This window comes from Muscardinus avellanarius, assembly GCF_963383645.1.
Source record: "Muscardinus avellanarius genome assembly, chromosome: 3".
Taxonomy (NCBI): domain Eukaryota; kingdom Metazoa; phylum Chordata; class Mammalia; order Rodentia; family Gliridae; genus Muscardinus; species Muscardinus avellanarius.
Window position 1 is genome coordinate 106,190,084 of NC_137788.1, and position 144,179 is coordinate 106,334,262.

Consider the following 144,179-nt stretch of genomic DNA (forward strand, 5'->3'; position numbering starts at 1 on the left):
TGTGATTCATGCTTATAATCCCAGTACTTGAAGGTTGAGACAGGAAGATCGCAGGTTCAAGGGCAGCTTCAGCAATTTAGTGAGATCCTGTTTCCAAATAAAAAATAAAATAGAGCTAGGGGTGTATCTCTAAAGTAGAATGCCCGTAGGCTCAATCCTCAGCACTAAACACACACACACACACACACACACACACACACACACACACACCATGAAAACTTGCTTCCTAAGACTTCTGCAGTGCTTTTCTCTCCTGGTCTTCTAATCTCTTGGGACTGCTCTCACATTCTGCTTCCTTTCTGATCCCTTTTCTCCATCGTATCCGTTACATTTTCTCTCTACGTTTCCTATTATGCAGTGTTCCCAGATTCACACTCTAGTACCGACCACTCCCAGAGCTTTTGTTATAAGCACCTATTATACGCCTCTCACTGAGCAACATCCCCAGCCTAACATATCAAACTTCACTGAACTCCTTTTTTATTAAACAATGCTGTCTGAATTTTCCTATTTCATTCTCCCCAGGGTATCATCACTCTCCCTGCCTTCCAGCTTGAAACCTTATAATGCTCTGGACTCCTTTATCTTCTCCCGTATCCAGGCAGGCACCGTCTCTTTCCGTTCTCATTGCCAGCACCTTACTGCATAGAAGTTTTAAGATGGTGCAAGACCTTATCACCCTCACCTCAAGTATCACAATAGTCTGAGTGATCCTTGACCACCATTTCTAATTGCTCCAATTTGATCTTCCAACTAATTGTTAAAACATGGGGCAAGTCAGTCTTCATTGTACAGTGTTTAGTAGCTCCTCATCTTCATAGGATAATATCTGGATTCCTTTATAGAGCCATAAAACCAACTTTTGGGGTATTCCCTAAACATTGCCAAGCACATTTCTTGATCATTGTAAATTTGTGCACAACATGCTCCTACATTTAGGACACTCTTCCTTCTATGTTAGGCCTGCTTCGCTCTACCACCTCAGAGCTTTCCCTGTGACTTCAAGGCTCCAGATTTGAGCTCTAAGAGCTCTTTTGCCTATATTGTTTATGTACCAGTATTGGGAATGGCCTAGAAGATTTGAGAAAGCTCTGATTATTAATAAATGTATTTCAAAAATTGGGTGAGGGGCAGATCTGTGAAAAGACCTGGTTTCTGCCAAGAAGCAGGCAACTATTCCAATGTAAATTAACCTAGCTAAAGGTAATTAGCAAGTCTATAGGAGAGGGGAACTAGGACTTTCTCATCCTCATTCTAAAGACAGGTTTATATCATTGGATAATCTAGCTAGGATGGGAGGAGGGGGTCAACCTTCGTGAAAGGAAACACCTTGGCGGGAAAGTAAGGGGAGGAGCTTTACAGGGATTTTTACTACAGCAGAATTACCTGAAACAAGATGGAGGATATCATGTATAAAGTCTGTTCCGTGCTTTGTATTTCGGTGATTTCGTTGGAAGCACCCCCTCATGTTATCCATGAGGCTATAACTGTCTTTTGTATTTCTATCTTTTTAATAAACTTTTGCAGATACCAGCAAAAGCCATGCCCTCTCGGCATCTGCATTATTATTATTCATGTAGTCCATAGGCAGAATCTCAAAGTGAGAAAGTCCCGAGAGAAGGTGTGGTCGCTGGCCGAAAGTACTCTCCACTTTTAGATATTCTTTCATAACTATTATTCTTCTAGTATTCTTTTAACTCTCCACATGAATTGCTCCAGTGGTGTAATATCAGGACTGTGAGAGAAACTGAGTCCGTGGAAAATAAAATTTCTGGTAATTCGTCCAAACCTCTAAATGTCCTTGGCTTTGTTCAGATGGTAAAAGAACTTAGTTAAAGATTAGATGCAGTGGTAGCATTCCAGTCAGTAATTACAAACGCAGATTTCCTCTCAATCTTTGACCCTCAACCTAATCAATAACTAACCTAGAGGGGGAGGCGACCCGATGCCTCCATTTACCTCTCTTTGTGATCCTGCCCAGATACGGGAAGACAAACGTTGGGTGTAACATCAAAGCAACCCAGTTTATGAGCAACTAATACTGCCCAATACAATGGAGCTGAAGGCTAGGAAGATTCTTGACCTTTACACCCAGTATGAGCCCTGCCCGAGATGGGAGGGGTGCCACGTGGCCCAGGAAAGGATATTGCAAAGGGTCTGGGGCAGGAATATGGATTATTTATAAGATGAATAGGTTTCTAATAAGCCCATCGTTTGGGAAAAAGTGTTTCACAGCTAAGGAAGTATAGCTGACAACTAAATCTAAAAACTACATGGTATTTTTGGTGTTTGTCTGCCAAACTGTGTTGTGAGTTTGCTTAAGCTTTCAGATTTAGAAGGTAAGATGGCAACACCTGAAGAAACTCTATCACATCCACCTGAATCACCACATCTCCCCACACTTGCTATATGGACTGAGCCCAAAAGATGGAAAGTTCCAAGAAAGTTAAAGAAGATTCCTCGAGAAGCCTCCAAGCCTTGGGCGTGCCCGTTTCTTCTGGAAGATTGCCCTTTGGAACTGCTTGTCTGCAAGATCAGGGAGAAGATCCGGAGTTAATCTCTTGAAAGCCAAAAGCCAGCTGAAAGCCGGACTAGTTTTTTTACCTTTGTTTACATGTCATTCACTATTGTTTCACAGTGATTGCATTCACTTCCTTTTCTCTTATTATTAACTTTACTGGTGAAGGGTATAAATTTTTCGGGGTTCTTGTAATACAAGTGTCATTAGCTCAAAAGGCTCTTGTCCATATCAGGTTCTTTCCAAGAGCGCCGTCACTAGGGACTTAAAGAAATTTAGTCCCTGAAAGGGAAAGAATCACTGCAGATAAGAGGCTGCAGTATTTCACTCTATCCTTCCCCATCTTTGCTGAGATTCTCGACCGCGAGTGGACTTGCACCCCGATTGGACTAAGCTGGCCTTCGGCAAACTTTAAATCTTCAGCAAGAGTCCAGGCTGTTGCATATTTATCCCTAGCTCAGGACAAGAACCCGTGCTTTTTTGTTTTGAGGGAAATTGTGTCCGGGAGCCTAACAGGTTTTGGGGACAGCTTCCAAAACCGTAACATCTTCTCAAACTGTAACAGTTTACAGTTTGTGCTATCTTATAGTGATGTACGTAATATATCACTATATCTATATATTAGATATAGGCATAATTCATCATATACATATGTATTCTCTGTCTCTTGTTAAGATTAAAAACCCTTGGCAACCTAGCTGTACATATTAAGCTTTTGGTAAAGACCTGGGATTTTTTTTTCTTTTTGTCTTGTTTTGTTTATTTTGGTATTGGGGATTGAACTCAGGGATACTCTACCTCTGAGCTACACCCCAGCCCTTTTTAAAATTTCTTTTGAAACAGAGTCTTACTAAGTTGCTGAAAGTCTCTGTACATTACTGAGGCTGGCCTCAAATCTGCAATCCTCCTGTGTCAGCCAAGTACTGAGATTATAGGCCTGGACCACCATGCCCAGCTAGGACCTATTATTGATGAGGCAGAAAATGGTGATCTCGAATAGTGAGAGAATTAACAGGACCATAGTCTAATGATCGTTTTGTGGCTAGTGCAGACCACAGGTGGTATGGGCTGAGATGATGGAATGATAGAATTTGTTGCAGATGCTCTTTTATCAGAATGAGTCCAGTGTCTCACTCCAGGTTCACATATTGCTTTATCTGTCTGGAGACTTAAGATAGTAAATAGTTACAGAGAAGAACAAGAGTCACGGAATCAGAAGAACAAGACTGATGAAAGTGACCAGGTCTCTCAGAGGCCTCCGGGTTTCAGCTTACTCCTGTTGTCCAAGACAGGGAAGATACTGAGGTCAGGAAAGCCAGGGAAGGAGGATGACTCATCAGGAAGCCAGGCAGGTCTGGCTTGCAGGGTTTGCTTGATTAGTACCATCCGACACTGAGTGGATACATGGGAAGGGACATGTGTCTTCTGTGAGACTTAGGTATCACCATCACACCGTCTCTGTCACTCACTATCTCTCTCCCCCTTTATTTCAACAGATTACTTTTTCCAGAAGCCTGTGCTCTGAGGCCCAGTTTCCTCTTCCTCTTCCGCCTTCCTCTTCCCCTTCCTAGATCGCCACACCTTAATCTCTGCTTCTGCTCTACTCCCTCTGGCTCCCCATCGCGGTCTTTCTCTTTATGTCCGTGACTCCGGAAAGAATTGTCTACACTTGCTTCCCCAGCTCCTTTTCAGTTTTTATCTAACTGAGTGGTTATGGCTTTTGGCAGAGCTTTCTTCCACTTGAAACTTGCTCCCTCCTTGGTTGTCATGCACTATTTCTAACTTTCCTCTACCTCCTGCCCCTTGGATTCATCTTCTTTTTCTCTACAATGCAGTAATTCTTCTTCCACTTGCTTCCTAAATGTTGCTATTTGCCAGAGTCCTTAGCCTTTTTTTTTTTTTTTTTTTTTTTTTTTTTTTGGTGGTGGTGGTCCTGGGGGCGGAACCCAGAGACTTTCTACCTCTAGGCTATACTCCCAGACCTATTTTATACTTTATTTGGAAACAGGGTCTCACTAAGTTGCTGAGAGCCTCACTGAGTAGCTGAGGCTGGCTTTGAACCTGTGTGATCCTCCTGTCTCAGCCTCCCAAGCTCTGGGATTACAAGTATGCGCCCACGCCCGGCTCTCAGCCTTCTTTTTTTAAAAACCCTCTTCATCCTCCCTTGATCGCTGTGCTTTCTGAGGTGATGTATATAAAGCACCAGTCGACTCATTCCATGAGGGCTCTTTTCTACTGTTATCATCATTACTTTCATCATATCTGAATTCACTCCCCGGTTTCTGCCTCTACCCCCTGCCTAAGTTCAAGTGGCTAAGCTTTATCTGGTTTCCGGCTGGTGTCCTTATTTCTAACCCATCACCTGTAATCCTGTTAGTGATCTTTGTGAACTTTCAATTTGACATGCTTCTCGATAGCTCTTCAGTACCTTCATTTACTTGTCAAATATCCTTTGGGCACCAGGAATATATTTTCCCCCAAATGTTTCCATGATTTGCTTCTCACTAGAATAGCAAGTTCCACGAGGACATGAACTTTTGTCTATGTGTCAGGCAGTAGAGATACATCATTAGAATAAACAAAAATTCCAGCTTTCATGGCATAACATCTTCTCACGGGGGAAATCAGCCAATAAGCAGTAAATGTCAGAGCCACACAAACTGTGCTGTGTATGGGAAAGTGAGGAGTGCCGTGGGGAGAGATGAAATGGAGCAAAGAGTGTCTATGGGACACGGTGGGGATGTTGCCATTTAAATGGAGTGATCGGGCCAAATATCACTTCAAAGGCAGTATTTGAGCAAAGGCTTGAAAGCAAAGGAGCGGCCTCTGCAGATGGTTGGGGAAACAGCAGTTCAGACAGGCGCAGAGTCCATGATGGCTGAGGGAAGGACAGACAGGCAGGTTTGAGCAATGGTTAGTGGGGCAAGAACAGCATGAATGACAGGAGTCGCCTCGGGGATACACGCCAGTCTTAGAGTGACGCGCACCTCCCTCTGCGGCCCAGCCGGCCTCACCTACGCCTGCCCCAGTCCAGCCTCAGCGTCCGCCCTGAGCTCAGGCCTTTCACTGTCATTGTTCAAGCTACTTGCGGTGCTTAGAATACCCTGCCCACTCTTCTTTGCTTGACTAACTTCTACCCATTCTTCAAAGCTTAGTTCAGACATCAACTTCTCGAGTAATCCTCCATCTCCCGAGTCTTGCACTTGGTAGTGACCTCTATCAAGCTTTTAACATTCTGCACCTCATTTTCCTATTTGCTTGTCTAATTCCTCTCTCTGCTCTCACTATACCTCTTCCCTCCTGCACTGGAACTCTTAATCATGAAATCATGTCTTGTTTTTGCATCCCAAATGCAGGACACAGTGTCAGAAACACAATATGGCTTAATAAATGTTTGATGAGTGAATAAATGACATTTGTGTTTCATTTCTAAGAAACTTATTATAATGACAGGACAAATGACCACGGAAATTTATCACTTATTTCAAATAGATCACATTTGTCTTCTGAATAAAGGCCCAGTTTCTAAAACACAGAATCTTTAGTGCCATCTAGTGGAAGTCGCTGCAGTAAACGCTATAACTAACAAAGCTTGGCTAGTGTTTGCTTATGTTATTTTTCAAATTTTGAACTGAGTCAGAAAAGGAAGGGCTTGCATAGGATTCAGGACACAATGCATTATGGTTATTTTGACTTTTATTTAGAAATTCACTGTACCCTAAGATTATTCTTCTCATAAAATCTAGTTTAACTAGTTCCTCATAACTGATGCTTTGTAATCAATGGCAGCTCTTTAAGAGGATGACAATAAAAAAGCTAGAATAATGTGAGCTTTCAAGCTCTTCTTGTGTAACTGTTTTTAGGTTGGGGTGAAGTTACCCAAGATATCAGCTCCATTATCACTTAACCATCTCCCCTTTTATTTATTGTATTTTATTATTTTTGTAATCATACATCACTTTGGAATACAAGATGAGAGGATATACAAGCACATATCATCCAATAAGCCCTCATCCAATCCCCCTCCCATTCCCTCCCCCTCCCTTGATCCCATGCTTAATTGGTGATTATCTTTGATATCATTGTTTATGCACCTCATGAGTTTAAAGAGATTCCATCCTCCCCCACCCACTCCCCTCTGATTGCTCACCTTAATTGCTTCTCAATAGGCCCTTTCTACTACTCGACCTCCTCCTGTTACCCCTTTCCTCCTAGTTCTTGCTAATTAGGGGAATCATCTGGATTTTATTTTCTGTGCTATTTCTCTGTGCATGCTGCATTGCAAGTTCCGATCCCACTCTTGATGGCCCGAGTTAGTGGCCTGGCCACCTGGAGGACTCTGATCCCGACCTTGCTGGCTCCAGCACCGGCCTTGCCTCATGGGAGGCCCCGATCCTGGCCTCGCTGGCCCCTGCACCGAACTAACCCCTAGGCTGGCTCCTCTCCCGGCCTCAGAGGCCCCAGTACCAGCCTAGCCTCATGACAGGCTCCGATCCCGGCCTCGCTGACCCTGGCACCGGCCTAACCCCTCGTCAGGTTCCTATCCTGGTCTCGTAAATCCCAGCTCCATCCTTGCCTCACGGCAGGCTCTGATCCTGACCTTGCTGGCCCTGGCACCGGCTAACCCCTCGGCTGATGCTGATCCCTGCCTCGGAGGCCTCAGTAGTGGCCTTGCCTCACGGCAGGCTCTGGTCCCGGCCTTGTTGGCCCCGGCATTGACCTTACCCCTTGGCAGGCTCCAATTCTGGCCTCAGAGGCCCCAGCACCAGCCATACCTCAAGGCAGGCTCTGATCCTGGCTTCACTGGCCCCGACACCGGCCTAACCCCTCGGCAGGTTCCTATCCAGGCTTCAGAGGCCCCAGCACCGGCCTTGCCTCATAGCAGGCTCCGATCCTGGCCTTGATGGCCCCGGCACTGGCCTGATCCCTCAGCTGACTCTGATCCTGGCCTCAGAGGCCTCAGCACCAGCCTTGCCTTGCAGCAGGCTCCGATCTCGGCCTTGCTGGCTCCGGCACTGGCCTAACACATCAGCTGGCTATGATCCCAACCTCAGATGCCCCAGCACCAGCCTTGCCTCACGGTAGGCTCCAATCCTGGCCTTGTTGGCCCCGGCCCTGACCTAACCCCTTGGCAGGCTCCAATCCCGGCCTCGGAGGCCCCAGCACCAGCCTTGTCTCATGGCAGGCTCTGATCCCAGCCTCGCTGGCCCCAGTAACAGCCTAAACCCTCGGCAGGCTCCAGTCTCGGCCTCGGAGGCCTCAGCACCAGCCTTGCCTCACAGCAGGCTCCCATCCCGGCCTCGCTGACCCAACCAGCCTAACCCCTCGGCAGTTTCCGATCCAAGCACCGTCTTCACCCAGCAGGTTGTCCCACGTTTCCCAAGGGTGCATGGTGGTAGTATTCTGCTTCTGAGGTAATTTCGTCAAAAGTTCCAGGTGTATTATGTCAGTTCTCTGCCTCCCCTGAGTACTTGCTGCGCCAATGTGACTGTCTCCACCATTTCAAATCTTTCCCAAGCTCTTTTCCCATACCGCATAATGTCCAGTGTCCCTAAGCATGCACGACAGTAGCATTCGACCTTTGGGGTAATTTCTTCAGAAGATCATAGTGGGTTGGATCAGATGTCTGCCTCTCCCAAATCCAAGTCTCCACCACCATCTCGCCCACTGCTGCCACCACTGCCTTCCTCCTATGTCTCCGCTAGACTCTCTCCTTACAGGTGATGTGCCGGATTCTTAACGATGTAGAGAAGCAGCAGTCCTCCTTCACGGGGAAGTTTTTCCAAAAGTTCCAGTTCAGATGGATATGTTTTGTCTACATCTCCAATATTCTAGCTGCTGCCGGGGCCATCTTAACCCCTCTTGAATATTTTTCTTTTTCGTTTTCCTTTAAAAAAAAAAAGAGAGAGAGAGAGAGAGAGAGTATGTGTGGTTTGGGGAGGATGTGGGATCAGGCATTCCATAGCAATGAAAATTTTTTTTTTCTTTCCGGGTGGGAGGGGGGTCGCCTAAGGGTGCCCCGCCCACGCCCGCCTACCCGCCCGGGGTGGGGGCCATGTGGCCTGGACTCCCAGGGCCTTCCGGGTGTGTGTGTGTGGGTCACCTAAGGGTGCCCCGTGTGCACCCGCCCATCGTCCTGGGGTCGTGTCCAAGCGGCCCGGACCTCCGAGGCCTTCTGGGTGTGGGGGGGGTCGCCTAAGCTTGCCCCGCGCGACCGCCCACCGTCCCAGGGTCGGGGCCAAGCGGCCTGGGACCATCTCCCCTTTTAGAAAAAAAAAATTCTCCAGTCTTAGATAAGATTTTTAATTCTTGTCTGACAGATGGTCTGCCCCTAGATGTTCTATAGTTAATGTTGTCAGGAACCTGCAAGTTTAGTTGGCTTGATATAAATATAAGTGGCTCTTAAACTATTTACATTTTATTGCACACTTTAGTCATCTCTTTCTGTGAATTCTCTTTTCTGTTTATCACACAATAAGGCTCATTGTCAACTTTTTTGAAACAAATATTTTACAAAGCACCTGTTAAAATATATTAATCTATCCTATTTTTTAAATGCAGATAAATGTTTTGCGATTATATTATTTTTGAATAAATTTATCTTGCATACGAAGCATACATAATTAATTAACACGGGCAATAATATAAAGAAAATAGCACATTCAGAGACTACATTTCATACTGCATATGGCGATAATGCGCGTGATTAAAATCAGGGAAGCAGTTGTGGAGAGCTCATGCTGTTATGGTAAAGAATTGGTCATAAAAGGCACATTCTGTGGTGTTGATAATATTGCTTCATAACTTAACACACACTCTTTTTTCCTCTTAGGATTCCTTCATTACTTGTATTTAATAAACATGTCCAACTTTCAAGATTAATCGCAAAGATTTTGGCTTTAAGGGACCTTTCTTTCCCGAAATGTGTTTGCCCAGATGTCTTTGTGGTTTGCTTCCTGCTGGAACGGTAAGTCACCAAGAGCAAGGACTATTATCTGTTGAATTCTCCATTATTCCCAGTATCTAGATGTATGTCCATACTGTTAGGAGCTCACTAAATAGCTATTAAATTAATGTGTGAAAATCTGAGGCACAGTAAGGTAAAGGCATTGCCTTAAGATCACAAATTAGATTACTGCAGAATTAAGGCAAGAATCGACATCTTTTGACTCCTACTGCATTGAGTGGTAACACCTTGTCTTTAATTAGTTCTCTTTTCGATCCAGGCATCTGCAGCCCCTGCCCTGGATTTTTGCTTCGAAGGACCCCATGTTGAGCCACATCCCTTCTCATAGACCAAGGAATTTCAAGGCTTATCTCTCTGCAGCCCATCCCACCTTCACACATCCTAGACCAGCTACCTGGGGTTCCCCAAATTCCTTGACACATAAGCCCACTTCCAGGGCCTCTGCAGGCCTCGCCCCGGGATAGCCTGCAGGATGAATGAACGTATGAATGTACACCTCTCCCTCAGCAGTGGTGAAAGGTAGCTACTGAGGATGGTGGGCCTCCATCAAGCCTTTTAGGGTGCCCACACTCTGGTATTAGAGCCCCTGGAGAAGGAAAAAGATGGAGGGCAGGTGGTAGGGTGGGTGCCCCTGTCCTCATGGCTCCTGCACCTCACATGTTAGGGGCAGCCTGCCTCCTATCACAGATCTAGTCTCCCCCACTTGCTTAATGTCATTTAAACCAACTCTAGGTGAACATTTATACTGTGCTAGCTACTATGCTCAGTATTTTCAAATATATTGTGTCATTAAATGTTATCCTTACAGTATATAACTTACTCAAGAGCATAAATGATAAGTTAAATGCATAACCAGTATTCTCAGTAAGTATTCTGTATTTACCAAAATACGTGTGTGTATGGATATGTAGTTAGCCTTCTATATACGTAGGTTTAATCTGTAGATTCAAACAACTATAGATTGAAAATCTTCATTTAAGAATTCTAGCCGGGCATGGGGGCGCACACTTGTAATCCCCACTCTTGGGAGGTTGAGACAGGAGGATCGCATAGGTTCAAAGCCAGCCTCAGCTACTTAGGCTCTCAGCAACCTAGTGAGATCCTGTTTCCAAATAAAATATAAAATAGGTCTGGGAGTATAGCTTGGAGGTAGCCTCTGGGTTCCACCCCCAGTATCACCAAAAGAAAAACAAAACAAACAAACAAATAATATTATATCTCAACTGGATGTGGTGGCACATGCTTGTAATCCCAGCACTTGGGAGGCTAAGACAGGAGGATCACAGTTCATGGACAGCCTCAGCTATTCAGTGAGGCCCTCTGCAACTCAGTGAGATGCTGCTTCATAATAAAGAATAAAAAATAGGGTTGGGAGTGTAGCTTGGTGGTAGAATGCCCTTGGGTTCAATCCCCAGTAACACGCGCACACACACACACACACACACACACACACACAAATTGTATCTGATCAGGTCTAGTAGGGCATGCCTGTAATTCCAACTACTTGGGAGGCAGAGACAAGAGGATAGCAAACTTGAGACCAGCCTGAATAACTTAGTGAAACTGTAACTCAAAAAATGGGGGATACCCCCAAAGAAAAACATCTGTACTGAACATGTACAGATTTTTTTCTTGTTCTTAGTCCCTAAATGATATAACAACTACTTACACTGTGTTAGAGATTATAAATAATCTAGAATTGAAACAAGAGGATGTGCATAGGTTATATACCACTTTATGCAAGGCACTTGAATATCTATCTGCATATTTTAGTATCTTTGAGGAGTTTTGGAACCAATCTACCATGATACCAAAGGTGTGATGTGTATGTATATACATACACACATATACATATTTTCATGGAGAAAATTGTAAGTGTTTGATAAATGCATGCAGATATTTCAAAGAGTATGAGCAAACAGTAAATCTTGCATGTTAACTTTGCTGTTATTAAAAATACTCATATAGAGGCCAGGCGTGGTGGCACATGGTTGTAATCCCCATGCTTGGGAGGTAGAGACAGGAGGATCGCGCAGGTTCAAAGCCAGCCTTGCTGGCTTAAGAGGCCCCGTTTCCATATAAAATAGGTCTGGGAGTGTAGCCCGAGAAGGGTTCCATCCCCAGTAACACACACACACACAAAAAAAAAAAAAAAAAAAAAAACAAAACTCATATAGAGCTGGAGATGTAGCTCAGTGGTATTTACCTAGCATGTGTGAGGCCCTGGGTTTGATCCATAGTGCCACAAAAAACCCATATATTTTAAATTATCATGAATGATTCTTAAACATTTTTATTTAGAAAACTTTAGATATATGATATGTACAAAGTAGAGGGAAAAGTAAAAAGAACTCCCAATTACCCACAACTTACTCTCACTAGTTAATAGTGTTTGTTTTTCTTGTTTAATACACTTCCCTGTTATCCTCTTTGTTTTAAAGCAAATCCCAAATATCATGCCATTTTATTAAATTATGTTAATATTACATTAAGATACTTATTTGCAAAGATTTAGATGTAAAGAGGGAAAACATTTTGAATTTTTCATGAAGACTTCTTAACTTTAAAAATTCCAGCTGGGTGTGGTGGCACATGCCTGTAATCCCATACCTGAGAAGCTAAAACAGGAAGATCACATTTGGGGCCAGCCTTATCATAAACTTAACAAGACCCATTTAAAGGTAAAAAAAAAAAAAAAAAAAAATTAAATAGGGCTGGGCGTGTAGCTTAGAGGCAAAATTTTCTTGAAGTTCAGTCCCCAGTATAAAATAAGTCAATCTCTAAAAATTTTATATAGGAGCCAGAATGCTGTGGCTCATGCCTGTAATCCTAGTATTTGAGAGGTCGAGACAGGAGGATCACATTTCGAGGCCAGCTTCAGCAAGTTAGAAAGACCCTCTCAACTTAAACCCTGTTTCAAAATAAAAAACTAAAAAAGTGAAGATGTAGCTTGGAGCTAGAATGTCCCTGGGGTTCAATTCCCAGTACCCCCCAAATATTTTTTATATACCAATTTTATTTAATTTTTGAAATTTCCCCCTTTATTTCAAAGAATATTCAGGTGGGAGTTAGGCATTTAATAATGATTTTTGTAACTATCTATAAAATCTCTATGTATAAACATACCTATAAGTATCATGCTGTTCATGTCATGACATTTTATTTTCAAGATTCTTTAAACCTTTTTATTTTACAGTCAGATCACTTTCTTTTTTTTTTTTTTTTTTTTTTTTTGGTGGTACTGGGGGTGGAACCCAGGGGCTTTCTACCTCTGGGCTATACTCCCAGACCTTCTTTATATTTTATTTGGAAACAAGGTCTCACTAAGTTTCTGAGAGCCTCACTAAGTAGCTGAGGCTGGCTTTGAACCTCTGCGATCCTTTTGTCTCAGCCTCCCAAGCACGGGGATTACAAGCGTGCGCCGCCACGCCTGGCCAGATCACTTTCTTTTTAACTCATTAATTAATTAATTCATTTATTCATTCATTTTTTAATGGAAAGCAGAGACATTCTACCTCTGAGCTACACCTCCAGCCCTATTTTATTGTTTTATTTTGAAGCAGGGTCTCATTATGTTGCTGAGGCTGACCATAAAATGTGATCCTCCCTTCTCAGCCTCCAAAGTACTAGGATTACAAGTGTGCACCCCAGGCCCAGTCAACCACTTTCTATTGCTTCCTTTCTCTTCTTGTGGACGAGCTATTGGAAATAACAAGCAAATAAAAGCCTTTTTCCTTCCTTCTCTGAGTGATAAAACCTGAAAATGATGAATATAAAAGGACAGACTGTGGATTACTGTAGTGCCTTTTCTAATTTTAATGACAGCTAACTTTTCCGAAAAGTGCATCCACATCCTGGTAACAGCACGGAGAGCACGAGTAGATTATAACATCATGGCGCATAGAGAAGTCTATACATTAGTTGTAGGGATGTCGCTAGAGTGTATAAATAATGTTCCTAGTTGCAAGGAAATATAAAATTCCCACCTACTGAGGCAGAGCCTTGTTATATATTTCTGTATTGACAGAAACCATTTTAAGTGCCTATTTTAGGTAGCAGTTAAACTGCACTGCATTTTAATAAATTTTCTTTTATTTGCACAGTATGTGGGACCTGAAAGCTCTTTTTCCTGTAATAAATGAGTAGTACATGGTGTTTTCAGAAGATTCTTTTGTAATAAAGTTCTTCTTTCTTCAGCATCTCATGTCCCTCTGTTATAGTCCTGTTGAGAAACTGTTTGGGCCGAGCATGGTAGCATACGCTTGTAATCCCAGTGCTTGGGAGGCTGAGACAGGAGGATCACACAGGTTCGAAGCCAGCCTCGGCTACTTAGGCTCTCAGCAACTTAGTGAGCCCCTGTTTCCAAATAAAGTATAAAAAATAAGTCTGGGAAAATGGCCCGGAGGTAGAAAAGCCCCCGGGTTCCACCCCCAGTACCACACACAGACACACAAAAAAGAAAATGTTTGGAGTGTTATTGTGTAAAGCACTGGGCTGGGGAGGGTGGACCCAGGGATGATGCTCCTGAATATCTGTATTTGAGGAGCCAGGAGGCATCAGTCTGGGTGAAAAGAAGGTCTGGAGTCTTCCTTCCACCAGGCTCCACCTCCTAAAGGTTCCATCACTCCCCAGCAGGACCACCAGCCAGTGACCAAGCCTCTAGCATATGAGTTTAGGGGGACATTTAAGACTCAAACCCCAGCATCCCGCTTTAAGCCAGAATGTGCTATGAAAATAAGAGACTCTCTTTTTGTCTTCTAGACTTCAGGCATTTTCTTCATATCTAAGGCCTATCAATGTAAATCTATAGCTCTTTACCAAATTCAGCATCTTTTCTTTATAAAATTATGCAGGTATAAACCCGACTTCAACTTCACCTTTGATCAGCAAGAACTATTGTCAAAGGAATGGTGTCCAATCAGCGATGATTGAAAATTCTTCAAATGAAATGTGTGGAGTTAGGTAAAGTCTATTTTTTTTATAGAAAAACAATAGCACAAATCTTTAGGTCCATAATTCTATAGATTTACCCAATACCAAGGTTATGATAGCAGCTATATAAATCTGTATGCAAATGGATGCAGACTAGAGCGTGCACAGGTACGATCACCATTATTAGGGAGGTAGATTTCGAAGTATTTTTCTTTTCTTTTCTTTTTTTTTTTTTTGCAGTACTGGAGATGGAAGCCAGGGACATTCTACTTCTGAGCTACACCCCCAGCCCTATTTTTTTTTAATTCTTTATTTTTAAAAAGGGTCTCACTGAGTTGCAAAGGGCCTAAGTAGCTGAGGCTATCCGCGAACTGTGATCACCCTGTCTCAGCCTTCCGAATGCTGGGATTACAAACATGAGTCACCACACCTGGCTAGAAGTATTTTTCTTGATAAAAATTATTAGTAATTTTTAGTACATGTATATCCCCCAGTTTCCATGCACATTAATGAAGGAAAGTTGAGAAGCATCTGTCTTGAATCCCATTAGATTCCCGACTTATTTAGGCCACTAGCTGAATAATTCATTTCCCTCCTTCGTCCTATCTCTTCCCAGGAACATGCATAGCACCTGCCAGAAGTACTGGGTCAGAATGGCCACCTTGCCACCTTGACCTGGGAAGACTTGTGTTTCTCACCTTCATCAATCCTCTGTTTGAACTAGGCCTAATGGATGCTTGCTGCTGAAACAGATTGCCTGTATCCTCGCTATTCTTGAAAGGATGATTTTTGGATCACAAATTGAAAGTCAAAATGCAGCTAGAGGTAGGGAGACCAGTTGAGGTGCTGGGACGGGTATTCACTTGAGTGATTTGCTGATGCAAATCTGAGCAGAGGCCCCAGGCTGCTGCTTTCCCCTCCTGGCGGGGAGCTGGCTCACCCATGGGTGGCCACACCCTTCCACAGGAGAGCTCTTGCAGAAGCTGGTCATCTTTCTGCTGCCTTTACGATCCACTGACATTTAGTCCAGTGAGGATTGCTGCGCCCTCTCCACTGTGGCTGGCAGGGAGTTCTGATGATTCGTTTTCCTTTACTGAGCAGAAGTGCAACTGAAAAGCCCTCAAAACCTTGGCTGAATTAGCCTAATACTTGCTTCGGGGCTCCCTTTTCTAACAGGGCCATTTCCTCAATAGAGGCTTTTCTACTGCATTATAGTTACCTACTCTTCTTTTCCTACAAATTTAATATAGAAGGTTACTGTGGGGAAGGGTCTCTTTCTATTGTAATGGGGTTGGAGAGTCCATTCTCTACTGGAACACTTGGCCCTGATGAGCCACTGCGGTGATTCCCAGCACTATACCAAGAGCCCAGAGGAGTGTCCTGCTCCCACAGAGCTGTTTGTTTTACTCCAAATTAGCTCTCTTTTATATTTTCATTATGTCCCACTGAAGGTAAGTGTGTCTGCATCCCATTTGTATGACTTTGACCGGCACACAGCTGTTTAGTTGTTTTTAGTCTTCCAGGACTGGATTGGGTTTTTTTTTTTTGTTTTTTTTTTTTTTTTGTTGTTGTTGTTGTTTTTGGTTTTGGTTTTAGTCTAGGGTTTAGTGGAAAGGAAGAAAATAATTTTTTTCCCCTGAGATTCCCCAGGACAGAGAAGATTTTAATCTGCCTCTAGTCCAAAGACAACCTTATTACTTGGCAATTCAGTTACATGGAGCTAAACTGTCCCCCTATGACTCAGTTCTCCTCCTTTAAAGATTGGACCCATACTGGTTTTATCTTTCATCTTTTTAAGCTCTATGGTCTTTTGTAGCATTTAAAATAGTAACCTGCAGTTTGGGGAGGCCATTAGCCAATGCCGCTCCCTTCACAGCATCAACCTGCTGAGCCGCTGCACTCTGGTCTTCCCGCGCCCTCCGACCTGTTTGCACCGGTGCTATTTGGACGAGGCTTTCTGCTGTATCCCAACTGTTCCAACATTAAACATCTATTCTTGGTCAAACAGAGGAAAAACAAAGCTATTCATGTCTTTCTTGTTATAATTCTTTTCTATTCATTTGCCCTGCCCAATACATATACTTAATAATGTCTGATTTTTATTAGTTCTTTTATATATAAAAGTGTTATGGACTAAATTATTCCCCATATTTATATGTCAAATTACTAACCCCCAGAACACCCGAGAATGCAGCTGTATTTGGAAATAGGGTTTTAAAGAGCTTAAATGCTGTCGTGTGGGTGGACCCCAATCCAATTATCCGATGAGAGACAGCAGGGTTGTGCTGGGATAGAGGAACGGCTCTGTGCGACATGGCGAGAGGCCAGCTGTCTGCGAGACAGAGACCTTGCCTACACTTTGAGCTTCACCTTCAAGCCACGGCGTTTTGTTATAGCAGCATTAGTAAATGAATATAGCCAGGTGACACAATAACTGCTTTTTATGCATTATCTCATTCAATTGCCACGTTACTAAAGGAGGCAGGTACTACTTAGACAGGGATTCTGATATAAATTTTGCCCGCTGCAAGAACTTTGTTCAGAATAAACTCAGGCCTGACCTTGAGAGTTGGTAAGTAGGATTACCCTGGCTTATAAATTGGTGAGGTGGGGAGAGGTATTTAATAGAACCAAGCATTTTTCCGATACATTGTATCTTTACCTAGATCGTTTTTACCTGTGTGCCCTCCTTACTCATTACATTAGAGCAGCACATGGTGATATCCTTAGAAAGAGTTAGGCTGAAGTGTGAAATTCCACTGCCCACCCCTCTGTGAGCCAGGGAAAGCCTGAACGTTACTGAGGAATCATCTCCTGCAGGGAGAGAGGCCTCCATCCTCACCGACAGCAAAGGTTCTTCATGAGAACAAAACAAAACTGAAGCTCCCAAAATCCTCATACTTACCAACAATAATATGATCGCCAATATTTAATTATTATTTTGTGTGTGGTTGAGTGTGTGTGTGTGTGTGTGTGTGTGTGTGTGTGTGTGTGTTACTGGGGATTGAACCCAGGGGCATTCTACCTTCAGATACACACCTACCCTTTTTTATTTATTTATTTATTTTGGAAACAGGATCTCCCTAGTTTTCTGAGAGTCTCACTACTTGCTGAGGCTGCCCTTGAACTCGAAATCCTCCTGTCTTGGCCTCTCAAGAACTGGGATTACAGGTGTGCACCACCACACCCAGATGTAATAATGTTTTAAGCCTTATATGGCACTTTCACACATGCATGCACTCTTTCAGAAGCAATAGGGGTTGTGATAATAAATTTGGGCTTGAATTTTTGGTTAGCCTATTGACTCTGTGATCACAGGTATTATTTAACTTCTCAGGTTCTGTTTTCTCCTTTGTAAAATGGTGATTGTGATGATACTAAGGGTGATTGTGATGATACTACCTTATGAAATAAGCGTTGAAGTAGAGAAATACCTACTATGATGGCTGACACATAGTAGGCACTCAATTTCCTTTTCCTCTATCAAGGTGGCCATTTGCAGCATTGGCCCTCAGATTTCTACAACAGTAGTTTATATAGGTAACACACTCACTGTACCTGACTAACTGGGAAAATTTCTTAAAGGGAAGGTGAGCCGGGTGTGGTGGTGCACACCTGTAATCCCAGTACTTGGGAAGCTAAGACAGGAGAATTGCAGGTTCAAGGCCAGTGCATAGTAACTTAGTGAGACCCTGTTTAAAGAAAAAAAAAGAACTCAGTGGTAGAACCCTCCCTCAACCTGGGTTCAATCCCCAGTACAACAACAACAAACAACAACAACAACAACAACAAAAGGAAGGCGAGAGGAACCAAACACTGTTGTCATATTTTCCCATACAGCCTTACTTACTGGTGTGTGGGAGTCAATCGAGGCTGCTTAGACCGTGGGGGGTGCCAAGTTGGGCGTTCTCCAGCGGGGAGTTGTGACTATGGTGTGATATCTCTGCCACCGCCACTCCCCCACTGGGTTGCACTGCTAAAATCTCCAACTCAGGGAGACTATCTGCGCAAGTCCCTGGGAGTGCAGTACTGGGATTTCTCCCGTAGGGGTCGCAATTTGACTCACGGTTGTTGAGTGCGCTGATGGAGCTGTAGTGAACTCGGTGGATTCGCTGCTGCCGCCACTGGCAATAGGGCACCACCGCCACGCCCTCGGCCGTGATGCGGCATATTTCTTCTCTGGTTTTGAGCTCTGCTCTGAGTCCCTGCCAGGTGTGCTGTGCCCAGCCCTTGGGAGCTTTAGATGTTCCCTGCGCCGACAAAACTGCTGACTGCCGCCTGGCTGTTCAGCACCTGCTCACCTCGGCTCGCTGTCCACCCCTCCTCTCTGGAGCCTGGTGGCTGGTTGAGTACGTTGGTCTTCAGCCGTGCGGTGAATTCGCCGCTGCTGCCAGCAGTAAGGCACTGCTGCCGGCAGTAAGGCGCTGCTGTCACGTCCTCAGCCGTGAGGTTGGCATAGTTCTTCTCTGGTTTTGAGCTCCGCTGAGTCCCTGCGGGGTGTGCTGATCCTGGCCCTTGGGAAATTTAGACGCTCCTTGCGCCGAAAAAACTGCTGACTGCCGCCCGGCTGTTCAGCACTTGCTCACCTCGGCTCGCTGTCCACCCCTCCTCTCTGGTGCCTTGTGGCTGGTAGAGTGCGTTGGTCTAGAGCCATCCGGTGAACTCGCCGCTGCCGCCAGCAGTAAATCGCTGCTGCTGCGTCCTAGGCCACGAGGCCGGCGTACCTCCTCTCTGGATTGAGCTCCATTCTGAGTTTCCCTCCTCTCTGGAGCCTGGTGCTGCTAGGGAAGATGTAGGCCACGCCGCTCCTTGCCGCAGCTCCGGCCGCTCCGGCCGCTTCGTGCCACGGCTTCAGCTGCTCTGCACCGCGGCGGCCGCGGCACTTCGGGCTAGTTTCTTTCTGGTGTCTTGTTTTTCCAGCCCTCTGTCCCTTGTATTTACAGTTTTTATTTCTTTGCTCGTGGTGTTTTCTGGCTCTGAAAGGCGCTGGTTTTGTGGTAATAGAGTTCGATTGTTAGAGGGACTTGTAAGTGCCGCTTTCCTCCATTGCCATCTTCCCGGAAGTCTCATCAAAATCTAAATAGCTCTTTTTGTAATAATACAAGAATGGTTACCAGCAGAGTTTGATAACTGCAAATATGAAAGACCAGAGAGAAAAGAAATGGTCTCAGTCTGCCATGAACAGCCCCATAGGCTGGATTAACTGAGCACCATTTTTCGCTTGTTTTAAGGAAAGCAGAGAAGACTAAACTGTCCATCAAGCTCTTATCTGAAGTTATGTTTAGAGTTTTGGGCAAAGGACCTTATACTCAAAAATACTGAGAATACCTTTCAGGCCAGGAAATTATATTTGAACTGAAGAGAAAAGATAAAGCTAAAGGTGAACTTATGACTTTAGAAGGGTCAGCCAATAACATTTCTGAAGCAGTCCTGTCTTCCCACAGACAGGGGCTCCTAGAGTGATAACTACAGGCTTGCCTTCCCAGGCTGTGACTTAACAGCTCTAGCCCAGCAGACACCAGCAAGAACAAGCCTTTCTAGGTAAGAATTACTTGACTCTCTTTCATAGAGCAAACTTCCAAAGGCTTCCTGGGTCCAAATCCTTATTTTATCATCATCTTCAAAGGAGTCTAAGTGCACAACAATGAGAAAATAAAATGTGATTTTGTGCTAAAATGCACATATAGGCTAAAGAGAGTGAGCTCTCAGTGTGTTGGGCACTCAGAGGTAGTGTCATGGGGAAAGAATTTTTGCTGGACCTTGAGAGTAGGTGAAATTTTTAAAAAGATGGGCAAAAATATGGCTAAACTTTCTGACTGCCTGTTTTTACTGATGATACACTTGTAGAAATTCCTGGAAATGATTCAGCAGAAATAGTTTAGGCACATAGTCAGATGTGCTGAATCAGACCTCCAGGTGAGCGTGTGAAGAGAAAGGAACTACACCTATCCTCAGCAGAACCAAAGCATACTGCACAGGTCATGAGGCAGACGCCTTCTTGTAGAATAATGACCCCCCTGTTCACCTCCAATTAACAGTACATGGATTGAGGTTATTGTGTACTTAAAATAGGTCTTCTCACAACCTGGGTATATCTGGTAGCTCAGGCTTCACCTTGAAGTTGGGCTTGTCTGTCCCCTCAGATGTGTCCATACTTCTGAGAGGCTTTCGTTTTTGGCATGCTTACAGATGCTTGTGGTGTATATCATATTCTGGTTTGTGATGTGTGTGTCTGTTCTGATGCATCTGCTGGATGCTCATGGACAAGGCCAGAGAATTAAAAGAGGTTAGGAGTGTTTGTGCCTTCACAATTTGATTCAGCTTTGGTCTCTGTTATGGTTTAAAAGAAATGTCCCCAAAGACCCACACATAAAGGCTTGGTTATCGGTCTGCAGTGCTGGAGGTGGGAGGACTTTCAGGAGGTGGAGCCTAGTGGAAAGAAGCTAGGTCACTGGGAGAGTGCCCTTGAAGCACACTGAGGCCCCAGCCTTTTGCTCTCTCTTGCACTCTCTTGATCTCCTCTGCTTCTCTGATGCCTTGAACCGAGTAGTTTTGTTCCAAAGTGTGCTCCCCGCCATGAAATCCTGCCTCACCACAGGCCCCAAAGCAGCCATGCACTGAAGTTTGTGCAGCTGTGAGCCAAAATAATTCTCCCTTCAAGTCCGTGATCTCAGGTGTTTGTCACAGCAAGGAAAACTGATCTGTGCCTCTTCCTGCAAAAGGCCTACTGTGCCAAGCTGGGAACCCAGTATTCCAAATGTCCCCTGGGTATTTGCCCTTTAGTGACTAAATATTCTGTAGATTGTATCTTACCCCCAATCACCAGAGTGACTCTTGGAAAGTCATATAACCCAAGTATAGCCAGTGACCCACACTTTGACCTGGCCTCTAGGTCTTTATCTAAACAATGAAAGGACTAGAAAAGATGATTTTGAGAATTTTTTTGTTCAGCTCTAAAAAATTAGAAAATTTCTCAGTAGTAAGAGTCAGATGACTTTTGAAACTAGAGCAATTATCATATATATATATGTGTGTATGAATGATATGTATACACACTATATATATGCATATACATACACACACACATACACATACACACACACACACACACACACACACACACACACACACACATTCATCTGCCTTAAGCCCAGTGCCACCACTATTTCTCAGAGGAAAACATGCTAGGCTGATGTAAGCCTAGTAGAATTTTCATAGGAAACTAGACCCAGACATTCAGCCCATATTTGGAGGTTCTCATCAATACCTTCTATACCTTCTGCTCATTCAACAAGGATTTATGAAAAACCTGTTATGTGCTGGGCACTAATTTTTAGAACTTATTCTATTAAGTACCTTAAGACTTTTTAATCCATTTCCCCTTTCACTCACAGACCAGGCAGACAACAGTATAGGAAATGTATATTTAATCATTCTCTCAAGTGGTCAGAACTTTAAAATCAAGTTTATTTTTTATAACAAAATGTAAAACAGACATGGTGGTCCAAAGTGCCGGGGGCAGTGGTCAACACGTGAGAAGTGTGGGAGGGGTGGGAAAAGCCTTTTATATCAAAGCTTCATTCCTTAAGGTCCCATGTCACAGGCCGGGGCACAGCTGAGTGGTAGGGCACTTGCCTAACTCCTGGGCACCCTAGAGAAAAGCTCAGCAACTTGTGTGTTTTAAGGAAGGCACATTTTTTTTTTTTTGGCCTTAATTTGCATTTTGGCTAAGCAGGGTTTTGAGACCTAAAATTCAGAGCGAGAGAAGTTGAGATGGAACTTGGGCAGCTTTCTTGCATAGCTCAGTTTGTAGGTAGAATGAAGGGGAAGGGATCTTGGAGCTCAAGGAGCTGAAGATAGTTCCACTAGCAATTTCCCACATGCCTTGCCAACTCTGTTCCCTGAAAGATGTTAGTCCTGGTTGCCCAACACAGCGACCTGGCTCTCTGTGCTGAGGCGGTAGCCAAAAAGACAGACGCCAATGTCCATTTTTAGGAAGCAAACAGATTTGTTTGCTTTCCTCTTTTTCTACTCCAAATGAGGGTTTCTCATCCTGGGCATGACTGACACTGGGGACAATTCTTTGTTTTAGGGTGATATCCTGTACATTGTAGGGTACTGAGTAGCATCCCCAGGCTCTATGCAGTAGGGGCCAGTGGCACTAAGCTCCTCCTCCCCCAAGTTGTGACAGCCAACATTGTCCCCAGACATTGCCAGATGTCCCCTGGGGGAGAAGAGGGCATGTGGGCACCCCAGCTGAGTCCCAGTGGGTGCTTGTTGAAAGCTGAGGTCAGAGCTTCTATGAAGGATAGAAAGCAGAAGCCTCAACCCTTGCGATGACCCAAGGTCACATGGTAAGGCGAGGGGCCCTTTCCTGGGCCATTCACAGATCAACAGGATTTGAGAAATAAGACGACATCTGTTCAAACAGAAGGGACTCTGATTATCTTAAAAATCAGTGTCACCCAACTACTTGGTTTACCCTAAAATTAGGTTCACTTTTCAGACCTCCGGCATTCATCAGATGGGAGGAGAAGCCAAGGCACGTTTGAAAGTATCACGACAAAAAGCAAGTCATGTGACCCTTCATTAAAACACAGCCGCCTCCGAGCTGTGAAGTGGCAGCTGGTCAGCAGCTTCTGTCCCCTGAAAGATGTTATCCTAAACCGCACACTGCGGTTTTAGCTTGAAATATATAAGTTGTGCACATGGAGACCAGAGTGTTCTCTGAGGAGCTTCCTCAGAGCGACACTACAGCACATATACCCAGAGAGATGCAGTAGCCCGTCCTCTCACTCCCCAGGACTTAATGGATAAGGGGAGGTCCCCGAGATGCAGGATCCACTTGTCTCCGCTTTTCAGCTAGCAGCTTAGACATGCTTCTCTGGTGTAGATGAGTTACTCCCCAAATATAACATGTGCCTTTGAAGATGGCGCGCGCTCATCTTGGAGTCTTCCATGGACTGCTTTTGTCTTCTTTTTGTTTCTTGTTCTTGTTTGTTCACTTGAGACTCTAGCCATTAATTCATTTCCCCCCAGAAATAAAAAACTGGGTCATATCTTGTGAAAAAATAGTTCTGTACATTCCCGGGATTCTGAAAATAACAGCAATAAGATAACCATTACAACCAATCAGCAAACATTTATGGAGAACTGAGTCTCCCTGGCACTCTGTGAATGTATTTAGAAATGGGCTTATTTTTCTGTATTTTGATGTTCTATTTGGTCACATGAGTTGCTAAGGGAAGACAGATGGTTTGGTCTTATCTTAAAGGGAGATCAGCTCAGTGACCATCTCGGGCTCTGTCAGAGACAGGTACTCAGAGCAAAGAGGAACTGAGAGGTAATGTGTGGGCAGGCTCCTGGGTGCAGAGAAGGCTTTGGCTTCCTTCCCAGCCAGGGAGTGTATGGCCTAAAATGTACTGGCCACTTATAATGTGTGTCTCAACTAATGATCTATCCACTTACTTTTTTTTTTTTTAATCTACTTAAAGAGTTATTCCTCTATGGTTCTTGGGAGAAAAAGGTGGAGCTGCAGCTAAGTGGGTAGCAGTTTATAACCTCATGTGTACTGTATGACTATCACCTTCCCGTGTGTGGCATATCTTTAAAAAAAAGGGGGTGCAAATGACTGCTTTAATGGAGTAAAGGTTAAGATGAGTAGGCTCTTCTGTATGGCTCATATTATCTAGTTGTTGGTTATTAAAAACCCATTTGCAGTGTTGTATGGAGACCAGAAAATAAGATAGGATTCCTCTATTAGTGGGATCCTCAGGGGTAGTTTCCTCAGGGGAACCTCCCTCTGCTGACAACCATGTGGGATTGGAAAGATGGCAACTGGCAGGTTTCCTTACAGAGAATCTGCTCTGTGCACTGTGCTACAGCAAGCTTGAGGAGCAGAAGACGGATAAAAAGGAGCAGATCAGCAGATCTTTGCCTTTCTTAAGGCCTCAGTCTAGGCAGGGCATGTGTGCCATACATGAGTGTGAGGAACAAGGTACACAGACAGCCACAGACAGGAGTACAAGGGCCCTCAGGAGGGGGGCTTAAGCTAGCGGGCATCTTCCTGATGTGGGTGAGGGAAGCAGTGGACATGGATCGCTGTAGCGTGTGCCAGATTTCCAGAAAGGGGCAGAGAGAGAGCAAGGCTGGAGACAGTGGCAGGTCCTTGAGAGAAGGAGGAAGCTCAGGGAGAGAAACTGCCAAAGGCTCTGACTTTATACTGAGGTCTTAAACTTTGATACAGTAGCACCGGAGAGCCATTCTGGGCTGCTGATTAAAATCGTGCCCAAACACATTCACTCTGGTCCTGCTCCCATCACCCAAAACAGAAGAGGAAGGAGCAAGCACAAGGGTTTAGAACTAGGCTGGGCCGGGATGTTGAAAGAGGATTTGGGTCAGCCTGACCCACGATGCAGGGGAAATGCCGCCGAGCTAGCAACAAATGACAAAGAAGGACAGAGGGGAGACAAAATAGCTCTGGGACTGTGAGCCTGGAGGCTTGGGGGACCCCGCTGAGTGATGTGGGAGTGCTGACTGGAACTTTAGGAGCTTGGCGTTATACAAATTTCATCTGCAGTAGAATATTTAGAAAGAAATGTCCTGCCAGTAATTGGAGCCAGAGAACTGGAGAGAGAATGAGAAATCTCGACTGGGGGGTGGGGTGGGGCGGTGAGCCATCTACCAGCTCTCCTGTGCAGAGAGGCTGAGTTGGGGGGTCACATAGGTAAGTGATTCTGTGCATGCCATTAGGCTTTGCAAATGACAGTGGAATCCAGAGTAATTAAACAGGGCTAACCATCTCTTTTGTAATAAACCATTTTTACCTTCATTAAGAACTCAGTAAATAAAAAGGCATTTGAATTTACACAAAGATTTGAATTGTATGGACTTCGTTTTCCTCTAAGTCTGTTAAGAATGTCCCTGCTCTTTTCTAAGCTTACTTTTCACGGTACTAGTGGAAAGAGTGTCACTACCCTGGGATGACTAAATGTTTCTACGATGCTGAAGGCTGCTTGGCTCTTGTCAGGAATGCAAGCGCACACACCAATGTCCATGCCATTTGTGATTTAGCTCACCTGTGGTACCAATAACTTTGCACGCTTTTGTGTGGCCACAGCCCATTATTTTAGCATCAGGTAAGGGGAGAGAGGTAGGAGTACCCAGCTGATGGCAAAGACGGAAGAGACACACAAGGAAGCCTTTGAGTTCAGCAGCTGCAGGTGACTCCGCCTTTTGATCTCAGAGTCTGTAAGGGGAAGAAAAAAAGTCCAGGGTCACATTGAAGAAGCTAAATGCCTTCTTCACATGACTGGTTAGCAAAGAAAAGTGCCTGCAAAACAAAACAAGTTGTTCCCGATACAAGCAATTTTGTACCCCTTTCTCCACCTTTCTACAACGCTTAATTCTTTAAAGGAAATTCCATTCTGCGGTCCACTCCAGTGAGCACTCGGCCAAATGAAAAACTACAGCAATAAAGAAATTGCCGTGGGTTCCCACATAAAGAATAGGCTAACCAAAAGGTCACGGCCAGGCTTTGGTCTGGATACATTTTCCCTCTAGTCAGCGACCTTCCTAGGCTCTGTGTCACCAGCTTCCCTCGCACGCTGTAAAGCGAAAAGGAATCACTGTTTTCATTTTGGGGCAGGAAAGGGTTGAAGTGAAGAAATAAAGTTGCTCTTCTTTTGCTCCTATTTTTCCCCGAGACCATCTAATCTCATTTAGTTCATTTCAGTTCTTTCACTAGTTGTGTGACTTTAGACAAGCTACTCAATATACATTTGCTCTAATTTCTTCCTCTGTCAAACAGGGCTAAGAAAAATGACCTACTTTATAGGGTTCTGTTGAGGACTAAGGAGTGAATACATATAAAGTGCCAGCATATAGAAATGATGTAATAAGTATTAGCCATAAACTCAACAATAACCCCATCCAAGCCAATAAGCACCATTCCCATGCTCTTTGTTTCCAGTTCCACATCTGGATTTATAGTTCCAACTAAATATGTCAATTAAAAATATAAGAAGTAAACATCTTTTGAGCGCCTACTACTGGTACTCCAAGGAGTTCAATAAATAACACTGTCTTTCCCAATTTAGCTCTGAACCAGTTAAAGAGAAAGACAAAAAGAGTAGGCCAATGGAAGACCAAACTATCAACTTTATTGCTGAAAAATCTGATGATAAAGGATGATGATTTGTAGGCAAGCAAGTAGGCTATAGCCTGGACTCTTCCCAAGTGACAGGCAAAAATGGACTGCAACAGGCTTCCTTCTGCTGGGGCGGATTTGACCCCCAAGAAGTGATGGCTTGAAGAAATGGAACAGAATATACAGTCCCTGAGAGTTAGCTAAGAGGTCATAGTGAGGTTCAGAGTGATACAGCGTGCGTGCACACGGCGTGTGGTGTTCCCTCTGGATCCCAACCCACTCTGCCCTGCCTCCCCATGGGTAGTGATAGCTTCCTGCCATTATTTGAACTATTTCCTTCATCAGTTCTCCTTTTTTCTCTTCCCCAGTTACCTTCCACTAGCCTACTGGCCTTTCTCCTCACTTGTCTGAAGCCCCTTTTGTTTCCTGTTTTTCTCTCTACTTCCATATGTGAGAGGAAGCATAACCCTTGACTTTCTGAGACTGGCTGATCTCACTTAGTATAATATTGTCTAGGTCCGTCCATTTTCCTACATATGACATAATTTTGTTCTTTATAACTGAGTAACATTCTATTGTGTTTATTAAAGCTTCTTATTCAATCAGAACCATTTTTCTTCTCCTTCATAGCCCAACTTAAACTTTGCCTCATCTACTGGTCCACTCTAGCTATAGTTAACCATCTTTCCTGTAGGTACCATATCTATACTGAGATTAACTTTTTTATGATATTTGTGCTATTCATCTCAGCATCATGCTGTGCATATACCTGTCATACAATATATATTTGTTGAATTAATGATGTAAATTATCAGTATAGTTAGATAACATGGGGTGCAAATCACATGACTCCCTTCAACTGTTTAAAAACATGTATAACAGCCGGGCGTGGTGGTGCACGCTTGTAATCCCCGCGCTTGGGAGGCAGAGACAGGAGGATCGCGCAGGTTCGAAGCCAGCCGCGCTGGCGTAAGAGACCCTGTTTCAAAAATATAAAATAGGTCTGGGAGTGTAGCCCGGAGGAAGAAGGGCTTCCAGGAACCCCAGTACCACCAAAAAAAAAATAAAAAAATAAAAAATAAAAACATGTATAACAAGAAGGGATTCTGATGTTTTAAAAATCTGAGCCAACAAATTTGTTTTTAATCCCAGTACCAACACTTGGATGACTTGTCCTGAAGTATCTGATAAGTATACACTGAGTAAAAGGTGTTCTCAATGTCTATGTTTTGTTCTGTTACTGCCTTTTATAGTAGAAGACATTGATTATACAGTGTGGTGCTTTTATTGAAGTCTGAATGGAAGAATTACTACTGTCAGCTCAGTTGTTTTAAACAGCCAATGCCTCATTCCCACTTCTCTCCCATCAGATACTGCCTCTGGTCTAGGTATGGTGAGCCTGTCCACATTGAACCAGTCAGTCCTTTGTGGGAATGTGGAAATGGGACAGAGGGATTGAGGTTCAGTCTGGGTACTCACCTGATTAAAATATATTTTTAAATATTGGAGCTTTTGTAACTACATTTTGCTATACAGACTAAAACAAGAGAGAGGGAGAGAGAGAGAGGGAAGAAGGGAGGGAAGGAGGGAGGGAGGAAGGGAGGGAGGGAGGGAGGGAGGGAGGGAGGGAGGGAGGGAGAGAGAGAAACCCAGTAGAATTTAAGTTCTGGGTTCCAGAAGTTTCTGAAGTCAATTGACTTTCCTAGCTTTGGTTCTATGAAACAACCCAGGACTCCAAATACATTCTCATTTTAGCTTAGGCTTGAGTTGATTTTCTGTTATAAGCAACTTACAGATTCCTAACCAGGACAGATGCCAATTTGTTCCTCACTAGCGTGCTCACACACTCTCTCTCTCATGTATATATACGCTCTCTCATATATGATATATATATATATATATATGAGATATATATCTATAGATAATATATATTATTATATAGAGCTAGTATGTGTACAATGTGCTGAATTTTAGTTCTTTATATATTCTGGATATTAAAACTTTATTGGGTATATGATTTGTGATTGCTTTCTCATATGTATCATGTTAAGCAAGAATATAAGCTGTTATAATTTGTTGAATTAAATTCAGCAAACATTAATAGATGCAAGATAATGTGCAAGATAGTTTCTGCCTGGTTCTAGACTTGATGCAGATAATAATTCTGAAAAATGTTTTTCTCTACAGTTTGAATTCAAGTTAGTTCCAGAAAAAATGGTCTTAGTCTGTGCATTTTCTCGGTACCAGCTCAACTCTAGGTTTTGTACATACTAAAGTACAAGATTAGATCATGGATCCTTCTTAGCTAGCTCTCAGCTAGGGGGCTAAGAGGTCAGTTTAATCCAGAGCTATCAGATTAAATTCTGGGTCAATATTAGTGCGATTGCGTGTCAGTCCTACGAGGGCTGAATAAGACTCAGAGTCTATCTACCTTTCATCTTTAGATTCAAACCTTGTCAAAGGCAAGTTAGAACCAAACCAGTTTTGGGGGACTTAGGATGTAGTATAGCAACCAAATACATCAAAGATGTCAAAAAATAATCATCACTTCCCAACTACTATAACCAAAGTACTCCTAGCTGGCATGGTGGTACATGCCTGTAATCCCAGTAGTTGGGGCTGACATAGGAGGATTGCGGGTTTGAGGCCAGCTTTAGCAACTTAGCAACACTCTCTTTCAAAATAGGAAATAATAAATGGCTGGGGGTAGCTCAAAGATAGAATGCCCCTGGGTCTGATCTCTAGCCTAAAAAAAGAAAAAAAGAAAACCCACCAAAACAAAAACTAGTCAAGTAGTTCTACTGAGTCAGAGCCTTTGAATCCTAAACACTAGTTTCTAGAAAACCAGTCAGTGAGAAGACACAAAGATGAAGCCTAATTTCCATCTTTAATCTACATGCTGTAAGTAATTTGTTGTATTAGGTTTTTATTATATCATGCTATTCCAACTAGAACTGTGATCAAAGTGTCAGTGCAAAGGACTCTATAGATTTATCAGTGCTCTAACATAATATATCTGCTAAAGAAATTGGATCTTAGCTGAGATATTATTTTCTTCACAATAAGCCCATACAAATAGCATAAAGAGGGTTGTGAGTATAGCTCAGTGCTAGTTGCCTAGCATGCAGGAGGCCCTTGGTTTGATCGCCAGCACCATGGCGTAGGGGATGAAAGCTTTGAGAAACTCACCTGTTACTCTGATGTCCCCTGTGGCTTTGGCAATGTTGTTTTCAATCATACAGGAGTATGTGTTGTTGATCGTGACATTGTAGAGCACAGAGACGACCTTCATGGTCACATTCTCAGAGTTGAGCTCAAAGCTGGTGTTGGAGACTTCTGAGAAGTTGGCTCCCTGGTTAACCTGGGATTGCCAGACCACTGTGGGCTGGGGAAACCAGCGAGGAGCCTCACAACGCAGGTTCTCTGAGCTGGCGTTATAGTCCACATTCACCTCTGGCATGCTGAAGGCTGCAGTGTCAAAGGTCAAAAAGGACAAATGTCAAGGCTAGACAGATAAGACAATATAGCCTTGAAGTCCTAGGTCTTAAAAAGCACAGATGACAACGTCTATCACTGCAGTGATTCAGTACTCCCCCCAGGGCACTGTCTCTGTGTGGCCCATTGTATTATAGATGTAAATAATAGTTTGCTTATATTATTGCTATATATGATAACCCTTTCACAAACCCAACCATCACTTCATGGAGAAAATTGTTATAACAGATCAAATTCTCCAAGTAAAAGAGCTCCAGGAATTATAAAAAATATATATTCTTTCAGACAAATGGGCATCTTCCTAGGAACCAGTGAGGTCTTCTGGACTTTTTATATTTTTCTTTCTGGAAGATAAAATTAGGGTAAATTAGGGGTGGAGGAGTTGGAAGAAACAAACAGAACTCACCTGTCACAGAAATTCCAAATACAAGTTTTGTCAGCCTTTGGAATTTGGAGTTTGCTTGGGCAGAAACTGTACAGCCCTGGTAACCAGGGAGAAATATAGGCATTTGATTTCTACTAAGATAATACTCTTCTATTTTGAAGTCGACTACTTCTCCCTTTTGTCTAGGCAGAATCACTTGGAGAAAAATGTGAAGGCTTGGACTTATTTTGGGGACTGCTGGGTATTGAACCCAGATGCATTCTACCTCCAAGCTACATTACCAGCCCTTTTTTCTATTTTTTAATTTTGAAACATGGTCTTGCTAAGTTGTAGAGGGTCTTGCTAAATTGCCGAGGCTGGCCTATCAAGCCTGTGATCCTTCTGTCTCAGCCTCCCAAGTACTAGGATTACAGGCATGTGCTAACAAGCCCATCCATCAAGGTCTAGATTTTTATTATGCCAAGAAAATGTCAAGATGCAATTAATTTATTTAGCATTTTTCTTTAAACAGGTTTGGAGTAGTACTGTGTAAGTATGAAAGGATAGCTTTTTCTTGCCTTTAATGAGTTTGTTATCTGGCAGAGGAGACCAGACTCACACACTTGGAGCAGGTAGGGGATAGGCTCTGGGAGATGGTATAAGAAACTAAGCATATATAACAGTGAACCACCCTTTATTGGGAGAGTGCTATATTTCAGATGTTATTTCATTTGATTTTCACGTAATCCTATGGATACCTGCTCTTATCTGTATGTAAAAAATAAACTTAATTTTGGAGTAATTTTAGATTTACATGAATATTGCAAAGATAGTACAGCAAGAGTCTCTGTGTATGCCTCCCCTAAGTTTCCTCTAATATTCACATTATATAACCACTGTACATTTGTCAAAACTGAGAAACCATCACTGGAACGCAACTCTAGACTTATCTGTAGCTCACCCGTTCTTCCATCTCTGTTCTTTTTCTGTTCTAGGGTACCACGACACTTTTTATCATCTCATCTCTTTAGGTTCTTGTGGTCTGTGACATTTTCAGTCCATCCATGTTTTTCATGGCATTGACAGTTTGAGGAGTACTGGTTAGGTATTTTGTAGGATATCCTTCTACTAAAATGTATCTGATATTTTCTTATTATTAGACTGAGGTTATGGGTTTCAGAGAGGAAGCTACAGGAGGTAAAGCTCCCTTCTTAGTCATATTAGAAGCTTCATACTAACAACATGATGATCACTGATAAAGTTAACCTGGATCATCCAGCTGAATCACTCTTTATATTTCTCTTGAAGCATTTAATATATGTTACCAATTATTATCTCTGCCTTACCCTTCAACTCTATAGATATACATTAGTAGCTCTGTAAGAGAAGAAACAGTCATCTTTGTTTTCTAAATCATCTCTGTATTCCTCTCTATATCTATCTGAGTCCCTTGTATATAAATTCAGCAAACATTTATTAAATTGTGTTGGCAAGGAAGGGTAGATTTCATTGGGAAGGTTCTATTGAGTTTATAGGACAATACTTTTTGGTTAGTTCCTTTGACCTTCTTCTAGAAGTGATGGTCCAATTTTTGGACTGTCAGGAGTCTTTGGAAGTACTCCTTTCAGACATAGGCTTGGATCTAATTAGCATAGAAACATCCCAAGCTTTGGTTATTAGCAATAGCAGGGGCTACCAAAAGGAGACAACATTTAGTTTGATAAAATATCTTAGGAAATATACCTGGAAATTCAGAAATGGCAGAAACCCAGAAGAAAATATTTAAGTCCTAATATTATAGTGGGCTGCTGTTGGAGTTTGTGAAGGTTTTGGTAAGATGGACACTAACATGATGAGGAAGGTTTTTGTTTGATGTTGGTCATTCATGAGCAACCACATGACATATCATCAGCAACTCACATTCATTATCCTCAAGTATCCTTTGGTGCTTTCTCTCCCCGAGTGACTCACCTCCAGTTTTATACTCAAGGTTAGCATTCCCCTTGCCTTTAGAAGTGATGATGTAACACTTGTAGGTGCCAGCGTCTGTGAGTTGCACATTTTTCAGTCTCAGAGAGGCATTGCCAACTATCACTTGATCAGCAAACACTGATGTCCGGCCTCTGAACATTTTGTCCTGGTCTGACAGGTCATCTTTGCCTTCTTTGAACTCATGGACCAATCCCATAACTCCTTCCTTCAGCCACTGTATCACGATGTCTTTAAGTTTTATATCAGGCTCGAAAGTGCAGCTCAGGATTCCATCCTCCCCAATGTTCCCAGCCGACGTGAAAGTAGTGACTGTGATGGAGTGTCTCCCTGCAATTCAGGAAACAGAGGTCAATGCCAGGGCAAGCCTTGGAGCAATCACCACCAACCCTTCATGACAAACGCATCATGACACAGAAGGCTTTTGTGTTAAATCAGAAATACAGAAGAACAGAAGATGCATTTTCTTTCTTTCTTTTTTTTTTTTTTTTTGCGGGTCTGGGAATGAAACCCAGGGGCATTCTACCTCCGAGCCACACCCCCGGCCCTATTTTTTTTTTATTATTCTTTATTTTGAAACAGGGTCTCACTGGGTTGCAGAGGGCCTCACTAAGTAGCTAAGGCTGGCTGCGAACTGCCATCCTCTTGTCTCAGCCTCCCGAATGCTGGGATTACAAGCATGCACCACCACGCCCGGCTGGAAGATGCATTTTTTAAAAAGGAAGATGAGAGTAGAAAGAGTCGGACATGATATCCTTCATATCAATAGCTTTTGTAAGACCAATGAACCCAAACCTTAACAGGCAGCAAGAGGAAAACACATTGGACTTGGGGTTTGAAGAGTCACATTTGCATCTCACTCACATTTGAAGACGCAGGTCCTGGCTTTGTTACTTAATAAATCATGTCACCTCTCTGAATCTCTGACAAGTGGAGGTAACAGTATCTTACCTACCATTTTGGTGAGGATCAAATCAAATGGATGTGAACTTAATTTGCAAACTGTAATTACACATATAAGATACGGTTATTCTTAGGTAACCAGAAGTGGCACAGAGTGAAACCCCATGTTATCCAAATGTGGCTAGTAATTCTGAAGAACACTAAATTCTAAAGTGCAGACACTTTGTCACCATTTGAATAATGAAGAAACTACGGCACAGAGAAAATAAAGACTTGGCTGGGATTGTAGTGTTAGCTATGGCATACTTATTTCACTTGATTTTTGGTTCAAGGCAGAAGCCACCTCCTTCTCTGAACATGCCGCCAGTATAATATTAATCATGTGCCTACCGTGTCCCCTTGCCCCTCCCCCAGCTGCCCAGCCTGTACAGTCAGGGCAGGGTCAACCAGCCTTTCCTTGTTCCCTGGAGGCTGCTGGCTGAGGATACCTATAGGGCTGATTTAGTTGACCAAATCTTCTTAGATGCTCCTTCTGTTGTTTTGATGTGAAACTTGGGCTTAGAATTATCTGTCTCCTAGACCTTTATAAAGTGGATGAGGGTAAGGAGAGAACCAGAGATGCAAAACTAGATAGACTTGTATAAACGAAAGAGAAAGCTACTGATAGAAGAAAAATGCAGCCACATAAATATAAACAACAACAAACTGCACAGGTTGTGTTGAGAGGATCTTTGAAGGCTTGACAGCACAGAACAGAGGGACTATGGGGCAGCTGCCATGGATAGCCTTTCATGTTGTAGATTTGAGAGAGAAATGATGAAAGAGGACAATAGGAAGTTTTTACTGAGTAATATAAATGCAACACCCATCCACCCCTGCCCCCGTCTCCTGCCTTGGCATTTTCTCGAACACTGCTTTAAAGATCCGCTTGGCTTAATTTTTACTTGACAGACTGATGTCCAAGGCGTTTGGGGCTAGCATGGGTATAGGATCACACTATGCCCCTTCACAGCCCTGCTCACCTGGCACCTACAGCTCAGAGAGCCTCCTATTTTATCAGTAGTAATCCATATTCTACTTATATTCAAATCTATTCAGGTGGCAGCCCTTTCATGCTATCTTCTTTTGTAGATTTTCCCTTTACTCTCCCTTAACACTGGCTCTTGCTTTATGCTGGTGGCTGTCTTTCTTTACCTCATCTCTAGTCTATCTCTTGCACTAGGTTGTAAGCTTTTCCAAGGGCAGAAGCCCTCATTCATATCCATAGGTCCCATAGTACCTAGCACTATGTTTCTACAGGGAAAAATAGTATTTGCTGAGGGCATGAGTAAGGGGGAATAAGTAGAAATTCACGCACTATTTGAGATAATTTATCTGTTTTAAGACATTTGGCAAGATTATCACATCTAAATTTGGGGGAAATGTAAGACAGTGAAAAAGAAGGCAATAAAAATACACAGAGATTCTCAAAATTGTGCAGCATACATAAGTATGTTAGAGCAAGGGTAAGTTTAATTGGAGTTTATAAAGTGCCATTAAAGTTAAATTGAAAAATTACTTTTTGTAAAAAAAATACATGATTAGCACAGTTTCTGGAGAAAATGAAATGATAATGACATGTCTTAGTTTGGTAATTGTGTTACTGAATTAATTTTATTGTGTTGGCCTTGAGCCCACAGGTGGGGAATCTGCTAAACTATCTTCTGAAGGACTTAATGATTAAAAATCAGCAGCTGTGGAGTGCCCCAGGGACCTGCTGTAGGTTCCAGTCATTTAAGTTTGCATTAATGATGTGGCAGATGGAATGAGTGTAATGTTGATTAAATCTCTCCCTCCTATCAAATAAAGAAAAGGAATAAAAAGCCAGCGAGAACTTTTACAAGTCACTAGGACCTAGCCATTGCTGTGCACCCAGAGAGCAGTCAATAAGACCTTGTTTGTTAAATTAATAAATGATGACTTAAAATTATAAAATAAAATCTAATGTGCAAACAACAACATTTATATATTCTCACAAAAAAGAGTCTGTATTCAGCTAGGTGTGCTGGTGCACACTTATAATCCCAGTACTTGGGAGGCTGAGACAGGAGGATCACACAGGTCCGAAGCCAGCCTCAGCAGTTTAGTGAGGCTATCAGTAACTTAATGAGACCCTGTTTCCAAATAAAATATAAAATAGTTCTGGGAGTGTGGCCTGGAGGTAGAAAGCCCCTGGGTTCTTTCCTCAGTAACACACACACACACACACACACACACACACACACACACACACACACACACACAGAGTCTGTATTCAAACTTGCAAACAAATGTTGGTTCAAGGAGCATTATACAGTCTGGTCTGATATGTTTCTCTAGACTCATCCATCACCAGAGGCTCCTGTGTGACTAAAATTGAATTATCCAGTTTCTGAAAGGGAATTACTACCATGGCTCTGGTCCACATGAAGAAATGGGCTATCAAAGGAGAGCAAGCTGAAATCTGAACATTGCTGTTTTCACAGAATGAGTACTATTCAACTGGCCCTCTGTCATAGAAGCAGGGATATCTTGGAGAGTGGAGGTACAAGTAACCCAGAGCAACAATTCTTTACAGAAATGATGATTGGATAAAACCTGGGAAATGAACTGTCCTTTGACATGGCTCAGTAAGATAAGCTCCATACATTCCACTGGCACAGAAAACATACTAGAAGCCTTCAGCAGATGATTACTCAGCATCTCTGAAATTCCACTATCCAGATGGGCATCATGGTACATGGTTTAAAGGTAGAAACACCCTGATGGTTAATGATGTTGAACATCTTTTCATGTATCTATTGGCCATTTGTATCTCTTCTTTTGTGAAGTGTCTATTCAGTTCAGTTTCCCATTTCTTGGTTGGGTTATTTGTTTTGCTAGTGTAGAGTCTTTTATTTATTTAATTTTTTTGCGGGTCTGGGGATGGAACCCAGAGGCATTTGACCTCCGAGCTACACCCCCTGCCCAATTTTTATTATTTATTTTGAAACAGGGTCTCACTGAGTTGCAGAGGGCCTCACTAAGTAGCTGAGGCTGTCCGCAAACTGTGATCCTCAGGTCTCAGCCTCCCAAATGCTGGGATTACAAGCGAGCGCCACCACGCCTGGCTTTAGTGTAGAGTCTTTTGAGCTCTTTGTATATTCTGGATATTAGACCTCTATCAGAGTGGTGGCTGGTAAAGATCTCCCATTCTGTAGGCTTTGTCTTTAGGTTCTTGATGGTTTCCTTTGATGAGAAGAAACTTTTTAGTTTGATGCCATCCCATTTGTTAATTCTTGCTTTAATTTCCTGAGCTTTGGAGGTCTTGTTGAGAAAGTTACTGCCTGTGCCTATATGTTGGAGTGTTGAGCCTATGCCCTCCTCTAATAACTTCACAGTCTCTGATCTAATTTCTAAGTCTTTGATCCATCTCGAGTTGATTCCTGTGCACATCATTAGCCATCAGGGAGATGCAAATCAAAACTACGCTGAGATTCCATTTAACCCCAATCAGAGTGGCAAGCATAAAGAAATCAAATAACAACAAATGCTGGTGAGGATGTGGGGAAAGAGGAACTCTTTTACACTGTTGGTGGGAGTGCAAACTAGTTCAGCCGCTATGGAGATCAGTTGAAGATTCCTTAGAGAACTGGGAATAGATCCACCATGATCTGGCTATACCACTCCTGGGTATCTTTCCAAAGGGGTTGAAATCAGAGAACTACAGCAACATATGCATACCCATGTTCATAGCAGCACAATTTGTAATAACCAAAATATGGAACCAACAACCTAGGTCTCCATCAACCGATGAATGAATTGCAAAATTATGGGAAATGCACACAGTGGAATTCTACTCAGCTATAGAGAACAAAATCATGTCATTCACAAGAAGGTGGAAAGACCTGGAGAACATTATGTTAAGTGAGATCAGCCAAACACAGAAAGAGAAAGGACTTATGTTTTCTCTAATATGCCCAAACTAGGGAGTATTAGGAATACCAGAGGGACTCCAGATAATGGAGGAGAAACCTCAGCCAAGCTAGAATGGAAGGATAGGAGAGGAAGAAGGGTTGATTAATGGAGGAGCTACATCCGAATATGTATAAAAGTATGACTATAGCATGGTTGCCCTGGACACTCAGTGTTGGGAGGGGAAGTAGGGGGAGGAGAGGGCACTAAGCACAGTCTGACTGTATGCCATTTTCAGTATGTTCCACATAAAAATAAAAAATAAATTAAAATTAAAAAATGAAGGCAAAAACACAAGGCTGAAACCTGTACCAGCAGAACTTAGCGTGGCACCTGCCAGTGCCACTCTTGCCAAAGAAGATGGTGGGGCTGGGGTAGGAGTTGCTCATGGGAGGAAAAATACTAGAAAGGATCCTGGACCGAATAAAGGGAAAACACAGGGAGGCAGCCGAGTGTGGTGTTAGCATGACATGATTATCATGCTGCCTAGGTCCAAGTCCAAGCTCTGCCACTATCTAGAAATATGACCTTGGACACGTTTTCTAACCTTACTAATCCATGGATTTTAATCAGTAAAATGAGGATGCTCTCTCAGAATGTCCCTGTGAAGGGATTAAATTATATAAGGTAAAGTGCTTAATACAACACCTAATTTGCCATGTTAAACCTTAAATCGCCGATACCAATAACCATTATTAACTACAATCATTTGAAAAGGCAGCAGATCAGAACCTCAGCAGGCCAGAAAAGGAACATCTTACAAACTGCTTTACTTATAGTGACTCATTTTTAAGCCAAGAGAGGTAAGAATGACCATTATACTCATTTTATGATTGAGGATAAAGAAACTCTGTGAGGTGAAATGGCTGGCCAGTGCCCTGTGTCCAGTGAGGAGTGGAGCCAGGGTCAAACTCAGTCTGGTCTGGCACTAAGCCTCTGCTCCTTCTATCACACCATCCTGACAATCAGGGCCAGACTGAAGAGAGCTAAACCACCAAAGATACAGTCCTACTTCATTTAAACATTAAAAAAGTAGGTATGGGCATGTAGCTCAGTGGTAGAGTACTAACTAGCCTAGCATGTGTGAGGCTCTGGACTTGATCCCCAGCATAGCAATAATTACATTAATCAATTAAATAAAAACAACTTGAAAGCCAGGTGTGGTGGCACAGGCCTGTAATCCCAGTACTTGGGAGGCTGAGACAGGAGAACTGCAGATTTAAGGCCAGTCTCAGAAATTTAGCAAGACCCTTAGCAACTTATTGAGATCCTGTTCCAAACAAAAAAAATAAAAAATAGGGTTGGGGATATAGGTCAGAGGTAGAACACCCTTGGGTTCAATTCCCAGTATCACAAACAAACAAACAAACACCATAAAATAAGTGGAAGAAAGGCCAACAGCCAATTTTCTAATACATCAAATATGACAATTTGTGTATGTATACTGGCTCAGGAGAAAGTGTCCTGTGATTTCCTGCCTTGATCTCACTAACTGCAAAGGATGCCTGCCCTGGCCTCACCAGGAAACTGTGTGGTTCCTGGGAAGCGCTATATGAGTGCATTGACAATGACACGTTTTTATTAGTAGTGTCTGTATCAATAACGATGGCAGCCACTATCACACATATGTATCAAACACTTCATGAGCACTCTTGTTTAACTCTTACAATGATGTGGCCTATTTAAGGAAACTGGTTATGGAAAGTTAAGTTACATCCCAAAGACCTACAGTTGTCAGACCTGACACTGGTGGACCTCCCCTCAAACTCTTCCACTTTACGGAACTGTTCAAAGCCACGAGTGAGTGACTGGGCTGCAGATGGCCAGGGGTCTTTCCACTACATCTCCTTCCTTCTCTAAGGATCGTCTTAAAGGCTGTTCTTAACCATGGAGCTCTCAATTTCTCTTCCAAATAATTCACCTTCAATGCACTTTATGTTTTATGAGGTCAGTATTTAGAATTAATAAAGAGCAAAATGGGAATAAGAGGGCAGCAGGAAAGTTATAAATTTTTTTTCTGTATTTGCGGATATTTTTAAGTCTTAAAAAGCTGTCATCTCAAGCAGAACGTCTGCAAGGTAGACCAGAATACACCCTTCCCTTCCACAATTCTGTGTGAATATTATCCTTGGTACTGGGTATGAAGTGGGAGTGTAGGTTCTGGAAACAAGTTACCAGGACTCAAAACATAGAATGTGTACTTACTAGCTGTATGCAACTTTATACAGGTTTACTATCTGGACATAGTAATAACATCGACTTTCTATTTGTTGTGAATAGTAAATTCAATAATATATGCAAAGTTTTTTAGTACAGTGAGAAGCACAAAAAAGGATGTAAATTGTCATCATCATCTACTTAATGTTATTTGCTTAATTTTAATGTATATTAAACCAGTTAACATTTAATTTAATTGTTTTTAAATGTGAAAATATAATGCTTTTAGCCGGGCGTGGTGGCGCACACTTGTAATCCCCGCGCTTGGGAGGCGGAGACAGGAGGATCGCGCAGGTTCGAAGTCAGCCGCGTTGGCTTAAGAGACCCTGTTTCCAAAAATAAAAAATAGGTCTGGGAGTGTAGCCCGGAGGTAGAAGGGCTTCCAGGAACCCCAGTACCACAAAAAAAAAAAAAAAGAAAATATAATGCTTTCTGTTAAAGATTATATCCTTTAAATAGAAGTAGTTGAAAAAGTCCAACTAATATTGAACTAATAAACAGAACATTTTATCCAAAAAATCAGCTTTCACTCTGTGAAATATGAAGGAGGCAGAAAAACTCTATTGGCGTAGTAGGACTTTAATATTTTTGAAACAACACTACTAGATTGAGTGCACTACAATTTCTATTTATTCATTCATCCATCAATTCATTCAAAAAACCCTTAAAACACCATCTACATTCAGGAAACAGCTCAGTATTTGAGGTTGCTATCAGTACTTGAACACAATATAATCATGCAACAGGAAAAGATGTTAAGTAGCAGGTTTGTTTACTTTCTTGGGAAAGATTACAATGTGAAAACTCTTGCTAAGGCTGTCATAACCACTAGCAACCAAAAGATAAACAACTGTAAGAGCGTTCTGATGCTAAGCTAGTTGGCCCTAGGCCCAAGAAGATTAGTCATCAAGATAAAGAGTGAACAAACACAAGAGTTTTATTTCAAGGGGGTGTATAAGATCAGGACTAGGGCGAACTATAATTAGGAGATAAGCCTTAAACGTTAATATTTTTTAAATTATTCCAAAGTAATTGCTTTATGAGTCAATATTTTATTTCCTTATAAAACATATCTGTATATATTATTTTAAATGTTTATATATGTCTGTATTTAAGTCTAACACATACCTATAAAAATCCATCAGAACTGTACAGCTTGGAGAATTATAACTTCATGTAACTACTACCACACCACTTTGCTACCCTCCTAGAAGCTCCCTTATGCCCCCAGAGGTAATAGCTATTAACCTTCTTCTAACAGCAGAGATCATTTGCCTGTTTTTGAAATTGATATATGTGGGATCATACAGATGTCGTCTTTCTGCGCTTTGTGTCACTCAGCATTGTATTTCTCATCTGAAAATGTTCTTAGGTTCCTCAGTCACCAGGCAAGAGAAGTTAAAACCACAAGATTCCACGACACCCAGAGTTGGTGAGGCTGTGAGCTCTGCTCTCCCATCAGCTTCTGCTAACAGTAAATTGATGAGTCACTTTGGGAAACTGAATGGCAGTATCTCCTAAAAGCTATTTACTGGCTTTTTGGATATGCTTTTTATGTAATACTTATTCTAATATATTAGAACAAGAATTAAAAGGGAAATAAATCAGGGAAGGGAACATTAAGAAAGATAAAAAGTCAAAATCAGTGAAAGAAGAAACAAATCAGAGAAAGTATAGATAAACTCAAAGCTGATTCTTTGAAAACTACTACAAAGCTATAAAATATCTATAATCTTATACATTATTTTAGGGAGGGAAGAGAGAGGGGAAGAGGGGAGAGAAGGGAGAGAGGAAGAGGAAGAGGAAGAGGAAGAAGAAGAAGAAGAAGAAGAAGAAGAAGAAGAAGAAGAAGAAGAAAAAGGAGAAGAAGAAGGGGAGGAGGAGGAAGAGGAGGAAGACAACAGCAGCAGTGGCTAGGAAGAGCAAAAAAATATAATAACAAACAGAAAGCAAATGATTTATAAAGAAATATAGACATCCCTGACTTATGGTGCTTCAACTTACAAATTTTAAACTTAACGATGGTGCAAAAGTGATACACATCCAGCAGAAATTGTACTCTCAATTTTGAGTTTTTACTTTTTTCTACACTAGTGACATGTAGTATGATATTCTGTCATGAGCCCAGTCACCAGCAGCCAGCAGAGCTAGCAGTTAGCCCTGTGATCCAGGGGTAATCAGCTGAGTCTCTATGGTATACCGGCTTGCTAAGCTATGATGTTTGATAGGTGTGTTAAATAAATTTGAAACTCAGAATATTTTCAATTTATTGGAATGTTTGAAACAGGTTTGAAAATTTAGAAATGGATACTAGATTTATGACATTGAAGTTGGGGAAGGAGAGTGTTTTCAATAAACAGTGCTGAATTTGCTGAATAGTCACATGGAAGAGCTTAAGATACAGTCTTTGTCTGTCTGTCTGTCTGTCTGTCTGTCTGTCTGTCTGTCTCTCTCTCTCTCTCTCTCTCTCTCTCTCTCTCTCTCTCTTCTCTGTGTTGCTAGGGATTGAACATAAGGACATTCTACCTCTGAGCTATACCCCTAGACCTATTTTATTTTTTATTTGGAAACAGGGTCTCACTAAGTTGCTGAGAGCCTTGATAAATTGCCGAGGCTGTCCTTAAACCTGTGATCCTCCTGTCTCAGCCTCCCAAGTACTGGGATTACAGGCATGTGCCACAATTCCTGGCCTTGACCCATATCTTGCCCCATAAAATTGATTCTAGATGGTTCTTGGGTATAAATATAAAAGGTAAAACAATAAAGGTTTTATGAGATAATTTAGACAAAAATATTTATGACCTTGAGATAAGCAAAAATTCCTTAAACAAATTACAAAAATTCCAAGTATAAAAGGAAAATCTGATAAATTAGACTAGTTAAAACTAATAATATTTTTGTCCATGTAAAAACTTTATTAGCCAGGCCTGGCGGCACATGTTTGTAATCCCAGTACTTGGGAGGTAGAGACAGGCTGACTGTAAGTTCAAGGCCTATCTCAGCAATTTAGGGAGACCCTTAGCATCTTTAGCAAGATCCTGTTTCAAAATAAAAAAATAAAAAACAGGGCTGGGAGTGTAGCTTAGAGGTAGAATGCCCCTGAGTTCAATCTCCAGTATCAGAAAATAAATAAATAAGGCCGGGCGTGGTGGCGCACGCTTGTAATCCCCGCGCTTGGGAGGCGGAGACAGGAGGATCGCGCAGGTTCGAAGCCAGCCACGCGCGCTGGCTTAGGAGACCCTGTTTCCAAATAAAAAAAATGTAAAAATAGGTCTGGGAGTGTAGCCCGGAGATAGAAGGGCTTCCAGGAACCCCAGTACCACCAAAAAAAGAAAAAAAGAAAATAAATAAATAAATAAATAAAAAGAAAGAGAGAGAGAGAGAAGGAGAGAGAGAGAGAAAGGAAGAGACATAATAGTTACTTTAGAGAAGTGGCCTACATGGAAGAGAAAAGAGAAGATTTGCTGCAGCAGACATCGGTTAACTGCATTTGGAAACCTGCCAAGCATATAACGACATGCTTTCTACGCAGCATAGTGACCATGACCGGGTTTCTCTCTGCCTAAGCCTCCATGTACAAAGACTTGATAGTCTTTACCTCATCAGCAAGGGACCATCTGCCAGGTCAACCACTAATGGAAGGAATGGCTCAGATGTGCCGGTTTTCCTATGATCCCAAGTGATGTCTTCGGCACTGACTCATGGGCACACTGCTGATAAACTTCTCCAGTGGTTCTCTCATCTGACTACTGACTGGCCGCTATTTCTCCACTCTAGAAATGAGGGCACAAAGGCTCGAGGAGCTAAAAGTCAGGTGAAGGGAACACAGTTAAGAAGAACAAGTGCTCTCTCTCCTCCGGCGTTTTCTGGCCCGAGCTCTGGGCTCTTCCCATGCCGTCCCGTTGAGTGAGGAGAGGTTGAACGGGTTGGCGTGGATGCATCCTGGTAATGCAAGAAATCACATACCTGAAATGCCGAAGCCGATGATGAGTGCGATTGCTCCAGCCAGGATAACAATGATGCTGATGATGCTGGGGAAAGAAGGAGAAACCGGAAATCACTTCTTATTCCATCTGACAAGCTGCTTTGTGACCTGACCACATCTATCTCATGTAAGATTTTCTTTATAAGACATTTATTCTGCCAGGTGTGGTGGCGCACGCTTGTAATCCTAGCATTCGGGAGGCTGAGACTGAAGGATCGTGGTTTGCGGACAGCCTCAGCTACTTAGTGAGGCCCTCTGCAACTCAGTGAGATCAGTTTCAACATAAAGAATAAAAAATAGGGCAGAGGGTGTAGCTCAGAGGTCAAATGCCCCTGGGTTCCATCCCCAGACCCGCAAAAAAAAAAAAAAAAAAAAAGACATTTATTCCATGTAAGCCCCTTCCTAGAAATAGGTACCTTAGAAAGGAATCTCAGTAACTCCCCCATCGCCTGGGGCCCTGGGATAGATTAAAGTGATTATCTTAAAACATCATCTTGCTTTCCTATTTCCAGATCAGAGAAGACCATATACAAAGACCATGTACAGAGTTGGGGTAAGACTGATGATAACATCTCTACCGCATGGTGCCACTTGAGGGGAACAAGCCTCAAACTAGGCCTGTCCTTAGCATCATCGCCCACCCTCCTGTGTCATTGTTTATTTGCTCCTGTTCTTTCTGCAGGCTTTCAACTCCACTACGGACAATGGCCATGTCTTCTCCACTTCATGCCCACGCATGCCTAGCCCAAGTCCTCAGTGGGAGCGTGCTCTCTCATTAAAAAGTAATGTAATAGCCAGGACTGGTGGCGCACGCTTGTAATCCCAGCACTCGGGAGGCTGAGACAGGAGGATCGTGGTTTGCAAACAGCCTCAGCTGCTTAGTGAGGCCCTTTGCAAGTCAGTGAGACCCTGTTTCAAAATAAAGAATAAAAAAATAGGGCTGGGGGTGGAGCTCAAAAGTCAGATGCCCCTGGGTTCCACCCCCAAGACTACACACACACACACACACACACACACACAGAGTAATGTGTATTTACTATAGAACATCCAGAAAGTATAAACAATCAAAAGTAGGACAATAAAATCACCTGCAATTACATCATCCAGACAGAACCACTGTTGGCTTTTTTATATATAGCCTTACCATTTTTAATTAACAGACAACAAATGACACTTGGGAAATAAGCTAAACAAGGAAGTATCGCTTACATCTGCTGCGTGCTGGCATCACACATTGTCCCAAACACCATTTATAGCGCATATTGTTTATCCACTCAGTAACCTTATGAGGCAAACACCTTCATCATCTCCATTTGATGGATGAGGAAATGACACCGGGGGGATTGGAATTAGCATCTCCTGAAGTCACACCGTGAGCAAGTGGCAGAGCTGAGACTGGAACCTGGCTCCCAATTCTGCACTCAGCTACTGCTTCCTAGTCTGCTCTCCAAGGCGCCCCGATGAAGTGTGTCCCTCCTCTCTGCCTAGGGGAGCCCACACTCAGGAGAGGACTCAGTGGGGGAGAGTGATTCAGGCAGGGCCGCAGGCATACGTCAAAGAAGGACCGCTGGCAACGTCATTCCCGGCAGCTCCCCTTGCTGCCTGCCCCGGCATGCGCTCCACCAGGCAGCGGTCCCCAGCCACACTCCACACCCTCGCGGAGGCCCCTCAACAGCAGGACAAGAGAAAGGCACAGGGAGGCAAAGAAGGATGCCACAGACAAGAAAGGAAACTGGAGCAATTTACTTTCTTCCCTGAATAAGCTCACTGTCCCCAGCTCCGCCGGCTCGAAGATGGACCATCAGAGAGAAACGACAGACTTAAGAGAAACAGCGGGAGAGAACAGTTTCCCTGAGGCCAGGCCCCCAACGTGCGGCCACAGGGAAAGCAGTGAGCTCTTTTTTTCTTCTTCTTAAGACTGATATCAAGCTCAGGCCTCACACATGCTAGGCAAGCATGCTGCCCGTACATCTTAGCCCCGAAGCTCTTAATAGTAGGGCATGTGCTGGGTTGCTTCCAGAAGGAGCCCACATTGGACCACTTGCCCTCCTTCTACACTTCAGCACAGCCTCAGTTCTCATGGCTCCAGGGATGGGAGAACAAACAGTTACACACACTTACAGCAAGAGCTACCCTGTGACCGTCCCGACTGTTGAGCCGGACAGCAGCTTTGCATCTGTGACACAGGGTTTTCATTTATTTTGGGCAAATTACTCCATCTTCGTGATTACTTCATCTTCTTTGTCTCTAAAATGGGGATGGGAGTAATTCCTGCCTCACCTCCTATAAAAGTGTTATGGGTTGCATGGCTACGCTCCAAATGCACATGTTCAAGTCCTAACTCCTAGTTTCACAGAATGTAATTTTACTTGCAAATAGGGCAATCACAGATATAATTAATTAAGATGAAGTAAAACCGAAATAGGCTAACCCTCTAATTCAGTATGACAGATGTCTTTACAAAGAAGGAAATTTTGCTGGGTATCATGGTACCCACCAGTAATCATAGTTACGTAGGAGGCTGAGGCAGGAATATATCCTTTTCCCAGGAGTTCAAGGCCAGTCTGGATAATATAGCAAGTTCTTGTCTCAAAAATAAATAAAAACAAAAGTTATAAAAAGAGAAATTTTCACACAGACACACAGGAAAAAGACCATGCGAAGATGAAAGCATAGATGTAAAAGCCAAGGGACACCCAAGATTGGAAGAGAGGGTGGAACAGATTCTTCCTCACAGATCTCAGAAGGAACTAACCCCAAAGGTGTGTTAGCTTTGAATTTCCAGCCTCCAGAACTATGAGACAATTTTGTTGTCAAGCCACCCAATTTGTGGCACTTTGTTACAACTTCTTTTAGCAAAGGCATACAAAAGGGTTTCTTGGGGATCAAATCAAATTAAGCAATGAATATTGTATATTCCATAAAAAGCTGTTCATGTATTACTTAATGCAATAAGTAGCTTTTACCTGTGGCTATTTGCTATAAGTTCATTATAAAAAATTTACTCATTATTAAAATTTTCAGGAGGGGCCTGGGCAGCAGACACTGAACATATATCTGGATGTTCACCAGGAGGAGGGGGAGAATGGAGCTTGTGTGTTTCAGTCAAAGCAGCTAAGCCCACCCCTGCCATCTGTCAGCAAGCTTTTTATCTAAGCTAAAATCACCTCGAGGTTTGTTATGAGCTTGGATTCCCTTGGGAAAGAGTTCAACCTCCAGAGACTTGGAAAGAAAAGCAGGAACTGTCAGAGTGGCCAAGTTAAATAATTCCCGTCTATTGGTTATTATTTCTTAAGTATGAATAAAATATGTCACATAAGGTAACAAATACGCTACATTGGTTCACAGTCCTTACTTTCCCAGCAAAGGTTTAAAAAACTCTGCTACAGGAAACTTTTGATAAGAATCTTTTTTCTAACCACTGCATTAGAATTCATAGTACACTTTTGTTAGGCACCCATTGCAAAAGGACCCAAGTGAAAATGAATGCTTTGGGAAACATGTTCATTTAGTAAACATTTATTATTTATCGTGTGAAAGACATGGTACTGGGCAATAGGTAAGAAATATAAAAATGCAGCGAATAAAGTCCCTGCTTTCAAGGAGCTTATGATTAAGTTGATTCACACACACACACACACACACACACACACACACACACACACACACACCTTTTTAATAATAGAAATCCTAGGGAGGTAGGAATTATGGAAACCTTGGGGAAACAGTATCAGAATTCATTTCCATGACCAAGTTTCAAGGAAAGTAAAGAGAAAGATTTAACTTGGAAATATATTTTCCTAATCTGTGCTACCACACACTCTCTCTGAGGCAGAAATGCAAAGAAAGGGTGTTATGTCGACCTCCCTGGGCAAGGCCAGCCCGAAGCATCACACTTCAGTATCCTGGGCTGCGAGGTGCTTTCAGAGGCTGCAGTACTCAGAGGCTCCAAGGTGAGGGGCCAACTTTTGTAGCCTGTAAATCAACCAAATACTTTTACCCGGCCTAACCTGGCCTTGTTCTCTTTCTTTGACATGTTTTTGCTTTAGCTGCAGTTGCCTTCTGCAACACTTAAAAAAAAAGTGGGAATTTTTAAAAAACATATGTGCAATCCTGAAAAACCTCACAGATTGTGAAATCATACATTAAAGGTAAGAGGGTTTATGGAGAAAAAACAGGGTTATGGGCGACTACTCATAATCTATGTGACTTTGTAAATTAGCCTACCAACAAAACTGTAATTGGAACCTTGGAAGCCAAGGCAGTCAGCTCAGTAGGACCAGAAGCTGAATATTAAAAACACACAAACATAATTAGCTGGACTCCCTGGCTGTGGGTGCTGTGAGCCAGTGGGGTTGCTGTGAAGGTAGGCACAGGGGAAGTAGCACCTGTGATATACGGGCTGGGACATGCTTCTCTGAGAAGGGAGTCCCAGGCACAGATGTTCATTTAAAATTAAAGGGCAAGAAGTAGAAGTGAAAGCCACGTGGAGTCTTCCCGCTGTAGTCGTTACTCGTCTCTGCTATTTCAGCTCTTCTTGCCTTAGAACAAATGCATGTGAACCAGCACACCTCCATGTGACACTGTCGATGGTCCCTAGCTTCCAATCACAAGAGAGCTAGTGATGCCCCATGAACACAAATCACAGCAGGTAGACTGTATTACTGGACTACACATCAAGAATAAACTAGGACAGCTGGGCGCAATGGCACTTGCCTGTAATCCTAGTACTTGGGACACTGAGACAGGAAGATTTCAGGTTCAAGGCCAGCTTCAACAACTTAGCAAGATACTTATAAAAAATAAGCTGGGCGAGGTGGTGCATGCTTGTAATCCCCATGCTTGGGGGGTGGAGATAGGAGGATCGCCAGGTTCGAAGCCAGCCTTACCGGCTTAAGAGACCCTGTTTCCAAATAAAAAATATAAAAATAGGCCTAAGAGTGTAGCCCAGAGGTAGAAGGGTTCCATCCCCAGTACCACACACACACACACACACACACACACACAAAAAAAAAACCCAAATAAATAAATAAATAAATAATAAGAAGTGCTGAGATTGGAGGTAGAATGGCCCTTAGTTCAATCCCTAGTACCAAGAAAGAAGAGGAAGGAAGGAAGAGAGGGAGGGAGGGCAGGAAAGGCAGGCTAGGATAGAGACCTGTCTCTTAAGGACAAAATTTGATTTTATCCACGGTCTTTCTTACTGGGAACGTTCTGTGTTGCAATGTTCTGTGTACAGTATCTTTCCAGTCCTTACCGTGACCCTAGAAGCAGATACTACCACCAGTACCTTTCTACATGTGAAGAAACTGAGGATTAGGTTAAGTGACAGATGAAGTTCTTACAGCTCTGGCTGAGTTAGGCTTCCAGCCCAGGGAGTCTTGATACAAGCTTGTGCTCTTAACTATGTGCCCTAAGTCTAGAAAAAGCCCCATATGGCAGGCGGCCACAAGGCTGGAAGGTTCTTCCCTTCCCAGCACTGCCTATCTCCTTTTCTAAAAACAAGCTATATAGTATGAAGAGTCTTCAGCCTGGAAAACATGAAGTGTTCTTTGTTTTATTCAAACGTTAATGGTTTCTGTGCTCTTAAGTTTCTGCTTCCTTCCCAAATACTGACAGATACTGCATTCTTTATAGATCACTAGTTTAGCTCTACTTGCATAAGTGTTTGCAATGCTGAAAAGTAGATTAAGTCAGCAAACATGATTAGTCTGAACACATCTACTTTTAAATTAAGTAAAACAAGTAGAATATTTGAGTAAATCAAGTTATGGTAAACCTGATTTATATTACTCTGTTCATAAACTAGTAAAGTGACTAGGGTTATGAAGAATGCCAAAACTAAGACATGCACTAAGTTTGCACTCTTAGCTATGTGCCATCAAAAAAACTATGTGCCTATCAAAGAAACTCTCCCCCACCCATTAAAGGGAAAAGGAAATTGTAGTCAGCCCTGTAGAATATATGGATTTTACATTCTTTTTTCCCTAGACATATATATAAAATGTATATATTTAATTTGTATATTTATATATTAATATATATTTAATATATATTTAATATTTAATATATATATATATATATTTAAATTTGGAAACAGGGTCTCTTAAGCCAGCAAGGCTGGCTTCAAACCTGCGCGATCCTCATGTCTCCACCAGACCCAGCTGATTCTACATTCTTGAATCCAACAAATGATTATAAATATTTAGGAAAACACCGTATCTGTACTGAATACATGCAATTTTTTTCTTGTCATTATTCCTTAAACAACAAAGTATATCAACTATTTACATTGTGTCAAGTAGTATAAGTTATTTAGAGATGATACAAAGTATGCAGGTGGATGTTCACAGGTTATATGCAAACACTGCACCATTTTATATAAGGAACTTGAGCATCTGTAGATTTTGATATCTGCAGGGTGTGTGGGGGGATGATCTAGAACCAGTTGTTCTTAGATGCCAAGGGATAATCTGTTTTCACACTGTGTGAAAAAAAGCACTGAGATTCAAGGTAAAGTTAACCATTTCCTAGTTAGATCAGGTTTCTGAGAAGCTCAAACTGCTGTCTGCTCAAGTTTTTAAATTTTGTTTGTGTATTCCTGAAGAATCCAGAGTGTAGAGGATGTTTCCTGGTTTGCATCCTTCCCTGTCGTATCTCTTTATACTGGTGAAGTCAGGCCAGCTTTGATTCAGGGAATCTAGAGCTGGAGCATCAGAGGTAGCAGGGGAAAGGTCAAGAGTCAGGCAAAGAGGAGTTGGTGCCGCAGGGCTTGAGGATGTGCATGGAAGAGGGAGGTCATCCATCTATATCCACATTGCTCTAATGCTGGTAGATGGCCAGGCTTTGTGCTTAGGAAAGGATTTTAGGGAACAGCATATAAAAGACTTGGTTATTACTGAGTATCAAGTTGAGGCATCCTCTGTTCTTTCCAGCTGCCCCCAAGAATCAGGACAGAGCCTTGTGGAGCCTTCCAAAACACAGGTCTAGGATTACGTCATGACCTAGGTCCCAACATCACAAGTCCAAGGAGACATGGCCAGCAAATACATTTCATCTCCCATGCCAATAACCATTTGAATGACTATTCCTGGTGGCCAAGAATATTATGTTCGAAAAGACTGCAAGGTAGCCCCTGGGTTCCCAGGGAAGAGTGCCAGCACTGATTCATGTTTTTGAAATGAGAACTCAGGCCCCATGTCATCTCTGGGTCAACAACACAAATGGAAGAGGGCTTTAACTGATGGAAAACTAGAAATTACATGAATTGTAGGCTAGCTTAACAGAAATATAAAGACTGCATGATACCAGGACTCCTCTCTGCACACATTTTTGACCCACACTTTAAGAACACTGATTAACCTGTAGTTAGGACAGGCTTTCCCCACCTCAATACAACGCTCTGTTGTTGGGGCTCGCCTGTGCACTGTAGAGTGTGTAGTATGCTTGATCCTTACTTTCTAGATGTCACTACCACCCCTGCCCCTGCTGTTACAGTCAAAATGTTTCCTGAAAGGTAACTGAAAGATGTGGCGGGTCCCATTTGCACGCAGATACACGGGGAAATCCATTATAGGTGGTATAGATGCCTTTATTCGTGGAGAGTCGGCTGCCAGCCCCGCAGGCCCGTGGGGTCTAGTGGGGAGAACGCCCGTCTCTCTGTCTCTCTCGGGCTTCTCTCTGATCTCGCTTCTCTCAGATCCAGAGGGGTGGTCTCCTCTGGGAATCACAGGGCTCCGTCTCCTAGCTTCTGGCCCCGCCCCCTGCAGGGCAGGGGGCTTGAACCTTTCAGTAACCTCATTTGAAAACCACTGATCTAGAAGAAGTGAGACCAGGGTGGTGATGTGATTGGAAAACATGTCTTTTGAAGACTAGCTGGAGGAACTGGGGCAGTTTAATTTAAAGGAGACTAAATATAGCGATGCTCATTTCAGTATTTGAGAGGTGCCATATGGGCCTGTTCTCCATCACTCTGGAAGAAATAAAGCCACTGAGTGGAAAGTTCTAGGAGGTTAGATTTAGATTCAGTATACAGAGAAACTTTCCAACAGAGATCTCTGGTACTGGCCTGAGATTGCAGACTCACCCGTCACTGGATATACTCGTAAGAACAAGGGCTGGATGACCCCTTAGGGAGATATGGGAAGCAGCGAAGACGTTCTTAGCACCAGGTAAAGCTTGGAACAATTCCCAAGGTCCCTTTAAAATAGATGGTTCTATAATTCGACATTCCTGGTATTTTCTTTGCCACAGTTGCGTATTCTGCGTAGGCCTCACCAAATGTTTATTAGTGTCATGCTTGTGAACAAGTGATGGTTAATAGCTGATACTCACTGAGTGCACTGCCTCACTTATCTCACTTAATCCCCACAAACCTGTGAGATAGATGCTCTTATCTCTTAGTTTAATAGAAGGGGATGTTGAGGTCTCAGGTCAAGTAACTCCTGGTGGACTCATCCTTGGGAAATCAGAGCAGGACTAGTTTAATGTCTGAGATGCTACCATCCTTGATCTTAACTAATTTACTGTATCTCACAAAAAATCCAACATTTTGTAGAACCCAGGCTTCAAGTCCATTTCCACACTTGTGTTTTATATAGTTGTAGCCAGTGGAAGAATAGCGCTTACAGTTTTACACAATGGAAAAACATCATCTCCCCCGGGGAGGTGTCTTTTGTTAGACTCTGAAATGAAAACTAGAAGGGGAATTATCAGGTGGAAAATTCCAGAATATTAATACATGAATACCTTTGCGTTGACACAGAGCCTTTACTTTTTATCTGTCAGCCTGCCCTATTTATAACTGTCCCCCTGATTGCCACGAAGCACACATTACCATTTCATCATCGTGGCACGCACTGTTCTCCACTGCACAGCACAGCCAGACAGAAGTCAATACAAGGTTGATTACGAGTCCTTTTCCTAATCAGACCTGTATTTCCTGTTCCTCCTATTCTCACTGCAGAGGGGGGGAAAAATAAAACACTTCCAGGAGATTCTGTCAGCAGCATCACTGATCTCATTGTATTCCATAACAAACACGTTTCAAACCTTTTATAACTCTCCCACAAAGTACGTGTACTGTTAGAAAAGCATCCCACAAGCAGTCTGTGCCGCACACACCAGAATGGCCTCCTGCTTGTAGGTTTTCCAAACAGCAGTTTAGGAGAGATCTCCAGGGGGCGCTCGCGGCACCTGGGCGAGGCTTGGAGGCCACAAACACTCCCTTCCTGATTGGCTGTGACGGTCCTGGCTGCTCTCCTATTGGCTTGTGGCCCCTTCCCTACTGTGTCTTGGCATCACCCTGTTCTCTGCTCTTTCCTTTGACCCAGCCATAAATAAGGGCCGGAGCATGCGCGCAGACAGCCTGATCATTTATGGAATGAAATACAGAAAAAGTTCTGCTCTGCTGCCCCCTCACATCTCCAGAGAACCCGGCTTTCTTTTCCTAATGGAGGCTCAACGGGAGCGGGGAGCTTGCGCGACTGAGCCCCGCTGCAGTTCATTCTCTACCTGCGTCTACATTTCACTATTTTTTCCACAGGACTCTTGTGAGGGTCCAAGAAACAAACTGTTTTCTAAAGTTTACATATTAACGATCTTTTTAAATCACAAAGTTAATTCTTAATTTTATTCCTTCTCACTACTTCCAAATTTAAATGACTAGATTGTTTATAAAGTGAAAGCTAAGCTTGGAGTTCAATACTATCCTAAAATGTCTCGAGTCATTTTTCCAACCCTTCTTCCCTTCTGGAAACCCGTGTTCTCACCAAACTGTCTCTCGTTGCTCTCTGCCTAGAACGCCCTTCCTTCTGCCTCCTCCCGGGTTAGCAAAAGTGGCCCATTCACAGTCCAGCTCAGCTCTGACCCACTTCAGACCCTTCCCTTGAAGGCCAGCTTGGAGCTGCTGGGTTTAAGGGAGTGGGGGAGGCAGCCGCAGAAGGCTGACCTGTGAGGAGGGCAAGGCCAGCACTAGGGCTTGGGGGATGGAGAGAGGGAAGGGCAGGGCAGGCTCCCTCCGGCCAGAGCCAGAGCGTTTCCATTTAGCTCATCTTCTCTACCAGTCACCATAGCTGTGCGTCCCTGTGATCTGAGTCTGGGGAAGACGGATGGCCTGACAGAGCCAGCAATCTGCCATCTGGGTTACCTCTGCAGCACCCTAAAGCCACAATGATGCTTGGCTTTTGATTCCTTTTTTTGCCTTTAGGAAACCTGTCACTGAAGAGACTCCGAGGAGTACTTGGGCCGGTGACCTCTCAGAAGGCCTAGCCCTGGGATCAGCTCACTGTTTATTCATTAATAAAGTTAGAAACAAGCACATCCATTACCCTCAGTGCTTGTCTCTGCCAAAGCACACAGGCCCATCTTAGGCAGCCTGTTCTTCTAGGTTCTGAAATGTGACAGTGTCACCTTTGTAATCTCCAAGGCTTCTATCAGTCACTCTATTTCAATAATGCCATAGTCTTTCCAGTGAGAGCAGACAACTGCATCCTGGAAATCAATGGGGAATAGGTTGTTCAGTCTTCTAAAGTCCTACCCGTTCTCTTACCTATCCCCACCTTCTAGGACCCTCGTTCTCCTGTTTTAGACTTGGGTACAGTCCTGCAGGTGTGGTCATGCAAGGCTTGTGAGGTCTGTGATGGGGAATCAGGCTGTCAGACCTCTCCCTTGAAGGCCTGGCCTGCCTGAGCCACCATCACCAGCTGCAGGCCAGCCCCTGGGCTGCCCTGTGCCCACAACAACCCTTACCAGCCCATGCCTAGAAAGGAGGGGACCCAACGCAAGGGAGATACTCCTTGCCCTAAATCAACTATCACCCTTGGGTTAAACTTTCTGTGGACCATCTCTAACACACAGAAAGGAAGTTTCCTTGATTTTCAGCACTGACCCAGGGATAGGCTACAGAATTATTACCCAAAATTATTCATAATGTCAGTCTCATTTTGTGAAGATTTCTACACATTCATAAAACTCTTTTTTTAAGAATATGATTTACATACAAATATAAAAATACTGATTTGTGCATAGAAACTGAAGAATGCATATTAATCCTAAGTTTTTAAAGGATGAAAATATATAAGTTCAAAAAGACTTTACTCAATGCCAGGCCTGGTGGTGCATGCTTGTAATCCCCGCGGTTGGGAGGAGGAGACAGGAGGATCGCGCAGGTTCGAAGTCAAAAAGAGTTTACTCAAATTCATGCATCCTTTACTCTGCCTTTTTCTCCAATTTTGTTTCCTTGTCACCACGCCCCATCCGTCCTAAATGACTCTGGTCCCTTAGTATGCGAGGCTATTTTTTTTTTTTGCCTCTATGCCTTTGTTCATACTGTTTTTCAGGTTCTTGGAACATAATAGGAACTTGATAATTTTATTGAATAAATGCTCCACTTTCCAGACTGCTCCCCACAGAGTGCCTAGCACACAGTATACATGGGATTAATGAATAAATATCCATCCTATGCTACCAAAGGAAACACACCTTCTTAAATTTTAAGGCTACATATGGAAGAAATTATCATTTATCTTCCTCTTTAAAGGAAAACAGTCTTTTAAATATTGTGGTAGGTAGAAATCTTTCTGATGCTACGGACTAAGAGAAAACCTGGATGGCTGTGGTTAAGAGAAAGCTTGGTAGCTGGGCGTAGTGACACATGCCCATAATCCTGTACCTAGGAGGCTGGACATGAGGGTCCTAGGTTTGAGGACAGCCTCAGAAACTTAGCAAGACTATTTCAAGACAGCTGGAGATGTAGTTTGGAGGTAGAATACCCCTGGGTTCAATACTCAGTATCACACACAAACACACACACACACACACACACACACACACACACACACACATACACACACACACACACGGAGCCTGGAGGAGGAGTTAACTGATAACAGCTGTCCTTGAGTCCTCTTGATAATTTTTCTCCACAAATAAGGTATAAAATAGAGGTCTTCCAGCTGGCTGTGGTGGCATAGGCCTGTAATCCTAGTACTGGGAGGTTGAGACAGGAGGATTGCAGGTTTGAGAACAACCTCAGCAAGTAATGAGACTCTCATCGACCTAGCAAGACCCTGTTTCAAAAAATATATATATTTTTAATAGGACTGGGGTATAACCTGGAGATAGAAGGCCCTGGGGTTTATTCCCAAGCACACACATACACACATGCATATACACGTGTGCGCGCGCACACACACACACACACACACACACACACACACACACACACACTCAAGGTCTTCCCTGAAAGAAAAAGGAATTTTGTAGAGAATAAAGAATTAAGTTCCCAGAAATAATGCATAGTAAATATCATTAAAAAAAACCTTACTAAAAAATACTTCAAAAGCTAAATAAAAACCAAACTAAATCCTACACATGTAGTTTTGAATACTTGGTTTTGTTGGCAAGAAAAATAAGGGAGACTTGCTGGAGCTAAAAATGAAGCCAAACCATGAATCCAGGCCAGTGAGAGTGTGCTGGGCACGGTGGCTATCTAAGCATTCTAGAAATTAAAAGCTTCTGTCTGCTGGGCGTGGTGGTGCACATCCATAATCCCAATATTTAGGAGGCTGAAACAGGAGGATTGCAGGTTCAAGACCAACCTTAGAAACTTAGTGAGCCTCTCAGCAAACTAGTGAGACCCTGTTTCAAAATAAAAAATAAAATAGGACTGGGTATATAGCTTGGAAATAGAATGTCCCTGGGTTTATTCCCCAGCACCAAATAACCTTTCTCTCTCTCTCCTCATATTTTTAATCTCTTTGCTTCTCTGTACCATACCGTGTGTGATTTCTTCAATTCTTGCTTCTGCTTAACTAATCCTCCCAGATATATCCCATCTACTATTTACCCTGTCCTGGGGGTTTTAAATTTCAATTATTTATTTTAAAAATTTACATGTCCTGTTCAGTTCCTTTTCAAATCTGTCTGGTTAGGCTGGTTAGTCTTTTGTTCTTTATTTGGGCTGCCCATAGCCTTATTTATTTCACATATTAAAAAGTTTATTTTGTATTCTGTACCTAATGATTTCACTATATGAAGTCTTTTTACTTCCAAATCTTCCCCTTGTTTATAACAACTCTTACTCATTGTAGCTTTTCCCTTTTGTATTTTGTAATTTTTTTATTGTGAGCTCTTAATTGGGAGAATTTTATCTGACATTTTTTTGAGGCGGGGGTGAAAAATACGTTTCTACAGAGAATATTTGCTTTTACTTGTACTAAGCATTGGACCTTTACCAACAAGTGGCCCTTTAAAGTTAACTCTGGGTTTAGAATTTGGGACTAGAGGCATTGCGGATGCAAGTCTCAACCCTGCATAATGTCTGCCTTACACAGACTTACTCCCTCGGAGTATCAATTTATATCTAGTCAGAGGTCCAGAAAGAGAGAGTAGAGAATGAAGATATACAACTAAGCAGCTTTTTCTTTTATTATTCTATTATTCTGAAACAAATTGCTGAAGCTGGCCTCAGATATGCAATCCTCTCTCAGCCTCTCAAATACTGGGATTACAAGAGTTTCCCACCACATCTGGCTAAGAAAACCAACTTCCAAAGAGAGAAAGAATCGATATTTTCCAATATTTACAAAAGAACCAAATCTTCAGATTCAAGAAGCTCAATTAATCTCAAGTAGGAAAAATAAAGAGGAAGAAAGAGCAAGACACTTCCTATTGAAACTGAAACAGATGAAGACCAAAAAGATGTTAAATGCAGTAAGAGAACAGATGGGTTACCTAGGAAGGAATGGCAATTGGTCTAATAAGTCACACAGTAAGCTGGAGAAATGAAGGCATCATCTCTTCAAAGTGCTCAGAGTCCAGGAAATATGAGGTATGAGGTGCATCTATAGTATCCAGCAGGTATTACAGACACTAATATGAAATGGAGGAAACATATCCCCAGCCACTGAGGCTTCATGTCCACGAGACGGAAGACTGGACGCTGCTATAAAACCGAGGAGGGAGATCTACACCTTCACCCACGGACAGACACAGCCCCAGTACGCATCCAAGAATCTTCTTCAGGCATATTAAAAAAAAGTTGAAGAAGCAAGTTACAAACAAAACTTTGGCTGCCCAAGGATCAAACACTTCAAGAAATGAACCAGAGAAAGCACCTGTTGGGCCAGAATAAGGTCACCTGCAGCTTAAGCAGCACAGAGCTGCCTATTAGGGCAACTGAGCTTGTCCTTCCTGATGAGCAGAGCAGGGGTGCCAGCAGCCCACTCTCCCCTCGCCAGCATACTCATGGAAGGGGCCGGAGGTTAATTCAAGGTGCAGTCAGCTTACTTAGAAAGTTAAAACCAGGAGCCAGGCCTGGTGGCGCATGCCTATAAATCCAGCATTCGCGGACAGCCTCAGCTACTTAGTGAGACCCTTTACAACTCAGTGAGATCCTGTTTCAAAATAAAGAATAAAAATAGGGCTGGGATGTTGCTTGGAGGTAGTATGCCCCTGGATTTCATCCCCAGTACTGAAAAAAAAAAAAGAAAGAAATTTAAAACCAAAAACATTCCCAAATCAAGTCATGAGAGCCAGAAGGGCTTGGAGTAACATATTCCAAACTCTGAAAGAAAACTTCCAGCCAAAAATTTCCTACCCAACAAAACTTTCTATCAAATTAGGTGGGGAAATAAGAAGCTTCCATGACAAACAGAAACTGAAGGAATTTATGTCTTCAAAACCAGCGCTAGAGAAAATACTCAAAGAGATTAACTACAAAGAAGAATTAGGTAACACACACCAGAACTAGAGAAACAAGATTTTCCATCCAACAGACAACTAAGATTGGTTATCTGTGGAGATTCATTATTTATGTTAGTCTTTTACCTATCTCTAAAGGGTATTGTTTGCCTTTATTGTTGTTAATTTCTAGGATTTCTAGTTGGAATATTAATATACCTTCAGATATAGCATTTGGAAATATTTTATCCCATTCTATTAGTAACTTTTAACTCTGTTTACATTGTCTTTGGATATACAATATTTTTTTTTATTTTTTAGGGAGTTTGTATACCCTTCTGTTGCCTGTGCCATTGAAATCATATCCAAGAAATCACTGCCAATTTCAATGTTGTGAGGTTTTATGACCCAGATTTTCTTCTAAAAGTTTATAGTCTTAAGATTTATATTTAGGTCTGTTATCTATTTTGAGTTAATATTTGTATATGGTGTTAGGTAAGGGTCCAATTTTATTCTTTTTCATGTAATTATTATTTTTCAACAATATTTAGTTAAAAGATTATTATTTCCTCCACCAAATGTTCGTGGAAACCTTGTCAAAAATAACTTGACAATATATGGAAGAATTTATCTCTAGGTTTTTATTTAACTCCAATGGTTTATATATCTGCCCTTAGAACAGTACTACACTGTTTCTATTATTGTAGCTTTATATGGTTTGAAATCAGAAAATATACATCTTCTAGCTTTGTTCTTTTTCGAGATTGTTTTGGGTATCTAGAGTCCATATTCCATATTAGGATAGATTTTTTCTGAAAAATAAATAAATAAATGTATGATAGTTTCACCTAAAAAAAAGAAAAAAATATTCTCTGGTAAGAAAGAAAGCAAAAAGAAATATTGAAATGTTATCTTTAAGTCATCAAAAGCTTGGCATCAGACAAATGAAACTGTTATGTGAGATTATCATTGTTAATTTTGGATAAATTGCTATAATACTAGATGTCAACCACTAAGCCAAGCATGGGAAAGAGGGATGGGGGGGGGTGAGGTGGGGATCGGGTAGGGGCTAACTGGGTGATGTGTGCATGTTTGTCTACAAAAGTTTTTTTTTTTTTTAATCCCACTATAATGTATGAATACAGTGCACCAATAAAAAAAAATAAGAAAAAAAATAAAAGAAAAAAATAAAATAAATAAAAAACCCCAGAAACACTAGGAGTGTTTTTAAATTTTTAGCTTATATATACATTATTTGTTTTGTAATTCAGTATTCTGTACACTGTAAATAGCATGTCAATTGTTGGGGGCATTGATGGGCACTGATGCTGCATTTTTAGTGCTTAGAGCATTATTTCTGAGCTTGAGAGAGAAATATTTAAGATTCAGGAAGGGAGCTACCTTCATCACTTGGTGCTTTTCCTTGGCAAATGTTCTTAAATATGTTAGATTCCTTTCCTACTGCCAGGAGGCCAAGGCCCCCAGCAAGAACCAGGATGACTGTGGATACAACGGACATTGTACTTCAAGGCCAGAGGGGTGAAGGACAGAGTTAAGAGGAGGAAGAACTCATCCGAGGTTCTGTGAGGGACTGAGAATCCGACCAGGACTAGAAATGGTCCTCTTAGATTTCCTCTTAGTCTGGAAACTGATTAATGTTGCCTCTCACCAACCCAGAGATGAGAAAAGAAATTGGCACCTTTAAGGCTGCACCGGCTAAGTCAAATCTGGACTTAGATTTAAGAAATTAGGGTAAGAAACTAGCTCAGTTAGTTTTATATTTATAATGATTCTTAGTTTCTTCCCCCTCTTAGATGTATCCTACCCCAAACAGGAACAGAAATTATTTTTCACATTTCAGTAAAATACAACAGTTCTAGTAGCCCCTGGGACTGAAAAACCCAGGAAGAACCAGTGGGGTTGGTTACAGCATCACAGACCAGGGCCCTGGAGGACAGAGACAGTAATGTCTGGGGATATTGGTCTATCTCCATCGGGGGGAATTTTCCTACTACGTCATGGAAGCCAATAAAGATGGAGTGTCCATGGGTGGCCATCAGAATCAGAATTTAGCTAGATTGGGAATATCCTGTTTGTGCCAAAGTGGCATTTCTTGCATGAAAATCCTGTTTCATTGCTCTGAAATGTGGTCCCTGCTTATAGGAGCCATCTTTTCCAAAAATTAGAAGTATGATTCAACAGTGGTCATGGGTGCTCCCTCCAGATATGAGACGTCTGAAAGCATAATTAGGATTCATACCTATTTGAATTCATAGGCTCGAAGAGACAATAGGTAAAATCAATAAAATTGCAAATGCTTATTAAACTGAAGCACATAGCCATTTGTATGGCTGGGCCCTCAAGGAGGAGGTTTCCCTCAGTGACTAAAATGTGTTGTACCTTTTGGGGCAGATGAATGAAATGTCTCTAGAATCCTAGGGCTCAGCAGCATAGACAGTCAAGGCCCTCACTGGTCACGGCCTCATTCTTCCCAGACTTAGTAGTGTTAGAGGAGTCAGCTCATTCTTAGACTTCTTCAGGGTTTTTTTTTTTTTTTTTTTTGCAATTTTTTAATGCTAAGGTTTATGTTGGGATTGAGGGCTGAGAACGTGAAATGAACTATTTGGATAGGAGGTAAAATGCAGGAAACAAGAAGGCAGGTGTGGTGGGTGGGGCCTCTTCCCATCCAGGTGCCCTCTGTCCCTTTACCGATGCTCAGGAAGCCAAGGGCACTGTACTGAAGACATTTGAATTTTCTAGGCCCCAGAACTGGCCCTGTTCTAGAATTCCCTGGGCAGATTCAGAGAGAATTACTATTTCTGCATTTGGCTGCTAAGATTTCTGGGCCTGTTTTCAAACTTTTTTTTTTTAAAAAGAGTTTCTCCTATCTACCTTAACCAATTAAACAGCATTACCAAGAACCTATAATTTAATTGTTCTCTTAGATACTTGAGCAACCAGGGGACAAATCGGTACCATTTATTCTGAAGCATGAAGTTTCCAAATGACACAGCACGTATTTCCTGCTCTCTTGTGAGCTGCACACTCCTTGTTCTCTAGCATATGACCTTCCCTCTAGTTAATTTTTGAGATACCAGTGGCAATATGTATCAGAAGCTGCCTGTGTGTCCTCACTGTCCCCAGAACATTTCTTTAGTATGACACTTGTCACTTTGTATTGAAATGATCTAATTTGTGTCTCCTTTAGTCTCCTCTAAGTTTCTCAATAGCAAGGATCATCTTTTTATTTTTGTGTCATAAGATGTTAAATCGAAAGTTTTAAGGTTCCAAGATACAATAGATGCTGCATACCAGAGTGAGGTGCCGCACCATTATGCAGAATTTAAAAAGGGAATCTCTGACAATCATTTCCATAACTCTTAGCCACCTCACTCAGACGAAGGCTATAAAAAGGGCTTAGAGTAGGAAGAGAAGATTTGTGAAGATATTTCTTTGGAGAAATAAATTTTTTTTTCTGCTCTAAAAGAATATCCTCCTCTCCCTCCACAATACAGAAATACAAAGCTTAACTTGAAGAGCTTGTTATGTGCTCCCCGTGGGGATGAGCTGGGAGACACCATGAATTAGAATCTAAACCATTCTTGAGAAATTCATCATGGTCTAGAACAGATGAGAGACGGAGAGGCTGAGACAGAGACAGAGAGGCAGACAGGAAACACAGATACGTAGGAGTGGCCACTACTCTTTTAGGAGACCAGGGATGTGTGTTTCTCTAGCAGGACAGAGACCTGGGAACCATGTTGGGTCTTTACCAACAGGAACACCTGCAGAGGGAGCTTGAACTGTGAATCAGGTGTAAGTAGACACAGAACACCAGGGTCTGAGGTGACCTTAGGCAGCTGAAGGAGAAGCCACATTTTCATGAGAGACTTCGGAAGTGTTATCATGTATTTCCCGACTGAACGTACTTTGAAATGTCAGAGGAAGATTAAAATAATTTTTCTCTGATTATAACTAATTGTCATGCTGCATCAATATAGCAGTCATTTATGTCCCTAAGTGTCACACAGAGCGCCTGACTCATCCTAGACATTTGATAACGCTCAACTGAGCCGACCTGATTTTAGAATATACTCTTCTCCTTCTGTACCAAAATATATCTATGAGATAGCCCAACTCAATGACAGTCGATATTTTATTTCAGGGTTACATCTCCTTAAATTACACTTTGGGGCAGGTTTTATGGGAGCAATTGAAATGAACAATTCAATATATGTGCACAGTTAGAAATCAGGTCTTGGGCTGGGGATGTAGCTCTGTGGTAGAACCCTTGCCTGGTATGTGTCAGGCACTGGATTTAATCCCTTATGCTGGGGGAAAAAATCAGCTCTTAATTATAAGTAGAAAATAGTTTTCTAGAGGAATTATCTTGTTAGAACTCATATGGATCCCAGATGTCTTGTGATCTAGTTTTTGAAAATATCACAAAGAAGTATCAATTTAGCTGAAAAGTTTAAGTGAAACCAGTGAATATCTAGGAAAATATAAAAAAAAAGTATTACATGGAAAAGACACAGCAAAACTTCTTTTAAAATATCCTTTTCTTGGCTGGGCTTGGTGGCACACACTTGCAATCCCCGTGCTTGGGAGGCGGAGACAGGAGAATCGCACAGGTTCGAAGCCAGCCTCACTGGCTTAAAAGACCCCCTGTTTCCAAAAAAAAAAAAAAAAAAAAAAAACACAAAACGTATAAAATATCTTTTTCTCCAAATTTTCCCTTTTGAAATTTCTCTTAAACTCTCTGAAATCATTCCCTAGTCTCATCTCCCTCTTAATAGTCCCTGGCTATTTTTTTCGTGTGTGTAGGTGGTACTGGGGATTGAACCCAAGGGCATTCTATATCTGAGATACACCCCTAGCCCTATTACTTTATTCTTTATTTTGAGACAGTGTCTCACTAAGATGCAGAAGGCCACACTAAGTAGCTGAGGCTGGCTGTGAACCTGCGCATCTTCCTGTCTCAGCCCCCCCCCCCAGGTACTGGGATTACAAGTGTGTGCCACACGCCTGACTCTCCTACTGTTTTAAGAGAGTAAAGTATTTAGTATAACATTTTATCTGATTATTCATTTCTACCTGAGTGAATGAGTGTTGTCTTGTTGAGAGTAGAGCTGGATGGTAGAGCTAAGGGGAAAGACATCACCAGGACTGTGGACTAGGAGTCCCCTGCTAATAGTCTCTCTTTGCAACAATAATTTGGTAGCTGCTGGTGGACAAAAGTGCCTTTCTGGGAGTTTTAATCTAAGTAAGAGGTTGTAAAACCCTGGTAAAGACTACCAATCAGAAGGGCCTATTTTATATACACACTGAGGATTAAGCCCAGAGGCATTCTGTTTCCAAGCTACACCTATGGCCCTTTTTAATTTGAAATAGGGCCTCACTAAATTGCTGAGGCCAGCCTTGAAACTGTGATCATCCTGTCTCAGCCTCTCAAATACTGGGATTACAAGTGTGCACCACTGTTTCCAAGCTACACCTATAGCCCTTTTTAATTTGAAATAGGGTCTCACTGAATTGCTGAGGCCAGCCTTGAAACTGTGATCATCCTGTCTCAGCCTCTCAAATACTGGGATTACAAGTGTGCACCACTGTGTCTAGCTAAGGGACATGGTTTAAAATGCAGACTGATGCCCAGGTGGCAGGCTCATGACCCTGATCCCCACTACAGTGCAGAAACATCCTCATCCCCTGTGGATTGACCACAAGTCTGTTTGACTTTGGTCTTGCCACCAGCATCATCTGGTACTAAGAAGTCCCTAAGGACTCATCCTATGCTTTCTGTTTACTTATAAGCTATATAGATCCTTTATTTCCTTCATGCATGACCATTCCTCTAGATGAGGGAAACCAGTGGCAGTATGCATCACAGAGGCCCTGGGAGAAGTCACACACACACACACTAGTGCCTCAGGTAACAGGCCCACTGACCTTCGTTTCCAGTGTGACTTGGAGGCAGTCCTGCCCACTCAGGAACCTGATAAAAAGCGCAACTATCTATCTGTGCCCCATAAGGGAAGCCTGCAGAGTTCAGACTTTTTTTTTTTTCAATACTGGGGATGGAGCCCAGGGGCATCCTACCTCCGAGTAATTGTCCCCAGTCCTATTTTTTTATTCTTTATTTTGAAACAGGGTCTCACTGACTTGCAAAGGACCTCACTAAGTAGCCAAGGCTGTCCATGAACTGCGATCCTCCTGTCTCAGCCTTCCAAATGCTGGGATTACAGCATGTACCACCACGCCTGGCTATCCAGACTTGAGTCTTGATTGAAGACCCAGAAGTGGTTCTGTGACTTGGTTCCAGTTCCTCTCAGCCATAAACTTGGGACACTCTTGCCTGTCTAATGACCTAGCAGGAATATTCCTAGAGATCTGGAAGGTGCTATCACTTTACACACACCTAGTAATAGTTCACCATTTGTGGACCCAATTGCAGATCCTAAAGCAGATCTTTAACTCAGCACCAGTCCTATTGACCAAGGCCTGGGAAAAGTCAAGTTCACCAGGAACTAGATAGGATCCCACTTACCCAAGTCACTGGTTATAGACTCACAGAGCCTGAACCCTTCTGCAGACCCAGCATCAGTTATATGACCTGGTGCCAAACCTGCTCAGTTATGATTCTGGAAACAATCCAATCAACCAGAGACCTGATAGAAAAGATTAACTGTCCAAAGTAAGGAATATGTTTCTTCAAATGCACAGATAGCAATGCAAAGGACACATGGATCGTCAAAAATCAAACATGACCCCACTAAAAACAACAACTAATAAAGCTTCAGTAATTGACACCAGAGTAATGGAAATTTCTTGACTACTCAGTGAACCAGCTGTAGTGATGCATGCTTGTAATTCCAGTATTTGGGAGGCTGAGACAGGAGAATCACAGGTTCAAGGCCAGCCTCAGCAACTTAGTGAGACTCTGTTTCAAAATAAATAAATAAAAAGGCTGGAGGTATAACTAGGAGATAGAATGCCCCTCAGTTCAATCCCCAGTGAAGAAAAAGTAAAAGAAAAGGAGCAGCTCAATAAGATGTAAGCAAGTATAGATAAACATAAAGAAAACCAGTAGGAAAATGCAAGAACAAAATGAGAAGTTTAATAAGGAATTAGAAGCCGGGCGTGGTGGTACGCCCTTGTAATCCCAGTGCTTGGGAGGCTGAGACAGGAGGATCGCACAGGTTCAAAGCCAGCCTCAGCTACTTAGTGAGGCTCTCAGCAACTTAGTGAGACCCTGTTTCCAAATAAAGTATAAAATAGTAGTGTAGCCTGGAGATAGAAGTGTATAAAATAGGAGTGTAGCCCGGAGGTAGAAAAGCTCCTGGGTTCCATCATCAGTACCATATACACACACAAAAAAAAGGAAATAGAAACTCTAAGAAAAAAAACAAACAAAGAAATCCTAGCACTGAAGAAAACAGTGGCAGAAGTGAAATATTCAAGGGAGTGCTTCAATGGCAGCTTTGATCATATAGAAGAAAGAATCAGTAAGTGTGAAAATAGACCACTTGAAATTAGAAGGACAAAAAGAAGAAAGAAAAAAGTAAAAAAGATAATGGAGCCGGACATGGTGGCGCACGCTTGTAATCCCCGCGCTTGGGAGGCAGAGACAGAAGGATCACGCAGGTTCGAAGCTAGCCACGCGCGCTGGCTTAGGAGACCCTATTTCCAAATAAAAATGTAAAAATAGGTATGGGAGTGTAGCCCGGAGGTAGAAGGGCTTCCAGGAACCCCAGTACCACACACACACAAAAAGATAATGAGACCTATGGAATTTCATCAAGTGAATTATATGTATTATATAAGGGCGCCTTAAAAAAAGAGAGAAGGAAAGAAAAAGAAAGTTTAAAGAGGCAATGGCTGAAAATTTCCTAAATCTTGGCAGAACATGGACATCTGGGTAAAGCACAAAGACTCCAAGTGAGATTGACCCACAAGACACATTATAATCAATTTGTCAAAAGTCAGTCAAAGAGAGAATTTCAGGAGCAAAAAGAAGAAGCTAGGCACATTCAAGAGAATCTTTATAAGGTTATCAGCAGATTCCTCAGCAGAAATATTGCAGGCCAGGCAGGAATGGAATGATATATTCAAAGTGCTAAAGGAAAAAGGAGTTGCCAATGACGAACACTACACCCGGTAAAATGTCACTCAGAAATGAAAGTCTTAGAAAGACATTCTCAGATATAAAAAGATGAGGGAGTTCATCACTGCTAAACTTGCCTTATAAGACCTACTAAAGAGAGTTCTTCAAACTGAATGGAGAGGATACTAGGTAATAATGTGAAAGAATAAGAAAGTATAACCAAATTGAGAATTCCTTAATAGTTTAGTGAGGTACATAAGTAACTGGTGACTCTGTCAAAAAGGTAAAAGAGAAAGATATTAAAAATAATTAAGCTGGGCATAGTTTAGTATAGTCGGTATTTAGAAGGCTGAGAGAGGAGGATTTCAGGTTCAAAATCAGCCTCAGTAATATAGCAAGGCCCTCAGCGACTGTGAGACCCTGTTTCAAAATAAGAAATAAAATAAAATAGGGCTGGAGATGTAGCTCAGAGGTACAACATCCCTGAGTTTCATCCCCAGTATTAACAGAGAAAGAGACAGACAGACAGACAGACAGAGAGTAGCTATAGCTACTATAATTTGTTTATGGGTATACACTATAAAAAGATGTACAGTATGACATCAATTTAAAAAATGGGGAGGCTGGGCGTGGTGGCGCATGCTTGTAATCCCAAATCACAGTTCATGGACAGCCTCAGCTACTACTTAGTGAGGCCGTCTGCAACTCAGTGAGACTCTGTTTCAAAATAAAGAATAAAAAATAGTGCTGGAAGCCGGGTGTGGTGGTGAACACTTGTAACCCCAGCATTTGAGAGGCTGAGACAGGAGGATCGTGGTTCAAGGACAACCTCAGCTACTACTTAGTGAGGTCCTATGCAACTCAGCGAGATCCTGTTTCAAAATAAAGAATAAAAACTAGGGCTGCGGGTGATGCTCAGAGGTAGAATGCCCCTGGGTTCCACCCCCAGTACCACAAAAAAAAAGTAGGGCTGGGAGTGTAGCTTGGAGGTAAAATGTCCCTAGGTTCCATCCCCAGTACCAAAAAGAATGAATAAATTAAAACAAAAATAAAATGGGGGAATGCAAAGTTTTTGTATGCAATTAAAGTTATATTTTATAAAGCTTAAAATAAACTATTATAACTATGTAGCTCCATGGTAGAGTGCTTGTTTGGCATGCATGAAGCCCTATATTCAATCTCCAGCACTGCAAAAAAAAACACTTAATATTTTTATGTTTTCTTCATGGTAATCTAAAAGGAATAAACGCTACTAGATACACAAAAGATAAATAAAAAGGAACTAAAGAATAATGCTACCAAAAATATCACAAAGGAAGTCTGAAAGAAAGGAAGAAGGGAACTATAAATCAGTTAAAAAGCACTTACAAGCCGGGCGTGGTGGCGCATGCTTGTAATCCCCGCGCTTGGGAGGCAGAGACAGGAGGATCGCGCAGGTTCGAAGCCAGCCGCGCGCGATGGTTTAGGAGACCCTGTTTCCAAAATGAAAATGTAAAAAATAGGTCTGGGAGTGTAGCCCAGTAGAAGGTAGAAGGGCTTCCAGGAACCCCAGTACCACCAAAAAAAAAAAAAAGCACTTACAAATGAAAAAGTAACTATCAGTTAATAGTTTAAATGTAAATGGAGTAAAAGACATAGAATGGCTTAATGCATTAAAAATATGATCTAATAAGCCGGGCATGGTGCACACATTTGTAATCCCAGCATTCAGGAGGCTGAGACCAGAGGATCATGGTTCGAGGACAGCCTCAGCTACTTAGTGAGGCCCTCTGCAACTCAGTGAGACCCAGTTTCAAAATAAAGAATAAAAAATAGGGCAGGGGTGTAGCTTGGAGGTCGAATGCCCCTGGGTTCCATCCCCAGACCTACAAAAAAAATTATATATATATGATATGTTGTCTACAAGTGACTCATTTTAGTCTTAAGGAAAAACATAGACTGAAAGTAGAGGGATGGAAAAAGATAAATTTGTGCAAATGTTAACTCAAAGTGAGCATGGATAACTCTACTTATATCAGACAAAGTAGACTTTCAGTAAAAATCTGTCATGACAGACAAAGAAGGTCAGCATATAATTACAAAGTGGCTAATTCAGTAAGAGGATATGAAAATTATAAATATGTATGTGCCAACATTGGAGCACTTAAATATATAAAGCAAATATTAACAGTACTGGATGGAATAAAGAAAGCAGTACAGTAATAGTAGGAGACTCCAATAGCCCACTTTCAACAGTGGATAGGTCATTCAGACAGAAAATGAAAATAAATAAAGAGTAGACTTGAATAACAGTATAGAGCAAAAGGACTTAATAGACATATACAAAACATTCTGTCCAGTAGCAGCATAATGCACATTCTTCCCAAGTGCACACAGAACATTCTACAGGATAGATCATATATTAGATAACAAAAGAATTCTTTAAAAAATTTAAGGAGATTGAAATCACATCAAGTATCTTTTCTAACCACAATGCTATGAAACTATAAATTAATAACAGAAGGAAAATTGGAAGACCTACAAATATATACAAGTTAAACAATATACTCTTGAACAAATGGATCAAAGAAGAAATAAAAAGAGAAGGCCAAAAGTATCTTGAGGGCTGAACATGTAGCTTAGTGGTAGAGTGCAAGCCTAAGAGAAGCAAGGCCCTGGGTTCAACCCCTGGTACCCCACTCCTGAAAAAAATGTGTATCTTGAGACAAATAAAAATTAAAAGACAACAAACCAGAACTTATGGGATTCAACAAAAGCAGTTCTTACAGGTAAAGTTTATAACAACCAATGCCTACATGAAGAAGAAAGTAAGATCTCAAATAAACTTAGCTTTAAAACTTATGGACTTAGAAAAAGAAGAATAAACCAAGTATAAACTTAGCAAATAGAAGAAAATAATAAAGATTAGAGCAGAAATAAAGGCTACAAAAAATAGAAAACATCATTGAAACTGGATTGGATTTTTGGAAAGATGAACAAAATTGACAACATTTTAGCTATATTAACAGGGAGAGAGAGAGAAAGAGAGAGAGAGAGAGGACTCAAATAAAATAAGTGGAAGAAGAGGTGTAATAATTGATACCACAGAAATATAAGGGATTATAAGAGTCTATGATTATATGCCAAGTTGAATAACTTAGACAAAATGGATAAATTACTAGAATCATACAACATACCAAGACTGATAATAAAGAAAAAATCTGAACACACCAGTAATGAATAATGAATTATGTAAAAAGATATTAAGAAAAATTCCATTGATAATGTATCCAAAAAGAACAAAATACTTTGAATTTAACCAAATGTATGAAAGAGCTGTATAGTGACAACTATACATTTTATATATGTTTAAGGAAACTGAAGAAGGCACAAATAAATGGAAATATGTTCTTTCTTTGTGGATTGGAAGAATTAATATTGTTAATATTTTCTTTTTTTTATTTTATTTTATTGGTGCACTGTATTCATACATCATAGTGGGATACAAACTTTTGTAGACATACATGCACACATTGCCCAGTCAGTCCCCACCCGATCCCCACCCCATTCTCTCCCCATCCCTCCCTCCCATGCTTGGCTTAGTGGTTGACATCTAGTATTATAGCAATATCCAAAATTAAAAATGATAATCTCACATAACAGTTTCATTTGTCTGATGCCAAGCTTTTGATGATTTAAAGATAACATTTCAATATTTCTTCTTGCTTTCTTTCTTACCAGAGCATATTTTTTTCTGTTTTTTTGGTGAAACTATCATATATTTATATATTTATTTTTCAGAAAAAAATCTATCCTAATATGGAATATGAATTCTAGATACCCAAAACGACCTTGAAGAAGAACAAAGCTAGCAGATATATATTTTCTGATTTCAAACCATATAAAGCTACAATAATAGAAACAGTGTAGTACTGTTCTAAAGGCAGATATATAAACCATTGGAGTTAAATACAAGCCTAGAGCTAAATTCTTCCCTATATTGTCAAGTTATTTTTGACAAGGTTTCCACGAACATTTGGTGGAGGAAATAATAATCTTTTAACTAAATATTGTTGAAAAATAATAATTACATGGAAAAGAATAAAATTGGACCCTTACCTAACACCATATACAAATATTAACTCAAAATAGATAACAGACCTAAATATAAATCTTAAGACTATAAACTTTTAGAAGAAAATCTGGGTCATAAAACCTCACAACATTGAAATTGGCAGTGATTTCTTGGATATGATTTCAATGGCACAGGCAACAGAAGGGTATACAAACTCCCTAAAAAATAAAAAAAAATATTGTATATCCAAAGACAATGTAAACAGAGTTAAAAGTTACTAATAGAATGGGATAAAATATTTCCAAATGCTATATCTGAAGGTATATTAATATCCCAACTAGAAATCCTAAAAGTTAGCAACAATAAAGGCAAACAATACAATTTAGAGATAGGTAAAAGACTAACATAAATAATGAATCTCCACAGATAACCAATCTTAGTTGTCTGTTGGATGGAAAATCTTGTTTCTCTGGTTCTGGTGAGTGTTACCTATTTCTTCTTTGTAGTTAATCTCTTTGAGTATTTTCTCTAGCGCTGGTTTTGAAGACATAAATTCCTTCAGTTTCTGTTTGTCATGGAAGCTTCTTATTTCTCCATCTAATTTGATAGAAAGTTTTGCTGGATAGGAAATTTTTGGCTGGAAGTTGTTTTCTTTCAGAGTTTGGAATATGTTACTCCAAGCCCTTCTGGCTCTCATGACTTGGTTTGGGAAGTCTGGAGTGATTCTAATTGGTTTGCCTCTGAATGTCACTTGGCCCTTTGTTTTTGTTGCCTTTAAGATTCTCTGCTTGGCTTCCACATTGGTCATTTTGACAATTATGTGGCGTGGGGATCCTCTTCTCCGATCCTGTCTAAAGGGAGTTCTATAAGTTTCCTGGACCTGTGTATCAACCTCTTGCTCTATGTTTGGAAAATTTTCTGCTATTACTTCCTTGAAGAGATTGTTGATCCCTTTGGTTTCACTTTCTTTTCCCTCCTCTATTCCAATTATTCTTAGGTTAGCTCTCTTAAGATGGGCCCATATTTCTTCAATGTCAGATTCCTGCTGTCGGATATTTTTTTCTAGATTAGAAACTATGCGTTCATTTTTGGATTGCTCATCTTCTAAGAGCGAGATTCTGTTCTCCATGTGGTTTAATCGGTTGTTTGTGCTTTGAATTGAGGCCTTTACTTCATTAATTGCATCCTTTATCTCTTTTTGGCTCTCTCTGAGTTCTTTTCAAAGCACCTCTATTATTTCTACAGTTATTTTCCTGATTTGATCTTCTAGAAATCTCTGATTTTCTGTTTTATCGGGTTCTGATGTTGTGGGGTTGTGGGCGGTATTCATTGCTCCAGTATTATTCCTCTTTCCCATGATTTCGGATGCTTGTGCCTTCTCTGGGTTCTTCCCTTGGGTCACTATGACTTCACTTAAGGTGTTCTGGATCTCGAGTCAGTAGTATCTCAGACCCCACTACTCCTTTACTGAGTTTTATCACAGAGTCTCCGACCCAGGAAGTCGATAGAGGCTACTTTAAACCATGGTGGGTGCCAGGTTGCACGTTCTCCTATGGTGTGATATCTCTGCCACCACCACTCCCTCACTGGGTACAGTGAGGTACAGTACTAGGATTTCTCCTCTGTGGCCCGCAATTTGACTCACTGTTCTTGAGTACGCAGATGTAGCTGTAATGGATTCGGCAAATTCACTGCTGCTGCCGCCGCCGGTGGCAATATGGTGCCGCAGCCACGCCCTCGGCCATGAGGCTGGCGTATTTTTTCTTCTCTGGTTTTGATTTCCACTCTGAATCCCTGCAGCGTGTGCTGAGCTCAGCCACTGGGAGCTTTAAATCCTCTCTGCGCCGAAAGATCCTGCCTGGCTGTTCCGCAGCGGCTCACCTTGGCTTGCTGTAGCCGTCCGATGAGTTCGCCGCTGCCGCCGGCAGTATGGCGCTGCTGCCGCGTCCTCGGGCGCATGTGTCTCCTCTGTGGCCCTGAGCTCTGTTCTCAGTCCGCTTTCTCTCTGGAGCCTGGTGGTTTTTTTGTTTTTCTGGTGATGGTGTTTTCTGGCTATGAAAGGCGCTGGTTTTGTGGTAATGGAGATTGGTTGTTAGCAGGGCTCTTAAGCCCCGCTTTTCTCGGTCGCCATCTTCCCGGAAGTCTATTGTTAATATTTTCATACTACACAAAGTGGTCTACAAATTCAATGCAATTTATATAAAAATTCCAATATATTTTTCCCTGAATTAGAAAATTCTAAAATTTGTACAAAACTATTAAAGACTCTGAATAATAGTCAAACCAGTCTTGAGCAAGAGCAAGAGGCATTTCGCTTCCTTCTTTTTCTATTACAAAGCTATACTAATTAATATAATGTGGTACTATCATATAAACAGACGTATAGACTAATGGAAGAAAAAAGGAAACCCAGAAATAAACCCACTCATATGTAGTAAATTAGTCTTTGTCAGTCCACCAAGAATACACAATGGCAAAGGATAGCTTTTGCTGGGAAAACTGGACATCAATATGCAAAAAAATAAAACTAGACACTTACCTGGACACAAAAATTGATTTGAAATGCATTGAAAGCCTAGTGTAAGATTTGAAAAAAAAAAAACCTAGAAAAATAAAGAAAAAAAGTTCCTTGACATTAGTTTTGGTGGTGACTTTTTGGATATGACACCAAAGGCCAAAATAAACAAATGAGGTTATTTCAAATGAAAAGGCTTCAGCACAACAAAGGAAATAATCAGCAACATGAATAGGAACCCCACAAAATGGAAGAAAGGATTTACAAACTATATATCTGATAAATGGTTAATATCCAGAATATACAAGGAACTTATACAAATCAATAACAAAATCCAAATAGACTAATTCTTCAAATGGGCAAAGACCTCAATAAAATTTTTCCAAAAGACTTATGAATGGCCAACAGCTATTTGCAAAGATGTTCAAAATCACTAATCATCAGGGAAATACATGTAAACCACGATAAGATATTACTTCCCACTTTTTAGGATGGCCATTATATTAAATAAAAAGAGAGAGAGAGAGAGATAACAACTAATGGTGAGGGTATGGAGAAAGAGCAACTTTTGTATACTGTTGGTAGGAATATAATCAGAACAGTCATTGCAGAAAACAGCATGGTGGCTCCTTAAAAAAATTACAAGTAGTACTACCACATGATCTAGCAACTATACTTCTGGGTATATTTGCAAAGGAAAAGTAATATCTGGAAGAGATATCTCCGTCCCCATGTTCATTGCAGTAATATGCACAAGAACTAAAGTATGGAAACGATCTCAATATCCATCCATCATTGAATGGATAAATATATAATTTGTTGTTTTATTTTTCAAATGTTGGCAGGGGTTAGTGCTGATCCTATAAAAGGGCTTAAGTATAAATAGTTACTTTAGAAAGTCCAAGTGGCTGGTAGGAATGTGAGCTGGCACAAACTTTAGGGTGGGGAGAGAGAAATACATTGGCCACATATATCACAAAGCTTATAATACACATATGCAAATTTGACCCAATAATTCTACTTCTAGGAATTTATTATAAATAACCAACAGGACGTTTCCAAGGTTGTTAACTACAGGGTTGGTTAAGATTGAGATCATAATTGTGGCAGATAGTTAGAGGTACTTAAATGTCCATTATAGGGAACTGAGCAAGAGAATTAAGGTTCATCATTAGTGCCAATACTATGCAGTTGGAAAACATCATATTGTAGAGTGCGTATTTAGAATATATATTTATGTGAGAAATGTTCATAAAACCAGTAAGTAGAAATAATTTTCTAAGCTAATATATACCTCACGATACTATGTATTAAATATAAATATAGGGGGAAAAGACTGAAAAGACAAACTATTGGTGATTAGCTCTGAATTAGGTTTGATGTAGATTTTACTTTTTTTCTTTGTGTTTTTTCTGTATTTCTGAATCTGATCCAATTAGTACTCTGATAAAACAAACAAGGGAGAAATGTATTTAAAAGAAAACACTGCTTTTCTGTTTGCTTTGTTTTCTTCCTTTTTGCAGTGCTGGATATCAAACCCAGGCTTCGGGCTAGCTCAGGAAGTGCCCCATTGCTGAGGCCATTCCTAGCCCTCGTTCGTGTTCTGGAGGCCTGCCCTCTCTCTAAGATGGTAGGCATTTAGACATCTCTGGTCTGGTCCCCCCATGGAGCTGTTAAAACAGTTTTCTGGGTCACTGGTTTGCACTTTCCATGGAGCTCTCACAGGTGAGTGTGTGCTAAAAATTATACATAACTTGTTTTTCTCTATTGAAGTGAGAAAACATATTCTTCCTAACTCCATATGCTGTTCACAAGCTGCCCCAGGCAATGATTAGAGAGCAGCCTGCGCACTGGAGCCCAGGTGGGCAGCATCAGGAGCCTGTGGGATTTTCAGATGAACTGCACACTTCTTTCACAGTTTGACACCTTTGGGGAATGCTAATGAAAGCCACCATCTTGCACTGGTGTATTTGCCTTAAGGGTAGAAAATAGCAAACTAGCAAGATAGCTGCACTTATTAAATGTAGTTCCTTTGCTTTCTGAAATTTCTCAGAAATTAGCATGTACATTCAGACAAAACTTTTACTAGGATAAGTGGAGGGGTGGGGTGTGGCTTGGTGGTAGAATATTTGCCTAGCACGTGCAAGGTCCTGGGTAGGATCTCTAGCAAAAAAAAAAAAAAAAAAAAAAAAAAAAAAAAAAAATACTGCAATTGGCTATTACTATAATTGCTACATCTATAAAAGTCAAGCAGTTCATGGATCTATTAACTTGTCTAGTAGGAAATATTAATCTAAAAATATGAGAAAATAGCCAGATTTATACTTTTCACAGTTTAATCATCCTACAATTTAAGCAGAAGTTTTAGGAGAACTCTTAAGGAAAATGTCCTTCTGGTTCCTTAAAAGAGCCAAGATCCTGACAGCTCTGCATATCAAAACATCCTCTTTCTCATGTTGAGATTATTTTTCATTAACACTTTAGAATTTTACTTTTCAAGGTTATTAAAGAAAGGCAGTGGGTCATGGCATATTGGGTTTTGTCTTTGAGGCTCCTGGGAAACCAGTTTCCTGAGGTTTTGACAAGGTGTAGCCCTAAGATGATTACCTCCTAAGATCCATCTTGCCATCAGCCCCAGCACCCAACTTCCTCAGCTGCTCCAAAAAATCTTATAATTGAAAATAAAATATATTTTTTCTAAACAAGAAAAGAACAGAATTTGGAAGCAGAAAGGACTAAACCATTGATTCCCCTGTATATACTGTATCAAGCAGTTCTGATAGAGCCCTCTTGGCCCAGCAGAGTCCTACTGTGAGCCAGTGGCCCCCTGACCTCACTGTCTCCTTGCTCACTTCAAAATAATTAGAAAAATGATTTTATTAGCCATGCATGGTGGCACACGCCTGTAATCCAAGTACTTGGGGGTGGGGGCTAAGATAGGAGGATTTCAGGTTGGAAGCTGGTCTCAGCAACTTAGTGAGGCTTTAGGAAGATGCTGTAACCAAATAAAAAATAAAATAGGACTCAGGGTATAGCTCAGAGGTAAAATGTTCCTGAATTCAATCCCCAGCACCACCCACACACACACACACACACACACACACACACACACACACACCACAGCAGATAAAATATAAAAATTTATTTTATCTACTGGTTTTGCACATCTTTTCATCTTCCCAAACATCCCCTTTCACATTCTCATGTCGTTTTAAGCCTTAACTTACTCAGCCATAAAATGGAGAGGATAAAACCCCACCTGCTTCTGTTAAAGAAGACTACATCTGGCTCATGCTGACCCCAGCAGCTGCTCCTGGTCCCTCACTGTCTTTTCCTTCCTCCTCCTATCCCTACCTCACCCTAAAGGCCTTTTTCCCTTTGCTTGCGTATTCTTCCTGCCTCTCTTTGCCTAGCTAATTCCTACTCAGGTTACAAACCATCTCTTCCAGAAAGTCTTCCATCACCACTACCAAGACTGGGGCAAAGCGATTCTAGCACATTTTGGAAGTAGTCTGGGGCAAGCAGTTAGCCTACTGTGTTATAATTGCGTATCTATCTCTCTCCCTTTCTAGTCTGAACTTAAGTGAGGATAGCCCTTGTAGCTCATTTTGAAGTACTGGGTACAATAATACATGGCCAGTGAATATTTGTTAAAGAAATAAATAATATTTGCAAACTCCTAGAAGGCACTCAATAATATTTGCTAAATAAATCAACAATGATGCAGAACTCCTAGAAGAGTGTTGGCCCACGGGGACAACTTAACATTAGAGGTTGTGATTCTGAGGTGGTGGGATTGTGAAACAGTCACTTAATATGCCGCCTCTGGAAGGAACAGAAACTACTGACCAAGATATCTAAAGTGTCAGACGACATCCTTGATGTGGACAGACTTCCTGGAAGCTGAACCCTGAGGGAGATGAGCAGAAGCGTGAATGGACATTGCTTTCATGGCCGTTGCCTATTTATTTATTTTTGTCTTTTTTGCTGTCTTTTTGGAACTAGGGATTGAATCCAGAGCGCCACACCTGCAAGGCAGATGCTTTGCCACTCAGCTACATCTCCAGCCCCTTTTGCCTATAAAGACCAAGGTAATGAGTCTTGGTACTGAAAAAAATGTTTTCTTTTCATGTGGGCAAGGCAAATTCTCACTTAAAGACACAGATGTGCCTGGTAAAGCAAGAGAGCCATGTGCTGCTGTCAACACCATTGCCATGGCCATCTTTGGTACCTTATCACCTGTGATCCTCGAGGCAGTTGTGGGAGATCTGTTCATTTTCCTTGCCTAACAAATGAAAAACTGAGGCTTGGAGAGATTGACTAGCAGAGGATCACACACAATTGGTTTGAAAAAGAACATCAAATCAGGTGCCCCGAGCAGGTGTGGTGGCACATACATATAATCCCGGTAATTTACCAAGACCATGTTTCAACATTAAAAAATAAGAAGGGCTGGGGATATAGCTTAGAGGTAGAAACCCCCTTGGGTTTGAGTCCTAGTACAAAAAACATCAATAAAGTGCTTCTGATTCCAAATCCCATCCTTTCCCCATCTGTCCTGCAGCGGAAGCAAAGTAGCCACAACCGTGCCCTCCTGTTACCGTCAGAGCACTCTATACATTATTAAGAGTATTTGACTTTTACAGATCGAGAACAAATGAGATGTAAGGGCCTGAAAGATGACATGGCTTGTTCAAGGTTTACCAGTATTTGCTTTCAGTGATCCTGAGTTGAGGGCTTTATTTCCACATACCCCATGAGAAATCAAAAAGCCTTGTTCTTATTCTTCCTGGTAATTGAGTGTTCATAGCCATGGCCCCGAGAGCCAGAAAATGTCTTTCACAGACACATTCTCTCTGGGCAGTGCCTTCCACTACAGGAGGACAAAGCTGCCAGGGCCCCATTAATGACACTCAAACCACAGCTGGCTATAATTAACCATGTCAATTAAATTAAGCCTCTGCTCTCATAGAGAAGTAACACCCTGCCTTCCAACTCTTGTCTACTTTCCTGGAGCGCCCCAATAACTCACACTTAAAACTTCTTTTTTTGTGTGTGGTACTAGGGATGGAACCCAGGGGCATTCTACCTCTGAGCTACACCCCAGTCCTATTTTTTATTCTTTATTTTGAAACAAGGTCTCACTGAGTTGCAAAGGGCCTCACTAAGTAGTAGCTGAGGCTGTCCGCCAACTGCGATCCTCCATCTCAGCCTCCCAAACACTTGGATTACAAGTGTGTGCCACCATGGCCAACTCCACACTTAAAACTTCTATGTGATCAGATCTACCAAATGATGCCAAAGGCCACCAAGTCACTGCCCAGGGTGGGTCCTAGTGGTGACCATTAGGTAGTGCATGAGTGATAGACAATCATATTGAAGACTCATCAGGGAGACTTCTGAACAGTGGGAGAAAGAAGTTAAAAAAAAAAAATTGAATGCACTGAGTAAGCCCTAGTTGAGCCATCGTCACACAGTACTCTAAACCCACCCTGTCTAACATTCCCATGTGCAATATTTAGCTCCAGAGGCTGCAGAAAAGCAGACTCAAATTCTGATGCCACGAGTCTCCAGTGTCCCCTTCTTTACAGAGGTCCCTGTACCTAGTGCTGTCTCCCTTTCATCAACTTAATTCACCCCCTAGTCGCAGGCAAATTAAATGAACAATTATAAACCAGGTGATAATAATATCCTGAAAAGAGGAACTGATAATTATAATAATGAGAAGGCAGTCAAAATAATACCCATGTCTATTTAGTATCTGTCATTTAAGGAATAATGGATTAGTCATTAATGTCACCTAATGAATTCTTCCAATTTTACAAGAGAGGAAAGGACATTGCTTAGTTACTGAAAAGTCAATTAGGGGCAAGGTTAATCAAGAAAGAATTATTGTAGAAGAAGGTCTGAAAAATATATATGATGACTTTGAATATAAAAGATGGGCAGCCATTCCAAGGAAGTGAAATGCCAGCAGCCTTTTCTTCCTGGGCAGCTGTGTCATTTGGATGGTGGGGGCAGATCCTGGAGGCTGCCCCCAGGGTCCTTGTCAATGGACTGTTTTCCACTCATGGCTTCTATTATTTTCTAATTATCTCAGGCTTGGGTCACCCAAAGGTTTCCTGATGTATATAAATAAATATTATTTTTAAACAGATTATAGTTTTATAACATTGGGTCAATCACAATGAGACTTTTTAAACTCTAAAGACTTTTTAAGTTCTCTAATATGCTAATATGCATAATCATTTACAATTATTTTCACAGGTCAAAAAAAGTGAATCCTGGCAATTTCATATGGTCCAAATATTATTCAGGACCTCTAAACTGGCTTGAGCACAGATCTCTCCTGGGGAGGATTTAGTTGCAGAATCCAACTCACCTTGGGAAAGGCTGTCTCAGTACTTATCTCCAAAGAGTAGTAAGTGCTTGAGCTGTGCATCTTACTTGGACCTGGTGATGCTCATATTCAACCGATTCTCCCAACAGAATGGGAAGACTTCCAAACAGCCTTCAAAAGGGCTTCCAAAAGAGCTGAGTTGCCAGGAAGGGTGGCCCAAAATGGCATTTTCCAATTTGATAAAAGTGCAGAAAAATATACCACTATATATAGTTACAACTGTTGCAGCATTAAGCAAGGATTTTTTTTAACTGTAAAATTGTCTTTAAAAGACACAATTGCAGTGACCGTGCAGAGTGCATAGATTTTGGTGAATTAATTTAGGAATCTAGCCAACCATTTATAAAGCTGCAGCCTTGCTTAGGATACTGCCCCAACAGCCTTGGTAGAGGGTGAGGTTGTCATTGCCCAAGGAAGTTTCTCTGCCCAAGCCTTCGGGCAAAGTGTGGCCTGCAAGGAACTCCCAGCACAGCAGCATCACAGAGCTGCTGCCCAGAAAGGTACAGTAACTGGGGAGCACCCTTTCTCTCTAGGACTCAGAAGGGAGGAAATTCTTCTGTGTGAGGTTGTTATGGAGTTTTCCCTCTACCACCCTTGTAGCACTCCCCAGTGAAGCAAAGATTTGCAAGCCCATTCCCAACATTCCTTCCATACTGCCTTTGAAGGAGCTGTGGCAGGGCAGGCAGAGCTCTTTTGTGAGCAAGAAGCACCCACAGAGCTGGCCCCAAGCAAAGGTGAGTGTAGCAGGAAGCTAGAAAATTGGCTGCTCCTGTTAAATTGCTATTACCACTAGAATGACACCATGACTTTCCCATCAACTTTAGCGGCTTCTCTCCTAACTACAAAGAGAATCACCAAGACTTGGCCTCTCTTCAAAGAAGGGAAGATGGGAATAGGAAGCAGATCCCCTGGACAGGTAGAAGCTGAAATCCAAAGCCAGCCTTTTGGCTGGAATAATTCTTTGTCTAACTCAATCTACCCCAGAGCTCTCCACCAGGATCTCTGTCTGGAAACCTCCTCTCAGGCATTAAGGGAAAGTGGTTGGGGCTCCTCTGGGGTCTAGAAAAATCTCCCTCTTACACAGCACTTGCTACTTACACGACTTCCCCTGTCATGCCTCATAGGACTTTATGAAGCCTACACCAGCCACTTTAAAGGGTAATTGTCCCTACGCTGTTACACTGTGTTCCTGGACCCTGAGACCTTTTAGCAAAGGAGAAGTTCATCATTAAATATAGGAAAAGAATGAAATGATATTTCCTTGTAACATAGCAGGTTCCCTGGCTGCAGAGCCTAGTGGTTTGAGTCAGTGTAGGGCATGGGAGGAAAACTATAACCTCCAGACCAGGTGTAGGGAGGACCATTGTCACAGGGTGAGGGAAAGGGCCAGACATCAGAAGTCTGTAATGTCATGGAAGAAAGTGTTACAAGAGAAGAAAGTGTTTCAAGAAAGAGATAGTTGGGACATCTGGGTTGGATGCTGTTGTAAAGACAAATAAAACCAGGTGTGGTGGCACGTGCCTGAACCACAGTACTTGGGATGCTGAGACAGGAGGATCACAAGTTCAAGAATGGCCTCAGCAACTTAGCAAGACTCTTAGCAACCTAGCAAGACCCTGTTTCAAAACAAAACAAAAAATTTTAAAAAGCCTAGATGTGTAGCTGGAAGTTAGAATACCTCTGGGGGTCTCAATCCCCAGTTACACACACACACACACACACACACACACACACACACACACCTCAAGTAGGATAAGAACAGTGAGATACAAACATTAAATTTGGCAATATGGAGGTGATTAGAGGCATCAACAGGAGCGATATCAGTTGGGCGTAGTGGCGCACACTTGTAATCCCAGTACTTAGGAGGCTGAGACAGGAGGAGCGCAGGTTTGCGGCCAGGCTCAGCTACTTCGTGAGGCCCTCCACAACTTAGTGAGACTCTGTTTCAAAATTAAAAAAAAAAATAGGGCTATGGGTATAGCTCGGCTAGAATGCCCCTGGGTTCCATCCCCAGTACTACAAACAAACAAAACCAGGGGCAATATCTTGGTATAGTTGGGCCAAAAAATTCAACTAGAGTAAGTTGAGAATGGAATAATAACATAGGTGGTTTAAAATAAGTGTGTGCTAAGTGCTTTGTATATGTTAGCTCACATAATTCTCACAATGAGTCTATGAAGTAGACTAACATTGTCCCCATTTTACATATGAAGACCTCAGGCGCAGAGAGATTAAACAGCTCGCCCAAGGCCACACAGTAGAGAGTGGCAGAGCTGGGAATGGGCGGACCCCAGCAGCCTGGCTCCACTCAGCGCTCAGAATTGCCACATCCACAAAGCAGAGGAAGATCCATCACTCCAGACAACTCTCGCAACAAGTTTCCTGAGAAGGAGGAAAGAGGGAGGGGGTAGCTGGAACAATTGTGAGGCTTAGAGATGGTTTTTCTTTTTAAAATAGAAAATCAGGACACATGGATTGCACACTGACTGAGATAATAGAGGTGCAGAGGAGAGACTGATGACGCCGGCTGGAGGAAGTGTTCGTGAACTGGGACATGAGAGGGATCTGGGGGGCACAGAAGGGTTGACCTTTGATAAGAGTTGAGTGAACCCTCAGGACCCAGAAGGAGGAGGCAGAGAAAAAGGCCACCGATGAATGTAGCAGGTGGGAAATGAGAAGATGAAGGAGCACCTGTCTGCTGCTTTCTATTTCTCTCAGCGAAGGATGAAGCAAGATAATTATCTGAGACCTGGGTCAGGAGAAGGGGATGGGGTTTTGTCAGAGGACTGCAGAGAGAAGAGAGGTGTGGAATGGCCATTCTGGGAGTGTGGGTACAAAGAAAACACACTAAGGAGGACAGATCGGTAGATAAAAGGCAATTCAATACCCCTAAATATTATGGATGCTCTCTCTGTCTCTCAAATCTTTTATGGTTTTTATTTCATGAAATTTTTCATTCTAAATCTGTAGAAAAAGAGAGAAGGAAAATTGCCTATTCTTTCTCCCGTTACTGCTGCGTTGGGAGTAGTAGGAATGCGTTTGGAAGCAACGCGATAGTAAATCTGAAGTATTCCAGGCAGATGTTTGGGGATCGTGGAGAGCTAATATAAAGAAAAATACAGCCTGGATTTCTTACCTGTAGAAACTTAATGCTTTTCCTTTTGTTTCTTCGAGACTCACTCATTCCTCCTTAGAACATTTCTTAGAGAAGAAAGGTAAGAAATGGTCGTAGGTGAGATTTATGTCTCTCTGGATTCAATCTTTGCAGGCTTTTTTTTTCAGAGTATCGAGGGGCACAGAGAGACTGATAACATAGTGCATCTTGAACCTGAGCAGGCAGCAGAGGCATCTGGGGGGCCTGTTACCCACAGATTTCTGGGCCTACCCCCAGAGTTTCCAAGTCAGTAGGTCTGGGGGCAGGAGCTGAGTATTTTCACTTGTAGCAGTTCACTGATGGCCCACTGGTCAGCAGCCCACACTCTGTCTAGGTGAGTGCTGGGACAGATGGGAGTGTGCCACCTCAAGAGGCAGAGGATTTCCCCGTATCTCACAGGACAGGGATAGAAAGAAGACATCTCAGATCCATTGACATTCCAGAACATTCCAGAAACAAAGGTTCTTATTGAACTTGTCACCCCCTCCCCCAGCTCCCGTCGGAACACTTTGTTTCCCTTTAAAAACATCCAGAGGGAATCATTCAATAAGTGTAACTAACACAGAAAGGTCTAACTATGTTCCAGATGCTTCTCTGAGCTCTCTGCATGCACCAAATCCATTAGACTTTGCAACAACAGCAAGAGCTAGGTACTATTATTAGCACCCAATTTACCAACAAGGAAAGAAAGATAGAGAGGTTATGTAAGTTATTTGAGGTCACTCGGCCAAGAAGAGGAGAGGTCGACTGGATATCTATACCTATATCACATATTTCTACTTTTTCAAATGTCAAGAGAACATGGCCGAAGCTTTGGCCTCAGATTTGAGGACCCATGATGCTTGGGTAAAACATGGGCTGTGTGGTTCAACAGTGTTTTTAGGGGAGACCACTAAGCCATATGGGATCATTGCAAAAGCCCTGTTCTACCATTCTTTAGCTGCATACCTTATTTTGATGGTCTGCTTGATACAATGAGGGTGCACCTACTTTCTGAATTCTCAGGCCTTCCACTCCTCCCTGGAGGACTCGCTCACCCACAGCAGCCGCCCAATACAGCAGAGCACTGTCCGTGGGCTCCAGGCTCTGCTGCTCTGGGGATGGCTCCCTCACCACCAGCTACGCTCTCCTGCCGAGGAGTCACTGGACCCCAAGGAAGGAGTTCTTGATGGTGATGAGTTGGGTTCTGCTTTACGTGGCAGGAGAGGAAGGAGAGCTGACGAGACAGATGCTGTTCTAGTGAAGTCACATAGAGGACCAGGGAGGCACTTGCTGGTTCCTGCCATTGGGAGACAGTGAGCGCATCATCTTGCCTCAACATCTTGCCTCTATGAAATGGAGATAATTAGGAGTGTGAGGCAGGTTAGCTAATTAACCATTAAGAAGCACTTGGTCATAGTTCCACAATTCCAGTTGCACCCTGAAGGTTGCTGCTCTCAGTGTGGGCCACGCCTTATCAGAAGATCAAGGTGCTGAGCTGTACACAAAAGGTCCTCCCAGGCTACCTCACTCACTTGACTCTCTTCACCGTCACCTTTTACACATGACGCTGGCAGACCCAGGTATTTATTTATTTATTTGTGGCACTGTGGGCTGAATCCAGGAGCAGTCTACCTCCAAACTATACCCCAAATCTTTTTTTTTTTTTTAATTTTGAAACAGGGTCTCATTAAATTGCTGAGGGTTTTGCTAAGTTGCCGAGGCTGGCCATGCATTTCCTATCCCCTTGTCTCACCCTCCCAAGTCCTGAGATTGCAGGTGTGCACCTCACACCCCACTGATACTTATTGAGTCGACCCTGGAAACTTCAGGTTTCGAGAATGAACCTCCTTTCATAGATAATGAAAGGTGGGAGGGCTGGATTTCTTTTCCAAAACAAGAATCTAGAAAACGCTTTGAAAATTCATTCCCCAGGGTGTTGTTAATCGTCTTTAAGAAATTCCAGTGGCAGTTAATCCAAAGTGCACCCTCACTAGAACATCTTTTTTCAGGGACAGAAAAGCCAGTGCGGTTATGGAATTGAAATTTTTACGGAGAGCCAGCCAGGTGCTGGGCATTGCACAGGGACTTGCAAATCATGACCATGGTCATAGCTAACACTTACAGAGCTTCTAGACGGTGCCAGTCACCTAACTACCACATGGTATTCACACAACCCTAGCAGTCAGGTAATGTTACCAGCCCTTTTTTATTTTTGTGCTTATTATTTATGCTTTTATTGGTGCATTGTAATTATGCATCATAGTAAGGCTCAAAGTCATACAAACACTAATGCGCAGAGCACCTGCTGTGTTTCTATCCTCATTCGCCCCCACCCTCACCCCTCCCCATACATGCTAGTGAGATTGGTAGTAACGCCTTCATATATGGACATAGCAGTATTTGAACTCTTTCCTTCCTCATTCTCCTTTTCCCCTTCCTCTCTCCCTACCCCAGTCCCCTTTCACTACTCTATTGGCCTCTCTCCTCATTCATATGAAGCCTCTTAGGTTTACTATTTTCTCTCTGGCTTCCAAATATGAGATAGAACATGTGACCCTTGACATTCTGAGGCTGGCTGATCCCACTTAGCACAGTATTCTCTAGTTCCGTCCATTTTCCTATAAATGACCTACTTATGGGCTGAGTAAAATTTTATTTTCTTTCTTCATTCATCTGTTGAGGGCCCATAATTTCGCTATTGTGAATTGCCCTGCTATAAACGTGCATATGCGTGTAGCACTATAGTATGCTGACTTCAGTTCTTTTGGAAGGATAATGAGTAGTATCAGCCCCATTTTATAGATAGAGGACCGCGGCTCACCCAGGGTAAGCATTCCTCTGGGAAAAGGATGTGAACTGAGCAGTCTAGTCCCAGCACCGGATGCAGAGCCACGGTGCTGCCCCGCCTCCCAACAAGGAGCAAGACAAATCCAAATCCTGGAGGAGCTAACCCTAGCGAGGGCCGCAGCTGGGCACTGGGAGAAGACATTTAGTAAAAAATCTGACCATGGACACAAAGAGGCAATTAATGGCAACTGGAAATATCTGGGAGGCTTCAAAGGGGAAGTGGCACATGAGCTGAGTGTTGAAACAAGTGACATTACAACAGGTGGAGATGGGGAGAGGGCGCAGGAGATCAGGTGCCCTCAAGAGGGGCAGGAGCAGCGGTGCCACCTGTTTGGGTATTTCTTCCAATGCACAATTTATCCTAGTTTCCAGATTCCTGGCATAGTCATGGGGTGGGCTCTGAAGGCCCTGAAACCTCAGATTTTATAAGCTCAGAGACCAATAGCTGGGCTGCACTTATCTCATAATGTTTAAAGTATCAACATGACCTGTGTTGAGATCTCCCCGGGCCAGGCTCAGGCGAGCTTGCACGGGTTGCTACACATTCTCTGGCCATCAAGCTCTGCAGTGTCTGAGCAGCACCGGCTCGCAAACATGGGAGGAATGGGAGACCAAGATTCAAGCCCTCCCCCTCTCCCCCCCCCATTGGTGGTGCTCCTTTTTTATGTCTGTCTGTCTGTCTGTCTGTCTGTCTGTCTGTCTCTGTACTGGAGATTGAACCCAGGGGAATTCGACCATCAAATTACGCACTAGCTTTTATTTTCTATTTTGAAACAGGGTCTTGCTAAGTTGCTGAGGGTGTCACTAAGTTGCTGAGACTGGCCTCAAACCTGCAATCTTAGCCTCCTAAGTACTGTTTTTACAGGCGTGCACCACCACTCCTGGCTTCTCAATTCTCTCTTATTTACCTTCGTTTACTACAAAGATACTTGCTCCTTTTTTGCCTTGTAGCTTTCATCTGTTGCCCTGTTTTCATCAACTTGTGTTACTGGTACAGAGCCAGCCCCGGGTGCTCCACGAAGCTCTGCTCCATTGAGATTCTAGACTTCTCTATTGTGATCTCTTCCTACCTCTTTTCCATTTATTCCCAATTTTCTCAATTCCTCTTCCTCTGCTCACCATGAGGTGTTCCTTCTTCGCTCCCCCACCCTGTCCCTTGCTTCTCTCCCTCTGCTCTCCTTAGAAGACACCCCAAGACTATTCCAGCTGTGAGATGGGGCACACAGGCTCACACCAGCCCTGACCCCTCCCAGTTCCAGCTTCCTGCCTCTGCTGCCCACTGAGCACTCCATCTGAAGGCCCCAGGGGCCCCTCAAATTCCATACACACCCAAGTTCTCTCTCTCCTCTCTCTCGACTCACTCTGTCCAGTCCAGGAACATGGCAATTGCTCCTGCTCTGCCCTTTGCTTCACCCACCACCTTACCTCCCTTCTGATCATTGATTAACTACCTCCAAATGCAAGTCCTAAATGTTTCTCAAATCGATTTCCTTTCCCTAGATCTCTACTTCGGGTCCTTATTTGAAGCACCTGTCTCCCAACTCGTCCGCTGCCTGCAGGTGTCTGCCCATCAAGATAAAAACCTCCAAGGTGCCCTGCTGGAGAGCCTTCGAGGGCTACTCGAGTTCTCGGTCTGGCTCAGGAGGCCCCATGTGACCGACCACACAGCTCTGAGGTGGTCTGAGGAGGTCGGGCACGCTGGGAGCTGTGCGTGTGCAGTCCATCCCTGAGCAGCATGCACTCAGGGAGCCAAGTTGAAGGTGTTAACCCTGGGCATTCATGGAATAGTCCTCAGAGTCAGCCTGCGATGGCAGGCCCTCATATATGCACAACACAGCACTGTAGTAGTGATCACCTCAATGAGAGATACCATTATGAATTCATGAAATCACGGCGGAGCTCCACCTGCATTCCTAGGACAAGCTTCCCAGACCCTGGTTCCCACTGAAGTCGCCCATTGTCCCTTTTCCTGCGACTCCTTTGCACAAAGGATCTGCCACCCTTGTGGCCTGTCCCTGCTTTTGCAGCTGCAGAGCAGGAATGACTACCTAGGCAACTGGGGCCAACAAGAGCAGCCTCTGTTGATTCCAGTGGGTCTCTGCAGGGTGGGGGATCTGCATTTTGAACGCCCACCTCTTGCTAATCCTCCAGCAAAACCAGTCAGGCTGGTTGCAGTGTATTATTAGAAAGCCCACACGCCTGTCCTTGGAACAACAAAGCCACTTGTTGCATATTTCCCTCCCATGGGACCAAGGCAGGAGGAAGGGGGCTGGGGGCCAGGCCGGTGGGGGCAGGGGCCAGCAGAGCGCAGGGCAGGGAGCTTGGGGTCTGGAGTGAGATCCAGTGCAGGTAAAGCTGCCCTGACCTCCACATGGCCCCGAGGCCTTCAGCAATGACTTAATTTCTCTGAGATGGTAATAAACCTTCATTAGAGCATAGCGATTGATGCTCAAGGAGACACTACTAAAAGGCACCTAGTGTCATCTCACAAAGCACTGGCTCCTCTGACAGTGTGCTTCCTGGAGAAGTTCTCTCGGGGCAGAGTAGTGGGCTTTTCCAGGGTCTGATGGCGCACCATGTCCTGGCCAGGCACAGGGTGGGGGGTGCTGCGCTGACCCCCTGCTGATCCTGCTGAGTCCCTGCCGCGCTGCCCCAGCACTGGTGGTTTCAGGTGAACATAAGAGCGCTGACGTTTTGTTTGAAGGAAAAAGCTTTTCTAGGTGCCTCTGGGAAGTGGTGTACCCTCAGTCTTTTCCCAAAATTTTCACTGTTGCTCTGGATTCCTTCTTCCTCCTCCTTCCCCCACCCTTCCCTTTTTTTTCCTTCTTTTCATTGGAGAAGACAGAAGTTGGAGGACTGATCCTTCAAAGAGCTCCTAGCATTAACAAGTCGGTCTTCCTAAGCCCTGTAATGAGTTGTGACTGATAATTGAATCACCAACCATTTCAAGGAAACCTCTTCACTCCCTATCTCTTTCTTTCCAGAAAGGTAAATCCTGTGCTGTGGGGGAAAAGAAGCAACGAGGATATGGCTAAATGGGAGAAGCTAAAGGCAGGGAGGCCTTGCTTCTTTCTAGGCAGTGGTCGCAGCTGCTGCTGCCTGGGCCTCCTGTCCCAGGGCTCCCATCCTTGGGTGGGGGTGGGTAGTGTACTACGGGTGCAAAGTGGTACAGAGGAATTACACCCACAAAGAGTCACAGCACGTTCACCCCATTCATCCTCAAGGCTGTCTAGAGGGTCTCTTGCGTCCCAGCCATTGCCATTGAACCCCTCCTGTCTCAACAAGCAGGCCCTGCCACCTTGCTCAGCACCCCCAAGTGCTCAGAACCTGACGTCTCAGTGGAGCCCCTAGCCTGCTACACACTCTCGCAGCCCAGGGCTATGCCCTCTGCAGCAGGCCACCAACCCAACCCCATCCCCGGCCCCACATGGGTGGCCCCAGTGGCTGGGGTGTCACATTGAATCCAGTTAAGTCTTGCGCGGCAAGGCTCCCACCACCCCAATGCTGGATCTGCTATGGGTACTGGCGGGCATTATGGGACAGCCAAGCAGGTCTCAGCACCCCCAAAAGACCTCACCTCTGTTCTTAACCTGTAAAAATAGAGAAGAGTGCCTTACCTCCAGAAGATGATCTGCCCCAGGGAAGCCATGGCAAGGGGCAGGGTCCTGCCTGAGGTGCGGCCTGGTGCTGGGGTGCCTGGAGCTGCCGCTGCCCTCCCGGATGCCGTGACTCACAGCAGGCTCCAGTGTGCTGGCCTTAAATAGCGCGGGCCGGGAGGGGTGCACTCAGGTATGAGGAAACAGCTCTGCTGTGCAGAATCGCCTGTGGCCGGCCGCCTGCTCCCAGCCAGCCAGGGGAGCCAAGAGCCAGGCGGCCTTTGCAAGCCCCGGCCAGGCACCCGGCAAGAAGGAGACGCTTCCCAGGCTGTGCTTCAGGGCTTGTATTCAACTCAGGACTTCCCTTACCTGTGAAAGGGAGCCCTAAAGGAGATTTAGTCCAAAATAAGAGGGGACTGGAAGCACTCATTGTCAGGCTGTACCAGGAAGCAAGACCCCATCCCTGCTGTGGCTGATGCCCGGGCAGAGGCTGGGTCACTCCTGCTAGGGTTTCTCATGAAGGCGATTCTTTATAGGGGGGCCTCAGAAAGGCCATGAGCTGAACAAGAGTGCTGAATTTGTTGTGCAAGACCGAGCTCAGCTTGGACTTCCAAGACTGCCCAGCTGTGTGGACGAGCCTTTTCTAGTTTCCTTCAGTGAGAAGGTTGGAGGACCGGCTCATTTCCTTTTTTATTTTTTTGAGATTGCAAAGGGCACTGAATATTTATGACATAGGACCACTGCTGCTAAAGGTGAGTTCGCAAAAATGACCTCCGACATTTCCAATGAGACAGGTTGCTGCTTAAGGCACAACACTTGCTCTCTGCCTGGTGCTTCCTCCATACTTGGAGGGAAGTGCTCACGACTGCTTGTGACTGCTTATAGTGAAGGTGCTTCAGACATTCTGCACAATCATCCCAGCCTCAGTCCATTGGCTCCTGAAGGAAGGAGGATGGCGTGCTAAGGGAAGGCATCAGGAAAGAGGGCAATGACAGTGGAAAGATCTTTGTAACCAAACAGAGCTAGGTCCTCATCCTGGGTGGCTTTGGGGAAATTGCTTTGCCTCTCTTCATCTCTTACTGAGTGGGTTGGTTGGTTGGCTGGTTGGTTTGAGGGTCCATGTGCCTTCCCTTTCCCCAGAGTAAGTCAAGAGCAATGCCCTGGAACCCATGATGTATCTAGGCAGAAATCCTTCCCAGGTTTGGGGAAGCCTAGGACTGTGGGAGCAATGGTTGCTATGCTTCTTAGATGTTCTGAACAAAGGCCCAAGGATTCTGCTTAATGAGCCCGAAAGAACATTCCCACCTCAAACATCTTCTCCAGCCACCCAGCATCACTAAGGGAAGGCCCAAGGAAAGCCTTGGAGGACAACCCAGCAGAGAGCCCTCCCAGTGAGAGAGAAAACGGCCAAAGGAAGATGACTGACTGAGCCCCCCAGCCACGAGGGCAGGCATCCCTCGCAGGGAAAAGCATTCTGTCACCTCTGGAGGAACACATAGACATTTCTCTGGTTCCAACTCCAAAACCTGTACAGTAAGACACATAAAACAATGGAGAAAGTCACTGTAAAGCAAACACTGTGTGTGTGGTGGTGGTGGGGAGGAGATAGAGAAAGAGAGCGAGAGTGAGAGAGAGAGAGAGAGAGAGAGAGAGAGAGAGAGAGAGAGAGAGGAGAGAGAGAACTTAAATCTCAACGCACTGATCTGTCCAGCGCTTGAGGTTACTTTTCTCTGAGACTCTCTGCTAATGTCTCCCACTCTGTGCCCAGGTTGCCTTCCTTCTGGCTTCTCCACAGTTCTCTCTCCTGCCCACCCTTCTCATAGCACACAGATCCCTGGGGTGGCCTCACCCGCTGCTCTGCTTCAGCAGCCCCTATGTCTGGAGCTCCCGGCAGCTGTATCCCAGCTCATGCCCTGACTGTGCTCTTGCCCACACAGCCAGCTGCATAGGGAACATCCCCACCTGCTGTCCTCCAGAGGCCACAGAACTAGAAAGCATCATGTGCGCCCTAACCCACCGTGCCCTTGTTAGAAGAGCACCTCTTGGAGCACAGCAGCCTCATGGGCTGGTGCAGGGGTGAAAGGTCACTGGAATAAATTGACAATGATCAAATAGGAAAAAAAGGTAAACACATCAATCAATGTGCAAAAGGGGAAAGCTACAGCGTAGGGGAAATAGAAGGCATGGGGTCACCCACTTAACAGTGTTCAAAAACTTACAGAGTTTTTGAACATGGGGGTGCATGCTTGTAACCCCAGTACTGGGGAGGCTGAGACAGGAGGATTACAGGTTCAAAGCCAGCCTCAGCAGCTCAGTGAGGCCCTCCACAACTTCGTGAGACCTTGTTTCAAAATCAAGAATAAAAAATAGAGCTGAGTGTGTAGCTCAGAGGCAGAATGCTTCTGGGTTCAATTCCCAGTATGGAAAAAAAAATAAAGCAAAACAACAACAACAATAACAACAACAACTTTATAGATAGCCAGGTGTGGTGGCATACACTTGTAATCAGTACTTTGGAGGCTGTGACAGGAGGATCATAGGATCGAGGACAGCCTCGGCAAGTAGTAAGACTCATCAAGCTAACAAGACCCTGTTTTCAAATAAGAAAGAAAATCAGGCTGGGGGTGTAGTTCAAAGGTAGAACGCCTCTGGGTTCAATCCCCAGTATCACAAAAAATAAATAAATAAAGCAACTTGTAGACCCCCCTCTCCTATAGGCAAAATGAATGGTCGTCAAGACAGCCTCTTAGGCATTGGGATGTGCCCAAGTCACTGTTGGGCAGGGAAAGTTGGCCCAGGTGTGGTTACACTCCTCAAGGGGATGTGGGGCTTTCAGGGTGGGATGGATGGCAGCTGGGTTCTGTTTGCAGTCTGATCTTTGTGTATTTGTGTGTATGTGTGTGGTGGGGAGGGGACTGGGATTGAACCCAGGGGTGTTCTACCTCCAAGCCACACCCCAGACCTTTTTAAATTTTGTTTTGTTTTGAAACAGGGTCTCACTAGGTTGCTGAGAGTTTCTCTAAGTTGCTGAGGCTGGCTTCGAAACTGCGATCTTCCTGTCTATGCTTAATGAAGATAAGAGATTCCAGAGAGTCTCTTCTTCAGCTGGATGGGCAGAAGCAAAGCAGCTCTCATTTAGGTCGAATGCTCAGCCTGCCCCCAAACATCATACTTTTTGGGTATCATTCTTTGAACCCAATACTAGATTGCACAAGTCAGAAACCTTGAAGTCAGCTTTCCTCCCCACTCCCATGCTCCCCCATCTCATGGATCATGAAGTCTCCTGACTTGGTTTGTTTGCTAGGGCACCATAACAAAGTGCCACAGAGCAGGTGAAATGAACGGTAAGAGATGTGTTCTCTCACATTCTGGAGGAAACAAGTTCAGAACCAAGGCGCTGGCAGGCTTGCTGTTTCTCCGGCCTGCCCTCTGGCTCATCAAAGACAGATGCTGTCTGTCTCTGTACCTGCATGGGGTCTTCCTTCTGTGCACTGTCTAGCCTAGTCTCCCTTCCTGTGAGGACACCAGTCACAGTGACCTAGGGCACACCTCATGACCTCATTTGCCTTTAACTGATCCTTTAACGGTCCTGTCTCCAAATACACTCACATTCTGAGGTACTCATGGCTAGGACTTCAACATATGAGTGTGTGTGTGTGTGTGTGTGTGTGTGTGTGTGTGTGTGTAGGAATTGAACCCAGGGGCATTCCAACTCTGAGTTATACTTCTAGCCCTTTAAAAAATTTATGTTTTGGCCGGGCGTGGTGGTGCACGCTTGTAATCCCCGCGCTTGGGAGGCAGAGACAGGAGGATCGCGCAGGTTCGAAGCCAGCCGCCCGCGCTGGCTTAGGAGACCCTGTTTCCAAATAAAAAAATGTAAAAAATAGGTCTGGGAGTGTAGCCCGGAGGTAGAAGGGCTTCCAGGAACCCCAGTACCACCAAAAAAAAAAAAAAAATTTTATGTTTTGAAGCCAGATGTGGTGGCGCACGCTTGTAATCCCAGCATTTGGGAGGCTGAGACCGGAGGATCGCGGTTTGCAGATAGCCTCAGCTACTTAGTGAGGCCCTCCGCCACTTAGTGAGACCCTGTTTCAAAATAAAGAATAAAAAATAGGTCAGGGGGTGTAGCTCAGGGGTCTAATGACCCTGGGTTCCATCCCTAGACCCACAAAAAAAAATTTATGTTTTGAAACAGGGTCTCACCAGATTGCCGAGAGTCTTGCTAAACTGTTGAGGCTGGCCTCAGACCTGTGGTCCTCCTGTCTCAGCCTCTCAAGTACTGAGATTACAGGTGTGTGCCACCATGCCTGGTTTACATATGAGCTTTTTGAGAGAGAGAGAGAGATAATCCAGCCCATATAGTTCTTTATGCCTTTAAACCATGCTTTCTATCTCTCTCTCCAATACAATGCCTAATTTCAACTCCTCATCATTTCCCACTTGAATTAAATTATTTTAATTTATTAGCATCATTGCCCAGCCCCTAGGGTGCCCCCCGTTTCTGCTAGAGTGATATTCTTTTTTGTTGTTGTTGTTAATTTTTATTTATTTTTTTCTTTTAACAATTTTTTTATTGAACATAAATAGTATACATTTAAACTAAATTTAGTGCCCTCTCCCCCCCGCCCTCGCTTTCCCTTCCCCCCTCCCACCAATGGCTGTCCAGGTTAACCATGTCTTATTCATAATTTTACACATGTTCAGATGTAGACTCTCATTAATGAAGATCAGCCTTCCTCCTCTCCTATCTTTCCATTCAAACTTTGCTGATATTTCCCCTCCATTATATGGAGTCCCACTGGTATCCTTTGTGTTTCCTAGTTTGGGCATATTAGAGGAAACATATGTTCCTTCTCCTTCTGTGCTTGGCTGATCTCACTTAACATAATGTTCTCCAGGGCTTTCCATCTTCTTGCAAATGATATAATTTTGTTCTTCTTTATGGCTGAATGGAATTCCATTGTGTATATTTCCCACAGTTTTGCTGTCCATTCATCTGTTGATGGTGACCTGGGTTAGAGTGATCTTCTTAAAATGCGGGTCTGATGGACAGCTTGCCCGCTCATGGTCTGGCTGCTGTCTGCATCTCTAGAGCTTTGTCTCCTGTCCCTCTTCCTCGTTCTGTGAACCAGCCACGCTGAGCTGCCCTGGGCATCCCTGAAATGTCATGGTCTCCCGTGTTCTCTCTGCCTTTATACATATTTCTTTCTCTGCTCTGCCTTTTTCTTGTTTTATATACAATCTATGGGAAACGTCAACCTCCATCTGGGGCCCAGGTGACCTGGTGCTGACTTCTGGGCTCCTGAACTGTGGCTGTTGACGCGTGCCGTGCATGTCCTTCACTAGAAGTGCCTTAAAGATGGAAAAGGTATGGGATCCTCTTTGTATTCCACTTCAGCATAAGGCATGTGCAAAGTAAGCAGTAATTAAATGCTGAACAAATGCGTATTTTTCCTTCGCAGCACACAATAATAGTACTATTTCTTGTTTGGCATCTGTCTCATTGCTAGTCTCTGAGCTCCTAGAGGATAAAAACTATGCCTCATTCATCTTTTTTGTCACGAAGGCCTAGCACCAACCCGGACATAAAGAGGACTGGGTGACACTTGATGGATGTGTTGGCAGGGATCCACTCGGGGTGCGATCCATCAAATACCTAGTGGAGGAGACAGCTCCTGAGCTGGACCGACACTGTTAGAGGCAGGAGGGTAAAGATGCATTTCAAATAGAGGAGCCCTTTAGGATGAGGACGAAAGGCAGAGCAGATGTTTGAAACAAACAAAATCTGTTTTCTCCCTGTTGATCTTGAGGGAGAGAGTAGCAGAGACAGACAGAAACAAATTTAGTGTATCTGGGAACAGACAGTCTTCCCATTTTTGTTTAAAGTTCTTTAAAGAGCCTAGTCACTCAGAGTTATATTTTCTCCTAGTGTATCTGTACGTTTTCGTAGGCACCAGGTGTAAAGTTCTCCAGAATCAGAGCCCATCCCGATGGTGAGGTGGAGAATCAGAGCCCATCCCGATGGTGAGGTGGAGAGCACCCACATAGGTGTGGTCTTTACATTTCCCACAGAAGTTTATGAGCTCCTGTAATCCTTACCTGAGCCCTATCACAGGAGTTTAACAAATGATGATCTGTCTCCTAAATTAAGGGATTTGGGCCAAGGTCAAATAATTTGATTTTCCTCAGGTTTTACGTGTCAGTGTGTATCAATGGGGCCATATTAATAAAAAATGATACTTCCCTAATTCATGACACTACCTTTTAAGGCAAAAACTTCTAACTCACCTGTGGCTTTGGCATTCTCAAGATGTAATACAAAAGTTCTTAGAAATGCGAACTATGGTGGATTCACCACCAAGGGACCCAAGAATTCTGCCTTCCCTTACTGAAGCCCAAACTGACCTTGGGCATGGCCACCGAAACATTAGCAAGCAGAGCAGAGGCTTGAACAGCGCCTGTGCCCATGGAGGATGCTTCTGCTACCAAGGGAAAGAGTGCTACAAGCTGGGCATGGTGACGCACGCTTGTAATCCCAGCATTCAGGAGGCTGAGAGAGGAGGATCATGGTTCGCAAACAGCCTTAGCTACTTAGCGAGGTCATTTGCAACTCAAGGAGACCCTGCTTCAAAATAAAGGAATAAAAAAGAGTTGGGGGTGTAGCTTGAAGATAGAATGCCTCTGGGTTCAATCCCTAGTGCCATAAGTAAATAAATAAATAAATAAATAAATAAAGTGCTACAAAGATGAGTTATCCTGCTGTGATCCCTAATGACCAGTCCCACTCCAGCCCACCTGCCAGCTGAAGGACTTCGAGTGAGGAATAGAATCACACAGCTGGATCTGGCCCCAGTTACTGACTCACATCGACAGGAACAAATAAAGTGGTGGTTGTTTTAAGGCACTATGTTTTGGGATGCTTTGTTACATAAGCAACAGGTGACTGATTCACAGTTCTCCCACCTCATTCTGCACCATGCTTCTCTCTGATGGTCATGCTTCTGAAGCCACTTCTGATATCATCTTACTACCCAGGCCTGCTGAATCGACCATAATACCTACCACAAAAGTACTAACTTGCTTCCAAATTGGAAGTGTTTCATGGAGCACCCAGTAGGCTAAGACACGTTACACACACACACACACACACACACACACACACACACGCATGCACATGCACATGCACACACACACTGATGCCTCAGAAAATTTTTTTAACTTTGTTATTAAATCTGCCTGTAGGATCTGAGCAGTGTTGTACACCTGTAATCTCAGTAGTTGGGAGGAAAGATCACAGGTTCTAGGGCAGCATCAGAAATATAGTAAGACTCTCAGCAACCTAGTGAGACCTGGTTTCCAAACAAAAACAAAACAGGCTGGAGGTGTATTTTGGAGGTAGAACTCCACTGGGTTCAATCCCCAGACAGTCTCAAACACACACACACACACACACACACACACACACACACACACACACACACATTTCTTGTAGGAAAGCAATAAAGAGGAGCCCTCACCCGTCCAAAGCGAGTACCACATTCACATCTCTGCACCTTGTCATCAATACTTGTTGCTGTCTTCCATACACAAGTGTAAGTTAAGTCCTACTCTGAAAAATACCTTGTGATTAGCAAGTTTTTAGAATCTTATGATACTCTGATAGAGGAGAAGATATTTTAATTACATTTTTATTTTTAATTAACACATAGTAATTGTACACTTTCTGGGGTACAGTGTAACATTTCAATACACCTATGTAGTGTGTACTGCATGATCAGATCAGAGTAAATGGAATCTATCATCTCACACATGTCATTTTCTGTGTTGGGAAACATTCCAAGTCCTCTATATGGGATATTTTGAAATATTTGATTAATTGTTATCAACTACACTTAGAGGTCTCATTATACTCAGCAGAGTTGCGAAGAGCAGACCTTGTAGTCTGAATAAGGCAAACTTCAAGGAGGCCAACAGAAAGGGTTTCTGACATCTGGTAAATATCAAGGAGCTATTGATTATCTGAGGCTTGACTTTCTTCTGGCACTTGCTGGCGCTGTCTTAGGGAAGGGCTGACTGCTTCACCACTGGTCAGTATTTTAGCTGGGTGCCGTGTCTTCTCTCCACCCCCACCCCCACTTCATACCTCAGCCCAAAGCCCTCAGGCATAGGTTCCTGGCAGCCCTGCCCAGGGGTTCATCAGTTTGAAAATTTGTGTAATCTCTACTGTCATCGCTAAGTCAGAATGTGCTGGAGGATTGGGTGCGATCTCTGGTCAGCTGACTCCAAATTCAATACAACTCCCACTTCATATTCATGGAAGACATTGCTAATTGACCCTGGCTCTCTTTCCATTGGTCTTAGTGTGCTTCCAGAAATACTGTTTAAATAGCAACCATGCGTCCCCTATCAGGCGATCGGAGATGATCTCTGAAGTGTTCGTTTTTGCTAGGACTGCTGCAACTAGGTACAAAAGAGTGGCTGGTTTCAACCGCAGACATTGACTGGTGCAGCTTTGGAGACTGGGTGTCCAAAATCAAGGCATTCATATGTTTGTTCCTTTGGAAGGCAGTGGGGAATGAATTCATTCCAGGCTACTCTCTGGTTCATCTTCTTCCTGTGTCTTCACATCATCTTCCCTCTATGTATGTCTGTGTCCAAGTCCAAATTTTCCTTTTGTATAAAAGATAACCAAGATGGGTGTGGTGGTGTTCGACCAGCCTCAGTAGTTAGTGAGACTTCTGGAAACCTAGCGACACCCTGTTTCAAAACAAAAAATAAAAAGGGCTGGGGTGTAGCTCGGGGGTAGAATGCCCCTGGGTTCAACTCCCAGTACCACAAACAAACCAATCATCTATCCAAATGACTACCTTGCAACTTGATTACCTCTAGTTACACCAGATACTATCTCCAAATAAACCCTGAAGACTGTGGTAGTTAGGACTTCAATATATCTTTTTGGCAGTGCAATCGACTGAATATCTGAGGGCAATCCCCCCATTTATTTATTTATTTATTTTTTTATTTATTTATTTATTTATTTTTGGTGGTACTGGGGTTCCTGGAAGCCCTTCTACCTCCGGGCTACACTCCCAGACCTATTTTTACATTTTCATTTTTGGAAACAGGGTCTCCTAAGCCAGCGCGCGCGGCTGGCTTCGAACCTGCATGATCCTCCTGTCTCTGCCTCCCAAGCGCGGGGATTACAAGCGTGCGCCACCACGCCCGGCGAATCCCCCCATTTATATGTTGAAATTTTTTTATTTTCTCCTTTGTAGAGCTAGGGATTGAACTTAGAGCCTTGTGCATGCTAGGCAAGCATTCTACCACTGAGCTACACCCCTAGGTCCCCATATGTTGAAATTCCTTAATCCTTAATGTGATGGTATGGGGCTGGGGCCCTTGGGGGTGATGAGGTATTTGGGAATGTGTATAGGAACAGGATAGTTCCTCATAAAAGGGGCCCCAGGAAGCACTCTCACTCTTTCTCTGCCATAAGGGAAACAACTAGAAGCCAGTGTTAGGAAGAGTGATCATCAATCTGGGTCTTGCAGCAAAGTTGACATGGAACGGAATAGGCTGAGCCACGAGGGGTATGTAACAGGAGCTTGAAGAAACCTTCTCTTGTTAAAGACACTGAGAAGTAGGCCTTGTTTGCCATTCACTTCATCTTCTCATTTCCTCTTCTGCAGACTGTAAGTGAATATGGTTGCTTTTAGGATGAAGCAAGACAATACATGTCACCCACAGACAAATACCATCGCCATCACCACCAACAGGACCCATCTCGGCTGAATCTGAACATTAGGGAATGATTAAACTGAGCCTGTTTACAGGCACATGGGAACAGGTAAGGAGCACACGAGATAGGTGCAAGCTACCTCCTGGTTAGTCTTCCTTTGAACAACACTAGTTGGCAAAATTTGGGCAAAAGAAGTGAATGACAAGGAGGGTGGTAACTTGAGGAACAAAACGAGTGACATGTTAAACTCTAGCCTCCAAAGGTTGGCTCGTAGGAGTGGCAGGTCAAAGATTTTTTAGTGCAACTAAAATATTTTTATTAGTTATCCAACAACCTAGTAGCATGTAACTGTTTCTGCCACGTCTAACGCTAGTGGCATTTTTCTATATTCGAAACTGAATGTAATTCTATAAAGTTTCAATCCACCCAAGTTTCATCTTGAAACCAGATATTACAAAAGATCTCAACAAACAGAATAATAGGTATCAACAAAGTAGCTCTATATGCTCGGTTCCTACCAAAACTTGTAGGCCAAACTTAAATCATTTGAATTCCCATATGCAAAATAAAAATTTATTAGTTTCACATGTCAGAGCACAGAGAAGATTATTGGCCCCATGGCTTGGGAATTTCTACATCTGAGCCCAAATAAAAGATTCAAGTGGCTCAGGGATTTGTGGTCATTTGTGGCCCTGCTACTGAGAAAAATTGAGCCTTTCTTCACTAGTTAAAAGTGATGTATAGAGCTGGGCGTGGTGGCACAGGCTTGTAATCCCTGCGCTTGGGAGGTGGAGACAGGAGGATTGCACAGGTTCAAAGCCAGCCTCGCTGGCTTAAAATACCCTGTTTCCAAATAAAAATATAAAAATAGGTCTGGGGGTGTAGCCCGGAGGTAGAAGGGTTTCCAGGAACCCCAGTGCCACCAAAAAAAAAAAAAAAAAGAAAAGTGATGTATAAGCTGGGAATGGTGGTACATGCCTGTAATTTCAGTACTTGGGAGGCTGAGACGGGAGGATCGCAGATTTACAGCCAGCCTCAGCAACTTAGTGAGACCCTGTTAAAAATAAATAAATAAATAATAGGGCTGGGGGTGTAGCTCAAAGATAGAATACTTCTAGGTTTAATCCACAGTACTCCCACATACAAGGTGATGTATATACACAAATTTATCAATGACACAATTTGTCCTGTGTGTACCATGCCTCTATGACTCTGAACTTCCTCATGATGTATGATTACAATACACCAATAAAAAAGTCACCAACTGGGAATAATTAATACACATTTGCTTGCCTTCAGGTTTCTTGAGGCCAGAGAGTATACTTTGTATAATCTCATATATGGCCTTTTGTATCTTTCAGGCCTAATTTCTAAGTGTCATGTTCCATCATGCATCTGATTCCAAGATATCAAACATTACCATAACCCTTGTTGGCATCTAGACCCCTTCTTAGTCTTTTCTGCTCACAAGACTACCCAGACATGACAAGCTGGAGTCTGAGGTTGCCAACAAACAATCAAAGACATCAAGGTCCTTAAGAAACACCCGGTTCTAGCTGGGCGTGGTGGCGCACGCTTGTAATCTGAGCATTTGGGAGGCTGAGACAGGAAGCTCATGGTTTGCAGACAGCCTCAACTACTTAGTGAGGCCCTTTGCAACTCAGTGAGATCCTGTTTCAAAATAAAAAATAGGGCTGGGGGTATAGCACAGAGGTAGAAAGCCCCTGGGTTCCATCCCATGTCGAGAGAGAGAGAGAGAGAAAGAGAGAGAGAGAGAGAGAGAGAGAGAGAGAGAGAGAGAGAGAAGCACCCAGTTCATGTTTAGAAACACCCAGTTCATGTTTAGTAGTTTTGGGGACTCTTTTAGAAGCATACCAGGAAGTTGCTATTCATTTGATTAGGTTGAGCAAAGAGAAATTAATTAAGTGGTGAAAAAACGCAAAACCAGTGTGAACTTCAAGCTGCAACCCTGGTTTCACATGACTACTGTATTCGTCACTCTGAAATCGCAGCCTTAGAGTATTTTCTTTTCTTCATCACAGCCAAGCCTGGTGACCTCTGCCAGGGCCTTGTAAATCATTCTCTTACCCCAATACAGCCCATAGTTGATTTCTCGGCTTGCCATTCATGAGCTACAGGAAAACACACTCCAAACTAACTCAACGGCTGTCATTCCTCTTTATGGCCACTACAATTAGAAGAGAGCCGCCACTTGACCCAGGAAATGTGTTGGCCAGTGGCTCTTGTCACTATTAATTAAAGGGAGGATGGGAGGCATCGTATAGGGAGCTGGCCAAAGACTTGGGAGGCCACCTCAGGGGTGCAGAGACATTGTGTTTCCTGTTGGGTCTCACCTCTGAAACTGATCTGCTGTGTGACCTAGAAGAAGCCCCTTCCTCTTCCTCTGTCCCAGATTCCTTCATCTGTAAGGTTTTCCTACTGATGAGATTTGGTTCTAAACTTTTTAAATCAGACTCAGCTACAGCACCTTTGGTTTCTCCTCAGAACGGCATGGTCTTTTCTGTATATATTGCATTCTGTTTCCCAAATACAATGGACTGTTTTATAGTTTGGATGATTGGATTTACTGGCTCATTAGAGTTTTAAAAGTAGAACAAGTCACATAAAATTCCTGAAAATTAGCCCCTGAGGCTGAGAGAGTTAGCAGGCAAATAGAAAAGCCTCTTTCGGGATTTGACTGGGGAACACACCGATTGTTTGTATTGCTTTCGAGGGATCCGTGTGCAGTGGAGTCTCCAACCTCCACATATCAGAGTACAGAGATTATTGGCCCCATGGCTTGGGACTTTCTACTTCCAAGCCCTGATCTAATGCCTCTTTGTCTGCCAGCTGCCTTTCCTCCTCCTTTGCCCAGGAAAAGTCTTAGCCTCCCTGCAAGGCTCCAAAAGCCTCCTCTGTGTGCCTTCCCCGCCCCTCACCCTGTCCCTTTGCTGGGAAATCCCCCTTTCTCTCCCCCTACAAGTTCTCATTTCTACTCGTGTGAGTTGTAACACGCTGCTTTGTGCCATGGATGTCTGAGCTGTGTTTCACTCTCTCCTGAGGTTGGGCCTGTCTGTCGGCACTGGAGGAAGGAGCAGGCAAAGCCTTTGGCCAGGAGGGTGCGCTGACCGGACTCTGCTTTGCCTTCCTTCTTGCATTTCAAAAACACTCACCCATCTGTCCTGTTCTTGGATATCTTTAAGTTCATTTGTTCAAGTATCTTAGTTGGTACTTTAGTGGGCACTGGCATACGTTACTCAGCCTCCTCTTCAGAAATGAAGGAGTCGTTTCCTCAACTCCTGGCAGTGCTGCTGGAAAGAAACCCATCAGCCCACTGCACAGTTGCCTAGCAAGACAGAGCTCCTCTTCCAGGGCCATGTCCCCTTCCTGGGGAAGCCTAGGGCCTCTGTGGCCTTATGAAGATCCAGACCGTTACCCCAAATTGGAATAGCTCTGAAGGGCCACCCCAGTTTCAGAGCTTCCTATGGATTGGCTGAAGCCTTCATCAAGACTGTGTCATAGCCCAGCTTCTTCCTCTGCCCCATCCTCTTTCCTTCTGTTTATTTTTAAACAAGGGCTTGCTAAGTTGCCCAGGGTCTCATTAAATTGCTGAGAATGGCTTTGAACCTGAAAAGCACCTGCTATGTACTGAATTCTATTCTAGGTTATGGAGTGGAGAACAAGATCAGGACCCTGTCCCCATAGAGGACTCAAACTACTGAGAGGAGACGCACAATATCCAAATACATATATAACAACTCATAGGGGGTTATGGACAGAATAAGAGGAAAAACACTGTTCTGTTTTGTTTTGTTTTGTTTTGTTTTTACCAAACACACACACAATATTTAAACAACCAGATACTGGACTTGAGGGGAAAGTATCTGAGATTCATTCCTGTTTTAGATTTTCTTGAAGAGTCACTTGGCCCTACATCGGAACAGATGTGCCCTATGTATAATAGCTATATTGAAAAAGTAACAAAATTATCCATGGTTTTACAATCATTTGGGGGAAAACACTAAAATTCTCCATTCTCATAATATATGCAAGGATTATGTTATTGTCATTGCTGTCATTGTTGTTGTTATCTTTCTCAAAAGAAGGAAAGCCTAAAAAAAGTCTTGTCTCCTGAAGTCTAAACCCAGCTCACGTTTCCTGTCACCGGGCACACAATCAGCACTGTGCTTGGAGAATTCTGCTTCACACTGACGGGCAGAGCCGACAGCTAGGTCAGAAAGGGATGGCACTGTGGGCTGTGAGTGCCCGGCTGTTGTAAGCCAGTTCTCCCTCTGGTAACTTTTCTGACATCTCCTGCTTAAAACCCAGAAAGTCAGAGGGATCATGAGTCCTGCTTTCACTGCCTGCATTCATACCGAAAAGCAAAATCCAGTGAACTGTGGGCCTTCTGTTCCAGAGAAAGTCTCTGCTTTCCTGAGCTGGCTTCACTGTTTGACAGGTGTACCACCCCAGTCAAACTGCCCACCTGGCCCTGGCACTGTCCCCAGAGTAGTTTGGGCCCACTGCCACACAGCTGGGTAAGGAAGCCTGCTTTTTTTGTTTGTTTGTTTGTTTTTTATTTTGCTTTTTTTTGTAGCAAGAATTGAACCAAGAGAGATTCTACCTCTGAGCTACATCCTCACCCCTATTTTTTATTTTTTTATTATTTTCTTTTTCTTTTTTCTTTTTTTTTATGGTGCTGGGGGTAAAACCTAGGGGCATCTACCTTTGAGCTACACCCCCACCCCTATTTTTATTCTTTATTTTGAAACAGGGTCTCACTGAGTTGCAAAAGGCCTCACTAAGTAGCTGGGGCTGTCTGTGAACTGTGATCCTCCTGTCTCAGCCTCCCAAATGCTGGGATTACAAGTGTGCGTCACCATGCCCAGCTTTCTTTTTAATTTCTAATTTTGAAACATCCTCACCAAGGTCTCACTTAGTTACTGAGGGTCTTGCTCAATTGCTAAGCTTGGTCTTGAACCTGCAATCCTCCAGCTGCACCCTCCCAAGTACTGAGATTACAAGTGTGTGCCACCATGCCTGGCAGAAAGCCTGTTTTTAATGAAGTCTGAGAAGCTTCACTAATGAGGAACAGCTGAATAGAATGAGAGACGTGTGAAGATATCTTGGGAAGGAATCCTTTGGGCCTTAGAAGAGCAACTTCAGAGACTACGCTAAAGAAAGAGAAGATGGTAGCAAGTGAGGATTCAGTGAGCCAGGTCTTGTAGGGCCTGTTCTATTTTCTGAATCAGATCATGTAGGGTCTCTGTTCTACTTTATATAGTGGAGAATGGGTTCATAGGTATTTTTAATATTGTTAAACAACAAATAAATCACTTAATTAAAGAGACCTAAACATTGCCAAAAGCATATCATCAACTAAAGGTTCTATGCACCTAAAATTTTTGTTATGCTTTGTTTTTTGCAGTGCTGGGGGTCAAACCTCAGGCCTCACACATGATAGGCAAGACCTCTACTACTGAGCTGCAACTCTAGTCCTTGCACCTGAAATTGAGAGAGAGAGAGAGAGAGAGAGAGAGAGAGAGAGAGAGAGAGAGAGATGTCTATTTGAAATCCAGGAGATGTTGGGCTCATGAGATGAGTATTGAATTCAGGGCCTGGATATAAATTTAGGAGTCATCAGCATATAGATAGGACATGACAAATAAGATTAAATGTGCTAGAAAACACTGGCGCACCGGCACTGGAAGATTGCAGGTAGAGCTGAGGAGGAATCGGCAAACACAGCAGGGATGGAGTCACCAGTCAAATGGTGCTTAATCTGATTTGGTAAAATGGAGCTTGCTGGTGATCTCAGAGGAGCAGTTCCAGCTTAATGATAGCTGGAAAAGTGGAAATGGCATGAGATCAAGAGATACTAAGAGGGCTGGGAGAGAAGATAGTGAGCATATAAGCTCAGCAATGCTCTTGTGGATTTTGTCATAAAGGGTCAGAGAGACAGGAAGGCAGTTGGAAGGGATGAGGGGCCAAGGGAGGGATAGTTTAAGATGACAGATGTTCATTCTTGCTTACTTATTGAGCACTGTGGGGACAGTCAGAGCATGGTGTGTGTTGGGCTTCCTCTCCCCCTCTGGTGAAGGTCACTGTTGCATGACAAAGAGCTAAGCATGTCCTTGAGGCGGCCATGTTGTCTTCTGTAACTCCGTCCCTGGCCAGTTGCCACTTTTGTTCTGATTTGGTACATAAACTGGACCGAGACCATCCAGTGTGTAGAACACAGATAGGTAAATGCATGCAGAAGCAGATGTGCTACGGGGAGGTCTCCACGCAGAGTCCCACGAACCCAGCCGACCACCACTAGGTACTGGGGGCTATGGCGTCCTGTTTAGCCTGCTGCACCTGCAATAAAACCATGTCTCACCCCCCTTCAATGCCTGGCTTCTTTCCCAGGTGGACCAGATTGACCCCACAACTTCCCAACCTTGGTCAGTTGCACAACAGACACGATTCACACACTAGGAAACCGTGGTCAACTCCAGCAGAGGTTTTGGGGGGGGGGGGGCTGCAGCCCACCTAAAGGCAGCTTGGTGAGCAGGTCTGTGCGGCTTTTCAGAACTCCACCTCAGAAACATGTCTGAGCCCTTCGTGGCTTTTCTGCCTCAGGCTTCCTCCAAACCTACCTGTGTGCTGATGGGAATTGTCCAGTGATGAGAGAGAGAGAGAGAGAGAGGTGTCCACAGGCAGGAGGGGACAGGATCCAGTCAACAACTGGAAGGGTTAGCCTTGGATAGAAGCTGGGACCAACTGTCCTTTGCAATAAGTGGAAAAGAATCAATGTGGTCGAGGTTGCAAGCAGGCTGGTTGTCTTGTCTGGGGGCATAAATGGTCACTTTCTTCAGAGTAATTTCATTTTCTCAGTGAAATAAATAGCAAGGTTGACAGCTGAGTGTGAATTGTGATGAAAAGGTTTGAAGTCTGAGGAGGGAGCGTGTGAGTGATCTGTGATAACATTTGCTGCCCAGGCTGCATGCCAGGCACAGTTCTCGGCTCTTGGAATAGACCAGGGGACAAAGCAGAAGCCTTTGTGCACATGGAGCACACGTGGACTCACCAGGCACACGCTCGGTTGCCGACAGCACTCTGGAACCACCTGAGACCTGGAACCAAGACCAAGATGGAGAGTTGTCCTGCTCTTGAACGTCACTCAGCTACTTGGGGCCAGCTAGAGGCTCTGGTGTGCAGCAGAATGCTGTCTGGAGAATATGAAGCAGAAATACATAAATTAAAAATAAAAATCAAAGCCGGGCGTGTTGGCACATGCTTGTAATCTCAGCACTTGGGAGGCCGAGACAGGAGGATTGCACAAGTTTGAAGCCAGCCTCAACTACTTAGTGAGGCTCTCAGCAATTTAAGTGAGACCCTGTTTCCAAATAAAATATAAATTAAGTCTGAGGGTATAGCCTAGAGGTGAAAAGCCCCTGGGTTCCATCCCCAGGACAAGACAAAAAAAAAAAAAAATCAACATTTAAATATATCTATCTCTTGGGAGGTTGAGAAAGGAGGAAGGCAGGTTCAAGGCCAGCCTCAGCAACTTAACTAACTAACTAAATAAATAAATAAATAAAATAAGCTTGGTGGTATAGCTCAGAGACAGAATGCCCCTCGGTTCAATCCTCAGTACCACAATACATACATACATACATGTATAAAACCAAAGAAAGTCCAAATTTATCTATTGAGCCCACACTTACCTGTGCCTTTTTTATATCCCTATTAATACTACACCAGTTCAAGCTCCTGTAACCAGCTAAATTATTTTAAAAGTCTCCGTGCTTATTTTTCTTGTTCATTATTTTCTTCCTTTAAGCCATCTCTAATACCATGTTAGATGATTTTTCTATAAACATAACTGTCAACATGTCACTCTCCAGCTCAGAAACCCAAATGGCTCACTACCGGATTAAGGTCTAAATTTATTTTTATCTCCTAGGCGCTTTTCAGCCCGACTCCCAATTTACCCATGCCACTCCTGTGTCCACGTATTTCCTTACCTGAATATCCTGCTACATTCAGACTAGTTTCTTTGATGGCCCTTGACCTCTGCGCATCCTTGTCAAACACCATGCTCTTGGCGTGGAACTTGACCCTCTCTGCCTGTCTGAACACGCTTGTCCACACTTGAAGGGTCTCTCCATCCCACCTAACGCCATCAATTGCTTATATTATTCTTTGAGCAAACATGCATTTTACCTAAGTTTAAAACGATCCCAGAGGTACCCATTTCTCACCTTTACAGATAGATTATAAGCTCTTAGCAAGCAAATGGCACCTTATACATCTCTGTCTTGCCCTCAACGATTTTGCAGTTGGAAAGCCAGCTCTTTTTCGGCATTTGATATTGTATGCTGACTCAGAGACAAAACGGAGTCCATCGGGGACCCTGACAGACACCTCTGATTGGTGGTTGCAATTACAGGAAGCTCGCAGCAGAAGCCGCCTCCCATTCGTTTTTACTCCATTAGGAAACGCTTTGTGTTAATTCAACATTTTGTCCTACGACTCATTAAATAAAGCTATGTTGAAAGCAATTTAATTAAAACTCTTGTGATTTTGCAAGATTGCCAAGAATGTCTAGTCTCTCTAGGCAAAACCATGGTTAACAAAATGCAGCGTTTTCAGATATCAGCGTAGGCAGCCTGGGGTCCAGCAACTCGTACTTGATCGAAGATGAGAATTATGAGAAGTTTTTCCCACACTGGTTGAGGTCACTTGGCTGATAGATGCTGAAAATGTAGCTATCAAAAAGCTCCAGCATGCCCGGCGTGGTGGCGCACGCTTGTAATCCCCGCGCTTGGGAGGCGGAGACAGGAAGATCGTGCAGGTTCGAAGCCAGCCACGCGCGCTGGCTTAGGAGACCCTGTTTCCAAATAAAAATGTAAAAATAGGTCTGGGAGTGTAGTCCGGAGGTAGAAGGGCTTCCAGGAACCCCAGTACCACCAAAAAAAAAAAAAAAAAAAAAAAAAGCTCCAGCATACTAAAGTAGGCCCCTCCTTCCCCACCCATATACACTACCCCTCTCTTTGCCTCCATAAATACCTTTGGTGTACCAAAATAGCCTCCATAATTACAATTAAAAACAGAAATTACCACTTTATAGTACCTAAAGTTTCCGTTCCCCAAATGAGAGTCTCCACTCTTTGAAGCAGAGTCTTTTCTACACCAAGAAATAGTCTTTTGTGGTTTTGCCCAGCAGAGGTTACCATACACCAAAGATAAATGGTTTCCAAGTAAAAAGATAAAAAGAAAAAGAAAAAGGCCTTGGTTCTGTTCTTTAGGAATTTATAATTTACTATTAGGGGGCAAGCAATAAAAAGTTATTAAGTTCAAGTTCAAGTGCTAGACGTGATGTCTAAATTGGAACCAGTAAATTGAGCATGGCGGTGCGCGCTTGTAATCCCAGCATTTGGGAGGCTGAGGCAAGAGGATTGCGCAGGTTTGAAGCCAGCCTCAGCTACTTAGCGAGGCCCTTTGCAACTCAGTGAGACCCTGTTAAAAAAAATAAAGAATAAAAAATAGGGCTGAGGGTGTCGCTCAGAAATTCCATTTCTAGTACTGAAAAAAAAAATTGGAATCAGTAGCAATATGTAGAAGAAAGGATAACTTGGAAGAAAGAAGGAGAAATGACAGTTTGAGAAAGACTTGAGAGAGCCAGACAGAATGGTGCACACCTGGAATCTCAGTTTTGGGGAGGCTGAAACAGAAGGATCGCAGATTTGAAACCAGCCTCAGTAATTTAAGGAGCCCCTCAACAATTTAGCAAGACTGTGTTTCAATATAAAATAGATTTGGGGGTATACCTTGGAGGTAGAACACCCATGGGCTCAACCCTTACTATGCAAAAAATAAGTCTTCAGAGATGATATTTTTAAAGATACACAACCTATTGCTGATTCCTCAGTAAGACTATGTGTGTGTGTGTGTGTGTGTGTGTATATATATATATATATATATATATATATATATATATATATATATATATATTTACCACATGACTCAGTAATTTCACTTCTTTTATATACTTCCCAAATTGAAAACAAGTGCTTTTTTTTTTGGGGGGGGCACTGGGGAGTTGAACCTTGAGGCATTCTACCTTCAAGCTATACCCCCAACCCTTTTTAAATTTTTGTTTGTTTGTTTTGAAACAGGATCTGCCTCACTGTCCTGGAATTTGTGATCCCCTTGTCTCAGATTCCCAAGTACTGGGATTACAGGCATGGGCCACCACAGTGGGCTCTCAAAGGGTCTTTAAAAACAGGCCAGGTACTAATCTGGTGACGTAGTAACCGTGCTATTGGAGGTTTGGGCAGATGGTCAGATTGCTTCACCAGTTAAAAGCTGTTACTCTGGGCTCCAGTGTGTACCCCAGTGGCAGAGCACTTAACCAGTACGTACAAATCCCTGGGTTCTGTTCCCAGAACAACAAATTGGAACAAAACATAAGTTATCACTCTATGAGGTATGGCAATTTTCTTAAATTTAAGAAATTGTGTTAAAATGGTCATTTTAGTGTCAAGACAAAGAATCTCTATGATAGTTTAAAGATAATCTTACAGCCACATACACTTGGGATGTGACTTTATTTTATTAGACACTTAAAAACAATTCCCTGGGCAGTCCTGCCAAAGATTAAGTATTGTGCAGATGAACAACTTTTTCAAGGTTCTGTCCGGTAATAACATATGACTTTGACTGGGATGGGGCAAGCCTTTTGCGACCATATTTTCTGACCAAAATAGTTCAAAGGAGGCACTGTTAGAAATGGATTCTATTGAAGGTGCAAATAAAAACTCACGAAATCCAAAGTAACTCAGCAAGACAATTTACTTCTGCAGAAGGGTGTCTAACAGACAAAAAGCTGGGTAAGCAAGCACGGGGAGCTGGTGGTCTGCTCAGCGTTTATCCCTAGGGAGATCCTGCCTCTTGCTCTGATTGGTGAGGGCTTGGGCAACTCTGGGCCATTGGCTACTCTCCAAGACAGTCAGAATTTCCGAAATAAAGTTTTGACAAAGAAGCAAAGTTTAAAATACAAAGCTGCACGGATTGGCTTACTCTGGGACAGACAGGGGTTTTGAAGCAAGGTTTAATTTAAGGCCCCAAGAGTCTGCAACCAGAGGCCCTGTGAGCTATGATGGCTGACATTCAGGGAGAATTTGCAAGTGGAGACTAAGCTGCAGGTACAAAAAGGAAAGGAATACACCTCTTTGTAATTTTCTACTTCTATGGAAAATATTATCTTTATTCCTTCCAGTACACTTGGAAGGAAACCCAAGGTTCACTTATCCTTAGAAACACTTCCAGGGAGAGGGCCCCAGCGACTTACTGTTTAGAAAGAAGCCTCTGCCTCTTTGGAAACGCCCTATACATCAGCAATCCAGTTTGAAACACAGCACCCACTCCGGTTTGTTCTCCAGCCTCATGTAGGTCTGACATTGGTCAGAAATTCTTTATTTTCCCCTTGATTGTGGGCACATTTAAATCAGAACCTCTTACCAAGGTTTTATCTCAGCTCACTGACTGAGGGTCTTTAAAGCAGGTGGGAACATGGGTGTAATACTCTGTGTTAATTGGCTAAGTTTAAGATGACTCCACAAATCCTGGTGCCTGTATGGAACGTAATAGCAAAAGTAACTCCATGGTGTTTCTGCCAGCCATTCTACACTGTTTCACTTACCGTCCCTCCCTTTCATTCCCACCGCACAAAAGTAAATTGTGCTGCTCAAGGTTGGGACATTAAGCTCTTGCCAAGTAAGATATCGATGACCACCAGTTCTGCTTCTGCACAACGGCTTGCTTGCTCTGGCTCATCTCAAGGCTACCTGCGTTTTTTTTTTTTTTTTCCCCTCTCTCTCTTCTTCCTCCCCTATATAAATCACTCTCCCCGGCAGATGGTGCAGCCCTCCAGTCAGATTTCTAGACTGAGGGTCCCGCCACTGGCCAGCTAATAAAGGCTTCAATTGGCACATTCTCTTGGACTCTCAAGTCTCTCATTTCTTGCTAAACCTGCAGACAACAGTGGTGTGGAGGGAACATGAAGCCCGGCACTGATGCTACATTTTCTAGTAGCCACAATTACTAAAAAGCAAAGGTGAAATTAATTTTAATGATACATTATGGAACTAAATATATACAAAGTAGTGTCCTTAAATATGCAATCAACATAAAAATTATATGTTAAAATGTCCAGGTGGCAAAGAATGGAAGAAAGGAGAAAAAAGGAGAGAGAGAGAGAGAGGGAGAGAGAGAGAGAGAGAGAGAGAGAGAGAGAGAGAGAAGAGAGTTGTTCAAGAAATTATTTGCAGCTGGTTATGGTGGCACACTTATAATCCCAGAGGAGGCAGGAAGAACACACGTATCCTGGACAATTTAGTAGGACTGGGAATGTAGTTCAGTGGTAGAGCACTTGCTTATGCAAGCAAGGCCCTGGGTTTGATTTCTTGCAACACACACACACACACACACACACACACACACACACACACGTCTAGGGAGGTAACTCCGTGGTAAGGCACTTGCCTAGCATGTATGAGACCCTGGATTCAATACTCAGAACTGGAAAAGAAAGAAAAAAAAAGATAAAGACAATGTGATCTTCTGGCACAGATATATATTCTCATCAATATAAACATTTTCTTGCTCCTAACAAACACTGTTCTCCTGGGCTCACCCCTCATCTACAGAAACACACACAGTCCCCCACTGAGCACACACAATGGCACTTCCTCTAGGGGTCAGTTACTACTCCAGGCCACAGACTTCTGCTTTCATTCATCTATATCTATTCTCTTCTGGCCCCTAAACTGCAGCTTCCTCTGTACTGGGATCCAATCCAAAGGTGTTCTGCCTCTCCAGCCCAATTTTATCTTTTATTTTAAGACAGGGTGTCACTAAGTTGCTGAGGTTGGCTTCAAACCTGTGATCCTCCTGATCTCGAGTACTGGGATTACAAGCATGTACCTCCATGCCTGGCTTCCAACAGCCTCTTAATTATACCATCTAATGAGTCTTTCTAGTCCATAGGTCCTTAGCTTTCCTGCAGGACCGAGTCATTCAATAATTCACTCAAGATATATTTGTTGAAAGCCACTATGTGTTATCAGAGTGTGATGTGCTAGGAACACCAAGACAGAAACAACTTTGCAGTCCTCTTTTTCTTTGGCTTCCAACCTGTCGCCTCATGGGCATCCACAGAGGTTTACTAGAAGTTTCTAGGTTCTTGACCAGGTCACAGAAAAAATTTAAGAATTCATCAGGTGAAGGGCAGAAGAGCCGTGTTAGAAAGTAAAGGTAAGCCGGGCGTGGTGGCGCACGCTTGTAATCCCAGCATTCGGGAGGCTGAGACTGGAGGATCGCGGTTCACAGACAGCCTCAGCTACTTAGTGAGGCCCTCCACAACTCAGTGAGAACTGGTTTCCAAATAAAGAATAATAATAAAAAAAATAGGGCAGAGGGTATAGCTCGGAGGTCGAATGCTCCTGGGTTCCATCCCCACACCCGCAAAAAAAAAAAAAAAAAAAAAATTTAAGGTGAAGGTGTGCACTCTCAGCAGAAGCCAGCCATCTTAATAGCAAGTGCACTGCCAGGGCTCACCGTCGTATCTTTGGTTAGGGTACATAGCTGGTGGGATCCCTCGGAACTGGGAAGTAGTGAACAAGATTGTGTTTCCCTGTAGGGGCCTAGTCTGGTATGTAGAGTTCAGCTTACCTCACACGTGGTCAGATGGTTCATCTGAATGGTGATCCAGCTGAAGGGCCATGGTCCAATATGAGTAAGCCCCTAGTCTCACCAGGTTAATGGCTTTTTTCTGTTGAGGTCTTATTTTGCTACATTTCAGAAAATGTATAGGTAAAATTACAAAGTAATTTATGGGCCATTTAGTATACTCATACATTTTGGCCTCTTTCTGTTTGTTAGGGTCCTTTGTCAGGCTTATAAGTTGTTTATATATTTTATTTTTATTTTTTTGGTGCTGGGGATTGAACCCAGGGGCTATCTATCTACAAGCTACACCCTAGCCCTTTTTATTTTTGTTTTTATCTTGAAACAGGGTCTCACTAAGTAACTGAGAATCTTGCTGCATTGTTGAGGTTGTCTATGTACCTATGATCTTCTTGTCTTGGCCTCTCAAGTACTGGAATTATAGGCATACACTACCACATCTGGCTATTTGTTCTATAGTGTGTGTGTGTGTGTGTGTGTGTGTGTGTGTGTGTGTTACCAGGGATTGAACACAGGGGCATTCTACCTCTGAGCTACACCTTCAGCCTAGTTTTTTTTTTTTAATTTTTATTGGTACACTGTAGTCGTACATCTTAATGTGGTACAAGATGGTGGAAGCATACGTGCCCACATCACCCAATGAACCTTAACCCAATTCCTGCCCCATTCCCTCTCCCTCCTTCTCATGTTTGACTCAGTGATTGACTTTGATATGTTTATTAATGTACATTATGAACATTAGAGAGTTTCCCTCTTCCCCCTCCCATCCCCTCAGTTATGTTGCCTTATTTGCTGCTCTACAGGATCTCCTTCTTCATCTAGAGTTCCTCCTGTTACTCATTTCTCCCTAGCTTCTGCATATTAGGGAGAGACTCAATTTCTTATTTTTTGTGACTTACTAATCTCACTTAGAATGATGTTCTCCAGCTCCATCCATTTCCCTGTAATTGACATAATTGTGTTTTTCTTTGTAGCTGAGTAAAATTTCATTGTGTACATATCCCATAGAGATGCATGCATTAGTTTGGTAGTTTGGTTTCCTTTCTTTTGGGTAGATACCCAGAAGTGGTATTGCTGGATCAAAATGGTAGATTTGTTCCCATTCTTCTAAGGATCCTCCATACTGTTTTCCAAAGCGGTTGCACTACTTTGCAATCCCACCAACAATGTATTACAGCTTTCACTTCTCCACATCCTCGCCAGCATTTGTTGTTGTTTGTGTTTTGAATGATTGCTATTCTAGTTGGAGTTAGGTGAAATCTTAGGAGAGTTTTGATTTGCATCTCTCTAATGCTAATGATGTCGAGCATTTTTTCATGCATTTATTGGCCATTTGAATTTTGTCTTTCATTTCTTTTATTTAGTTCACTTGCCCATTTTTTGATTGGGTTATTTGTTTTCTTAGTGCTGAGTTTCTTGAGTTCTCTGTATATTCTAGATATTAGTCCTCTATCGGAGGAATAGGTGGCAACAATCTCCCATTTTGTTGGCTCTCGATTGAGGTTCTTGATAGTTTCCTTTGCTGTATAGAAGCTTTTTAGGTTCATGCAGTCCTATATATTGATTTGCCGTCTAGTTTCTTGTGCCTTTGGGGTCTTGTTGAGAAAGTTATTTTCCTATGCCTATGTGTTGCAGTGTTGGACCTATTCCCTCTTCAAGGAGCCTCAAGGTCTCTGGTTTAATTTCCAAGTCTTTGATCCATCTTGAATTGACTCGTGCAGGGTGAGAAAGTGGGGTTTATTCTAATTTTTCTGCATATGGTTAACCAGTTTTTCCAATACCATTTGTTAAACAGGCTATCTTTTTTCCAGTGTATGTTTTGGCCCCTTTGCCAAAAATCAATTGGCTGTGAATGTGCGAATTTGTTTCTGGGTCTTCTATTGTACTCCACTGGTGCCATGCTATTTTTATTACTATGCCCAGTCCTAGTTTTTATTCTTTATTTTGAAACAGGGTCTCAATAAGTTGTGGAGGGTCTCACAAGTTGCTGAGGCTGACCACGAACCTGCGCTCCTCCTGTTTTAGCCTCCTAAGTACTGGGATTACAAGCATGCACTACCACACTTGGATTGTTTTATACTTTAACTCAGTATTTTCTCTGTATCCCTAAATTTCTATCTCAATCCCATTATATCACCTGTACCTCTAGCAAAAATTTAAAATAAATCCTAGAAATTTCCCTTGCACTCTTTCTGCCTTATTTATTTATTTATTTATTTATTTATTTATTGTACTGGGAATTGAACCTAGGGACATTCTATCTTTGAACTACACCACCAAGCCCTTTATTTTTATTTTTTATTTTTTTGAAACAGGGTCTTGCTAGGTTAATGAGAGTCTCACTACTTGCTGAGGCTGTCCTCGAACCTGCGACTCTCCTGTCTCAGCTTCCCAAGTACTGGGATTATGAGCCTGCACCACCACACCCAGCTGCCACTTCTGCCTTCTAAACCTGTCCCTATGCTCTTGGGAACCAGCTCACTAGCCTGCCAGCTGGTTCCCCTCTTCTGTACTTCCACAGCAGGCTCAGTAATCCTTTAAAAGCATAAGGTAAGCTGGGTGTGGTGGTGCACACTTGTAATCCCAGCATTTGTAAAACGGACACAGGAGGATCATGGTTCACAGATAGCCTCAGCTACTACTTAGTGATTCCCTTTGCAACTCTTTCAAATAAAGAATAAAATATAGGTCTAGGGGCATAGCTAGAAGGTAGAATGCACCTGGGTTCCATCCCCAGTACCATAAAAATAAATGAATGAATAAATAAGTAAATTCATAAAAGCATAAGGCAGGTCATGTCACTGTCCCACTACAAGTCTCTAATGAGTTCTCCAACACACCTCCCTCTTCCTCTCTCCCTCCCTCCCTCCCTCTTTCTCTGCTGTTCCCTAAACACAGCAAGCCATTTCTCCATCAGAACATTCTGGGATCTCCTCTTCCGCAGGAAGAGCTCTCCCTCCGGAGATCTCCTCAGGCCCCTCCACACCTCAGTCCCTTCTCAGAAGTTGCTTCCCCAGAGGCTTTTTATGTTGGACCAACCTCCCCTCCACCTCCCCACACCCCACATCCCAGCCAGCGCTCACTTCCTAGTTGAATTTCATTATTATTTTTTTCTCCATGACACTATTTAAAATCATGTGATTTGGCCGGGCATGGTGGCGCACGCTTGTAATCCCTGCGCTTGGGAGATGGAGACAGGAGGATCGTGCAGGTTCAAAGCCAGCCTCGCTGGCTTAAGAGACCCTGTTTCCAAATAAAAATAGGTCTGAGAGTGTAGCCCAGAGGTATAAGGGTTTCCAGGAACCCCAGCACCACCACTAATAATAATAATAATAATAATAATAATAATAATAATAACTCATGTGATTCCACTCCTCAGTATCTTTCCAAAAGAACACTATAGTGATATATGCATAGCCATGTTTAATAGCTGCACAATTCACAATAGTTAAATTATGGAACTGACCTTTGTCTATCAACAGATGAATGGATAAGAAAAATGTAGTATGGATACAGTGGAATTTTACTCGGCCATAAAGAGGAACAAAATTATGTTGTTTCTAGGAAAATAGATGGAACTAGAGAATGTTATGCTGAGATCAGCAATGTCAGAAAGTCAAGAGTTGCATGCTGTCTCTCATATGTGGAAGCCACAGAGAGAATAGGAAACAACAGACTTTAGTCACATGAGGAGAGAGACCCTTAGAATAGTGGGAGGGGTTGGGGGAAGGAGGTAGGGAGGAGAAAAAGGAGAGTTGTAGAAACAGTTAAAATAATGTCACGTCCATAGATGAAGGTGCTACCACTCTCACCAAGTGGGAGGAAGGGGAGTGGTGGGACGCAGAGGGAAACACACCAAGTGCTGAGTACCTGAATCACTCTGAATCTCACTATGATACGTAATTACAATGCACCAACAAAAGTATACAAATATTTATTTATTCATGTGCTTAGTTGTCTGCTGGGTGTTATTTTGCATTAGAATGTAGGGTCCAAGAAGACAAGGCCTTTGTCCAAGGAGTACTTCATGGTGGGTTTCTCCTCCTCTTCTGATCACCCTGGCTAAAGGGATTCATAGGGCCATCCTCAGGCGCCCTTTGTTCTTCCTACACTCTTGGTGACCTCTGTTTCCATGGCGGTGTTTCCCCACCTGTGATGTGTGCACTGCTGGGTGCTGCTTAAACATACAGGCTCCGGGGCCCAACGCTGAATCCAGCTGCATCTTTCTCTTCCCACAGTGAGACTGAAATCAGCGTTGAAATAAACTCCCCAGGTAATTCTTGTGCTCGATAAGCTCAAGAGCTTCTATTCTTCGGTTTCTATAGTGAACTGTTCCCATGTGGAAACCCGCATCTCCTCCCCTTGTTACCAAAGGGCCACCCAGGTGTAGTCATTCTGCCTTCTTAACGTCTCTCCAGTCTTAGTTCTGCTCATACACCTGCAGCCTCTTACCTGGCTGAGGTGTTAAGACTTCATTTGAGCCACTAACAGTAACCACTGAGCTAGTATCTGCCTTCTTTCTAAATCCACACAGCTAACTGGGCAAGACAGGAGGATCATAAGTTCAAAACCAGCCTCAGCCACTTAGTAAGACTCTCAGCAACCTAGAGAAACCCTGTTTCAAACAAAAAATAAAAAGGGTTAGGGGTGCGCCGGGCGTGGTGGCGCACGCTTGTAATCCCCGCGCTTGGGAGGCGGAGACAGGAGGATCGCGCAGGTTCGAAGCCAGCGGCGCTGGCGTAAGAGACCCTGTTTCAAAAATATAAAATAGGTCTGGGAGTGTAGCCCGGAGGAAGAAGGGCTTCCAGAAACCCCAGTACCACCAAAAAAAAAAAAAAAAAAGGGTTAGGGGTGCCAGGCATCATGGCGCATGCTTGTAATCCCAGTGCTTGCAAGGCTGAGACAGGAGGATCGCACAGGTTCGAAGCCAGCCTCGGCTACTTAGAGAGGCTCTCAGCAATTTAGTGAGACCCTGTTTCCAAATAAAGTATAAAATAGGTCTGGGAGTATAGCCCGGGCATAGAAAAGTCCCCGGGTTCCACCCCCAGCACCGCAAAAAAGGGGGCTACAGGTGTTGCATGGGGGCAAAATGTCCCTGGGCTCAACCCCCAGGACCACAATAAGTAAAATAAATAATAAGAACCACATGGGCAGCCCTTGTCACTCCCAATGGCTCCGTTCTTATGCTGTGAATGTGTTTATTCCCTCCCCTCTGAGGTACCTTTCACCATCATGTAGATCCTGCCTCTCCAACAACAACCACTCCATGTGCCAATTTCTCTGGAAACCTCTTTTGTCTCCGCTGAGCACGGTCCCTCCCTCCTTCAGAGCCCAAAGAACTCTGTCATCTCTTAAGGCACTTATTCATTTTACCTTTAGTGCAGTTATTTACTTGTCTGTCTAATTTCCTCTAAATTCCTGAGTTCCATGCCTGCGGGAAATGTGATTCATTCATCACTGTGTACTCCGGGACACTTAGCCCAATGGTTGGTATTCAATAAATGTTTGTTGAATGAATGACTGAGTTCACGTTGCGTTCAAACTGTACTTTATCACTCTGTTTTTTTTTTCTCTTTCAGTAGTTAAAAAAGAAACTCACCAGATATTAATTCAAGGAATTTAGTCCATCCATTTCTGCTAGAAGAGAAATACTGACAGCCAGGCACTGACATTCATTTGTGATAATGATCAATTTAGATATTATAGTGGATTTTAAAAACAAATTTATTATAATCTAGGAACATAAAACCACTTGGTAATTATAACAAAGGACAAAAACATCTCGGAATCCTCAATCATGATCACAAAACAGGATTCTAAATGAATAAAAAGACCAGCAGCTTTCATAACTATTCACTTTATAGCGTATTTTAAACAGGAAGGGAGAGAAAGCTGACATTCAGAACTCCAACTTCTAAGGCATCTTTTCTACTTAATAGTTTTTGTCTTCCTTTAGGCAGGTGTAGTGTTCTGATGAACCGTGCACAGCGGTGACCTCCACCTCGACCCTGCCCATATGCTTTCTCACCCCAGCGGGTCTGTTTCACCGCGGGAGCTAGGTCCATGGCTTCACAGCTGGGAATGGGGAATCGATTTTTTTCTTCCCAAGAAAATGATGCTTTACATGAGACTAAACACATAAAAAGAAAAATTTTAATGATACTTTTATATTTAGAGTTAAACAGGATCTTGGAATCTGGCCTGGTAACCTAACCACGTTACCTGTAATGGTTTGAGCAAACATATTTTGAATTCCTATTAGCAGATGGATTTGAATTTTTGAAATACTTCTTTCTGGACATATTTAACAGCTGGAAAATGCTCCCTTCTTTCCTCCTTTAGTCTTATTAACTATGCAAATGGTTCCTGGTCTTGTGGCCTCTGTCCTGATGGAATAGGAATGACCTATTCACTTGCTGACTTACACTTGAAACTTTACACAGGAGTCATTTTCCAAAGAGTAAGAAAAATAATCAAGAACAAGACTACATAGAAGACAGCCTTGCTGAGAGTTTCTAAAATTTTATTTCTGAGATTTTCCATGATGTTCGATTTATTTGCGCAAAGCAATTTACTTCTCTCAAAATTCACCTGAAATTATTCCTGTCTGCCCAGAAACCATAAAGTTTCAGGGTTGGAAAAGCCCTGGGAGATCATCTGGTCCGATGCCTTCATTTTGCCTCCACACACAATGAAGTGGCTTCGGTTTTATCTTTGTCATAAATTATCTATGCTGCACATGCGCCAAAGGCTTCCTAGGGTCCTCAGTGCAGCCTCTCGGCTTCTATCCTGAACTAGCTTCGTTCATAAAACTGCAGGAAGACTTCACATATGATGCTCTTTGAATAATATAAGACAGGCCGGGCGTGGTGGCGCACGCTTGTAATCCCTGAGCTTGGGAGGCAAAGACAGGAAGATCGCGCAGGTTCGAAGCCAGCCGCGGGCGCTGGCTTAGGAGACCCTGTTTCCAAATAAAAATGTAAAAATAGGTCTGGGAGTGTAGCCTGGAGGTAGAAGGGCTTCCAGGAACCCCAGTACCACCAAAACAAAAAAAAATGAATAATATAAGACAGAAAAAAATGTTGGAAACAATTTTATAATGTGATAATCTGTAAGTAAAAGACCACAGACTCAAGATTTTGTTTTTTTATTCTTATCGTGTGTGTGTGTGTGTGTGTGTGTGTGTGTGTGTGTGTGTGTTAATGGGGATTGAACTCAGGGGTACTCTACCACTGAGCTACAATCCCAGCCCTATTTTATTTTATATTTTTAAACAGGATCTCCATAAACTGCTGAGGCTGGCCTCAAAGCTGCAATACTCCAATCTCAGCTTCCCAAGTACTAGGATGATAGGCAGGTGCCACTGTGTAGGCTTCAAAGTTTTGAACTGGATTCTTCAGGCAGGAAGAACAAAAGAGAGAAGCACCCTAAAACAGTGGCTTAACTCCCAGACTCTTTGGTACTTTGGGGATATATTTATTCTTTCTTTTTTTTATTTTTTGGTGGTACTGGGGTTCCTGGAAACCCTTATACCTCTGGGCTACACTCCCAGACCTATTTTATGCTTTTTTATTTGGAAATAGGGTCTCCTAAGCCAGCATGGCTGGCTTCGAACCTGCACGATCCTCCTGTCTCCGCCTCCCAAGCGTGGGGATTACAAGCGTGCGCCACCACTCCCAGCGTGGGGATATATTTATTCTTGCATCTAACTTATTTTTATTTTATTGATACCGGAGACCGAACCTCTGAGCTACACCTCCAGCTAGCCTTTTTTTTATTTTATTTTGAAACAGAGTCTTGGTCTCAATGAGTTACTGAGGCTGGTCTCAAACCCAGGATCCTCCCATGTCAGCCTCCCAACTACTAGAATAATAGGTGTGTGCCACCACAACTAGCTGCATCTAACTATTTTGGAAACTAGCTTAGTAAATTGAGCAAATAGCCGGGGGGCATGGTGGCACACGCTTGTAATCCCCGTGCTTGGGAGGCTGAGACAGGAGGATCGCACAGGTTCGAAGCCAGCCTCAGCCACTTAGTGAGGCCCTGTTTCCAAATAAAATATAAAAAAATATGTCTGGGAGTATAGCCCGGAGGTAGAAAGCCTCTGGGTTCCACCCCCAGTACAAAAAAAAAATTTTCAGCAAATAGTCAGAGGCCTCTTTGTGAGAATTGTCTTTCTCTGTAGTTGAAGACCTCCTTGTCCATAAACTTCTTTCATGAATGGAAATTTTCTATGACACAGAAAAGCTGTGGACAGGGACACGTGGTAACACAGGAGTGTTGTTCTGAGGTGGTAGCTTACAATGCAGGAGGGTCACAGATACTTCCAACTAGATAGAGCTAAGTGGAGTCCTCATTAGGCTGTGGAGATGCAGAAATAAATACAAGAAGTTGGCAGAAAAGCAAGTCTTTTCTTTTTTCTTCTGTGGTACTGGGGGTTGACCCAGTAACATTCTACCCTGGGCTATACCACCAGCCCTATTTTATTTTTTATTTTGAAACAGAGTTTCACTAGGTTGTTGAAAGTCTTGCTAAATTGTTGAGGACTGCCTTGAACCTGTGATCTGCCTATCTCAGCCTCCCAAATACTGAGAATACAGGCATGTGCCACCATGCCCAGTTTGGAAATCTCTTATATACCTTAGTGCAGATAAAATGAAAACCAGAATGATAAAAATGACCAGAGATTAAACACATTAATTTACTCTTTGACCAGACCAGTCCCACCATTTTCTGAATAGGTATTGAGATTCTTGGTAACATTCTGTGTTTTTTTTTAAAGAGTTGCACTAACATTCTGTTTTTTGTTTTTTTAAGAGTTGCACTGAGGGGTATTCAAAAGGCTCAAAACCCATCAATCAATTTTGATTCCCTTGATTTAAATCAATTAGACATTAATCAAGCACCTTTTCTATTGTATGAACTATGCTGATTTCTAGGGATACAAAGATGAATAAGACACACATTCTGCTCTCCTGTAGTTTATCATCTGTGGGATTGAAAGAGTCATCAGGCACCATAGCAGAGATGATGAGAGCTGTGGAAACAGGGATGAAGGAACGATTTATTTAGCTCAGAGCCAGACAGAGAGCTAGAAAAAGGTAGTGGTTGGGCTGGATCTTAAATATGTGAGAAGTATGGTGGGTAGGCAGATCACATACAGGCTCTCCAAGGCAAACATGCCTGGCGTGGGTGGGGTCGGATGCTTGCTGAGTTGGGGGCTGCAGAGAGCCCGGAGAGGATGCGAGGACTGCACCTGCGCAGTGAGTGCTGTGTTCATGGTCTCAGGAGTTGGTGGAATTACAAGGGAATGCAAGGGTCAGGTCTGAGCTTTACATAAGTAACTTTGGAAGCAACACGAAGGGAAGAAAAGGAAGGAGGCCTGAAAAGCATCTCTGGTATAAGAGGAAGATCCTGGACCTGGCAGTTCTGCATGGACGAGAGCAGACATTCTCTCAGAGAAATGCTGGACATAGAATTGGTCCTAGTTGGTGATAATCTGGGTATGTGCAATAAGGAAGAAGAGCCAGAATAGACTTCTAGGATTCTTTCTGGAGAAATGTTTGAGCCTGGTCCTATTTATTCTGTCTGCAAAGACCAGAAACTCAGTTTGGGCAAAACAGTTAGTAATTCTTTTGCTCTTAGAACCCACCTTTGGGCAAACAAGTCACATTGGAGGTGCAGCTGGGTGTGTGCAACGAGGGAACAATTGCAGTCCACTCGCTCTCTGCCCGCCCTCCTCCCATGCTGCAACACCTCTGTGCATCCTTCTGTGTCGGTGCCCCCTTCGCCATCTCTGCTCTTCAAAAAGCATCTTGATTTGGGGATGGAGCTCGGAGGTAGAGCATTTGCCCAGCATGCACAAGACCTTGGGTTTGATCCCCAGTATCACCAAACAGAATCAAGCACCCTACATCTTTGCACATGTATAATTTACTTAAAGTGAACTAGGTATATGTAAGGTGTAAACTTTGATAAGTTTTGAAACTGAAATATGTCCACATCTATGAAACCATCACCCAATCAAGACAATGGATACAACTATCACCCTGGAATGTCCCCTTTGCCTCTTTACAACTCCTCTCTTGCCCCATCTGCTTCTGTCCTCCCCACCCTTCTGAGCAGTAACTGGTGCTATTTCTGTCACTATAAATTAGTATCCTCAAGTGTTATATATAAATGGAATCTAGTAGATACTTATTTTTGTCTATCTGCTTTCAGTCAGATGGATTTGTGTGTCTATTTCTAATTTAGTGTGTGTGTGTGTGTGTGTGTGTGTGTGTGTGTGTGTGTGTGTGTTTTACTGGAGATTGAACTCAGGGGCTATACTCACATCCTTTTTTTTGAAACAGGGTCTTGCTAGGTTGCTGAGAGTCTCAATACATTGCTGAGGATGTCCTCAAAACTACGATCTTCCTGTTTTGCATCCAAATACTGAGATTACAGGCATGCACCACACCTGTGATTCATTCTTTTTTATTGCTGAGTAGTATTTCATCTTCTCTGATTTTTCTCAGAGTTGGTTTTATTCTTTTACATCTGATGCTTGGCTATCTCTTGAAGAAGGAAGCCTGGCCCACAGAATTCCCAAGATTTATATTTTATGGTTACCTCCACCAAGAACTGTCTGATTCTGTTTTGGCCTCAAGTTCAGAAATTCATAAGCAGGACTCAGACTGGCTCTCTTATGGATCAGATTTTCACTGCTGGGACAAAGATCTCTATCTGGCTGGGCAGAGCCACTTGGGTAACATGGCAAAACCACAAGAGTTTTCTGGATGTGTTTGATTCTCCAGCCTTTGGGTCCCATGGGAACATCCTTCTGTCCCCTGCTCCACGGGCTCATGCTGAAGTTGTGAAAAGTAAGCATTCCTGTAGAAATGTGTCTGGTTTGGTATCATTTTCTTTCCCCACATTTCTCTGCTCTTTCTATTTATCTGTTTTGACTGATATCTCAGTGATTTACAATGTTTTAAATTTTCTGTTGTTGACAGATCAATAGAATAAAATAAAAAATTCCAACATGATCTCAAATATATACAGGGATTTGGCATACAATAGACTTTGCCTTCTCAAATTGGTGGGGAATGATAGAGTATCCAATAAACAGTGCTGGAACAACTGTGAGTCCATTTAGAAAAAAATAAAAAATAAAGTTGGCTCTGTTCCTCCTGCATTAGACCAGGATCCATTCCAAAGGCATCAAATACTCAGCGTAAAAGTGAGCGCTCAAAGGAAAGTTCCTGCATAAATACAGAGTAGGGAAGACCTTTCTAACTGTGATACAAAATGTAGAAGGCATTAAAAAAAGGATTTAAAAATTAAATTCCATAAAATCCTTGGCTTGGCAGAAACAAATTGAGCGAAGTCAAAAGACAAATGGCAAAGTGAGAGCAGAGTCATGCAGCTCACTTCATACACAAGGTTTAATGTCCCTAATATTGAAAGGTCAATAAGAAAAGGAGCAATTGTTCAGGAGACAATCAAGCAAAAGAATGTCGAGTTCCCAATAAAAACAAGTATAAATGGCTTCTAAATATATAAATAGTCAACCTCACTCTTATTAAGATAAACACAGATTTCAACTACAGTGAGATACCATCTTTACTACCAAATCAATAAAAATGTTAGAGCGATAATACGTGTTATGTGTCAAGGAAAAGGGCGATGGACACTGTCCTGTGCTGCTCTGTGGGTGTCATTTGGTATCACATATAGGTGGGAAATGTAACCAGCAAAACTCATTATTCATTGCAATACTGTTTACAGTAATGAGAATTTGGCAGCAACCTAAATGTCCATCAATGGGGGAATTGTTAAATAGCCACAATACATCCATACAATGGAATATTATTTAATGAAGACACACTTATTAACTGATATTGAAAGATTTCCAAGATGGATTATGAAATGAAAAAGGAGTAGGATGCAGAAAAATATGCATCCTATACTCTCATTTGTATAGAAAGGAAGTGACTTAATTGTAAATTTGTTCTTACTTGCACAATATATACTTTTTAAATTTCTAAAAGAATTTATGGGAAATATTTACATGGTTACCAGTTTGGGAAAGTTTGGTTACCAGTATGGGAAATGGAACCAAACACATGACAGTGACAGGAGTAGAAAATAATCATGCACAAATAGTTATTTAACTTTGAAACATTTAAATGTTTTATCTATCTTAAGTATTAAATTGTGTTTTTAAAATTATATTGCTTGTCTTTAATAGAACTAAAGCTTTTTTTTTTTTTTTTTTTGGTGGTACTGGGGTTCCTGGAAGCCCTTCTACCTCCGGGCTACACTCCCAGACCTATTTTTACATTTTTATTCGGAAACAGGGGCTCCTAAGCCAGCGGGCGTGGCTGGCTTCAAACCTGCGCGATCCTCCTGTCTCTTCCTCCCAAGCGCGGGGATTACAAGCGTGCACCACCACGCCCGGTGAACTAAAGCATTTTCTTCTAAGCTTTGATTCTCAAAAGGCTTAACTTTTAGATTTACCTTAGTTTAGCAAATCAGTGTTTCCTTTAGGATTTGGCTTCATGAGTGTGAGTTAAGTCCCCAATACCTACATATATAGATCACACCAATGTCCTCATTGCACCAGGGCAGACGCTATCCATAGATAAGCATGGACAAACACAAGATCTGTGCAGAGGGTCAAGCTTACCACAATTCAGACATAGCGTTGAATGAATGGGCATCTATTCAGAGGAAGGATGCAGGAGCTGAGTGAGCATAATTGGAAGGTAACTGGATGGGGAAAGGGAAAATGAGTAGAGGGAATGGAGAATGGGATCCACAGAAACAGAATTCGGTCCCATAGGTTCCTCCCTGCACGTGCTACCTGTGCCTGCACAGAGACCATCTCTGGCTAGCAAGAGCTCTCAGGGCTGAGTCATGCATCCTGCAGCATGGGGGAAGGGCTGATCCAAGAGGCCTGAGCAGGCCCCACCCCGTGACTTTCCATTCTGTACTCTTTAGGCGTACCCAGCAGAGCTTTGAGGTCAGCCAAGAGTCCTCTGGTCACATCAAGAACCCATCATATGCTGGGTGTGGTGGTACATGCCTATAATCCCTGTACTTGGGAGGCAGAGACAGCAAGATTGTAAATTTGAGGCCAGCCTCAGAAATTTAGCAAGACCTTCAGCAACATAATAAGACCCTGTTTCAAAACAAGCTGGAGGATGTAGCTTGGAGGTAGAATGCCCCTGGGTTCAATCCCCAGTATCAAAAACAAAACATAACAAAACCTATCAGCTCCCTACCCCCTTTGATTCCTGATAGCCAGACAGAGGACCAGGAAAAGGTGCCCATTTAGGAAAATGAAGGAATTCCTGTCACTGCCAGCTTCAGATGGAGTCCTTTGGGAGGGAGGGGCCTGCAGGTTTGCAGGCCTCAGGGGTCTCGAATCCTTGCTCCAGCTCAGGCACAGAGGGTATTTCCTAGAAGCCTCCACTCCTTTTCTAAAGCACTGGCCTTTTGTCACCACTAGGAAAAATTCCCAGCTGGGATTCCACATGCCTGGAGCTTGACTTCAGTCCCCGCTCTGGCCCGCTTCCAGCTTCCAGTCCTGGGTCCTCAGACCAGAGCTTTTAGGAGAATGAATGAGATGGTTCATTCAATCATCCAGTTATTGAGTACTTAGTGCAGACTAAAATACATTGGTATACTGTTTAGTTTTCCTACCTACCTGAGGTACCTCATGTGCTGTTATCACCTCATTTTACAGTTGAAGAACTGAATCTTAAAGGTTAACTAATTTACCCATGTCTCAGAGTTGGTGAACAAGGAGCCAGTGTTTGAACTCAGAGCTCTATCATCCAGAAGGTCTGACTCTGAAGCGCAGTGCTCCTCAGAACATGCATGTGAAATGACTGTAAATAAAGCTCTACCCACATGACTTCCTGTTGCTGCTCACAGCTTATGGTTGTTGAATACTTATGATGTGCCATGTATTCTACATCTAACATCTCATTTAACCTTAACACTGACCCTCTGAATATAAAACTGTCTATATAACATTTTCATGTACAGGCTAGCAGAGAAGATAAACTTCAAGGCCTGGAAGCCAAACACCAAAGCCTGATCTTCTGACTCCTACATCATTCTGTCTTCCCAAAGACTAAAAGATTTGTCAAGGATATACAACACGGTTTCCTATTTCTGATTGGAAGCAAACTGATAGAGGTGAAGTTTCTACTCTGTGAGAGGTCAGTCTTCAGTGCTTGTGCAGATCCGCTCTCTCAGGACTCAGGGCGAGTGCTCTGAAGTTTGTGCAGGTGCCTTCAGACCCGCAGTGCTTGTCTCAGTCACTCCATGCCCGTCAAGAGCCAGGCAGCTGGCACTACTCTTAATTTAAGAACCCCTCTCTCCCTTTTGCCCAAATACGTCATTTGTCCCATCCAACGGGCCAACATGCCTTTTTCCTGTGGGAGTTTCTTCTTATTTCTCATGAAGAGGGACTTGTCTGCAGATCTACTCAACTGAGTGTGGAGATGCCAACGTTTACTCTGCCAGAAAGCCACATTTGATTGCACCAAGGAAATGATTCTCTCCCCCACATACCACAAGAAGGCAATCTAAGCAAACACACAACCTCACCTCCCCACAGAACGACTTTCAAGTTGTACTTTAAATTAAGAGGTGTGTTGGGAGAGAGGCTGCTTTTCTTCATTTCGAATTTATAAAATTCTTATTCTAAAGTCACAATGCTGACGTATATGAATATATGTCTTAGACTCCATTATAAGCATATTGAAGACTGGACCTAGAATCTAGATGTGGTACACACCTGTGATCTCAGTGTTTGAGAAGCTGAGAGAGGAGGATTGCAGGTTCAGGAACAGCCTCAGCAAAGTGGTGAGACTTTCAGTAACCTAGTGAGACCCTGCTTCAACAACAACAACAAATATATATATATATATATATATATATATATATATATATATATATATATATATACACACACACAATGATTGAAGATATTGCTTGGAGGTAGAATGCCCCTAGGTTCAATTCTTAGTACAATAAATGAATGAATGAATAAATAAATAAATAAATAGTTGGGCATAGTGGCACACACTTGTAATCTCAGTACTTGGGGGACTGAGACAGGAGAATCGCAGGTTTTAGGACAGCCTCAGCAAGTAGTGAATCTCTTACCAACCTACTGAAACACTGTTTCAAAATAAAAAATAAAATTAGGTTTGGGGTGTAGACCAAACTACACCCCAAAATAAAAATTGGGTTTGGGGGTAGCCCCTGAGTTCAATCCTCAGTACCACAAAAATAAATAAATACATAAATACATAAATAAAGTAAAAAGTATAGCTAAGAGGTTGAACCCTCCTGGCTTTCAATTTCGACTACCAGAAAAAAAATAGACTGGGGTCATTAGTATTTACCTCTGTCTTCTACACTGTATGCTTTGCATATAGTAGGTGCTTAGAATCCATTTTCTGAATGAGTGTTAGTTTTTTATTTAGAAAACAAGATTTTTTTTTGGTACTGGGGCTTGAACCCAGAGGCATTCTATCTCCAAGCTATTCCTCCAGCTTGATTCTGTATCTTTATTTGGTCACAAAGAATATTTATTATTTTCCATATAACTTCCTCTATACCATCAAAATGACAAGCTGAGGATGTAGCTCAGTAGTAGAGAATGTGTTTAGCACTCACAAGGCCATGGGTTCAATCCCCAGCACTCACACACACGCACACACAAATCCTACTAGCCTGACAATCAGGATAATTTATCCTCTGCAAAACTTGTGCTGTGTGCCCAGCGCTCTGCCAGATGCTGAGAATATAATCAGAGTGAAATTGAGTTCTTCTCCCCGACAAGTCTTTTTCGTCTTTTTTCCTGGAGGGAGGAACCCCATAGTTCTCTTGATGCATCGCAACGTTTCTGGACTGCAGAATTCTTTCCTATATTTCTAAGTCCCCAGATGTAAGCACAGAGATGATTTCACAAGCTGCAAAACCAGGCTGTGGGAAAGGCACTGGGCAGCTGGACATGCTTGAGTTACCCAGGCTGCTATTATTCTTATGGGCGGAAGGCGCAAGACTGAGGAGGCAGAGGAATGGCAGATGAAACCTTTTAATTTGCTGGCAATTAATTCTTTCACTTTCTTTAAATTAAAATGTTCAGCTCTTCCCAGTCACTCATCAACAACCGTTAACATCAGTGTCTCTTCAGCATTTGGAAGGAAGGCTCTGAGTATAAACAGCCCTGTGAAAGATAAATTGCAAAGCCTTGATTAAGCAGAATGCTCCTGGAGTGAGCTCCACTGGGTTATTGATTCTTTTACTTATGGAGACTTAGCCAGAAGACTTCTTTTTCCCCTTTAGCACAGTCATTCATTTGTTCAGTCTGTCAAGTCATCAGCACAACACAGTCGAGTGGCTACGAGTGATGCTGGGGACAAGATGCCTGGGTTCAGTCCCGGCCCCATCCCTTGGTTACCATGGGCAGATCGCCTGTCCCCTCTGTGCTTCATCCCTTCTCTGCAAAATGGAGATGACAATAGTACTTGTGGCATATAGGAAAATTGGATCGACATATAAAGACCATAGGATAATGCCTAGCACACAGTAGGTGCTACATAACTGTTATTGTTGTGCTATTATTATTGTTGATGACCTCCTACATTCTTTGTATGGCAGGGCAATAAACAAGATAAGTATCAGGATGAGCAAGATCCCTGCCTCACCATGAATTTTTACCACTATGAAAAACCCAAGGTAGGGCCAAGTAGGGCTCAGTAGTAGAACACTTGCTGGCATGTGCAAGGTCTTGGGTTCAATCCCCAGCACCACACACACAAACAAATCCCCAAGTAATACAGACTTATATATAGAAAAATATGAAAATCAACATCACTTTTCCTTGTTCTGTTCATCACAGGTAATCACTATCAGTGATTTCCTGAATCTCTTTCCAGATGATTTTTCTAGGCATATGAAAATAAATACATATATATTTGTTCTTTTTTGATTATTCCATTTCTTTCTTTTGAAATAATGTCAAACTTACAGGAATCATCACACACAGTTTCAAATATCTTTCACCCAATTTCTCATGTTAAAACTTGATACAGTAAGCCTAATAAAAGAATATCGGTACAGCACTCTCGACTAAACCACAGAGCTTATTTCTATTTTTTCCGGTTGTTCACTAATCAGCTTTTAAAGGTTTCTTATTAACAGGTACTAATTATCCACAGGAATGGGGGTCACCAGGACATTTCCATACCGCGTGCACCGTGACACTCATCTACTGATCATGCTCCTCTACCCTCTTCCACATGGACCTCCCCCTCCTCCACCCAGCACCCTCTCCAGACCCTGGAAACTACAATTCTGCTTTCAGGTAGTCTTTTTTTTTTTTTTTTTAAGTTTCCACATATGAGAGAGAACATGAGATATTTGTCATTCTGTGTCTGGCTTATTTTGCTTAACATCATGTCCTCCAGCTCCATCCATTTTGCTGCAAATGACAGGATTTTATTTTTCTTCATGGCTTAATTGTTTATATTGTTTACATATGCCACATTTTCTTTATCCATTCATCTCTGGATGAGCACCTAGGCTTACTACGTATTGGCTATTGTAAATAGACTCCAATAAACACTGACATAAAGGTATCCATTTTGTATTCCAACCTAATTTTCTCTAATTATATACCCAGGAGTAGAATAACTGGATCATATGGTGGTTCTACTTTTAGCTTTTTAAGGAAAATCCATACTGTTCTCTATAGCAGTTGTATGAATTTTGTCCCTGTCAACAAGCATGTAAAATATCTTTTTCTATACATCCTTGACAGTATTTTATCTTATTTTTTTATAATATTCGTTTTAACTGGGGTGAGATGGTATCTCACAATAGTTTTGATTTGCATTCTTCTAATGGCCAGCGAGAATTTTTTGCTATATTTATTGGTCATTTGTATTTTCTTTTTTGAGAAGTGCTGATTTAGGTCATTTGCCCATTTTTATTGGATTATTTTGGGTTATTGTTAAGTTTTTTTTATATATTCTGAATATTAACTTTCTATCAAATGAATAGCTAACAAAAATTTTCTCCCATTCTGTAGGTTGTCTCTTCACTTTCTTGACTATTTTTTTTAACTGTGGAATAGCTTTTTAAATTTGATATAATCCTGTTTGTCAATTTTCACTTTTTTTTGTGTGGATCTGGGGATGGAACCCAGGGCCATTTGACCTCCAAGCTACACCCCCTGCCCTATTTTTTTTTATTCTTTATTTTGAAACAGGGTCTCACTGAGTGGCGTTGGGCTGCACTAAATAGCTGAGGCTGTCCGCGAATCGTGATCCTCTGGTCTCAGCCTCCCTAATGCTGGGATTACAAGCGTGCGCCACTATGCCTGGCCTTCACTTCTGTTTCATTTGTTTTTAGAGCCAGAAAATCATTGCCTGTGCCAATAGCTTGAAGTTTCCCCCTTAGGTGCTCTTGTATTACTTACCTGGTTTAAGGTCTGACACTGAGATAGATCTCTGATTCATTTTGAGTTGCTTTTTGTACAGGGTGAGAGAAAGGGGTCAAGTTTCAGTCTTCTGCCTGTGAATATCCAGTTTGCCCAGCACCATTTGTTGAAGAGGCTGTCCTTACTCCAATTTATGTTTTTGGCACCTTTGTTGAGAATCTGCTGGCCTTAGATGTGCGGGTCTATTTCTGGATTCTCTATTCTGTCCTATTTTTCTTCGTATCTGTTTTTTTGCTTACTCCCCTGTCTTGGTTGCTCTGTCTCTGTAGTATATTTTGAAATCAGGTATTGTAATGCTGCCAGCATTGCTCTTTTTGCTCATGATTGCTTTGGCTATTCAGTCTTTTGTGTTTCCATATGAATTTTAATATTGTTTTTCTATTTTTATGAAGAATGTAATTTTTATTTTGAGGAGGATTGCATTGAATGTATAATTAATTTTGGGTAGCATGGACATTCTAATAATATTATGTCTTCAAATCCATGAACACAGAAGGCTGTTGTGCCTTTTAGTGTGAAGAAGACATTGAAATGTGGAAAGATCTCTGTTGTTTATTTATTTATATATTTTTATTTATTTATTTTGTGGTACCAGGGATGGAACTCAGGGGCATTCTACCTCCAGGCTACATTCCCAGGCCAACTTTTTATCCTTTATTTTGAAACAGGGTCTCATTAAGTAGCAGAGGGCCTCACTAAGTAGCTGAGGCTGGCCACAAAGCTGCGATTCTCCTGTCTCAGCTTCTCAAGTACTGAAATTACAAGCTTGCACCATCATGCCTGGTTTTCCATTGTTTTCTTTTGCCAAAAATAAAAATTATTTTGCCAGCAATGTATCATGAACAGTTATCACAGGCATATCTTCCTTTGCTATGGCTGTTTTGCCTTTTATAATGATATAAATTATATTTTAACCTCCCTCCTACTTATGTGCATTGGGGTTCTTTCCAATTATATTTCAACCAATGCAAGCAACGAACATCCACATACACCTACCTTTGCATAGCTGTAGAGGTTTTATCACCCCCGCCCAGGGTCTTGTGCATGCCAAGTAATCAGTGCTGCTTCTACTGAACTATGACCCCAGCTGCAGAGTATTTCTGTAAAATACATTTCTTAAAATGGATGTTGTAGTCCATTTCCCCTCCCAAACCTGTGGTGAACACATTCACATTAATTGAGGCTGTGATTAGCTGGATTCCAGATAATTTTGGCTTCCCTCTTCATGCAAAAATCTCATTAATATTACTTCTCTCTCCTGGCCTACTCTCCCCAAGACACTGTGACCCAGCCAAGAAATCCCACAGCACCAGGACTCTGGTTCTTCTCAAAATACTTAAGAGTCCCTGAACAATGAAAGCGGAGAGTGAACAAGGAAAACAGGGGAGGAAGAGTTAAAAGGATAATAGCCCAATGGGGATCAGGAAAATATTTGAACTGGAAAGTCACTAAGAGAAACTTCCTGCCATAAGTATGCAAAGATTGTGACACATTGGGTAAATGCCTTTATGGTGCTGAGCTAAGCCAGAAATATACCAGAAAGGAAGGGCCTGCAATATGTGAGTTGGGGCACAGGGTGACCTGCCCTGGGGGAAACTCAAAATACAGTGGCTCAAACAAGACAAAATTGTAATTCTCCCCTTTGAAAGGGTCCACAGACAGCTGGAGGTCTGGAGCAGACAGAGGACACTGCTCCTAAGTCATCCTCAGCAGTGGCTCCCGGCTCTGGTGAGAGGAGGCCACTGCCGGTACTGACATTTCCCACACCATCTGCAATTGTTGAAAATTCAGTACTTGCCCCAATTTGCCAAATCATATAATTGGGACAAGGCTTTGGAATAAGAAAAAAGAAATTTTATTGGCTTGCTAGCAAATGGGGAAAAAATTCAGTGAACATATGTTCAATAAGCAAGATGAAATTTTTCACTGCCCAAAGAAAGGGAGCTTCCTTTTAAAGCGCCTACTGCTTATCAGAAAGAAAATACAATTCTTATTCTACATTTTCCTTGATATGAGTTCCCTGGACTTGCTGGCACCAGCTGTGATCAGAAAACTGATAAGAAGATATTACTTGCTAGTGGGGGGGGGGAAATGTCAGTTTTAAAACAAGCCACCTGCTAGCTGAGCCACAAGGTGGTAATAAATCCAGTTAATGGACCCCATTACACATAGGAAATGGAGAGTGCAGCAAGAGCCCTTTCTGTACAGTGTTGCCCTCATGGTGTCCGTATAATTTCTTCTCAAGTTCCAGTAGCAGGAATTTATTCATATGCCCCTGCTAGTTCAGGAATGTGGTTGCTACCTGTATGACCATTTGCCAAACTAAATCATGGTGTTATATTAAGAAAAAGAATAAAAAGAAGAGGAGGGGAGGGTGGAGAGGAAGAGAGATATTGGGACTTTTGATCTCTGCCGCACCTGGTTTATGTAGTGGGGCCTCTTGGGAGATTTTGAAGTAGAGAGTAGTTGTGGGAACATCGTGCCCCAAGGCTAAAACTAGACCTGTAAGGGACAAGTACAGTGTCTTGAAGCTTCATCATCCTTTGAGGATCCTGGGATTCCCTAGACTAGGTCAGTGTATTAGTCAGTATTATCCAGAGGAACAGAACCAATAGGATGTATAGATCATTATAAGGGGTTTGTTAGATTGGCTTACATGGTCAGAGGCTGACTAGTCCCATAATGGGCATCTGCGGGTATACCAGTAATCGTTCAGTCCAAGAAGCTGGAAGCCTCAGAACAAGAGGGATCAATGATTCAGTACGAGTCAAAGGCTGAAGGCCTGGAAGGCCCCTGGAGACTCACTGGTACAAGTCCACAACCAAAGGCTAAAGAATCTGGAGTCTGTTGTTTGCAAAAGAAGCCAGCAGCAAAAGACACCCCACTCCAACAAAGTGGAGAGTGCCGTGTGTGTAGCTTCCCTCTTCTAATTTCTGTTCCCTCAGGGCCCCCGGCCTATTGCACAGAGCTGCCCACATTTAGGGCAAGTCTTCCCCACTCAGTTTGCTGACCTACGTGCTAATCATCTCTGAGACCACCCTCTCAACCTCCAGAAGCTGCTTTGCCAATGTTACAGACAACTCTCAATCCAGTCACGTTGACAATCTAGACTAACCATCACAATCCACCCCTTGTCAACCAGACACCTAAATCCATCTCTTTAAACCATACTTCTTCATCACCACATAAAGAAAATGACCAGCTGGGCATGGTGGTGCACGCTTGTAATCCCAGCATTCCAGAGGTGGAGATCGGAGGATCGCAGTTTGTGGACAGCCTCAGCTACTTAGCGAGGCCCTTTGCAACTCAGTAAGACCCTGTTGAAAAAAATTTAAAAAGAATAGCCGGGTTTGGTGACGCACACTTGTAATCCCTGCTCTTGGGAGGCGGAGACAGGAGAATCGCGCAGATTTGAAGCCAGCTTCACTGACTTAAGAGACCCTGTTTCCAAATAAAATATAAAATAGGTCTGGGAGTGTAGCCCGGAGGTAGAAGGGTTCCATCCCCAGTATCACCAAAAAATAAAATAAAATAAAATAGACTAAAAATAGGGCTGGGGGTGTAGCTCAAAGGTAGAATGCCCCTGGGTTCCATCCCCAGTTCCAGCAAAAGAAAGAAAGAAAGAAAGAAAGAAAGAAAGAAAGAAAGAAAGAAAGAAAGAAAGAAAGAAAGAAAGAAAGAAAGAAAGGAAGGAAGGGAGAGAAAATGACAAAGTCGTAATTATCACACCTAACATGATAAAAACCATCCTACATTCAACCAAAAATGTACTATTTTCTTCCCACAAAATAAAAGCCAAGATTTTTTGGGTGAGGCTTAGTCTTCTTAAGACTAACTTAAATATTATGATGTACATTTTCCAACAGTTAAATAATAATAGAAAGTAAGTTAATAGCATATTACATGATAAAGGATTCAGGAAGAAAAAACTCAAAGATATTTGCTTAATATAGGTATATATGTGCACAAACATATTCTTTTTTTGTAGTACTGGGGTTTCTGGAAGCCCTTCTACCTCCAGGCTACACTCCCAGTCCTATTTTATATTTTTATTTGGAAAAAGGGTCTCTTAAGCCAACGCAGCTGGCTTTGAACCTGCGCCACCCTCCTGTCTCCGCCTCCCAAGTGCAGGGATTACAAGCGTGCGCCACCACGCCTGGTCACGAACGTATTCTTAACAAAATACTCATGACGATTACAGTCTTTATTTCTGTAACGTGACATAGTTGTAGATGGTATTTAAAATTACCTTCTTCTACTAATAACTATGTTTTATCTTTGCCGTAAGTACCTCAACGGGTCATGGTTTTTACCAGGAGGGGTAACCCACACGTCCGGGTGACCTGAAGGTTCTGGGCCATCTGTGTTCCTGCCTAGATTGAGTGTTACAAACATAATGACCTTAAGAGCCTCCCTAAGGTTTCTCCTGCATTTCAGACATACTCTTACTTACCTTCACTGCAGAGTAGTAGTCCAATTGCCTGGGTACATCACCTTTACCAATACCATAACTCCCTCCTTAGCCTGTTCACTCAGAGACCTGAGGAACCCAAAGTGGCCATGGAAAGTCTTAATTTCCAGTTCAGTGGCATCATTTATGTGCCCTCTGGGAGCACTCCCACCTCTGGAACCAAGATTGGTAGAGCATAAGTTTGTGGGAATAAGAAGCAAATAATTCCCTTAGAGGGTCACTAGAGGTAATGGTGAGCAGTATTCTCATTTTCACCCCTCATTCCTGGATCCATGAATCTTGGCTATGGAGATGCAGTACCATACATTGGACATATCCAACCTCCCGGAGAACATTGTCCCAGCCCTTCAAGGTATTGCTACCTAGCTGGCACTGTAACTGCGTCTTCAAAAGGCCATCGCCAAACCAGCAGCTTTAGGATGGTAGGGGGACAGGATGAGACCAGTGAATTCCATGAGCATGAGTCCTATGCGGCTTTTCTTTAGCTGCAGAGTGAGTTTCTGGGTCAGAAGCAAAGCTATGTGGAATACCAAGGTGATGGATAAGGCACTAAGTCCATCAATGATAGTTTTAGCAGAAGCACAACATACAAGACAAGTGGCAGCAGTGACCTACCAAAGGCAAGGTGGTCAACACAATGGACAGCAGAGGCCAAACGACAACCAGAATAGTCTGACTCGCGTAGACCTATGGGATTGGCTAATTAATCATGGAGTTCCCAGAAATGAAAGCGATAGGAAACTTACTAAAATTTTACTTGAGATGCCTAAGCCGAAAGCTTCCAGTAATGTGAACAGAAGTCTACTCTGAATCATAAAAACAATCACAGCTCCTCAACCAATTCCCAGATGAGTCGGTTCACAGAGCCAGAACCCACTGAATAAAGAGACCAGGGCCCCCTGAGGAAGGACCATGGAGCACTACCAAACAGTTATACTGTTAATCTTTTCCCCATCCTTCCCCTGAGGGAGTTACAGCTTTTTTCCAGGGTAACTATGTATTGGGAAAAGGAAAGGATCAGACTGTTCAGGGACTACTGGACACTGACTCTGAACTGCCATTGACCCAGGAGATCCGAACCATGACCGTGGCCTTCTCTATTAAAAGCAGGAGCTTATGGTGGTCAGGGGATCACTGAAGTCTTAGCCCAGGTATGATCCACAGTGGGTCCCTGAACCCAGTCTGTGCTCATTTCCTGAGTACCAAATGCATAACTGGAATACATATATTTAGCAATTGGTAGAATTCCCACATTGGCTCCCTACCTGTGAAATGAGGGCTGTTAATGGTGGGGAAGGCCAAATGGATGCCATGTGAGCTGCCTCTTCCTGGGTAAGTAGTATATCAAAGCCTGTATCACAGACCTGGAGGGATGGCAAAGATCAGCGCCACCACTGAGGACTTGAAAGAAGCGGCGGGGGGGGGGGGTTCCCACCACATTCCCATTTAACTCTCACATTCAACCCATGCAGAAGACGATGGATCTTAGAGAATGTCAGTGCATTATCATACGCTTAACCAAGTGGTGAGTCCAACTGCGAGGCTCTCCTTCCCTTCTGCCCTGTACATGTTAGTGAGATTGGTAGTGATACCTTCATATATAGACATGACATTATTTAAACTCTTCCCTTTCTTAGCCCCAATTTTCCTCTCCTTACTTACCTCCCCCAGTCCCTCTTTACTCTTCTCCTGGTCTCTCTTCTCATTTCTCTGAAGTCCCTTTTATTTTCAGTTCTCTCTCTAGCTTCCACATACAAGAGAAATATAAGACCCTTGACTTTCTGAGACTGGCTGATCTTGGTTAGCGTAATATTCTCTAGCTCAACCATTTTCCAGCAAATGACACAATTTTTCCCCAAAGGCTAGGATTTCAACGTATCTTTTAAGAAGAAACACAATTTAACCAATAACAAGGATATTGACAGTAGTTCTCTAACTCTAGCTTATATTAGAATCATCTGGAAAGTTTGTTAAAATATGGAATGCTGGAGCTACGTGTGGTGGCACATGCTTGTAATCCCAGTATTTAGGAGGCTGAGACAGGAGGATTACAGGTTTACAGCCAGTTCCAGCAACTTACTGAGGCCCTCCACAACTTAGTGCGATCCTATTTCAAAATAAAAGAAAAAATTAAATTAAAATACAGCTAGGGGTGTACTTCAGAGGTACTACTGGGCTCCATCCCCAGTAACACACTCACACTCACACAGATTGCTGGATCACACACACCAGAGTTTCTGATTAGGAACTCTAGGGCAGGGTGGAGTTGGGGAAGTAAGCTGTGTGGAGCTCCTGGCTTGAAATGCAGTCTGTGAACCAGCAGCCTCAGCATCACCAGGAACCTTGGTAGAAATGCAGGCTCTCCTGGTCTGTCCCTCACACCTACTGCACAAGAGTCCGCACTTTCCGCAGGTGATGTGTGTACTCATTAAAGTCTGAGAAGCCTTCCTCTGGGAGACTCACTGCCACAGCACAAGCTGGAAGGTCGGCTCACCCCAGACACAGGGCCGGGTTCTACAGAGTCAAGGCACCAGCCTCAGTTCAGTCTAGTCGGCCCATCATAAAGATCTCAAAGACCCTCACTTGGTATATGGCTCTCAGAAAGGTCTAGTTCTGTTAACTATATCCCAAACCTCCCCAAACTTGGGAGATACTAGGAAGTTATGCATGAGGTCATTTTTCAGACAAGCAACTGAGGATCAGTTACACATACCTTATTTATTTATTTATTTATTTTTATTTTTGGTGGTACTGGGGTTCCTGGAAACCCTTCTACCTCCGGGCTACACTTCCAGGCCTATTTTTTATACTTTTTTATTTGGAAACAGGGTCTCTTAAGCCAGCACAGCTGGCTTCGAACCTGCGCAATCCTCCTGTCTCCGCCTCCCAAGCGCAGGGATTACAAGCGTGCGCCACCACGCCCGACCCTACACATACCTCTTTGCTAAAGAAAAAACAAGGTTTACTCTAAAAAGCCACTGAAACATATTCTCAGAGATGATGAGAGCTAGAGACAATCTCCAGGCCCACAGCTTTGTAAAAGAGCGTGTAAGAAAAATGCAATATGAGATCTTTTCCTTGGCCCCACGCCTGATCTGCTGACTTACTTTGATTTCCTTTAGTGTAGTCTTGCGGATATCTATTTATTTTCATGACTGCACTAATTGCAGAAACAGGCTCACTTTGTTGTGATAAGGTTTAGAGAGAAAGAGTTTAAAACAATATAGTTCCTGTGGGTTCCTCTGAATGTACTAAAAGATTGTGAAATCCTCTCTAATAGAGTTCCCAGTGATCTAGTTCTCAGTAGTTCCTATTATGGTTTCTAAAGAAGGAGCCAAGCCCTGGCCTGACCCCAGAACTAATGTAAAGGAAAGTTCTGGCATCCAAAATGGCTGCAGTGACTCGTGCCAACCACTCTCTACTGAGCCGGACCAGTGGCCTCCAGCCATTAAGAACCTGGGCTGGCTGCAGTTGTGTGCTACTTACCTGTTCATTTGCACCCATCACCCACCTCTGGAAAGTCCATCCCCAAAGCCAGACCCACCTGTGAAAACTGACTTATACGCAATAGCACAAGAGAGTCTTAGGGCTGACAATAGCCTTGTTTCTAATCTCCCCTTTTGTAGATGTAGAAAAGGAAAAGGCCTCAACATGGCTTGTGCAACTAGCTCCTGGCAGAACCTGGAGTAAATTCCAGGTCACTTAGCACATCCCAGGGCTGTCCATGACACCCATTTATCCTGCTATCCCACTCAGAGATGAAATGATGTGGGAATTAACCATAAACTGATCTGCCCTAAGCTCTCAGCAGCTTGCACTTCTGTCTTCCGCTCCTACCCAACCTATGATATGATGTTAGCCAGAATTCTGTTTTCTATGGGGAGAACAAAACTACCACCCAAAAACCCTAGCAAGGCGGCTCAAATAGCAGTTCAGGAGCACAGGAGCCATGCAGGTGTGTGAACAGAGCTAGATTGCTATAGTGGGTTCTACCTGGGGAGCATCTGCCCCACAGGGAAGCCAGTACCTCCAGGAGATGGGAGACTTTGAGGGTCCGATGTTGCTAGACATACCCATTTATAAGAGATATTAGAATTCCATGTGTTTGCATGTGAAATCACTTGCATTTTCAATATTGGTTCATATTTTTAAATAATTTCAATATTTTCAATATTGGTTCATATTTTTAAATATTTTTTTTGAAACACTGGCAGGCTAAACAGAATACAGTTCATGTGCTGCCATTTCAGCATCTGCAGCATGGTGACAGCTGAGGGTTGATGGTAAAGCCATGCAGACCAGACCGATGCACACCCCCCCACACCCCCACCCGGAGCTCTGCTGCGCTGTGTGGCCTTGGGCAAGATATAACCTCCCAACCCTCAGTATAAGGGTCCCGTCTCCTAGGATCATTGGGAAGATGAAATGAGATAATATAGGTGAAGCAGGTAGCACGCTGCCACTCGCATCAATACTCAGTGAAGGTTAGCAGTGCCACTGAACCAGGAAGATGGGAATGCCCTTGGTTAAACGCCATTCTGAAGGCTCTCTACCGCAAAGTCCCACTCAGCTCTGGAAAGCCCGCCATCTCCCTCAGCTATTTCTGGACCAGCGTCCTCCTTGGCTCCATGACCCCTGCTCGGAGTTCCACATTGAGATAAGGCATGTAGTCGGCTCTGTGGCCTCTTTCTGTGGGGCTGGGTGAATGGAGCTGCTGGCACTCAAAACACTCCGGGGAGCTTTGGAAGGTGCAGGGACGTGACTCTGGGCAATGAGCATTGACAGAAGCAAGTGCAGCTCCCTCCAGGGGGCTGTTTGGCCTACAAGACCACCCTTCTTGGAACATCTCAGGTTATCTGATGTAAGAATGCAGTCCCTGCCCCGAGACTGTCCTGTTCTTTCTCAGGGATAAGTGACATATGTCACCAAGATTGGGATCGGGCCTGGAGTGCCTCATAGAGGAATATGTGGGTTTAAATGTGGTTGAAAACCCTGGAATGCCGCCCAACGAGTGCTTTGGGTTGTACTTAAATTCTCAGCCTGGATGTAAAGAAATGGAAAACCAGAAATGCTGAACTCACATGCTTTGGTAAAGGAGCCTTAGCGCTCTTGTGGAAATTCAGGCAAATTTGTTTCCTCTTACCTAAAGGTCTGAGATATATTTCTTTAGTGCGGTCAATAGCTGTTGAAGCAGGCAAAGCTTCAAAAGGCAGAGCCCGCAGCAGGTGTGTTAGGAGGACCTCTGGCAGGGCTCGGGCAGAAGGATCTGCAACGCCGGAGATGGCCTCTGATAGGTGCAGCCCTCTTTTGAAGGAGTTGATTTTTTTTTTTTTTGGTGGTACTGGGGTTCCTGAAAGCCCTTCTACCTCCGGGCTACACTCCCAGACCTATTTTTACATTTTTTTATTTGGAAACAGGGTCTCCTAAGCCAGCGTGTGCGGCTGGCTTCGAACCTGTGTGATCCTCCTGTCTCTGCCTCCCAAGCGTGGGGATTACAAGTGTGCGCCACCACACCCGGCTTGAAGGAGTTTTAAATGAAAATACATTGCAAGTCATTTTGCTTAACACCATCTACATAAACCAAAGAGGGCACTGAAATTACAAAAAGCCCTTACCTCCTGGGTGATAGATAAGGCTTATTTTCAAGATGCATTATTCTGTGGATCCTACTGTACTGAATAATTTGTAAATACTTGGCATATTTGAATATTGAGAAATGTTTCTTATTCTGTTTCCAGTTCATTTCAAGGACACGGAAGAAAATAGGCCAGAGGAAGGGTGTATTATCTCTACTGCTACGTGTACCCTTTCTTCTAGAAAATATAAATCACTCCCACCCCCATTTTCTTTATACAAATTTAACTCTTTTCAGTGCCTCAAAAGAACCAGTTATTTACAAAAGAAGCATGCTATAGCATAGCTGCAAGGGGCTGTTGTGTAGTTGTTAATTAGCTTCGTGTGTGTGTGTGTGTGTGTGTGTGTGTGTGTGTGTGTGCACATGAGCATGCATAGTGGGGATGTTGAGCTCAGCGGCTTTCTACCTCTGGGCTACACCCCCAGCCCTATTTTACTTTTTATTTTGAAATAGGGTCTCATTAAGTTGTGAGGGCCTCACCAAGTTGCTGAGGCTGCTGCAAACCTGCAATCGCCTTGTCTCAGTCTCTCAAATTACAGATGTGAGCCAGGCATGGTGGCTCATGCTTGTAATCCCCGTGCTTGGGAGGCTGAGACAGGAGGACTGCACAGGTTCGAAGCCAGCCTCAGCTACTTAGTGAGGCTCTCAGCAACTTAGTGAGACCCTGTTTCCAAATAGAGTATAAAATAGGTCTGGGAGTTTGGCCCGGAGGTAGAAAGCCTCTGGGTTCCTTGCCCAGTACCATAAAAAAAAAATTACAGATGTGCACCACCATGCACTGTATATTTTATTAATTAATTACTTTATTTATTAAATAGTTTATTTTTTGAGTCAAAAGGATTGAGTTTTAAGTTTTATTCCATCACTACCTATATGTGAATCTGGGCAAATGATTTAACCTTTCTATGCTTAGTTTTCCATAGCTACAAAATAAAACTAACAATAGTACCTATTGCTCAGAAGATTGTTCTGAATCAAATGAACTCAGAAATATAAAGCAGTTAGCAGGATTTATATTAAAGTAATGTTAGCTATTGTTAAAATTTCCCTTCAATTGAACTCTAAAAACAACCCTACATTTTCAAAAATGATGTTTTCTTAAAACTGAGGTATGTCTTTACTCAAGATATGCTCAAATTTCTGGTGCAGAAACACTGGAAAACTAATTCCCCATTGTGTTCAATGGCTCCTGTTGCAGGTAGGGTCCAGGCTCAAGGCAGGCTGGATACAGTCTCAAAAATGGAACTGGCAGACTCCTCTGGGAGACATGAGTGTAGACTGGCCTTGCAGTTTCCTGAGCTGAAGCAACGTGCATAGAGTAAATGCAAATTTAAGATAAGAGTCATAAGCCAGGTGAGGAGGTGCATACCTGTGATCCCAGGACCAGAGGAACTGAGACAAGGAGGATGAAGGTGTGCAGCCAGCCTCAGCAATTTAGCAAGGCAGGCCCTCAGCAACTTAGTGAGACCTTGTTTCAAAATAAAAATAAAATGGGCTGGAGATGAAGCTCAGCGGTAGAATGACCCTGGGTTCTATCTCCAGTAACACACACACACACACACACACACACACACACACACACACACACACACACACAGAGTTTCTTTCCTTATAAGGTGGAGGGGCAGGAAGCAGAACAATAGAAAAATAACTGATTGTTAGCAGGTTACTTTAATTTACTTTTTCTGTGTGGTACTGGAGGTGAAACTTGGGGGCATTCTATCTCTGAGTTACACCCCCAGTCCTGTTTTTTATTTTTAATTATTATTCTTTATTTTGAAATAGGGTCACTGCGTTGCAAAGGGCCTCACTAAGTAGCTTAGGCTGTCCGCAAACCAGGATCCTCCTGTCTCAGCCTCCCAAACGCTGGGATTACAAGCGTGCTCCACCATGCCCGGCTACTTTACTTTTTTTAAAAAAAAATAAGGACTTAAAGCAGACAGAACTTCACTGTTGTGTAGATTGAAGCTGGCCTGTTGAAGAATTTTGGTTGTTATCTCTTTCTTTCTGCGTTTTTAAGAGGATCAGATAACAACTAAGCTCTCAGTTAACTTTTAGCATGAATGACTCCATTTTAAATTTAGTCTGACCTGAAAGGCCAGAACAAATTATTGAACCAGTTAGTTTATAGGAAGGAAGCAGAAGAGAAGACAAACATTGATCCTGACTACTGAGGTATTCTATAAATGAAAACTAGGCACCTGAGCCTAAAGACTTCGCACAAAAGAAAATACTGTAAAATACCTTATTAATATTTTTATATCTTCCTTATTTGCTTACATACTAATTTTTTGTGTGTGTGGTACTGGGGTTCCTGGAAACCCTTCTATCTCCAGGCTACACTCCCAGACTTATTTTTATACTTTTTATTTGGAAACAGGATCTCTTAAGCCAGCGCACACGGCTGGCTTCGAACCTGTGTGATCCTCCTGTCTCTGCCTCCCAAGTGCGGGGATTACAAGCATGCACCACCACGCCTGGCTACATACTAATATTTTGAGTAAAATAAAAGATATTATTTAAATAAGAAATAAAAATAAATAAATTTAGTCTGGTCTGTTGGGGCCTAGTGCAGGAGCCTAGTTAAAAACAACAGCCTCCTGAACCAAGCATGGTGGCACATGCTTGTAATCCCAGTACTTGGGAAGCTAAGACGGGAAGATTGCAGGTTCATGGCTAGTTTCAGCTACTTAGTGAGGCTCTCAGCAACTTAGTTAGACCTTGTTTTAAAATAAAGAATAAAAAATAGGGCTGGGGGTATAGACTGCCCCTAGGTTCCATCCCCAGTACTGAAAAAAAAAAAAAAAAAAAAAAGGTCTCCTGTAGTTACTTAATAGCCAGTCCCATAACTCCATAACTCATATATTTCCTTAAGGACCTAGGAGAGTCTTTTTCTTTTCTTTTCTTTTTGTTTTTTTTCTTTATTTGGTGGGGGGGCGGTATGGGGATGGAACCCAGGGGCATTCGACCTTCAAGCCACACACCCTGTCCTACTTTTTATTCTTTATTTTGAAACAGGGTGTCACCGAGTTACAAAGGGCCTCACTAAGTAGCTGAGGCTGTCCGCTAGCCGCGATCCTCTGGTCTCCGCCTCCCAAATGCTGGGATTACAAGCGTGTGCCACCATGCGTGGCTTCTTTTTCTTTTCCTTTTTATTTTTTTCTTTCTTTGGGTACTAGAGGTTGAACCCAGGATCATACTACCCTCAAGTTATTCCTGCAGCCTTTTTTATTTTTTATTTGAATCAGTCTCACTAAAC

General features: G+C 42.9%; 1 protein-coding gene across 2 annotated transcripts; it reads right to left on the reverse strand.

The window, feature by feature from the left end:
• Positions 1 to 25,540: 25,540 nt before the first annotated feature.
• VTCN1 (V-set domain containing T cell activation inhibitor 1) lies at positions 25,541 to 88,880 on the reverse strand (the record flags this gene model as incomplete). 2 transcript variants are annotated; one of them, XM_080690890.1, is made up of 5 exons in its annotated part: positions 25,541 to 25,665; positions 29,755 to 30,033; positions 32,396 to 32,743; positions 43,472 to 43,536; positions 88,849 to 88,880. In XM_080690890.1, the coding sequence occupies 5 exons, from the start codon at positions 88,878 to 88,880 to the stop codon at positions 25,541 to 25,543; spliced, it is 849 nt and encodes a 282-aa protein (XP_080547016.1). The 2 variants fall into 2 exon arrangements, with proteins under 2 accessions (XP_080547016.1, XP_080547017.1); XM_080690891.1 differs by lacking the exon at positions 32,396 to 32,743.
• Between the last annotated feature and the right edge of the window lie 55,299 nt (positions 88,881 to 144,179).